Source organism: Miniopterus schreibersii, assembly GCF_964146895.1.
Source record: "Miniopterus schreibersii genome assembly, chromosome: 14".
NCBI lineage: Eukaryota > Metazoa > Chordata > Mammalia > Chiroptera > Miniopteridae > Miniopterus > Miniopterus schreibersii.
This window is the reverse complement of record NC_138114.1, coordinates 54,791,293-54,927,808: the sequence shown is the minus strand read 5'-3', so window position 1 is coordinate 54,927,808 and position 136,516 is coordinate 54,791,293. Positions and strand designations below refer to the sequence as shown.

Genomic DNA, 136,516 nt, shown 5'->3' with positions numbered 1-136,516 from the left:
ATCGAGGGACGTGGCCTTGACCAGGAATCAAACCCTTCAGCCCTCAGGCCGACACGCTAACCACTGAGCCAAACCGGCAGGGCCCTGGCTTTTCTTAAAAAGTCAGCAGGCTCTGGCCACACCGGCTGCCTCTCGGCGTGGGGCTTGGTAACTCTGTGCGCGGCGAGTTGCTCCCTGCGCCCTGTGTCCGGGGTCTCAGCTCCAGAGAAAGCGAGACGGTGCCTCCTCCCACAGCCCCCGGCCCGGGAACCCGCTGGGGACGCGGGCGCCGCACCTTCGGGGGACGCGCGGGCTCTGTAAAAACGGCTCCGGCCTGGCCTCGTGCTAACAAGGCCTCGTTCTCCAGCGGCTTGGGCTTCAGGAGGGCGACTCCCCCCGGCCTGGAGACCGGGGACTGCCGGGTGGTGCCAACCGAAGGACCGAAGGACGCCCCGGAAGGAAACTCACATTACTCTCGCCCGCAGTTATTTTTCTGTTGCCTGATGGATATTAAACCCAGAACTCACGTCAGGCACCAGGATGTGAATCAGCCCCTGGCACTCACGCTGAGTGGGAAGATTGATGGTCGATTAGTTACGTGTGTGAGCTGAGCTGTTAATTTTCCGGTCGATTGACGCATCCCCAGGAGAACACAAGGCTTCTCTGCGGGACGCAGATGCTGCCGGCAGGTTCCCGCGGGAGGACGCTCGCTATTCCGCGTGGGAATCGCCGCAGGACACATGGGCGTGAAGCTACCTGGGCAGGAGGGACTGTGACACTTACCAAGGACGCCCTCTGTGGTCACCCCACACGTGGCCAAGCGCCTCTGCTCCTCGCGGCCTCCGTGGGACAAGCACGCCTTTGAGCGCGTGTCCAGGGCACAGAGAAGGACAACCAGGTCTCCAGAAAGTGTAACCAGTTAATAGGACGACGGCACATGTTTCCCCTCCGAGCAAAGGGTGACTCATGTTTTCTACCGTTAATATCAAGGGAAGGGAGAGAGCTTTTCTCCTGAAGCTTTGAAGAAGAGAATCCTGGCCCGAGCAACCGTGGCTCAGCGGTCGAGCGTCGGCCTAGGATCCAGGAGGTCGCGGTTCGATTCCCAGTCAGGGCACATGCCCGGGTTGCCACTCGGTCCCCAGCGGGGGCGGGCAGGAGGCAGCCGATCAATGACTCTCATCATGGATGTTTCTCTCTCTCGCCCTCTCCCTTCCTCTCTCTAAAATCAATAAAGATGTATTTAAAAGAAAAAAATGCAGAGAATCCTGCCTGGAGACAAGATTTTTAAATGTGGTGACGGTGCCCTATTTTTGCTGTTGTTGTGGTTGGTTGGGGGTCGGGGACGGAGGGACTGGCTAAGGCTGGTGGATTTCATCTGCTCAGCTCCAAGAATTGTGGCCTGAAAATGGAAGGATGGGGGGAAGGTCCCGGGCGGAGGCTCCAGTCCCGCCTGATGAGGGGAAGGAGGGGTTGGTTTGGAAGCCCCAGAGGCCACGGTGAGCTTCAGCGTTTCAAGTCCTAACTGGGCGGATTAGACTGTTGGGCTTGCGGCCTGAGGTGTCCACAGGCAGCTGAAGCAGGGAACCCGCTGGCAGCCCCGGGATGCCTGGAGTGGGGCGTCCGCTCCCGAGCAGCTGCGGCCGGCTCCACGCCTCGGCCGGCTCCCCCCTGGGCCCGTGCAGCCTCCCAGGGCCTCCGCCTGCCCCCGGCCTCTGTCCTGCTAGCTCTGTCCTCCTGCTGCCGAAACCCCTCCCCTGAAACACGGAGCAGCTGACGTGGGGAAAGGCCACTCACCCCCAGCCCTGCGGGGCTCAGCCACCCGGTGTGGGCCCGTGGACGGCTGAGCCCTCCGTCTCAGCGGAACCCACAGAGGCGGGGTGCACTTCCCCCCAGGACGCCTCGTTCCCCTACGGGGTCCCCTCACAGAGGACCCGCCTCTCCTGATCCCACCCCCCACCCCAGCAGGAAGGTGGGAGATTGACGCCCAGCCTCAGGTCTCGCTCCAGAAACCCACCTTCTTGGACGGAGCCGTTTACATCCTGCAGACCTCTTCCCTCATCCCACGGATGACTTTTTCCTGCAAACGCGCTGAGCACATCGGTGCCTTTCGCAGGAATCGCCTCACCTGGTTCCCTCCACCTGGGGGCTCCTGGTCCCACCTTCCACGCTCCGGCAGCAAGCCCGCCGGGCAAACACCTGGGGCCGTTGAGAACTCGGGAAAATACCATTTCCCTGCCGACAGAGACCTTCCCTTCTCCGTCCCCACCAGCCCCGGAGCCTCCGCAGGGCCTGGGAACACTGGGCTCCAGCAAACCTTTGCTAAGTGAAGGAATCAATGGGCAGACGTCTCCACCCCAGCTTCCAGGTCACCTGCTGCCTCCAGCCACTGGGGTCCTCACTGGGGGGCACCGAAGCGGTGAACCCCGAGCCTCTGGCCCTCAGCTGTCTCACACAGGAGTCAGTTTCCGGGGCCCGCCTCCCAACCACACCGTTCTGGAGGCCCAGGTGCATCTCGGTGACCAGGGCCAGTGCCCCTCGGTCCACCTGTGCCCTGAGCTTCACACTCCCTTCTGCTGGCAGTGTCCTCTCGAGGCTTGGCACTGCTTGCTTCCCACACTCAGGCCCTTCCCTGACCCCCAGGAGCCCCCAGGTCTCACGCCGGCTCCGGCCTGCTGTCCCCCATGAGGACGGTAGCACAAGGCCCCCAGGTTTTTCTCAAAGGTCCCGGGGTCTGATCCAGCACCGCCCACAGCAGTGACCTCATCTTGGCTTCTCCCTCCCTGAATCACTTACCTGGCCCCCACCCTGCTGGGATCACCCCCAAAATAACCCCCCAGCACCCACGTTCTTGTCTCAGACTTCACTTTCTGGAAAGTGCCAAACCAAGGCATCCGGTTAGACGAAACCCCACTGTGCATGTTCTTCTGCTCCGAATTCTCACCTTACGAGCCTTTCCATCGCCTATCCTTTTACTAGACGCTATTTCCTCAAAATTTCTGCTTCTCCACAAACTGAAAAGAGCCCAGGCAAGTGAGGGCCCGTCCCCGGCCTCATTTCCCCGTCAGTGACGTGGAAACAGTTGCGCCTCCCTCCCCCATTTCCTCCGAGGCCGGGGGGACAGCGCCGGGCACGCCAATGCATGGAAAGTGCTGGCAAAGGTGCCGGACTTTCCAAATTCAGGTTTGCAGTGAAATCCTGAGGCCTGCCCTACAGTTTCTTGATTTTTTTTTTAAAGCCTATTTAGTCTCCTTTTTATAGAACAAAATGTTTCTCCACTGTTTATTAAAAGAAAAGTTTTTAGCATACGTATTTTTAGACTCACTGAAATGGCCCCATTAATTCCCTGCAAGAAGCCGTGTCCCGCTCTCTTGTATTTCTAGGAGCATCATGTGTGGTCTCCGCTGTTTTCCAGGGGCCTGTAGTGCCCACGGGGTGCTGCTCAAAACCCAGCCCAGCACCAAGCCGGGCACGATCTCGCCCTGCCCTCCTCTTGGCCTCACCTGCCTAATGGGGGGCCCCTTAGAGCCCATCAGAGACAGCGCTCCCTGTGTCTCTCTGTGACACTGGCTTCCTCTCCTGGTCAGTCACCTTCCCTGCCCTGCACCACCCCCAGGTCATCAGGGAGAAATGACCAGTCTTTAGTGTGGCCACTGGAGTGCATGGGCTTGTCTCTGTTTTTCGCCTGTGTTCCCGCTGAGGGGCTGGGGTCTTCTCCATCCCTGTGCCTCTCAGGCGGGGACCACAGCCGACGCTGGACAAAGCCCCTTGACAGAAAGCTCACCTTACTTCAAGGGAACCCAGAGTACACTGCTTAGGGCAGGACACAAGATTCCCTCCGGGGAAGGAGGTAAGAATTCATTCCACGTGGTCGCTGGAACGGTTGGGTTCCATTTCCGTGTAGACACTTTTCCATCTTGACTCTAAAGGGTCGCAGGACTTACACCGGATACTTTGGTCTCATCAGGCTCAAGGCCGGCCCCAAATTCCCCCTTTCCCAGGTCCCCACATGTCCCGTGTTGTCCCACTGGACGGCCTTAGCAACTTGAAGTCGGGAAGCCTTTTCTCTCCCTCTGGCGGCGGGGCTCAGGCCTAGGCGGGCTCAGCTCTTCAGGCTGACCTGTCAGCCCCTCTCCCTGCTCAGCTCCAGGGAGAGGCCGGGGGGAGGCTCCAGAAAGCCAGCCAGTGGGTGAGGCCTGGACAGAGTCCACCACCAAGGCCACGTGAGCGAGTGGAGCCCCGCGGCCTTCCTCCCGTGATAGACTAGATAACAAGGGACGCCGGTGAGGCGCCGACCTCCCGGCGCTCAGAAGGCTCGCAGGCTGCGGACGGCGCGGAAGCTGCCCTCCCGACGAGCGCCACCAACCAGGAGTCGAACCGGGGCCGAGGGCTCACACAGCACCCGTCGGTTGGGTCGTGTCAAGGGGACGGGGAGCTGTGATGGAAAGAGCACGAGAACCAGGCTCTGAGCTTCTCCAGGGTCTTACACGTTTCACCAGCTCCTCGCGAACGGCTTCCCTAGACAAGGCGATCGAGTGAGGCTCCCTCCTCTGTCCTGACTTATGAAATGCACGGTGGCTCCTGGGCCTCCCTCGCTGCCGGGGGGCGTGATCTGCTCCTAGAAAGTCAGGCCCGGAGGCCTGGACCCCAGGCTACGGTTTCCAGGACAGGGGTTAAAGGAGCGTGACCCTGAGCGTCCTCCTGCTGCCACGGGGGGCAACGCAGCCTTGCACACTCCGCCTCCCCACGTCCCCATCTCCACGTCCAGGGGCGTGAAACCAGTTCAAGGATGGAAACCTGAGGCAACCTGCCGTCCCCCCTCCGGTGCCCACAGTGCACATGGCCAAAATGCTGCAGCTTTCCTTCCCACTGGGCCAGGACCCTGCCTCAGAACCCTTCCTAACGCAGAGCCGCAAGCAAGTGCCAGCGATAAGCCGGAGTTGGCCCGACAGGGAAACCTGGTGGCTCCCCTAGGACTCGCTGCCCGCAAGGCACCCTCTGCTCTGAAGACCTGTAACTCCCTGTGCACCCAGAAGGCACTGAATACTCTCCCCACCTCTCTGATTTCTTTTTTCTAGTTTTCCTGGGCTCCCGGTGCCCTGCCCGTGAGCGTGGGGCTGTGTGCCTGGCAGGGGACAGAAGGGCAGGAGGAAGGGCTCCCAGGGCCCGGTGGAGTCAGCTCGGCCGCAGAATCAGCCTCGGAGGAGCCTGTCCCTCCAGCTTCCCGGCCAGCCGTGCTGGGCGTGGCCGCGAGCGCGAGGCTACCCAGGAAAAGCACACGCTGGAAGCATCTTACCGTTTGCTCTCTTTATTTTTGTCATTACTCCCAGGTCCGCGAGGCAGCAACACCGATAAAAAGTGAGTTTCCTGCACGTGATTCAGTTACCCTCCGGAACGGACCCTCCACAGGTAATTCTAGGAGCGTTTCTCCACACTGAGCGCAGCCAGGAAGGCCCGGAGCCGCACGCATCGGACCCCGGCCCGGCCAGGTAGCGTGGGGAGCGCGCCCCCGCGAGGAGGGTCTGCCGCAGGGAGAGGGTTGCGGGTCGGCCCGCCGCCTCTTTCCGAGTCCCAGCGGCTCACGGAGGAGCCGGACTAGGAGATGCGGTTCCTCGGGAAGCTGGCGCTTCCCGCTGGCACCACCCAGGGCACCCTCAGGGCTGCTGGACCAGCAGGGAATGTGGGGGTGCTCTGTAACCCCAGTGTGCATGCAGCCAGCCCCCGGCACGCCCGCTGCCCAACCATCACCCTTGAATTACTTGAGCCTCTCTCCCCTTCAGTGAGCACGTCCCTGCGCTGACAGGGAAACGAAACTGATCGGGGGGCCGCCCGATGCTCACTTGGTAACATCTCCGTTGTCAACAGAGCACAGAACGGGTGGGCGGCAGCGAGGAACGTCCTGGGGCAGAGAGGCTGGATTTTCTTAGCATGCCCGGGACCCTCTGGAAGGGTGACATTTGGGACAACGGGGCCGCAGGGGCGCGGTGATGTCCGCAGCGCACGTTGCAGACGCACAGGGAACCCACGGCCACGCAGTCGGGGAGGCGCCCGTCTCCCCTCGGCGGCCAGGAGCCCCTGCGCGGCAAGCTCCTCCCTGACTCCGCGTGAATCACTCCTCCCAGCCTCTCCCGGCTGCTCTGCCCAAGCGACTTAGATGCACGGGAACAAAGGAAAGAAGAGACCCTAGCCTGCAGCCCTCCCCGGGCCGGGCGCACGCGCTCCCCCAGGCCTTCCTGAATGACAGCGCGGACACCGGGCCGTCCTCTACGGTTTAATCTGCGGGGGCCTGGGACTCGGCTCCGGAGCTGGGGTCACCCCCGCTGTCGTCGCTTCCGCCCCCGCAGCCTGGGCGGCCGGGCGGGCAGGCTGACGGGCTGCCTCCCGAACTTCTCCATGATCTCTCTGATCCGGGCCAGGTTGGTCTGGCTGAGCGTGAAGTCGCACCGCGTGGCGCCCATGTCGTAGCCGACCATGCAGCTCCTGGTGGCCGAGGTGAAGCCTTCGGCCTTGGCCGTGACCATGTACTCTCCGGGGTTCAGGAGGCGCCAGTAGTCCCCGTCGCTGGCTGCGGAGAGAACGCAGAGGGATTCGGAGCGGTCCCGGTCGAACGCGGGTCCCACCAGCCCTGTTACCCCGGGACCGAGAGGGACACAGAGGCAGCCTGGGTGGAGCCCCAGCCCCCACCGGTGCACGGTCCTAATGCGTTTTGGAAGCCGAGCTGTTTCCCTCTTTGGAAGCCCCCTTAATGGTTCTAACAGGCAGGGTTTGGGGTGTGGACTCCCCACAGTGTTGATGCACATGGTGGGCGGCGAGGGAGAAATAGCCACTCGCTCTCCGTGCTCTGGACAATACGCGCCATTCATCGCGCCCTGGCGCCTGCAAACGGCCTGCCCCCGCCCCCACCGCAAAACACCATCCTGAAAAGCCATCGCTGCACAGCTCTTGGCCTCTCTTAGCGTGGCTATAAATATAAAATAGGAATTCAGGGGTGGGGCGCCTCACTTCCGAAAAGAGAAAGGAGAAGGGAAAGACAACAGGGGACAAGGGCCAATGACCCGGGAGGAGGCCCTGGTGTCTGCACCTCAGTCCACAGCCCTGCTCCACGTCCTGTGTCTGAAAGAAACCTGAAGCCGCAGCAGCAGCCACCCACGGGTGCCGCAGGGGCACACGGGGGCCGCAAGGCTGACCCTGCCTCCCCGGCTCGCCACTGGTCAGTCACCCAGCAAGCACCTGATGGGATGTCTCCACCCTGAGCTCTAGGTCAGGTTCTCTCTGCACAAAGCGGGGCTCTAGGCCAAGGCCACTGCTCACCAGGCACCTACAGCCCGCTGAGGACACAGACCCCTGCCGTTCAAGAGGCGGCGAGAGGCAAAGCGACCCCCATTGAGGCCGCCAGCGGCGGGAGATCCCACACACAGACAGAGATAATGCTCTGAAATATTGTGTTTAAATTCACACTGCAATCTGATTCATCCGAGACGCCCCATGCCATGCTGAGAGCTCACAAAACGTCGAGATGTTACGAATAACGAAACTGGCCCTGGCCGGGTGGCTCAGTTGGTTAGAGCATCATCCTGACACACCAAGGTTGCAGGTTCGATCCCTGGTCAGGGCACATACAAGAAGCAACCAATGAATGTATAAATAAGCGGAACAACACATCTCTCTCTCTCCCTCTCTCTCTCTCCCCCCTCCTCTCTCAAAAAAAAAAATTAAAAATAAAAATGAAATACATTGTCAGTTGTCATGCGCCCACACAGCCTGCTCTCTGGTGACCTGGACTCAGCATGAGGAGTCAGACATGTTCAGTCTCAGCTTCTGTTGGGCTCCTGTCCCACTGATGGGAGGTGAGGGTGCCGTGGGGCTGCAGGGGAAGGTCGGCGCACCGCTGGTGTCATGGACATTGGTGGACAGAAGGGACAGGCCTCAGGGAATATCCATTTGTTCGCAGGTCAGGCCAGTGTCCACCAAGCAAAGGACAGTCACGTGGCACCTGAGCCTGGTCCGTGGCCCAAATATTTACATGCATTTAGAAGGCGTGCTTACTGGCTTCTTTCCCAGTAGAATTCCACTTAATAGCGCTGTTTATTTTACGCAAAATCCCTCCTGAAATAAAACCTGTCAGATCCCATAAGCATCAGACAGAAATCAAGGCAAATCGGAGCTGACTCCAAGTGCTGGGAGGCCCTGAAACTGATACAAGCAAGTGTCGTGTGTAAAGTATGGGGCTCGGCGACGTGAGAACGCACTGGGAAGTTATTTATGGGGGAAATAATGGTAGAGGGAGACACGAGTCCCATCAGCTCATCAAAACTGTCTCCTTGATTACAGGGCTTGAAAGTCAGAGCTCATTAGGCAACATCCTCTCTGCTGTCTTGTGGGGCCCCAGGGCCTTTTTATCTCCCACTCCATTAAAAACCCTCCTGTGTTTTCACAGTGTGCACAAGGCACTAATAGTCCAAAGAATGTTCCAGGCTCTTTTATGAATCACTCTTTTCAAGGGGCTCATTGGCAATGTTTAAAACACAGTCGCACGCAGAGCAGATCAAACGGCCTCTTTCATTCACGATGACAGTCATCACCTCCCAGGTGTCTGGCCCCTGAGGAGTTTGCAACCCGCAGGCTGAGTGAACGGATGGATGCCCGGGAGGGGTTACTATGTATCCAATGCCCTGCTGCCCTGGCGGAAACACTGTCACTAAAGAATAAAGATACAGGCAGCCCCCAGGAAACAACGAGGTTCAGGGTGTTACACGGCAGTCAGTCGACTACTTTGTGGCATTTCAGATAAAATTCACTCTTTTAACAGTAGCTGGCCTGTTGAGCACCAGGCATGCGGGCAGGTAGCCTAGCACTGAAGGGCACACGGCCAAGTCTGACACCCAGCCTCACCCCATCCTATTGCCCCAGGGTCATCGTTTCCTCGCAGGTCAAAGGGGACGATTTGTTGGGAGCACAGGGTCAGTTCATGCATAGGAACAGTTTTGGGGGAAAAGGCTCACTTCTCCCCTTCAGGGGGACATGGAGGGGGCCTGGATTAGCTCAGCTGTTCATCCTGGGAACACCCCGTAATGTCCGTTCATTCACTCAAACACTTTGAGAAAATGGGCATTTCCTACCGAGAGAGTCTACACACGCGTGCAGTTACCTGTCCGGATGTCATGGTTGATGCCTTCTACGGAGATAACGGCGTCTGGAATTCCTTTTCCGTGTGAATCCCTCACCACACCTTTGATGCCACGATGAACCTGCTCGGCAAACAGGAGGAGACCCCGGGTGAGCTCGCCAACGCGCCCCACCCAACCTGCACAATGGGAACCACAACCCAAGGCCACCCAGTGCCACCAAGCACCCTCGCGAAGCCACGCCCAGCTCGAAAGCTCCCCAGCTCCGCACGGATTTGGTGTGTAAGCTTCTGTATTCCTTGTAGGTCCCTGCTTCAGAAGCCTTGCGCTGGAGCGAAAATATTTCAGAGGTTTAAAAAAATATGAGGATCTGAGATGGCTCATTTTAAAAAACCCACTAAAAATGGAATTTTTGTATACGCATTTATTTGATTTTCCTGAGCTATACAGACTTATAGAGAGAGGAAGGAATAGTCAGATGATCCTGTAAATCGCAACCCAGTCTACAGGGCCCGTCCACTGATTAGCCATGTCTCACACACACATCAATTCTGAGCCTTGTGCCTTGTCACCATGACCGTCCACAGTGACACAGCGTCGTTTCTGAAGACATTCTTTTTTTTTTTTAAATCCTCACCAGAGGATATTTTTTCTATTGTTTTTCAGAGACAGTGGAAGGCAGAGAGAGAGAGAGAAACATCGATGTGAGAGAGACCCCTCGATCTTGGGCTGCCAGCCTCCAGACCTCCCAAGTCCGCTGTTTGGGCCGCCGGCCTGCGTATTTTGTTATTCAGCCTTAGCAGAGTGATACCGGGGCCCGGAGCATGTCCCCTCCCCACAGCGCAGTATCTCTCAGCCCCAGACGAGTCTCACCCACCACGAACCAGCCGGGGCCATCAATCGGCACTGAGAGCTCACCCGCCCGGCTCCAAGCAAGTGCAGGCGGACAACCGTCCCTTTCCACGCCGGAGTGGCTGGCCCGGGACCACGGTGGCCCAGGGCGGTGGCCACGCCTGACGCGCTGATCTGATCCCTCACGTTCTGCCACCTGCAGCCCCACTCCTTAGCGCCCCCCCGCGGCCGGCCCGCGGCACGCACCTGCTCCATGAACACGATGAGGGACTCCCGGTTGTTCTCCCACTCCTCGGGCAGCTGGCTCTCGTGCGGGAACTTGTCGCAGCCCACGTAGATGGACAGCTCGAAGCAGTTCGTGTGAAGGTAGCTGAAGTCATTGAGGCCTGCAAGCCAACCAGACAGCAGGTGACGGGACAGGTCTCAACACGGGGACGCGGCGAGGACGCGCAGGAACAGGGCCACGGAGACGCCCCCGAACCAGGACGCGCCGGGGCTGGGGCGGGGGGGGCGGCAGCCGGAACCGGGCACGGGAAGACGGGCACCGGCGAGCACGTCTCTCACGAAAGGACCGAAACGAGGGCTTTTCAGATAAAATCCTTGTATTTTACTAAACTCAGCCGAGCACTACTCTCAGGGTAAGGGCATCATGAACGAACGATACGGGTTTTTAGTGTTTAATTAAGTTTATCTCTATAATGATCCTGCTCTCAGTCAAACCCAAGCCGCTAGGCCCGGCGACAGTGCTCGCGGGCAGGACACTGTGGTGTGACCCAGGCAGGTCCTCCGGAGCCATGGGTCCCGGCTGGGGACGCGGGACGCTGCTTCGTTCCCGGGACCCTGCTCCTGTCCCGACTTCAGCATGGAACAGGGAGCTCGGTGTGCCCGGTGCTGACAGGACACCTGCCTTCGCTGCAGGGAGGACACGGGACAGAAGGTCTCGCACCGCCTGGAGGTGAACCGCACACGCCACAAACGCTGCGCATTTGAGACGCACCGAGCCCCGCTGTCCGTGAACCGACGCCTGTCAGCGCCGCACTGATGCGCGAGCGGGACCCGAGCAGGGCGCGGGGGTGGGGGGGGATTAGAAATCTCATTTCATTTATCTACAGAGACGGAATCCACCGGCTGCGTCATGCCACCGGGGGGAAGGATGATCAGAGGCCCGAGCCGCCGCAGGCTCGGCCACGGGAGTCCCTGAAATGATGGAAAAGGTAATTGATAGGAAAACCGGACGCGCCGACGTGACCGCGCGGCGGCCGGCAGCCCGAGTGTCGCCGCTTCCCCTGGGCTGAGGAACGCGGCCGTGCCCGAGCCCGTGGCAGTCACAGCAGCCAGAGAACCAGCGTTTCACGCGGCGGTCACTGCAGGTTCGGGGCTGGAGCTGAGAAGCGAGGATGCTTTCTGGCCACCGGGAAATGTCCTTGACGGAGGGGGATTTGCATCTACTTTTTACTTTGTACAGAGCAGACTCCGACCCAGATCAACCAAATGCCTCGGCCGGGCAGGTAGCCACAGGCTCTCGTGTTCCCAGGTGGCCACAGAAGCAAATATTTCTGCCACTTTTAAATTTTTCTTCTCCCAAGGGTGAAAACATATCTGAAAAGTAGGGGAAGGCTGAGTTTCCCACAAAGTAAAATAATATTAACTTCAATTAGTACAGGGAACATGTACATGTTCATGAAGGAGGTCTCACAGGTATCACGGGGGGAGGGACTTACCACCACTGGGTGTTTCTAATAAGCCAGACATAGAACAAATGCACACTTGTCACCGAGGTAACCCTCACAGCAGTCCCAGCGGGATCACCACCCCCATGGCCACCATCATCTGGGCTACCAGCATGCCCATGTCATAAATGGAAGATGTAGGGGTTCAGAGAGGTAGAGTAACTAGCCCAGGGTCACACAGCATCCAACTGATGGACCGGAATTTGAATCCAGGCCTACCTGACATGGAGTATTTTTCAAATTCATCAGTGGCTTGACCAAGCTCAAGACCATGAGCAATGAGCAGTATGCGTGGGGTCCCGCCATCCGAACACAGAGGGACCCAGAGACTGTGAGATCTCCCTCCCTCCTCGTCTGGGAGCTGGGCCAGGAGCAGCCCTGACGTAGGAAGCAAAGGGCTCATCCTGGAACCTGGACCACGGGGTCCCCTGGATTCCTGAAGTCGCGGCAGGAAGGCTCTGGCCCTGCGTGGACGCTGGAGCAACACCACGTACTCCCTCATCACACGCAGCGGGCGCCCCCGGGGGCCGTGGGATGGCCAGAGGCCCGCCTGCTGGCCTCCAGTGGACAGGAGACTTGTGAAACACGCCTCACCACCTGCCGGCCTCAGGACGCACCTTCAGCTCGGGGTCACTTCTCACCTGAGCGTGGGGTCCACGCCTGCCCCTCCCACAGCCCCCTCTGCGGCCTGCAGCACGGGACCCCCACACCGTGGGAACAGCACCGGCAGCTCTCCACCCCTTTGCTGGGTGTGCTTTTGGGTCCGATATGTCCCCAAGTCCACACTCACCCATCTCTGACCCTATAAAATCTGAAATGCTCAGTGGCTAAGAGGCAAACAGAGCCCAGCTCTGCCCCTTTCTCACTGGGGCCCATCCCTTTGGGTGTCCAAGCCCTAGTTACCTCGTTTATAAAAGGGAGTAAGCCAGGCCCCCTCAGAGACCGGTGAGGGTCACAGGAGAGTTTCTCCAGCACACTGGGACCTTTACATGGTTAACGACAGGCAGCTATTACCCTGAGAGTAGCAGGCGGGTTGGGAGGGGGTGGCCTGGGGGACCCCCCCGCTGTCCATCATCGTGGGCCCGTGGTGACGGCGCAGGGTCAGACTTACTCCCGGCCACTGTGTGCCAGGAGGCCCCGTTGACGGTCCCCTCCTCCTGGAAGTCCTCGGTGTGGCACACCCTCCTGCGGGCGTCGGTCAGGAGGCGGTGCGTGGAGGCGTAGGCGTAGGCCAGCCAGCGGAACACGTGGTCATCGGGGGTGGGGGTGCGCTCCTGCGTCTTCCACGGGGACCTCGCCATGTCGTAGGGGTACGCCACCACCAGCTCGCCGCCCTGCAGGTTGCCGCCCAGCACGAAGGGGATTTTCTCCATCCAGGCTATGACCGCCCTGGTCTCCGCCGCCACCTGCGAGCGTTGCAAATCAAACACGCCTCGGTGACTAGAAGAAGAGGGAATCTGCTTTCTTCCCCTGCGTTTTTTTGGAATCTGCTTTTTCCAAACAGGGACCTGGTTGAAAGAGCCATCATTTTATGGAAGAATCTGAGCAAAATGCAGAATTTCAGGGTCTGTGAGGAAAACACGGGACCTTGTAGAAATAATGGATCAGCCAGTCAGAGAAAGACAAGTGTCATGTGATCTCGCTCACAGGTGGAATCTAATGAACAAAATAAACTGATAAACAAAATAGATCCAGAGACGCAGAAGCAGGGAGCGGAGGGAGGGATCGCAAGGGAAGGCGGGGGCGGGGAGGGGCGGGGGAGGTTACGTGCACATGTGCATGGCCCATGGACACCGGCAGTGGTGTGGTGAAGGCCTGGGGGGTAGGAGGGGTCAATGGGGGGAAAGGGGGACAATAAAGATAAATTTTTTTAAAAAGAGAAAAATTCAGGGAAGTTTCTTTTTGTAGGAATATTCCAGTTAATGACAAAGATGGAGTGATAGACGAGAGTCTCAGCGTTCTGGATCTCCAGTGAGCATGGACCAGGTGCACTCACCAGTGGCTACAAAGTGACAGAGAGAGACACAGCCACATACAATGTATCTCCTGATGGAAGAACACAGGCCTAAAATATATCAACCCTGAGTCAGACCAGGCCTTGAATCCAGACTTTTTCTGGAAAGGACCAGGTGGTATGTGTGTGTGTACATTTTAATTTTATTCATTTATGTTTTAAAAATATGTTTTTATTGATTTCAGAGAGAGGAAGGAGAGAGAGAGAGAGAAACATCAATGATGAGAGTCATGGATCGGCTGCCTCCTGCACGCCCCCGACTGGGGATCAAGCCCGCAGCCCGGGCCTGTGCCCTGACCGGGAATCGAACCCTGACCTCCTGGTTCATAGGTCAACACTCAACCACTGAGCCCCACTGGCCAGGTGGTCATGGGGCTTCTATATGGCCAGTCATGTACCATCCACTCCGGGGGCCTTTTAGGTGAAAAAAGAAATAAACTTCTACCTCGTTCAGCCACCGGTACTTGTTTTTTCTGTTCTTGCTGCTGAACCTGATCCTACCTGGCCTAGACCTCTTGAGGGACACACAGACCAGGGGTGAAGGCCCAGGAACGTCTGTGAAAGTTACTTCTTCTACAACACACTCCCAGTGAAACAAGGTCGAAGGAATTCGGGGGAAACATCTCTCACCCAGTTGTGTTTTTCCTTCTGAAGAAGCGCCTCAGGTAATAAACCCACGGGGAGTTACTAAAATAAAAACGAGGTATCCTAAGCGATCAGGGAGGGCTAAGGGCAACTTCATAGCTGTATAACCACCAAACATGCCCAGATCGGGAATTTTTTTTTTTTTTTTGAAGCACCGTGACCTTGTAAAGAAGTATAATTGAATGATTTTTATAAAGAATCTCCTCAAACATCAATCTGAGAGGCATTTTCTTACCCAGCCCACTTCCTCACTTTGGGGGAAAGCCTGTAAGACGAAATGGGGTTGTTCAGCGTCACTCCCTCTGCAGGCCCGGGGCTGCTGGGGCCGGCCCCCCGCTGCCTGCAGCCTGGGGGTTCACTCACCGTGGCATTCTCTGACAGGAACCACTCGGGGATGGCGATGTAGTGGTTGGGGACCCTCCGCGGGCTGTTCTGCCGGCCCTCGGCCTCCCAGAGCGGCGTGTTCAAGTCGGGAAAGTTGTTGTTGATGTCAATCCCGTCGTGGGTCCAGCGTCCCAGGGACCAGCCCCCCAGCTCCGAGCCCTGGGGGACGATTCAGGATGAGAGGAGCCCACACACCTCTGGATGGCGCCCACTCAGCACAGGCAGGACGCCCCCATCTCCACCTGGGGGTGTCTCTAAGCCTCTCGACACCCGCTCACCCAGAGAAGACGCCCAGAGGAGAACATCGAAACGCCTTCTAATAATGTTTGGTGGGTGATGGAAAATACAGCCAGTCACCCCACAGAGCGAGGCTCCTGCGCGTGGTGGTGCTCGGGGGCACCGGTCCCCTTCCCCTCCCATCTCCCCTGAGGGCCTCCACCCGGGTCAGGTGAGCCCTGAGTCCGAATGAATCCAAAGCCCGTCAGGCCCTGGCCGGGTGGCTTAGCTGGTTGGAACGTGGTCCCCTGCAAACGGCTTCCAGATCGATTCCCGGTCAGGGCAACACACCTAGGTTGTGGGTTGGATCCCCGGTCAGGGCACATACGGGAGGCAACAGATCAGTGTTTCTCGCATTGATGTTTCTCTCTTTCTCTCTCTCTAAAATCAACAAACGTGTCCTTGGGTGAGAATTTAATTAATTAATTAATTAATTTAAAAGTCCGTTGTTGCAAAATCAACAGCCTCCCTGTCCGGCCCGCAATTCTAGCTCACAAATCCCTAACCAACCGGCACAGCAAATCCCTACCTGTATCGAGAAATACAAACAAAATTCTATATTGTAAAGCGTGCATTTGATAGGTAACATTTTTAGTGCAGTTTTCTATTTTATTCCCAGAGAATACTAACTCTCTTCTCTACATAATTCTACACCTAACTGTGCCCTATACAAATTCTACGTCCTAATTAGCACATGAAATATAAACGGTCCATCGGAAAAATACGACTCTCCAGAGGACTGACGAGGGCAGGACAGTGACCACCGAGGCCAGGACGGGCCTCGATTGCGGGCGCGTGTGAGGGGCCCTTCCTCTGTGCTGTGGTCGCCGTGTATCTAACAGCATCACTCACGGCCGCTCTCCCGGGTCTGCCGGCACGTGCCCCTCTTGGGCTCCCGGTGATTCTCAGTTCGGTTTTGAACGTTTCATAAACCTTGTGGTATCCCTGCCTCAGCGGGGACTCAACATGAAGCGACACGTGTGTATTTCTATTTATTGATTTTGTGTTTTTGTTTGTCTTTAGAGAGAGAGAAAAAAAACCATCAGCCTGTTGCTCCACCCACGGACGCATCGCTGGTTGACTCCTGTGTGTGCCCTGACCAGGGGGGACCTGCAACCTCGGGGCATCGGGATCACGCTCCAACCCACTGAGCTACCCGGCCAGGGCCCCGGGGTGGACCTGAACTGGTGGCCGGGCTCACTGTGCAGCCAGGGCCCAGGGTGACATCGGGGAGGGGAGCGGCCGTTACCCCCTCATAGGCCTTCTCGTAGCCGTCGGGGTTGAGGGAGGGCACGATGTGGATGCGGGTCTCCTCCACCAGGCGGGCGATGCGGGCGTTTCCCGCCAGGTACTCCTGGCACAGGAACTGCACCAGCAGCAGCAGCAGCTCCCGGCCCAGCACCTCGTTGCCGTGGGCGCCCGCGATGTAGTGGAACTCGGGCTCGCCTGGACCCAGACACGGGAAAGAGGGTCCACGTCAGGGGCTTGTAGCACAACAGAAACCCCGAGAAGCCCCCTGAAGCAGACACAGGCTCGGGCACGACTCCCGGGAAACGGCTGAAAGCAGCAAACACTTGAAAATGGGATTGAAATTTTTTTAAAAAAAAATTAGGGACTTTCTCGACTTTCTCTAACTCAAGCCATTAATGACCAGGGAGCCCAGAAATTTCTTCCCAAAAGGGCTCTGTCCTACCATCTCTGGCCATTTTCTTCTTCGGTTAGTTGCCAGGCTGGGAGCTGGAGGGTTACAAACGGCCCACCGACAGAAGGAGGGGGGCATTTCTAGCTGCGTCACAGGATGGGAGGCTCACAGGGCGGGTTCGCAGAGCCTGGGTGAGCGTGGGCGGCTGGCCCTGAGTCGTGGCTCTTCCCACGGCGTGAACTGCCTCCCTTTCTTCAGGAAGGTGCCACGGGCACCCCAGGGGCGAGCTCACCGACTTCGTGCTCCCCGGGGTGGTCAGAGATCTCCACTGCGTACAGCTTCAGGCCCTGGTGGCTCTTGCCGATGTTGTAAGTCCTGGTGATGTTGGGGCACATTTCATTCACGACCTTCATCAGCTGGAAAACAAGACAGACCAGGCTCTAAGGAGCTCCGGCTACGCACTGAAGGGGGCCCCCCAGGAGACAGCCGCCTGCTCCCCTCCCACGGCCCCCGCGCCCCCACTCCCCTCAAGCCAGTGCTGTCCCCTCCGCCTGGAAGGTTCTCCGTGGGGCCCCCCTACCCTGCTCTCCCAGCACCCGTGGTTATGCAATTACCTCCCTCAGTTGTGGTATCGCCTCTCTCTAAAATATCAATTTTCCTTCATAATTGAATGAGCATCTGTGACCTAAGGCTGGGGAGACAGACGTTGCTGCCGCCCCCCGGAGCTCACAGTGCAGGAAGGTCACAGGACGGGGCCCCCCGTCCCACCCTATGACCCGGCTGTCGGCTTATTTCAGCTGGAAACACCCTCCTTTTCTGCCAGTGGACCATCTGCAACCCTCCAGCTCTGAGACCAGACACACTAACCAAAGAAGAAAGTGGCCAGAGACGGCAGGACAGAGTCCTTTTCTGGAAGAAAATTCTGGGCTCCCTGGTCATTAATGGCTCGAGTTCGGGGAGGCCCTGAGCTTTCCTGTCCTCGCCCAGGGATATTTCTCTCTTCTGCCGCCGTTTCCCGTTGTTTGTTTGTTGCGAACGTCTCCGTCAATACCAGGGTGAACTGACATTGTTTCCCCGACGCAGAAAGGTTTCTACAGTAACCCAGCAGGCTCCACGCGGGAAACCGCAACGCGTGCTGGCGGCTTGGCCGTCCCCGGGAGCCAGGATCCAAGTGCAAATCCCTTCCCACCTGCACACCCTACAGGCCTGACGGATGCTCCGGCGGAGGCTGCTGGGCCCTGGACCCCGAGGGCCACCCGACGTCATGGGTGGGGCTGCTCTGACCCTCTAACATCCACCAGAAATGGTGACAGCCGCCCGGGTGATGAAGCCCAGTCCCCGTCTCTTCTTATTGAGAAGCACCCAGTTCTGCATGGGGACGGCTGTTTAAAGATACCAGCTACCAGCCAGTCCACCTTAGAAATGCCCCCCCCTCCTGGGGACTCGGCAGCTCCAGCGAGTCTCTACAGTCAGTTCATTTTGAAATGCATTTAGATGTATTGCTTTTGACATTAATTGCACCAGGTTGGTATTTGTCTCATTTCTGGCCTTGGAGATGGCCTGAGACTCTCAGGGAGCAAAACCGAGTTAACACACAAAAGCTCCGTGAACTGGGGCGAGAGCCGAGGCGTCTCGACACCCGGGACGCAGAGCAGCGGGTGATTCACGGCCTCAAGTCCAAACACATCACCGTGATTTCTGAAAGAAGACAGCAGGCAGTTTCTGCAGCACGGCCCACCTCCGGGTCTGCGCTGACAGGCGTCTGGAAGCTCTGAGTCTCCAGTTAAGTGACGTGGAGACAGACCGGGCTCGTTGATGCCCTTGGATGAGCCACACTGGGGAGCCCTCTGGGCTCAGCCTAATTGCTCTGACCTTGGGAACGTCCCTGAGCTTGGGCTGGAGGCTGGTTCCTTTGCCCAGCACCCAGGAGCCCTTGCTTTGGGCCATGTTAGCAGTTCCTCGGTGGAGCCTTGTCCCGTAAGTGTATTCATGAGGGCATTTCTCTGCTCTGTCTCTTCAAACTCATTCTTTGGTGTCTAAGGATTTCTCATTAGCAGGCACCTCCCTGCGCTTCCCAGCACCATGCGGGGGGATGAACCTGAACAGCACGGGGACCGCGCTTTCAGCCTGTCCCTAAAAATGTTTGGTCCCTTCTCCCTGCTGCCCCAGGATGCAAATGCCGTCCATCGCTCAGAATTTCTTGGTTTCTGCAACTAAGTTGGGGGGAGGGGCTCACCTGGGACTGTCTTTTCCTCCTCATGGTACAAAGTGCTCTGAGCGATAAGGGTACCCGCCAGGCCTGAAGCCAGGCTGTCCTTTAGAGTCACAGGAGAGCTTTAAATAATTTCTATCCCCAGGCCCTTCGGCTAAAGGCTCTGCTTTAAGTGGCCGGACAGAGGCGAGGTTCCCTTCACTATAGGTAGCTTTCCAGTTTCCCCAGGTGATTCTAATACGCAGCCAAGACGGAGAATCGGAGACTCTGACTAGCAAAGGGTGGGGCTCTGTATTCGCAGTGACTCGGTTTCCCCGTCGGTAACAAAAGGATAACAAGTCCCTGCCCTGGGGGGGGGTGAATCAGCGCAGGTCTCCTTGAGGGCTCCCTGCTGCTACTATCATCAGCGTTATTCTGGGTCCTGTTTCCTCTCTGACTCTGCCCGTGACCGACTTCCATACATTACTGAGTCACTCGAACACACAGAGATTCTCAAGAACCAGAGCATTAAATCAGAAAGGTCTGGGTTCGAATTCTGTTTCCACCATTTTTTCAGGCGAGGGAGCCTCTCTCCGGTCACCGAGCCCCAGGGCTGCCTTCTCACCTTCTCAGCCTCGAAACTACCCTCACTTAGCGTGGCTCCAGGAAACCAAAGTGAGCATTCAGAGTCTGTCCCTAACACGGCATCCTAATTTCTGAAAATAAAAACCCGGGTGCTCCCTCCTGGGCACGCGGCCCGTCGCTCTACGAACCCGGGCTTACCTGGCGCATCTCCTTGTAGTTGTGGTGCCTGAAGTCCAGGTCATCCGTGGTGGTCATCTCGCTCCGCCGGTGATAGTAGTTATTTGGATCTAGGGAGAGGAATACGGTTGTGAGTTCACTGGCATAGCCCTGTTACCCGTGTGGCTCCACTGGGTGCCTGTTCTCATGGGGGAACACAGCCCGATCTCCAGCTTCTAGCATTCCCACAGAGGTGAGAGAGACAACTTTCTAGAAGCTTCTATGAGTCAGAATTACCCAGTGATGGAGAGTGTGGGCCCAGAGCCAGGATGCCTGGGCTCAAATCTCTGCCAATGTCCCAGCCCGGGAACCACACAGCAAGGCCACAACCACAGCAGCTGCCAGTTTGGCCCAAGTTTCTGGAAGGGCAATTCTGGAGGCAGGGCCATGGCAGGTACCAGCAGCAGTAAGTCCAGATTCATGCCACCAAATGTGGTCCACTGACCAGCGCCTTGTGGCTGCGTGTTAAACCCAGCCCAGGCCTACTGAATCAGAATCCACATTTAAAAAAATATATATTTGTATTTATTTCAGAGAGGGGAAGAGAGAGGGAGAGAAAAAGAAACATCAGTGTGAGAGAGAAACATCGACTGGCTGCTTCCCACATGCCCCCCGACCAGGGATCAAGCCTGAAACCCGGGCATGTGCCCTGACCAGGAATCGAACCGCTGACCTCTCAGTTAATGGGTCGACACTCAACCACTGAGCCATACTGGCCGGACAGAATCCACATTTTAAAAAAAACAGGTCACTCCACAGGCTGGGAAGTTTGAGGAGCACATGTTAGCACACTGAGCACTGCCGGCAGGGGCCAGGCACTCGATGCCAGCGCACACACCTGCGGTCACCTGAGCCAGCCCGCCCCGTCCCCACAGCCGCAGGTCGTGGCTGCCGTTTGGAGCTGGCCAGAGTTCACGTGAAGACTGGCTTCCCCCTGGAAATGGAGGCCTCAGGCATTGAGCTGAAAACCACAGACAGACCCAACAATAAAAAGACAGTTTTTCATATTCACAAAAGGTTTGCCAGTAATAGTATTAGATACAAATGCCTGTCATTAAAGAAAATCACGTGGGAGGGCCAGCTGGCATTGAGTCCAGGAAAGAAAGCAAAAGCGATTCAGTTTTAGCCAAAAGTCGCTTCCCGCCCCCGCCCCCACCCCTGTCACTCTTCCAGGCTTTCCTGCTGGGACCCAGGCGGGCCCGCCCTCAGGCAAGCCGCCTTTCCTCTGATCCCCAAGCCTCCCTTTCAAAGCGAAGGTGCAGCGTATTTTTCATATTAATTTACATGTGACTTACAGACCTGCTGTGTTCTGAGAGCTGTTCCACCTCCCAAGTCCCAGGGGCCTCCTTCCAAAACCCCTTAAAGCCCCCTTTGTATTCGAACGCAAGCTAGGCCTCCAAGGTTCTTAGAAGGGACTGAAAATCCCAGAGCTGGGTGTCCTCCCCGAGAGCTGGCTCGAGGCCGCGTCCTTCCAGCCTTAAGACAATCAATTCGCCAGTGGACACGGGTACAAGTTTCAGAATTGTCTCGAAACCACAACTCTCTGCGCCCACGTTTTGAACACACTCTTCCTTACTGGTCCATTTTTCCTGATCTCTTCGAGTTTGGCCGGGAACCTATGGGGAGTCCCACACTCAGGTAAGGAGAGGAGCGGGGACCGCGCCCAGTCGGTCCCGCAGGAGGGGGGACAGCGCCCAGTCGGTCCCGCAGGAGGGGGCGGCCGCACACAGCCTTTCCAGTGAGCTCTGCTGTGCTCAAAAAAACGCTGGAGGTGTCCCCTTAGCCAAAGGAGCCTGAGCAAGGCTGTGTCACCCACCAGAGTCCTGTCTTGTCTACAGTCCAGGTCTGGGCTCAAATGAGTGACCAATCCCACAGGACAAGAGGGTGTCCACGCTGTGGGCTGACTTTGCAAATACAAGTAGAAAGTAGCAAAGCAAAGGGATGTATTTAAAAGGTCCTTGCAGCTGATGACCCCCTTCCTTCTCCCAACTGATACATACTGACGAGGGGCGGGGCTGGTTGAAACATTGTTACAGTTCAGCAACACATGCGGTAGCCTTGCAAATAAAGTATTTTTTCAGTGGCTTCTGACTGGGAGGGGGTATGTTTTAGGAGAAAGGAGAGACGGCGCTTCAACTGGCACCGAGAGAGTCAGAAGAAGGAGCTGGGCACCGCCCTGGGGCAGCTCCTCCTCCACGTTTGGGGGAGAGAAATCTCCTTCCCCAGACCTCTGTGGGGCTCCTCGCAAGGTCCTTCGAGTCCTTGCAGAGGGGGACAGTGGCTCAGACGTGGTGTCCAGGAACGTGATGTGGAAGGAGAAGTCCCCAGAGAAATCGAAGTCACACATTCAGAACAGTAGCTGCTGAGCAGCCTGGGGGGGCCCAAGCATCACTGTCCCCTGCCCAAAGGGCATTTCCTGTTTCTCAGGACCTGGACACAGTCCTGTCAACCCGTGAGGAAGCCGCGAGTGGTGCACGGAGCCCTTTGCAGAACCCGACGGTGCTGTTAGCAGTGGGAAAATACCTGTCAGCCACGGAGGCCGTGACCTTGAAGCCCACTACGTTTGTCCTAACCTGAGTTCTATATTATTGAAATTTTATCTTAGGACGCTCTCCCCAGCTTTGGATAAGTGTAGATCTTTTTTTTTTTTTTTTTAATGTTTTTACTGATTTTAGGGAGAGAGGAAGGGAGAAGGAGAGAGACAGAAACATTGATGAGCGAGAAACATCGATCGGCTGCCTCCCGCACGCCCAGAAGACAAATGGCCCTAAATATCTGAGGATGGAAAATAGAACCATCCTGGTCCACACTTGAAACCCACCCGGATGTCATACTGTGCGTCTGTCTTCGTGAGGCTTAAACTGCCTCCAGGACCTGCTTCACACACACACACACCCCCCAAGGATAACTTCACAGGGAAACGTAATTTCACGCGACTCTCATGGCTGCCCTGTGCCCTCTCCCAACAACAGGTGAACTCCTGCCTGCAGAGGGAACCATGACCTCGCTCTTGGGAGTAAGCAGACCACACGGAGGCTGTGCTCAGCGACACGGAGACAAGGCCCCTGGCCTGGCACAAAGGGGGCCTCGCCGACACCCGTCCGCATCTGTGCCTCCACATGCTGTGCGCTCGGAAAAGCCCAGCAGGCTCTGGATGGCAGCCGGCGGGACCTGGGACTGCAATTCTAGGAGAATCAGTCACAGAAGGAGGCCCGGGTCCCACAGCGGGCGGGCTTCCAACATTCTCCCTGGAGCGGCCTTGAAAACGCACGGTGCCCTGAACCTGCGATCCTACTTTTCACAATCAAATTCAAGCAACAGTCCTCTAGCTGAACGGTCCTACGATTCGCACAACAATCCCAGACACGCGCAATGACCAAGAGACAACGGTGTTCGCTGCGGGGTCCTTTCTAGAATCAAAATATCGAAACAACTGAACCCCCAACTCTAAAAGGCAAATCCAAAACGGGAGGTTCTGTCCGTGAACCAGGATAAAAGCATCCACAGGACAGATGGTCTCTCACAGTTCTCATGACATGAAGAAAGTTTTGCAATTAGTAAGTACAAATATATAAGGGTGTGTGGTGAGTGGGTGGGTAGACAGACCCATCTTCTCACCAGCACTGAGGCTGTGTTCTGAAAACGCACAGTTGGCGGAGCAAGATCGGGGATATTATGGGAACGAGACATGAGGAATCAGTGGCGTCAAATACGCAGTAAATCAAGGTCACGGTGGGGGTGGGATGCCTGCCGAGAGCGCGTCACGGATCCAGCGGCGCCTGAGGACACGGGGCTGGTGGCGCCCTCCCCGGGCAGGGCCGGAGGGACTGGGAAACCGGAGGGAGGGAAGCCTGGCCTCACTGTTCCTTGTTCCCTGGGCCTGTCTGTGGGTGGACAGGCACCTGCGAATCCCCACAGGTCCTAGTGACGGGCCGTAGGGATGCCTGGGGGCCAGTGTCCTGGAGATGCCTGGTCAGGATGGAGAGGCCGCCGCCCACAGGCTCCATGTGGGCACAAACGCACACGCCCTGGAGGCCGGGTCGAGCGGCCGGGGCCAGGCCAGATCAGCCACCCACGGGGGACACCAGCACCATCCAGGCGGCCTGTGTGAACGCGTGTCTTCCTGCCACCCGAGGTCACAGCCGGACCCATCATGCGAAAACAGGGCAGAGGTAACACAGCCGCCGGGAGGGCACGTTCGCCCAAGGACACGGGCACCCGAGTGAAGCTACTTAAACAGAAAGACACTGTGGGCGAGGTCAAGTTTAACACTAACCCCTAGGGCCCCTCTACCCGGTGCACCCAGGGACGTGAACTGGGTTCCTGCGGGGGGTGGCAGTGCCGAGAGAATCTTCAACCTTGACATATGCGGCGCCCTCAAATGCCCAGGCGAGGCATGGCTGGCACCTTACCACGCGGCCCTGCGCTCCCGGTGTTTCTGAGGGGGACGACGGGAGGTTCCTGTTTATTTGCTTTTTGCTTACCCGTGTTCCCTAAATGTTTTGCCCTAGATACACGTTTCTCTTGAGAAGAACCCCACTTGGTTTACTTCCCTTCGCCTCGGCCGGGCGCCCGCGGGCGGCGGGACAGGCTCACCTGGCAGCGGGCAGCCCAGGACCTCCAGCCTCAGGCAGATGCTCCCGTTGTCGAACCAGGACTGCGGGTTGATGCGGATGTAGCGGGCCACCATGGGCACCGGCAGCTCGTTGAGGACAGGGATCTCCTTTTCACTGTTTCCTTCGAATATCTACTTGCACGCAAGAGGAAAGGGAGACACTTTTAGAGCTTGATTATCAAGAGACAAAAGAGAGTAACTCACCCATCGCACAAGGTCCCGTTGAGGGTTCCACGTGCGTGCTGGGCAGCGAGGGGAAGAAGACCCCCTCAGGCCAGGACCTGCCCTCGGAAGCCCCATCGTGGGGGTGGGGGAGGGGAATACTTATCTGTCACAGCTGAAACCGCTTAGAGCCACGGCCAAGGGACAGCCACAGAGCTCTGGGTTTCCAGAAGGAAAGGACCAGGAGAAGCTCCGGGCAGGAGGTGCCTCGTGAACTGGCCTCGAAGGCAGACCGTGCAGGTGTGTGGGGCTGGAGGGGTTCCAGAGAAAAGGGGCAGCAACGGCGGGAGGGGCCCAGGCAGGACACAGAGGGAGCAGACGGGCTGACTTTCCTGGGACACAGGAGTGTGTTGGGGGAAAGAGTGGGAAAGAAGGTTGGGAACGGAGGCGACGGTGAGATTGCGCAGGACACTGGACACCACATCAGGAACAAGTGCCCGAGAACCGAGGAAGAGGGGACAGGATCAGAACTGGCCAACCTGGAGCAAATCTCGGGGCTGAACGATCGGGGTCACTAAAGCAAGTCAGGGAACGCTCTCAATTGAATAGTTGTGAGGGGCCCCCATTACCCAGGGGCCACGCGACTTCCAGGGCGGACCTGTGACCTGTGGGAGAGACTGCACCCCAGCAGCTCTGAATTCTGCATGAGCTCTAAACGTGGGCCACTTGGTGCTGGGCCCCGGGGCGTGGGAGGGGGGCCCAGACTCCGGTCGGTTTGAGCTGTCATAAAATCAGCAAACACCAGGTGCGGACAGGGATGGGCACGCACAGCCAGGCACCGGCTGAGAGGGAGGAACACTCACCATGTCCCCAGATCCGTTCTTCACGGTGACCCACGTATGGCTGTCGTTGCTCACCATGACCTTATAGGAGGTCACCCAGTCGCTCCTGAGAGGCAATGAAACGTCATTGGGGCTACACCCTTTAAAATGGTCACCTCTGCCAAGCAGAAGGACGGCAGTGAGCAGAGGGGGCGTAAATAAACAAAAGTTTTTCCATGGACTACTCTTCTAATTAAACGTTACGTCGCCCCTGCTACAACAACACTGCTATTTCGGTATTCGGACCAAAATCCTCATCGTGTTCTGCCAGACCCTTGCTCACCTCTCGTTTCCCGGCCCTTTCTTTCAATTCCTGATTCTGACGACACTCTCTCTTGCCTCAGGGACCTTGCACATGCCGTTCCTTCATTCCGTCTGGACTCCCCCTCCTCTCCCACTCCCCGTCTGCCTCTAACCTATTCAGACCTCAAACGTCGTCAGGTAGGGTCCTGATCCTCCAGCTTAACCCTCTGGGCCTTCTTAATGATGATGATTGGGCGCAGCCATGAAGAAATAAAGTGTTAATTCATTAAACCTTAATTACAATTAAGAAGGTTGATAATCCAGGGGGATGGAAGAGATATCTGCCCATCAGTAAGGCTGAGGGAGGAAGAGTTGTGTCTGGAAGTTTTCTGCACGTGATGTGAGTGCTGCTCCTAACCCTGTAGTTACAATGTAACAAGTATCATGCCAGCCGCTGGGAACACGAAGGTCAATTAGATACAATCTCTCCATTGAAGGTCAATTAGATACAATCTCTCCATTGAAGGTCAATTATATACAATCTCTCCATCGAAGGTAAGTTATATACAATCTCTCCATCGAATGTAAATTATATACAATCTCTCCATCGCTTCACGTGTTAATGAGAGAGAGAAAGCTGGACCCTGCAGGGCAATGGGGTTAAGAGCTGCGCTGGGGCAGGTGCGGGAGTTACCTGAGGACAGAGGACCTGTGTGGCTGGGGGCAGGGCGGGTGCTGAGCGCAGCCCACCCCGGGTCTCACGTAAGAGCCGCTCCCCGGCGTCTTTCTTTCTCGACAGGCGCCCATTGTTGCGAGAGAGCCGGCTGCAAAGATCCGGGCTCTAAAGTCCCCGTTGCCTGGTCTCCTAATCCTCGGGGAAGGTTTGAAATTCGCAGCCCTCTGTGGCTTTTTTCCATTTCCCTCCAAATGATTCTTTCCACATCACAAAAGCACCTTGACATTTAATTCTCTGTGACTGGAGATTTCAACTCAAAGCAATGCGACCCCAGAAGTTTCTGTGTCAAAGGCTTTCTGCGGGGAGACGAGAGGCTGAGCTGACTCCAGCCAGCTCCCCAGTCAACACAGAAACAAAAAGCAAACCCACCACGGCCCTGCCCCGGGGGCGACACCACACTTCTTTCCATCCAGCCTTCCCTCACACTAGGAACAGAGAAGGGGGGCCGCAAAGGGAAAAACTGGGACACGCTCAGATATTTTAGTACCTGATGTAAATTTGGTTTAAATCAAAACCAAGAATGTCCACCATCAACAAAACTGCAGACTGAATGCTCACAGAGCCAGATGCCCACAGTGTAACTAGACCCGGGTTACTCTAAAGCAAACAAGGTTTCAGACCATCGCAGGCTCGCAAGCGAGCAAAGGAAATCTCCAAAGGAAAAAAAAACAGGAGCCGTGAGCTGGAAAGATAAACAATAAAGAAATAAAAAGGATAGTGTTGCCTTAGGGGGAAATGCACATAGCAGTGCAGGGCTCAAAATGCTAAGCCTCGGATCACAAAAGGCAGGGAAGTTGAACTAGGGACATTTTCCTGGACCTGCAAAAGGGGCTGAAATGGGTTCAGAAGACCAGTGTCCACTTGGCTCCCGGGGAAGCACACGCACGAGTCCTCTCTAGAGACGAGAGTCTTCCAAGGAGGCTCTCAGAGGTTTCACGAAGCTCAATCACATAGGAACTCACAATTTTAAAAAATCACTAAACACATAAGAAAATGTTCTCCATGACGAAGTGGCAGAAACAAAGGCAACAAGCTCAGATCCCGAAGATCTTCAGTGTCTACAGAGAAAACGGGAAAGAAACTAGAAATATCATTAGACTTGATAAAAGAGTTTGACACGATGACTGGACGTGAGCCTACAATACAAAAATCGATCCTAGTTCTGTACATACCAGCCGTCAAAAAGGTCCTTAGAATCAAATGAGCAAAATTTGTGCATGATGTTTATGGAGAAAACCTTATTGGAAGGCATTTTAGAAGACATAAATAAGTGGAGATCTATACCATGTTCATTAATAGAAGAACATTATAAACACGTCGATTCTCACACAAAAATCCCAATGGCATGTCAAAGAAAACTGATAAACTTATACTAAAATTTGTATGAAAGAAAATAATCGCAATAGTCTATGAGAAGAAACGGGGGACGGGGGTTGGGGGGGGACTGCCCTATTAGATAGAACTTATTTTAAAGCTTTATAATTAAGATACTGTGATATAATAGACAAATTTATAACTGAAACAAAATTGAGAGCCCGGAAACAGACCCAGGCACATACATCCATGAACTCAATAGAGATGTCTTCATATCAATGGGAAATAAATGAACTATTACATAAATGGTTTCAAGGCTGGACAGTAATATAAAAAGAAACTGAAACTGGACCCTATATCGCACAGCTTTCCCAAAACTCATTCCTGAACGGATCAACTACTTAAATATGAAAGGTAAAACTTAAAACCTTAAGCTGGGAGAATATATTTTGAGCACATTTAGTTAACCAATGGATTACTACTCAGAAAATATTTTTAAAATATATTTTTCTTGATATTAGAGAGAAAGGGAGAGGGAGAGAGAGAAACATCGATCGGTCACCTCCCACACGCACCCCGACCACGCACCAGGACCGGGACCGAGCCCACAACCTGGGTCTGTGCCCTGACTGGGAACTGAACCGGGGACCCTTGGGTGCGACGCTCAACCAACCGAGCCACACCAGCCAGGGCTGTTACAGCCACTCTTTTGATTCCATCAGACGCTACACGCAAAAGATGAACCATTTCTCTGAACGCTGTGCAGTAGGCCCCCGACCAGGTGCTGTGCTCATTTCCTGGGAAGGGCTGAGTGTGACGATGCCTCGTTCATCTCAATACATTTTAAGAAAAACAAAATCTCCGCCCTTCTCATTTCTTTTATACACACAACTTTTTCTTTCTTCCAAAGAACTATACTAACATTTCTAATAATAATTCACACGGCGCTTCAGTTTACAAAATGCCCCCCACACAGGTTCTTCCGCTCGGGAGAACTAGCCCCGGCGTCCTTAGGGCCGTGGCTGCCAGCTGGTGGCCGGAGGCACGCGGGGCTCGCGGCTCTGTCTCCCCGCCTGGGTGCTCCGGCCCCCTCCTGCCGTCTTCGCTATTACTCCTCTTTCCACAGCCTCTGGGTACAGACTTTCCGTATCCCCAGGTCAGTCACAACATCTGGGGTCCTTAAATGCCCTAAGCCCCTGAAAACTCTGTCTTGCTTTCCCCTCCTCTCTAGTAAATTGCCGGTGACATTTAGCCCATCCTCACAATAGTTTTGCACAAAGCAAATGGAGAATTGCCATCTTGTTTCGAGTTGCTTAGAGTGGAGTTTCCTGACCTCAGCCCTGTTGGCATTTGGGGCTGAATAGCTCTTTGCTGTGCGAGTCTGTCCTGGGCATTTCAGGCTGTTTAGTGGCATCCTGGCCTCTACCCACTAGACGCCCCTTCCTAAGCCCCCCCCCCCCGTCGTAACAACAGAAATATCTTTGGACATTGATAGGTATCCCCTGTGGGCGGCAAAATCACCCCAGAACCACCGCTGTACGTGAGGTCTCTCGCCAGTCAAGTCCGTTTGGACGCACCGCCAGGGCCAGCTGGCATCCCGCGGTGCCGTGGACAGACTCGGGTGGGGGAGCGGGCGCCGGAAGAGCACAGCAGGCCTTGGGCTGGACTCGGAAGGGTTTCCAGGAGTCTCCAGTGGCCAGTCCGATGATCTACGTGCTCCTGCCAGCTGGGCTCACGATGGACAAAGCCCAAGGTGCACCTCCCCTGGCACGCAGCTCCCGACACCATGGGAAGGAGCTACGTGTTTTGAGAAACACCAGGAGATGCAGCTGCGGTAAGTGGACCGTGAAGGCCAACGCTGACGTGTCAGATGGGAAGGAATGTCCTCAGTGTTTATCTGAACTCTAAAGTCCGCTCTGGGAGAGAGGCTGGTGTGTCGGGGAGGGCAGAGCGGCTGGCTTCTGTGGCTGTGGTTTTCTGGCCAAGCCCTAAGCTTCCCACTCATTGCAGGAAATTAGGGAACAGAATTAGTGGGAGGCACTGAGAAAACCAAGCAAACCATTAAAAAGAAGAGATTATTACCTCCAGTAAGGGCCAAAAAGTTGCACAGGAAAGGAAATAAATTATAGTAGCCCTGGCCAGGTGGCTCGGCTGGTTGGAGTGTCGTCCTGGACACCACAGGGTTGCGGGTTCAATTCCCAGTCAGGGCACATACCTAGGTTGTGGGTTCGAACCCCGGTCGGGGCATGTATGGGAGGCAACTGATTGATATTTCTCTCTCTCTTTCTCTCTCTCTCAAAATCATTAAACATATCCCTGGGGGGGAATAATAAAATAAAATAACAAAATTATAGTATACCATGAGATGCAACTATAAATCATGGCTCAACAATAACTGTGATGCAAAAAGTAAATACTGTTTACCTAAAATGGATACTATAACTCCTTTGGGATTTAAATTCTCACCTTTATAGTTGGAAGTCAACAGATAGCAACTAATTAACAAGAATCAAGAAACAGTACTCAAAGTATTTTGTTCAGAAATACAGGGATTAAGAAAAATAAAGTAGAAGAAATTGCTGACGGGTTTGTGGTAACTGCCGTGGGACCCACGTCTGGGGACCGAGGGGTGCAGGACGGGCGCAACCATCCTTAATTGTAAGAAGTGCTATTTGACTTTCAAAACTACACACGATCTGCTCATTTTAAAAAATAAACCCCACCTTCCTCTCTTTCTCGTTTCTGCTTCGCTGCTCTGGCATGTCCTTAATTTTTCAACCCAATTCAGGGTCATTTTCTTGCAACACATGCAAGATTTGAGGCCAATTTATACCTCGGTTATAAATTTAAAGCAGGATTTGAAAGCAGGGTTTCTTTCCCCTTTTTCTCTTAAGACCACATTTCACTGTTGCTCTGGAGAGAGAGTCGGCGGAACTCGTTGGAGCGAAGCTGGAAAGCGCTTTGCTTTCTCACTTCCTGCCGCCCGCCTTGTGCCCGGCGCCTCGCCAGCTGGCTGCCCGCGGCCGCGCTCAGGTTGCTTTTCAGATGGGCGTTAGGCAAACACTGGAGACCACAAGGTTGCTTAAAAAGAAGAAAAATAACGGATTCTATGAAACTTTGCAAAGGTTTTTAACTTTTAAAAATGCTCAGGAAAACCATGGGCTCAGCTACTCCACCGACCTGGACTGAAGGGAGCAGAGCACGTAGGTGCTCCCTACAAGGCGTGAAAGGTGGCATCGGGCGAGCACAGCCCACGCAGGGGACCTGTGGGTCCTCAGGCCTGGCTGGACTTCAGGGGAGCGGGCAGGGCAGCTGCGGACAATTCCCGGGGCTGGGTGGCCTCCTGGGGGCCGACGGACTCCCTCTGCCGCGCCCAAACCCCGCCACCTCTGGCCCGTGCAGTGACCGGCTGACCCCTGACCTCCAGGGACGACGTAGGGAACAAAGTTACCGCGTACAATGTGCGTAGGACTCACGAACTCAGCCCGCGGTCCCATTTTCATCACGACTGTTCCGTAAGGAAACGTGACATCTCCCAGCGCTGAAGGCCCCGGGCATCGGGGACTTGGGCACTCGCCTGGCTGCCGTCCTGCCGGAAGGGATCCGGCCAAGCACCCAGAGCCGTCGAGCCTTTTCCTACCCGAGCGTTTCCTTTACTCGCGAGTAAAAACGACCAAATGTGATTTGGAGATTTCTGCCGAGACGGGAATTTCTGCCAGAAATTCCAGCAAGACCAGAAGCTTCAGGGTGAGACACAATGAGGACACATTCATGTTCTGGGCCCACGCGGTGCCCTGACCGCGACTCAGAACGGACTTCGGAGCGTGGAGGCCCCACCGGCCGGACTTCACGTCGGCCTCCCCCGCCTGCCCTCTGTGGTCAACCACTCGGGGCGAGCCAGTCCCCTGCAACGGGTCATCTGAAACACGTTTTCGGAAAAAAATTTGGACTTATTGCAAAGTTCCTATGGAAAAAGAAAATGGCAGGAATATCCAGGAAAGCTCGGAAAAGGTTCCTGAGGAGGAGCTAGGCCCGTAGGAGGCGGCCGACAGACAGGCTGTAACAGCAGCGGGGCTCCGGCTCGCGAGCACAGAGCGACGGACGGAGCAGCCGGCCCAGGAGCCCCCCCGCGACAGGCAGGGATGCAGAGAATCGTGTCGAGGGCCCGTGAGTCCCCTCGGATGCTGTAACCAACCACCACAGACTCGGCAGCGGAGAAACAACGGAAATTTACTCCCACAGTCCTGGGGGCTGGAGGCCTGAGGCCAGCGTCCAGTGTGGCCGGGCAGAGCCCTTTTCCGGGCTGCAGACTCCTCACTGGGCCCTCACAGGGTGGAGGGGGACGGAGCTCTGAGGGGCCCCTTCATAAGGGCACTAATCCCATCAGGAAGACTCCACCCTCACGACCCAACCGCCTCCCAAAGGTTCCAGCCCCAAATACCATGACATCGGGGTTAGGATCCAGCGTACGGATTTTGGAAGGACACAGGCATTCGTACCATAGCAGGTGGGCAAAATATGGATCATATCATAAGTAACGTTGGGACGTCTTGGTGGCCACTGGAGGGTAAAAAGAGTGACCTATTCCATGCACCATACACCAGAATCCACCCCACAAGCTTCCAAGATTTCTATGTAAACACTGAAATCATAGTTCTAGAGGAAAATATGGGGAAAATCTCTTCAATCTTAAGAAGAGGCGGGGCCTTTCTAAGTGTGACATAAACCTTAAAAGACGAATTGTTAACCATATAAAAATTGAAAAATTTTGTACAGCAGAAGGTACTCTAAGCAAAGTGACAAGAAAGGGAATAATTGGGGGAGGGGGGGCATGAGTAGCTGAAATCACCGTCAAAGAACTAATTCTGATGGACACAGGTAAGACCCGGGGGGCACTGGGGGTCCACCACACTGGAGGTTCACAGCCACTGGTCTCGCCGGTCAGATTCGTCCCTCCCTCCGCCTCCCAAGAGAGAGGCTCCCCCAGACCGTCCCGGGCAGCCACCACCAGCTTCAGAAAATACCACCTGACAGGGCCGATGAGACGTCAGCCGGCCAAATGCGCCGTGAAAACCGCACGACCGCGGCTGTGAGGAGCGCTGGGTGTCGCCGTCCTCATACGAGCAGGGAACCCACTGCTACACCCCTTTTCAGCCAGAGAAGAGTCCACAATCCCTCCTAGTTTTCAGGCCAGTTTTCTGCTGGAACTGGGAGGAAGCTGGCAGCGTCCCGGTCCTGTCACCTCCTCGACAGGGCTTACTTGGCGCACTCAGGTCCTGGCTGTGGGCGAAGGAGAACTCGGGGCGAAAGCGCTGCTCCCGAGGCCTAGTCTCACATTTAGTAGCTTCTAGAAACAACAGGAACACAAAGTTTTGTGTCTTGTCTACAATAAGCGTGGGAACCACAACACTCGAGAACGTGTGTCCTCAGTCTTGTCTCTCTGCCTCCCCCCCCCCCCGCGGGAACCACAGTCTCAGGGGTAAACCCTCCTGCCACGTCCTCGGCACAGCCACGCCCTCGGCACAGCCACAGCTGGACACCGAACACCAGCCGTGGATTTACTGCCTCTTGCACTTTAGACCGGTTACCATGGCTTCTTGAGAACGCAGACCATAGGAGGGAATGTCATAAACTTAGAAATATTATCTATTTTCCGTTACCTCCAGGAGAAAAGTCTACCAGGGAAAGACAGGGGAAATGCCACTTTGGGGGCCAAGTCCAATAAATCTTGGTAGGGTGGGGCGGTGCCCAGTTAAAAATCTCCACTGCAAAGGATGGAAAGGAAAAAGCAGGTATTTGAAATCCTCCACATCTGAAAGCGACGAGGGAAAAAGGGCCAAAGGGGCTCCCGGGAATCCTACAGAGCGGACAGAGGACGGCCCGGTTCTGGACCCTGCTCCGTCCGGCTGTGTTGAGCCTGGAGGAAGCTAACCGAGCGTCAGAGCAAAGGGCTGGGGCGGCCGGGCCACCGAGGACTCTGTGGGCCCCGGGAGACGTGCCCTCACGGGTGCTGCTAGTTCTCTAGAGCTGCTGCTGTGAAGTTCTGCACACCCAGCGGCCTAAACAGCGCACACCTGTTATCTTACAGCCTGGAGGTCAGAGGCCCTGAAATCGAGGTGTTGGGGGGCTGTGTTCCTCCTGGGAGTCTAGAGAAGAATCTGTTTCCTGCATTTTCCAGCTTCTAGGGGCCCCCATCCCCGCCGTGGCCCCTCCCTATGTCCTCGAATCCAGCAGCTGTGGACACGGGCCACGTGGCCACCTCTCTGGTTCTCTCTCCTGCCTCTTCTTCTACTTCTAAGGGCTGTGTGACGACGCTGGGCCCTCACGAGAGTCCAGGGGCACCTCTACATTTTAAGGTCAGCTGATCACTCACCTACCCAGGCCTCCCAGTTGCAGACTCTAAGGCCACACGGAGGGAGCAAGGGCCTCAGAGAGAGGACACACCAAGAGGGCTGCCTGGAGAGAGGAGAGAGGGGCAGCGGGGGGCTGGCACACGAGCAGGACCCCACAAAACGAAAGGAGTCCTAAGAAAACGGTGGCAGTGGCAGACTTTTCAAGGCGCCCACCACACACGTGCCAAGGACGCTCTTAACTGCCTGAGGTTGTATTAGCTCATTTAACCCCCACAACAACCCTATGCAGCAGGTACTACTATCTCCATTTTACAGATGAAGAAACTGAGGCCCAGAAAGGCCCAGAAACACACCCCAGACCACGCAACTAGGGAGGTCTGGGATCCGGTCTCACTCGGGTATCTTCGCTGTCTGCTCCCTCGCACCAGGTGAGGACCTGGATACCTGGGAAGGAGGCCACCAGAGCAATAGAGCTGTGTCCCCAAAGGAAGTGCGTGGCACTTTCCTCTCAGTGGGTTGTGCACTAAAGAGCCCCCTCTGCCCGGCAGACCCTGGGCTGGTGGGGCTGTGGTCCGGCCCTGGGGAGGAGGGAGTCAGGAGAGATGGGGCTGGAGAGCTCCCCTGTGCTGGGCAGTCACCTAGCACTGGGACCCCGTGCAGAACAAGACCCAGGCCCTGCCTGCCCCCTGAGGGTCACATCAGTACAAGTACCAATGAGTAAATAGGTTCTCAAAGCCCAGTGAGGACGGGGAGTGGGTTTCAGAAGAAAGCCTCTGAATGCAGGGAGGGTGGAGCCTTGAGGCAGAGAGGGTGGCAGGTGCAAAGGGCCTGGGGCAGGAGCCCGCTTGCTTATCTGCTGTATAAAGAGGAGGCTCGGGGCCAGGAGGACAACGGGAATGAGGTCAGACAGGCCCAGGGAGCCAGTCCACACGGGACCCTGTGGGTCAAGGAGGGGGAGCGTTGTGGAAGCTAAGCCAGGGAGGGGCCCCTGCAAGGGTGGGGAGAAAGGTGGCTGTGTCCCCAAAAAACAGGTGGGGAAAAAGGTGGGTGTATCCAGAACCACCTCCCTGGGGAGTCAAACCAGGGCACAAGGACCCCCGAATGTAGCAGGAAGCTCCATCCCCAGGAAGAGGTTCTGGGGCCTTTTCCCTTCCAGAGAATTTGCCGTCCGAGAGCCAGTTCCTTAGTCGCGGGCGCCCAGAAACCCAAGGCGAGCCCTGTGGCCGGAAGCGAGAGCCTTCTTTAATTTCAGACAACCCCCTCTGCGTGGTTGAAAGGCGACATAAAATGGAGAAATGACTGCATGCTGGCCGTCTCCCTGAACTTGGAGATGTTTTCATTAAAACTTCCCCGTTTCGTGCCAAACCTGCAGTTCCAAACTGACAGCTTTCAGAGAGGCTTGGAGGGAGTTTGGAAACTTCTGTCTCTCCAGCCCCCACAGGTGCCAACATTTCATTTTGTCAGTAACGGGAGACTCGGCGGGACACAGCCTGAAACACACGCTCCCTCCCGGGGCCGCAGCGGGTGATTTATGGACCAGCGGCTGCCTCCCCTGCGCTGTGCTCCGGGGGCTGCCTGGCGACCTCGGGGCTCCTGGCACCCGCCCAGTGCCCGTCCCTCCGCCCCCACCAGGCCTGCTCTGCTTGGGGCCCAGACCCAGGGGGAATGAGACGGGCCGGGAGCCGTCCCGACCCCGGGAGTGGAAACCAGAGGACGCTGAAGAGAAAGAGAGGCCCCCGGGGAGCTCTTCTCACTGGGGACCCGGACGTCCAGCCGTCCAGCCGTCCAGCCACCGGGCCGAGCTCCCGCCCAGAGGCGTTGGGGAGGTTCCACCTCCAGCCCCGGTCTCTGGACCAGCGGCCCAGCTGCCCCTTTCCTTGGCGGCCTCTTCCCTCCTCCGTTCCCTTCTCACCCAGACCCCGCCGTCCCTTCGGCTGCCTCCTCGCCTCCCGAGCCAGGGTCAGCGTGTCCTGGGGATTCTTCCAACAGGGGCAGCTCTGAGCGGTCAGCCCGGCAGCCTCAAGATTCCCAGACGACTGCTCCTCTCTGCCCCCCACTGCCTCCTGACCCCGCACCGCCATCACTTCGGAAGCCTCGTCTCCCCGGGGGCTCCTTGACCCTGACCCCCGCTCCCAGGGAACCAGCCCTCTGGCTCCGACTCCCCCGGGCCCTGGACCCCCCAGCGGCGCTGCCAGCAGCTCTCCCGCCCCCTAGTGGACCCCGAGCCACAGTGCCGAGGGGGCCCCTGCCGTTCGATGCCTCACTTCCGGCTGAGCCCCCCTGCACCTGGGCAGAGGGTCCGGGTCTTTTCTCTGTTTCCAGCCCCTGAACCTGCCCTGCTCACTGTCCGCAGAGGACCCACCTCCTGCTTCACCAGGAATATAACAGCACCCCCAATGTGAAGGCTCGGAAAAGCCCCCAGAATTAGCCCCCCACCTTTAGCATCTCAGGGGGCCAGGCCGCCCCCCTCCTTCCACAGCGAGCCCCGTGTCCCACGGCCGCCCGTGCCCCTCAGGGACCTGCCCCGTCGGCGCCGTCCCCTCCCGCAAACACGGCCGTCTTCCAGAAAGCAGCAGGGAGACAGGCGTCTGTGGCCTGGTCTCCTTCTGGGTCCGTCCCCTCCCTTCGCCATCAGAGTCCTCGCAGGGGAAGCCGACTGTGGGGGTCTCTGCTGAGACGTCCACCGGCGAACAGAAGCCGTCGAGAGCCGTCTTCTCCGGGCCGGGGCCGGGTTAGCGGCCAGTTAGGCTCCAGGCAGAACCTCCGCTCCATTCACTCCAAGCAGCCAACTGTTTTTTAAACATCCGGCCGACCGGTCCACCTTCCCCAGCCTCGCCCTGCGCACCCATCAGCCAAGCTGCCACTCGCTCGAAGGACACGTTTGCAGGCTCGAGAGACGATGGCAATCGTTCTGTTTACCGAACCATTAAAATGGAAAACGTGCGGTTATTTTCATTAACGCGTTACCCTCCGGTGCGAGCGGACCTCTGTCGATCTGCTGATTCCCAGCCTTGACCGTTCACTAGGGAATCGTGGATCGAACCTCTGACTGCGCCTGGTGCTTGGCACGGTGTCAGGGACGTGGGACCAAGGCACAGCTCCGTCCCCGAGGTGCTCGGACGCGGGAGAGACGCAGAAACCAGCAGGTGGGAACAGGAAAGACGGCACCACAGGCGCCCGGTGCCTGCTCTGGGAACAGCGCGAGGGACAGAGGGACACCGACCGTCCTCTGTGCTATTGGGACGCGACGACCGCCCTTGTCGACAGGTGTTCCGGTCCGGCCGGAACAGCGCCCGATGCCTCCAGGGAAACGGGCGCAGGCACCCAGATGTCCCCTTGTCCCATTTACTACTCAGCCCTTAGCGCGGACAGTCCTGTTCCGGGAGCCAAGACAAACTGAAACCGCCCGGCTTCCCTGCCACCGCCTTTGAAGAATAATTGGACTTGAAATACGTTCAGACGTTAAAAAAAATAAACTGCCTCTTAAAGGCAATTCTCTCCCTTGCCTCCCCTCCCGGATGGTCCTGCCCCGGCCGAGCCCGGGACGGACACTGTTTGCTGCAGTTTCCCCTTCAGCCCAACCCTCTGGAGCTTCTGGCTGCAACGGAAAGCGCGGAACGGGGGCGGTTTTCTCTCGAATCCAATAATAACGCGGCCGCCGGCAGACAGGCCGATGCCCGGCGCTGAGGCGCGAGCCCCACTCCGGCTCCCGGGACAACCTCGAGCCAGGCTTTCTTCCCAAGTTTCCATTTTCCTTCCCAATGCAACTTTTTTTTTTTTTTCTCTCCCCAAAAAACTTGCCTTTTGGAACCTGAACAGTGAAAACAATTGTCACGGTAATGAGCCACCAATGAGAGAGAAACACACGCCGCGGGGAAAATTGGGGTATAAACGCAGGTGTGAGTGCTCCCGAAAAGCAAAGCGGACGGAACGTGGCACAGAAACAGGACAATATATGAGCGAGCGCTGTCAGGAAGCACGAATCCCCGCGCGGGGCATGTGCGCCGAGGTAACTCGGGAGGAAAGGGGTGGAAACGCGTTCTTGCAAAGTGACCTGTGAGTGACAGGCTGTTAAAAACGGTCGTTACGGAGTCTGAGGAACAGCGTGGAAACGTGGGGGGTTCAGTTAAAATGAATGTAACTGCGCCCGTGATGCGGTGGCAAAAACGGGGTCCGTCTCCAACCCTGGGTTCCGGTGGAGAGGGTATTTGGGGGGTGGGGGGTTGTTTGCACTTTTATTTTTATACTTATTATAATAAAGTATACATAGCATAAAATTTATGATTTCAACTGATTTTAAGTGTAGAATTCAGCGGTGTTAAGAACATCCATCCCCTCCCCGCAGCTCTGGGACTTCTCGTCTCCCCGCGGGCGAGTCCGCACCCTGTAAACGCCGCCTCCCGCCCCCCCCCCCCCCGCCCGGCCCCGGCCCCGCTGCGCCGCTCTGCGTCCTGCTCTAGGAATCTGACTCCTCCAGGGGCCCCGCCTGAGCGGAATCGGACAGTGTTTGTCCTTCTGATCTAGCTTATTGCACGTGGTGTGATGTCCTCAAGGGTCCCCCCGTGGCCGCGGGAGTCGGAATCCCCTTCCTTTTTGACCGCTGAGTGCGATCCCACGGCGCGGAGGGACCACGCCGTGGAGAGTTTTCAGGGGCTGCAGCCCCTTTTAAGGGGGTTACTATCAGGTCCCCCGTCTCTGACCCGCCCTGACCACAGCGGGGCCTGAGAAACGGGCGTCCGCCTCATTCTTGGGCCTCCCGTGTCCACCCCTCACTTCTGCAACCTCTCCAGCCGTCCTTTACTCGGGAGCCGGCCTCGGCCTCCAGTCTTCCTCCCAGGATCTGGGAGATTCACACCCTCTCCCCCTGGGGCCTGTCACCTGTGGCTCACTGCTCTCCTGAGTCCTTACCCCAGGCTGTGCTCAGGCCACCGGCTGGGCACCCACAACCCACCGTGGATCCAAGGCGGCCCCCACCTGCCCAAGCCGCGCCGTTCTGACTGCACCTTGTCCATGCAGCCTAACCTGCCAGCGGACCCTTCTCCCTGCTCCTGTAAGGGGGCGGCGGCCCTTCTAAGAGAGGCACCTTCCCAGGGGCACTCGAGTCTGCGGCACGCCCAGCTCCTGCCCACTTCCCAATGTTCTTCCTTTCTGTTGCCCAAAGCCTCCCTGCCCACTGCCAGGCCCCTCTCCGCCCACTGCCAGGTGCCTCCCTGCCCACCGCCAGGCCCCTCTCCGCCCACTGCCAGGTGCCTCCCTGCCCACCGCCAGGCCCCTCTCCGCCCACTGCCAGGTGCCTCCCTGCCCACCGCCAGGCCCCTCTCCGTCTCCGTCTGAGCCCCGGGACCTCCGAGCGGGCACGGGGCCCACGCCAGCACAGGCGCCGCACTCACAGCCAGAGCGAGTTCCTCCCCTGCGTGATGACGGCCGTGAAGCGGGTCAGGCGTCTGGCGTCCACCTCGATCCACTGGTGGAGGTCGTTCCTGCCCGCGCACCACGCCCCGTCGTAGAAGTCGTTCTCGCCGATACCTGCCTGGAAGGAAACACACGTGTTCTGCACAGAGGCCCCGGACCCGTGAACTCGGACGTAAATCTTTTCAAAGGGGGGCGGGAAGAGACTGAGAAAGGGGGTTAAAAAATCACGCTGTGCCCCGAACTCTGAGCCAGGAAAGGGAGCTGATTACTATTAAAACTTCGAGCTGCTTCAGGGGGCCGGGCCCTCCTCCGGCCGGGTGCGGAAGGTGAAATTTAGCGATTTCCCCTATGGCTCCTTCACCCAACGGACACGGCTGCCTCCCGCACAGGGCCTGCCGAGGGCTGGGGACACAGGAGGCCTTGCTCCCGCCCAGAGCTCGCCGTCCGGGCGGGAAGAAAGTCAGGGTTAGAACAGGACGGGGTCCGTGTTAACACAGGAGCAGGAGCGAACTGGAGTGAGGGCGCTAAGGGCAGAGCCCTGCTGACTTGGGGAGACCAGGACGGGAGCCTCAGGAAATCGACGGGGCGACGTCTGAGCTGGGTATTGAAGGCAGGCTCATCTAGTGAGTATTTCTTCACTAGCACTTCAGTCACCGATGCGTTGACTGTCGACTACGATTGCTGCCCGAGGTCCCTTTGACTTGAATGTACAGGGAAGTGCCAAAGGCGCTGCCTTCGAGAACCATCCCCAAAAGGCCGACCTTTGCAGGCGTGCGTGACCGGCTCCTCGCGCGCTTCTCTGCATTTCGGTAACGTGATGGCAGCTCCGCTAAGCGAGGCCTCTCGCTCCCCAAAGCTGCCAGGCGGCGGGAGGCCGCCACCCCGTCCCGAAGGCTACGGTGACATGAACACCCCCTTTCTTCATGGGGGGGGCAGCCATCCTCCCAGAGAGAGACCGACAGCTTAGAACAGGCAGATGGACTGACACCTACCCGAGCCGCGTGCCCCTGGCTCCTGGCATCTAAGATCACCCACTGCCCAGTGCTGGTTAAGATCTCGTGCTCCAAAGTCCCCGGCTTGGGTGTGAATCCCACTCTGCCGCTTACACGCTGAATAAACTCAGGTGATTTGCCTAAATGCTCTGTGCCTCGGTTTCCCCATCCGTGAAAGTGGGGGCAATAAATTTCTCCCTTAGGGTGCTGACAGTGCTTTAGAACAGAGCCCAGCACATAGCATAAGCCCCCCCCCCCAAAAAAAAGTGCTCAATAAAAGTCAGTTAACAGTATATTTAAAACTATGATGATTTGGCAAGTCATGGAAATCTGGGTGCTTTAGCAATTATTTCACATTTTATAAAATTCTAGGGAATTACAATACTATTCGGGTCCATTACTGACACATTTTCTACAACTTCAAATACCTAGAATAGAGTCACAAACTCGGAAAAGTGAGAAGACGAATGGTGTGACATTTCAACAGGAGGCCACGTTGCCCCTCGGGACACGCGGCAACGTCGGGAGTGGGTCTGGGCTGTCACACCTGAGGGAGGTGGTGCCGTTGGCCGGGGAAAGTGGTAAACATTCTGCACTGTGCAGCGCAGCCCCTCCAAAGGGAACTGCCCAGCCCCGATGCCAATCGTGCCGAGGCTGAGATGCCCGGCCGGGGGCTGAGCGGACACGACCAGGGCTGCCGCACAGCCCGGGAGGCTCACCCCTCTGCACCCATGGGAGCTGCGAGGAGCCATCCTCCTGGCATCCGACCAGCCTGCTGACCCTGATCTGGAATTAACTGCCAGGATCCTGGTTTTGCCAACCTGGATATTTTGCTTCCGCTGCCGATCTCAGCTCTTGCTGAACTCACTCGACAGTCAATTAAATGCAGCAAGATGTCAGGGACCGGAGAGTCCTTCCTGAGGCTGACTCACAGGGAAATGACAGCCACCTCTGCAAAGTCAGTTATAAAGCAAGCACCCGGGGGAGCTCGGTGAGGGGGGGTGCCGGCAGCAAGGTGTCCCCGATTCACACCAACTGCGCAAAGGGCGCTGGTTCCATACCTCAGACACCAGGAGACGGGCGCATCCCCCCTTCTGTTAATAACGCAGAGAAACGCTCCCTACAGTTTGGAGAAATTCCAATCAAGTTGTTGAAATGAACGGTTTACTTCCTTAAAGTATAAGCTAGTCTTGAACTCTTTACCACGCAGAATGGTAAAGAGTGGAATAAAAAAATAAATCGAGAATTAATGCAACTCTCTCGAGGCAATGAGGTGACAGGCGTCATTACTAGACCCTAAAAAAGCCACCAATGCCGCTAACAGACTGAGTTTCCCTCCAGAGAAATGTGGGGATTGTTAAATCCATAGCAAAGAGACAGCCCGAAGCTCTCCACTTAAGACCAGTCAAGTGGGCTTCTTCTGTTTCACGATGACGCAGTAAGTATGTTGTTTTTTCTGGGTTCTTCTTTCAAAAATTCCCCCCAAACGAAGGAAACGAGATAAAGAAACAGCACCCTTGATCTCCCACGAAGCTAGTAGACACGTGTCACCCCCAAATTCAAATAGTGAGGACAGACATCAGAGGGAGCGTCCTGAGCAACAGCAAGAGGAGGAAGTGCCGCCTGGCGAGAGGCGCCCCGGCGAGCGAGCCAGCCCCCCGACCCGACGCTCTGCACGAGCCTTCAGCCTCGGAAGGTGACGGTGAGGAAGCACTGAACTCGGGGAACTAGTTCAAAATGCATATATTAAAAACAAACAAAAAGATTCCCATGTCCCTACGCCACAGGAGACCTAAATTTTTCTCTAAAAAAACCAAACTGCAGCCTGGCCCGCGTGGCTCAGCGGCTGAGCACCGACCTATGACCCAGGAGGTCGCGGTGCGGTTCCCGGTCAGGGCCCAGGCCCGGGCTCCGGGCTCGGTCCCCAGCGGGGGGCCTGCAGGAGGCAGCGGGCAATGGCTCTCTCATCATTGATGTTTCTCTCTCGCTCCCTCTCCCTTCCTCTCTCTAAAATAAAAACACATTTTAAATATATATATAAGCGTAATGGACACAGGCTCGGTGGGTGTGCCTGCGACACCCCTCAGGCTTCTCTGGGCCCTGCCAGGAGGTGGGTCCCGTGGTACCAGGGGCCACTCAGGCCAGAGGTCAGGGAGATGAGTCACCAGGTGGACACTGGGGGAGACCGGAAGCCACAGGCGCGCTGACCTTCTCCTGGGGCCCGAGGTGCAGAGGAAGGAGCCAGGTGCACCCACAGCCACAACCCTGAACCCGAATCTCAGCTCCGCACCAACGAGCTGTGGGTTAGGGCAGGACATTTAGCCTTTGCCCTCAATTTCCTTCTCTCTAAAACAGCTTCTCTCTGAGTATATGAAGATGAAATGAAATATTAGCTTAATGAAATTCAATAAAATAGCAGAGGAAGATTCACATAGCAGGCGGGATCGATCCACCTCCGAACCCGAGTGCCGAGTCCCTAGTGAGCTGGGGCCCGCAGGCCGGGCGCCTGGCTGCGCTGGGCTCCCCTTGTCCCCCAGTTCCCCGTCCTGGGCTCAGTTCCACTTCCCGAGGATACAGGCCGTGAGACCGTCATTACGGTAACGCTCATTTTGAATTTCCAGGAGAGCTGTGATTTAAAATATGTGGTCCTGCGATTCCCATAAAAACCCAAATATCCCAGATTCCGGCATTCTGGCACGTAAACCCTGTCTCCCAGACGGCTCCTGGAGGCCAGATGCAGAACGAAATCTCTTTGTCGGAATAGGCAGGACATCCCGTGGTTTGGAAACGACAGCCACGGTGATTAATTTTGCCTCCGCAGCGCCTCGCACACGGAGTCCCCACCTGGGACTTGCTGAGTTACAGCGGGGTTCGCGCCGCCAGAAACAGGGAGGCCGGCCACCCAGGGACCCGGGGTGGCCTGAGGGACGGACAGGCTTCGGGGTGAGAAGACTCTGGGTGCAAATGACCCCAGCGAGAGGCAGGAGGGGGTGGGCATGGGTGGTGTCTGAGGAAACGATGCCGCCCCGCGCTTCCTGCCGGGATGCACGCGGTCTCCACACACGGGCAAGACGGGGCATCAGGTGCCTCGGGCCACATCAGACGGGCGGGCGACGGGTGGGCTCCCTCAGCCTTTCCTGCCACAGGGAGAAGACGGGCCTTCGAACCAGCCGGCAGGCCCTCGCCGCACCACGCCTGCCGGTGCCTCGATCTTGGACGCCAGCCTCCGGACTGCGCGGAATAAACTGTGTAGACGTCACCCGGCCTACGGCGTCCCGACACAGCAGCCCAAACGGACTGAGACAAAGAGACGGGCGGTTCCGCTATAAGGTGGCAAACGCGATTCCGCAGAAGCTCACTGTCTGCAAACTCTTGCGCTCCAAAAGCCAAGTTCACCGGAAAATGGGCTTCAAACTCCACGCTGCTCTGCAATCAGCTTAGAAAAACCAATCCCCCAAAATACTAGCACAGTTAAGGAGACATGTGAAATTGATTTTTAAAAACTTTAATATGGCCATCAAGCTAGGATTTGACCTTTAAAAAAAGCCAAGGTGAAGGGGGTGTAAGGAAGTGCAGCACCGATAACCGCCCGAGCAGACGCCCACCCCCCTCTGCCACAGGGTGGGGGGCAGGCATCTGAGAGAAGGGGCGCAACCTGGGGCTTTCATCCCTGCTGTGGAGCCTGGCACAGGTCCTGGCGACAACGGGCACTTCGCAAAGGTCAGGTGGGGGAACGGACATAGTGTCTGAGAACTGCCAGGGACAACTCTCCCCTTACGCCTTTGATCCTTGAAGGTACCAGAGCTGGAGGGACCTCACTGGTGAAGACCAGCCTCAGAGAGGGTGGGCATTGTGCCCAAGGCCACTCAGCCTGTTAGCAGGACCAGGGTGCATGAAGCCTTCAGGCCCCAAGTTCCAGGTGGACCACGTATGTGCCACAGAGCGGGGCCAGCGAAGGGCCCACGAACTGGCTCACACCCTGCCCCACGGCATTTAAACTCGTGCCTAATCCTGACACCTTGGTGCTTCTTGAACACAAAATCCGTTCATCGGCACGCCTGCCAAACCTGAGTATGTGAGGCAAGATGCGGCTGTTTTTAGCTGCATTTCCAGCATGCCTATGGGAAGACATGCTCTGGAGCACCCGCTCCGCGGAGTCACGCTCCGTGGGTGCTGATTCTGGAGGCCGGAGCCACAGCAGGCCCCCCAGTCATCATCTCCCCGCAGGGCTGTGGATTGAAGCCCCTCCCACGGCCGCAGGCAGCCCGCTTCTGTGGCTAACACCGAGTAACCCACAGGGCAGGGAGCCAGGCCCGGGGAGCTGGCCCGGACGCAGCAGGCAAGCTGCAGTTTCACACCACAAGCTGTTGTGGAGGTTCTGTCCGAGGGCATTTGGGCAGATGACACACCACTGGGGAAACACTAAACCCCTGCAGGGACGACCAGCACAAGCCCGTCTCCATCCTTGCTGAAGACGGTAAGCTGAGGGCCTGCAGCACTTTCCTGCTATGAGACCAGGGGCCAACGCACGTTAAACGCCACGCGTGGAGCCCGACCCCCCCAGTGAGCCCTCGCGTGGCCGTGACCAGAGCAAGCGGCCGTGCGATTGGAACCGTCCCCGGCGCTGGTACCTGGATGTTGAGGCGCCCGCGATGCGCCCCCAGGCCGTAGCGCTTCACGGTGGATGCATGGAGCTGGAAGTCAGTGATTTTCAAGGTTTCCAGACCAAGAGGCGGGCAACCTGGAAAGGTCAAAGCTTGTTACAGATCAGCACAGATGTGCAGGGAAGCGGGTCTCTGGTTTTCTAAATCTGGCCAACAGCTTTTCCATCCCCCCCGAACTCCCATCATCGTCGCAGCCCCAGACCCCGGCATGCCTGGCGTTTCCCGACAAACACTGTCGATAACTGTCTACATTTTGCCAGTTTCCACCCTGGGTGTTTCTGCTCTGACCTCCCTTCTCCCTGCTCCTGCCCAGCTACTGTCTGAGGCTGTTTCAGTCAAGATCCCTCCATGGTGTGACTCAGCCAGAGTGTTACTGGTGAGAAGCGTCAGAGCAGCCCAGAGGCTGAGCTCCGCAGAGTAACCAGGCGCACCGCCCTGGCCTCGGCCGCCCTGCCCTTCGTATCCCGCATGGCAACGTGCAAAGCACTGCAAATACAACAATATCGTCTTCCGCTCCTGGCAGAACGGGAACTTTGAGAAGGGCTGTGAAGCACAGCTTGGGTTCGGTGGGAATTAGTCCCCAGCACTTGGTCCCTCCTGTTTCCCGAGTCCCCAGTCAGGCTCTGGCAGCCGCCCTGGCAGGAACTCAGCCAAGACCCAGCTCTGGGCCAACCTGTTCCAGCGGCAGCCCCAGTGCCCCTCAGAACAGCCCCCTGCGCCTCGGACGAAAACAGGCAAAGCCCTTCATCAGCAGATCAAGGTTTTGTCGTCTCTAAGAGGAAACAGACTCTCATCCCGAGGCCTGTGGGGGAGGAGAGCCGGAGAAAGGTGTGAACAGAACACCCAGGAAGACACTCGCTCGCCATGGGACAGGAGCCATAATTTGGAGGCGAGAGAGGGACAGTCGTCAAAGACGACTCTGTGTTTCCCTTAAAGGCAGCACACTGGGTGCTGAGCAGGCCTGTTGCCCAGGCCCAGGCTCCGTTCCCAAGGAGGCAGGTGAAGACAGGGCGCTCGGGCTCCTTCCGCACCCCGTTTCCAACACGCGTGTGCGCACACATGTGCACACACGCACGGTTAAATAATCCGTCCCTGCCGGGGTTCTCAGCATTGTAGCACATTATAAAATGGGCATCGCACTGTGGCCCACAGTCACTGGTCGTCACCAGGAGTCACCCACGTGCCCACCAGCGCGTTAGTAGCTCCGAGGGCCCGCTGGCTCCCCCGGGGCCTCACTCACCCTCTCTGACATCATCATGGGACATGGAGGCGCTGTGATCATCACTGGCAGCCTTCTCGGAGCTCTTGGTTCTCATGCCTTTTCTGTTGCTATTTTTACCTAAAAAGAGAGAGAGAGAAACGCCTTTGCTTCTACATATGGCAGACTCGTCCCCAGTGGTGAGAACGCCACCGTCTTCTGCAGAGCAGCCGTCCCCACCTCTGCTCGGTCTCCAGAATCTGGTAGATCATCGGCTCTGATGAATGAACAGATGAGTGAAAGAGTGAATGATACAGTCACTCAATGACCAAACAGACAAAAGCAAGCGGAGGGACCGACCTGCAGAAAACCATACTTAGTTCGGACTTCATAAAGCAAGTTGAAATACCAAAAGCGTCTGGTATTCTGCCAATTAATGAAGTCATTTTAGATTGCTCTACAGCCACCAAAAGAAAAAACAGATACTTATCAAGAAAAACTGAAATCTTCAAAAATTTCAAAGGGCACTTTGGGCCCAGCTAAGGGCAAATTTCTCTCCATCAGATTCTTGGGTGAAGTCCGCTGGGAGTATCTTTCATTTTCCAAAGAAGCTAAAAAGTCGCAAAATTAAGTGTTTCCCTCAGGTCAAGGGAGTCAGAAAACCGAGCATCTGGAGAGGCCCAGAGGAGAGATGCTGCTGACCCGGTGCATCCGACATCAGCCTGAGGTCACCTGGGCACTTGGGGCACGTCTGGGTAGGACTGTCACGGCCAGTGACCTCCAGAGGTCACCTCTCTGAAAGCGCCTTCCTGAGGATCTGGCAAAAACCAACGCAGCAACTTCTGTGAATGTGGAGTAGGATTTCACAGAAAGATAAGACATTAAGGGGGAAAAGTTTTACAAAATAGGTCAGGAAAAAGCTGAAGTTCTGGTAAAGAATGTTCCATCCCACACTCCCCAGCGGTCAGCTGCTCATCACGGGCCTTCTCTCTGCCAGGGCGACCTCTCTGAAGCCTCCATGGACAACAAGGGAGGGAGATCCTCAGGGCCCGGCCCTTACTACACCCTCAGCCTCTCCTCCCACACGCCGGACCCACACCCATGACCGAAACATCCCCACGCAGCTCTGGGGATCCAAGGACGGTCCAGATGTGGGGCACATGTGCTACACCCGAGAGCTAGATTCCCCAGGGGCCTGACATGTGGCAAAGGGGCAAAGGCAACAGGCAGGGCCTGGCTACCTGCTCGAGGCTCCAGGTGCCACACAGGCCTAAGGACCTGGTCCAGGTGCTGCTCTTGCACCGAGCGCCTGTGTCCCCAGTGGCCCGCTTCACCTCTCCACCCCCGTCCCCTCGCCAGTAAGTGCGGACACACAGTACCTTCCCCACGGCAGTTACAGGGAGGAAACAACGCACGACACGCATCAGGTGCTCCGGGAACTGAGCGAAAGACAGCCTCCGTCTGTTCATCGCTATGAAGATTATGAGGGGCCCATTCACGTCTCAGAGCACCATTCCAGTGGCTGGAAGACCAACCGCCAACATGTGGCGCGTGATTCACGATTTACGAGGCATTCTCACATAGATTATGACATCCGATCTTGGCAGATACCCGCTGAGGGCAGGATGACACTTACTATGAACATAATTTCACAGGTGGGGACACTGAGGCTCAGAGAGGGAAGAGACCTACCCCAGGGCACTGACAGGGCCAGGCGGAGCTAGGGTCTGATTTCAAGTTTCGGCCTTTCCCGGCCCCTTCCCCTCTGAGAGCAAGAAAGGCAACATATGGTCTGTCCAGATGAAAGAGGAGAGTGAAGTGGAAATAGAGCACAGAGCAGGAGCCAGAATTAAATCAACATCTCCATCTGGGCTGCGTGACAAAGCTGAATTCCTTAAAAGTAGCAAAACGGAATTGCCAGTGCGGCCCCATGTTCTATTCTGGTCTATGGTGATAAATAGACTGCTTCTTGGTTTATAGGAAACGATTTTCCCCTCTCTCTACAAGGAGCTTACAGTAGCAAACCCCAGAAACTGAAAAATTCTTTGCCGCATTTTTGCATTTTCCCCAGGAAATTCCAGTCAGCAGCATGTACTCCCTCTTATGAAGGGCTCAGTCCAGGGCCCTAAGCTCCTGGCCTGCCTCTTGTTAAGTCACCCACGCAGAGGGGTTGTCAGGAGCATCCCAGAAATGCAGCCTCGGGACATCGAGACAGACACTGATGACAGCTTTCAAAACATTGCCGCCCATGCACCTCTGCAGGGAACCTCACACACGAGAGCCAGGAGGTCTCTGCAGGTGAACATGAGCATCCTAAACGATGGTGGCTGCAAAGTGGGTGTTAGCAGAAGGGCCAGGACGTGGGGAGGGAACAACAGCCAGTTCTGAGACTGTCAAGCTCCCCTTGGAAACAGGTTTCCCTGGGGATCAGGTGAATCCTGAAAGGACGCTGAGTGGCTGAATGAGGCACTCACTTCTGTTACTCGGTGACTTGGATGGTCTGGGGTGGAGATGGAGATACCAGTGTAATTTTCTAAGTCTTTCACCAGGCTACACCAAAATCAACCAACTAACCAACTGATCAACCAACCTGCCTACCAATCAACCAACCAACCAACCAACCAATCAACCAGCCAATCAACCAACCAGCCAATCAACCAACCAACCAACCAACCAGCCAATCAACCAACCAACCAGCCAATCAACCAACCAACCAATCAACCAACCAACCACCTAATCAACCAACCAACCAGCCAATCAACCAACCAACCAATCAACCAACCAACCACCCAACCACCCAACCAACCAACCAACCAACCAATCAACCAACCAACCAACCAATCAATTAAAAGCTCTCCCCACCCTCCTCACCTGTCTTCCCCGTCAGCCTCTGCCCCCCTCTGGGCCAGCTTTTGTGCAGAAGGCTTGGTCTCTATCAGGGTCCCAGGTGGCAGGGATCTGAGAAGGTCACAGAAGGCAGAGCCATTGCTGGAAACTCCAAGCCTGAGATGGAGGCTCCCTGGCCCCTGGGGACATCAGCGGGCCCCGGGGCACAGGCTGCCACTGTGGGGCACCAAAGGCATCGTCCACTGTGAGATCGGGCAGCCGCGGATGCCCGAGGCACATGGGAAACAGTGACCATTTTTAAGAACCACAGCCTCCAATCCAGCTCCCCAACAGGCAGTGTCTCCCCTTCATCATCACTGCGCCAGCCCTGGTTTCCAGAGCCACGGGCACAGGCAGGGGATCTGCCAGCAGGAATAGTTGACTTTGGAGGACATTCTGGAAAGAGAGGTGCTGTCTTGAGAGCTGTTTGCCGATGAACAAGAAATAATCTTTTTTATAAACCATCCTTTCCCTCAGAATTTTGTAGGGAGTTTATCTGGACAAAACACTTTGGATTTAACTCTCCAAGTGAGCATGTAATATCACGATATAAAGATTCCTTGCTTGCCTGGCTGGCGTGGCTCCGTTGGTTGAGCATCGCCCCATGAACCAGGAGATTGAGGTTCGATTCCGGGTCAGGGCACATGCCCAGGCTGCGGGCTCCATCCCCAGTAAGGGGCATGCAGGAGGCAGCCGATCGATGTTCCTCTCTCTCCTTCCCTCCCCCTTCCTCTCCTTAAAAGTAATAATAACATTTTTAAAAAAAGATTTCTTATTCCTTGCTTACCTGTGCTGAAAGCATTGTGATGCTGTTAAAACACACACCGGAATATTTACACACACATTCCCCTAACCCTCGCCCTCCAGCTTTGCCGGAGAGAAAACAGTTCCATCCGAAGGCCCAGAGAAGCAGCCCCCCCCCGGGGGGCTGGGCAAGGCTTACGGGTGAAGCTCCTTCCAGCAACCGGCGGGCGCACAGGGAGGCTTTGTTTGCAGCTCAGCTCCCTCCGATAGCAGCTCCCTGCAGCGCCCGCGGGCTGGGCGCCACACGGCACAAAATGCAAGCTCGCAGATTCTGGGCACCACATACAAACAAATGTGGCTCGGGGCCCACTCTGCGAATTCCACCGCTGGGCACTGGGGCCGGGGCTGTGGCCGCGGTGCAGGCATGTGCCTTAGCGACAGGCGGCGCCTTATCCCGTCCCGAGGAAGCAACAGGCCCGTAGAAACCCGAACGGCAAAGGCTGCCTGACCCGCCTGTTTCCCACCCAAGGCGCGAAGGAGGGGAGGGGAGCAAACCTTGCTCACTGGCTTGTTAGTGTCTTACGGCCGCTTGGGAAAGAAAGGGTAAGTGAATTACGTGACTGTGATTTACTCCTCTGTTCTGGTTCATTCTCTAAAAGCAGTATGCCCGCAAAACAAGGTCACCCACTTGGAGGAGATGACACGCAGGGTAAGCACGCCTCAAACCCACCGGCGGGCCCAAGACGTGGCCCCTTATCTACTCTTCGCCTCGGGCTAATGAAGACCCGGGCCCTGAACCCCAGTCTCCGGGTCCCTGTGCATTCCAGCCGCAGGCAGCTGGGGCGACGGGATTCTGCCAGAAACAGCCGACTGCGAGGAGCAGAGAGGAGCAGGAGGTGGGGTCCCTGCGAGGAGCAGCATCCCGGAGGCGGGCGGAGCCCTCGGGAGAGGGGTGTGGGCCGGCCCAGGCTGAGCCACTGCTGGAGCCTTTCAGAGACTAAGACTGGCTGCCCACGCAGCGACCGCTGGGTGTCCAAGTCCTTCGGTTCTGGGACGAACCGATTTTACAGTGAGGGCCTCAGAGACTGTATGGTGCTGAGGCCCATGGCTCTGGGTCCTGGAGGTGGCGGCTCCACACATCCGTGTGTGTAATACAGTTGCAGAGAACTACTCCCACTCACACACACAGACACATGAAAACTAAAACAGGAGGTATGTTATCCAGTTAATAATACTTAACCCACATCAATTTCTTGTTTTGATGTTGTGTATAGCAGTGATTCTCAGCCCACTGGCGACACTTGGCAGTTCTCTAGGGGTATTGTCACAACCGGGGGTGGACATCTAGCAGGTCAAGGACAGGCTGCTAAACATCTTACAGTGCACAGGACATCGCCCCAAAACACACACACATACACCCACACACACAAAATTGGCCCCAAATGTCGATTCCGCCAAGGTGGGAAACCCTGCACTGCAGCACTCAAAGGCATTGTCTTTGGGGGAAGCTGGGTGACAGGTACACGGGACCCCACTGCACTGTTTTTGCAATTTCCTGTGAGTCTATAATTATTTCAAAATAAAAACCTAAATATTTTTTAAGATTCAAGCCTACTCAGCGTATCAGAGCTATCCTCTCAGTGAACACAAGCATCGGACACACGTGTCTTTCAGTAAAATAAAATAAACACGTGCAGATTGGATTCAGACGACCAAACAAAAAAAGGCCTTGCGACCCAGCCGGTGTGGCTCAGCGGTTGAGCGTCATCCTTGCACTAGGAGGTCCGGGTTCGATTCCCGGCTGGGGCACATGCCTGGGTTTCGGCCTCAATCCCCAGCAGGGGGCGTGCAGGAGGCAGCTGATCGATGTTGAATGGATGTTTCTCTCTCTCCCCTTCTCTTCCTCTGTCTCTAAAATCAATAAAAACATATATATATACACACACACACACACAAACATATATTTAAAGGCCTTGCGGCGGAAAACACAGAAGGGCTACCAAATCTCCTGAGCCAGCGGGCGACACCGAGCAGGTGATTGAACGGCCAGAGCCCCAGCGCCCTCACTTGTAAATAACAAGCACGCCCACCCTCGGAGCCTCGGGAAAACTAAAGGAGACGGTGACACAGAGGCCTCCGGACGGACTCGCAGCGGGCGCTCCTCAAGTATGGGTCTCTTCCCACCCCGGGCCACCGCGGCGTCTCCAAATCCTGATTTTTATAATTCTGCAGAAGATACTGGAAATCCTGGACGGTTCTGTTCAGGGTGACACAGCTCACAGAACTGCCTGATTCACGGAGCCGCCTAAAACTGGACGACCGCAGGCAGCCCCCGCCCAAGGCGCGCAGAGGGGCCGCTGGCTCGGTCCCCACGCGAGGAGCTGTGTCTCCATCGCCATCCGTGTCCCCGCCTCCTGCGGGCGTCCACGAGCAATGCACCCGAACCACCAACGGGGATTCCTTCCTTCCTTCCTTCCCCGCAGGAGCCGTGTCAGGTGCTCCCCGAGCCCCGGGTCTCCTTTCAGGGAAGGCCATTCATTCCGAGGTCAGAGAACTTGGCCACCTGCCGGCTCGCTACTCAGAACTGAAATACTAAGACAGGAGCCCTTTGCAATCTGAGCGAAGAACATTGGAGCGATTGAGGGGGAGTCCCCTTCGCAAGGAGCGTGAGGAACGGAATGGAAGTCATTTCCCCAAAACCGGGTGGCAGAAAGTGAGGGTGGGTTCCAGCAGGGTGGGGAGAGGAGTGGAAGACAGGGCACCCAGGCTGCCAGGCTGCTGGCCTTGGGCGCTGTCCTCAGCTTGCCCTCTCCATGGGGGCACCTGGGTCCCACGGCAGCCCCGGCTCCCCGCAGAGCCTCTGCCTTCCTGCCCTAACTGGGCAGAGGACCCAAGGAGCCCAGAGGAAGCGGGAGATGGGGAGGCGGCGGAGAGGGGACGCTGGCTGGGTAGAGGCGCTGCTGAGCTGTCCCCAGAAGGCCGCTGTGCCAGAGCACCAGGCATCCCTGAGTCGGAAATTCACTCTCAAGAAAAGGCCCTGTGGGGAGACTGAAAACTGGGCAGAGAAGGCAGAGTGTCTGGAGGAAGGATCCTTCGCTCAGTAAATTTCAAACCTGGCGCAAGAGATACCCAGCTCCCCGGGCTTCCCGACTGCACGGCTCTGTCTCTGCCGCAGGGGGTGCCTGTCAGGTTTAAGTTCTGGGGAACGACAAGGGGCCAGTGGGGTGCACAGTACAGTCTCTAGAAAGGAGGGGGCGGCGATGCAGAGGCTGGAGGGGCTCTCTCACCCCAGACGCACCCACAGGGAAGCCAGGGGTCCCCTCAAACTCAGCAGCCCCCTCTGGGGGAGGCTCGGGGCCACGGGCGCTCCCTCGGCGGCCCAGCGCAAACTTCCTTACCTGGTGGGGGCGTCTCCGGAGCCAGCTTCTCCTTTTTGGGAGGTTTCTTGGGCTTGGTCGCCTTCTTGGGCGGCCTGGGCTCGGGCGGGCGCAGCCCCCGCGCCTCTTCCCCGGCCCCCGCGGGCAGCGGCGGCGAGAAGGGCTCGGGCTCGGGCTCGGGCTCCGGGCGCGCGTAGTAGGGCTCCTGGCTCCAGATCTCCTGCACGTAGTCAGGGTCGTCCAGGGCTGCGCCCTGAGCCCCAACCCCGGCCAGGGCCACCCCCAGGAGCATAAGGACCTGAGCCACAGCGGCGGCCCCCGGGCGGGCCATGCCCACTGCGCCCCGCGCCCTGGGCAGGGTCACGGGGGCCGGGAGCGCGGACGGCGCGGGGCAGGGACGCCGGGCACTGCAGCGACGCGCGGGGCACGGGAGGCTGCCGGCCAGCCGCGCGTGTGACCGGCCCGCTGGGCTGGGCTGGGCTGGGCTGGGCCGGGCCAGGGGCGGGCAGGGGCCCCGCCAGGCGCGGGGCGGGCGCAGGGGGGCCGGCCCCGCCCTTCCTTCTTCCCTCCCTTTCCCTCGCCAACCCCACGGCGGCGGCCCTGGGAGGCAGGTATTGGAGTCATCTCCGTCCCAGTAACTGTCTCCAAACCTCCCCCTGCCAGGCACCCCAACAAGCGCCTGTGAGCTCCCGGCTGGGCGCCTGCTTCCCCAGGGACTCAAAGTTGTTTCCATCTGGAAGGACGCCCAAGGCCACTCGTTTGTCCCACCCCTTCGTTTTACTGGCTGGAGAAACCGACCTGCAATGAGAAAGGACTCGCACAGGTCCTTAAGCAAATTGGGGCTGGGAACCCACACAGACCTGCCTTCCCTGCGGGGCAGACAAGCCTGCCGCTCACCTTGACCCGGATCCTATGTCAGGAGCTGTGGCTGGAACTCCTGGGCCCCCAGGTGGCCAGGGTTCAGGGGAGCAAAGTGCCCACCTGCTCAGGGCCTAGCTTCCCTGGAGGATCCCGGCTCCCATCTGAGAGGTGACTCTGCTGGGCTGAAAGTGAGAAAGTGGGGGTGTCCTGGGGCTGCCCTGGCTGTCACCACCCCCACCCTGGCCCCCATGCGGGGGGGAGGGGCTCACTGCCTTGCAGAAGGTGTTGTGAGGACCCTTCAGGCTGGATGCTGGGGGCACTGGCCTCAGGCGGGAAGTGGGGGGACTGCCCTGCATTAGTTTTCTTTCTTACATTGGTTTTCTGTTGCTGCTGTAACTAATCACCACGCGTTTCATGGTTTAACACAGTGGTGTAAGTGGAGCTCCGCAAGGTGCTAACTCTTCCTGGACATCAGCCAGGCTGTCACCCCCACCCCCCCAGCTGGGTGCAGCAGCGGCAAATTTAGAAACCAAAACAGCAGCTTAGAATCCCTCCTGGCTTCCGAGTCTTTCAAAGATGCTCTTTAACGTGGACGCAGGGTTTGCTCGGCTGGGAATCTGTGGCGTGCGTTTCTGTCAAGCAAGGTAAGCCGGTGTTGATTCTCTCGGTCACTCCTGGCAGTCAGATTCCGCTGAGCTAATTTCTATTACACAACCTAAATTGTGCTTGTCAGATAGCCCTCAGACACCTCACAGAGCTAACAACTTTCCAAATATTTGTGAGCCCCGCAGAGAAGATGTATGTGACCCTGCTTAACAGGGATCAACAGTGTTGCAGGTCCAGGGACCGTTCAGTGGAAACCATGTTGCCAAGACGTCGATACTTTTGTAGCATTTTCATAACGAACTCTCACACCTGCTCATTTCTCTAATTATCCCTGAAACTTTTACACTCAAGAGAGAAGGAAAATGGAATTGTTTTATTTTTTAAGATCAGTAATTTGAAACATTAGCTGCTATATAAAAAAAAAAATACACGCTCTGACACAGTCATTGCTAAAAATAGTCTGGAGATGGATGCTCATGGAAAGAGATAGGAAGTTGTTATGGCAACTATGATTATAACTGCGAAGCGCGAGGGCTTTTCCCGTTCGTCACCCTGCGGAGACGTGGGGTTTAAATGGCAGTGTCTTCTGAAACGTCCTCAATCTCATTACTGCATAATTACCCAGCTCACATTTAATCTTCAGCATGTTTGCTCTTCCTCCCATGCTCTGCAGATTTGCCATCTTCTGTATAAGCCTCATTCCTAGTTCATGGGTCCCCCCTCCCCTTGTGGCCCAGTTCCCCTCCTCGCTGCTGCTCTATGCTGTGGTTTCATTTTCAGGTTGGCCTGGAGAAGCTGGCTCTGGCTGGAGATATTCCGTCTGTAAATAGAAGATGCTGTTGTGAAAACTGTTGAGAAATCAAACCAACAGACCCTGGGGAGACAGTGAGCTCAGCATCCCTGGAGATGCTGCATTCTTGGTCCCTGACGGAGCGCAGGACAGTCTCCAGATGGGATTGCGTCTCACCTTTGACCTCTGTGCCGCAGTTGGCACACGGAGAACGGGAGCAGACCCAGGGCACTAAAGCAGGTACGGTGAGAGGCGGCCAGTCCTCGTAAAGAAGTTTCAGATGGTTTTACAGGTGAATTTACCAAACTTATAAAAACACCAAAAGTCTCATCTTATAAAAGTTTTATTCCAGGACATAGAAAAAGAATAAATGCCTCTTAGATCATTTTATGCAGCTAATGTCATCTTGATCCTAGAACCAGAGAATGACACTATTAAAAAGAGGCTATAACAGGCTCACTTCATCTCTGCCTCTGTGAACCCCGTGTCCGACACCCCTCATTTCAGCGCCTCCAGCCTCCCACCCGGCCTCACCCCGCTCCACCCCCACCCTGCCCGGCACTCGGCCTTCCTGTCCCGTCAGCGGACAGGCTCAAACCCCTCGGTGCCGCCTCGCCATCCCAAGGACAATATCCAACCCCAGGGTCTGCCTGAGACCCCAGGCGCCCCTCCCGACGCTCTCCCCTCTTCATTCCACCGTAGTGTCCAGGGGTGCGAATGAGGTCACACCACCCACGTGGCCCCCACACTCTCACCCACATCCCCCTGACAGGAACGACCCGCTGACTCCAGGATGCCCCCCACCTCCATCTGCTTCCACTCCAGTGCCCACTTCTCTGGATTTCATACCAGAAACATGAAGGGAAGGGGCCCATGGGCAGAGCATGTGCTGACCTCATCCCCGAACCCTATGGAACCTCAGTTCCTCGCCCATAAAATGGAGCAGTAATGCCTCCCGGGCTCAGAAGAGAAGGGAAGAGACGGCTCACCGACTAGAAACCCCCCCAGATGTGAGTCGCACACGAGGCAGAGCCGGGGGACCCCTCCTCCTGCCGGCGGCCTCCCTCCGGGAGACAGAGCCCCCATCTGCCAGGCGGCTCCGGGGCCCCGAGGGTCTGCCCGGTCGCCTCTCCCCACGCGGCCCTGCTGTAAATCACGTCAGCTCCCCTCGGCTGCCTCTGAGCCTCTGGGCACGTGTGCACGATATCAGAATAAAGCTTAAATTAAACCCAGAAGCGGCAAGGCTTCATAAAAACCACACTGCAGCCTGGGCCGTGGAATGCCAAGCCCAAACAACAGCAAGTAAATTCTATGTTTTGCCCCAGGGGCCCTGAGTTCCCCCTACTTGGTCCCCCCCAAGGCCTTGGGACCAAAGCTAAGGAATCCAAGGCCACCTCTCATGCGTCTTCAGGGTTCAAGCCATTCCTGCGCATTTTCTAGAAGGAAAGAGGGGGGTGTCTCAGGCCACGGGAGGCCAGGGGGATGGAAAGCACCCCCACGTGGAGCCGGGGGACACTGGGAAGACGGCTGCACCGCCTCCTAAATGGCCGCCTGCCTGCGGGAACCGGCCCTGTCTCCTTCTACCAGCCAAACTCCCAAGTGCCAGCAGCGGCCCGGTGGGCGTCGGCTGCCCACCTGGAGTCCACCTAAAGGAGTCCTGAGTTTCTACCTGCACAAGTTGAGTGCAGTGACCTTCCTGCTGAGAGGCACCTGTGAAACCCCGGAAAAGTGTGTGTCTGTGACTGTGTTTTCTAAACACCTGCACTACCCGGGAGGGCGCCAGGCGAGAGAGGCTGCGCCCGCGGTGGGAGGGCCTGTTCCCACCGCCGCGGTGACTTGCTGATGTAATCGACATTCGGGCTGCCACCTAGGACCGCAGCTCAAATCACAGGACTATTTTTAGGGGCCTCCTAATGGAAAACTCTCTCCTTTCAAACCACACAGCTTTCTGTAATTAGAAAAGAGACCATTATTCATGTCTTTTTTTCCTCAAATGCCTGCACTTTATACGATGTTATCAGGAAAATGCATTTGCTTGGGATGCACAACACACAGAGCAAGCAGCATCGCCGGGTGGCATGAGCAGGGCGCCGGGTGTCGTCTCCCACCTGAGAAGCCCCCGCCCCACAGCCCACCCCGACCCAGCCAAGGATCCCCGGGTGACACCGCGGTCCCTGTGCAGCTCTAAGGAGCCTGCTAAGGGCCCCCGGGAGTGCTGACCTCCCTGGAGAATATTTTCAAACGTTCCTTCCATTGCTCCCATGACAGACTCAAGCCGACCCTCCCATCGGGCCGTTCCTGAGCTCAGAAGCAGTTTGTGAGCGTCTGCTTGGTGCCCAGAGAGGGGCTGGCCCCTGAGGGCCTGGGACGCACGGGGTTGGCCCCAGGAGGCATTGCTGCTGCTCTCGTGCAGCTTATATTCTGGGGGGGGGGGGTGAATAAATAAACCAGGACACCCACAAAGCAGACACAGCTTTGGATAAATACTTAAGGGAAACGGAAGGGACAGGGGAGAGGAGGGAGGGCTGAAGGGGCAGGAAAGGAGGGGCTGGGCCGGGGGAGGGAGGGAGGGAGGGGTGCGCTTTGGGGTGATGTGGGGTAGGGAGGCCCTCCCAGGTGAAGCCTCGGCTGAGACAGCCAAGGATGAAACAACGCAGCCACGTGCCCAGCTGAGAAAGCTCTCGAGAGAGAATCCACCCATTTGCTCCCAACTGCCTTTGTCCGGGCTGCTTGTATCCCCCGATGCTTAAATGCTGGGCTGGTAGGAGCCTCGAGAGTAGTCCGCCTTCCATCGCAGTGACCAGATCTCTGCGGGCTCGTCCTCGAGTGCAGAGGTTGGCAGCTGGTCTACGATGTCGGGCGTCTGTCTCAAATGGCAGCCAGTGAGAGCCCCTATGGAGCAGCTGTCGACAGGCATCCTGATTTCACTTAAAATAAGCAAAAGAAGACACGGTGCAAGTGGGCGACTCCCTGTGCTTCCCTCCCCGTCTTGGTCTCTGACGATGGAAGGATCCGGGGCCCCCCCGATGCCCAGGAACAGTGCCACCAAGAGGGCCACCGAGAGGTCCCCCCGCCACAGTCTCACACACCAAGATACCACCTCCATGGGGATGGCCTTGAGCTCCTCAGGTGAAAATAAAGATGCCTCCAGGAGAGGGGTCCCCTACTTCCCCATGCCAGGCCTGCCAGGGTCACGGCAGCCTGCCTGCTGCCTGTGGGTGCAGCCTGGGCAGCCCCCAGCCCACAGCCAGTGCAGGGGGCGATGAGGGCAGAGCTCTGGTCCCGTCAGCAGGAGCTCAAGCAGAGAGGTGGGGAGAGGGGGGCTGCAGAGTGCAGGGGAGCAAGCCCAGGGGTCATGTGAGGTACCCCCGGGTCGCTGTGTTCGCAAAGTTGTCCCCACAGCACCTGTAGGCCTCAGTAACAGGCATTATCACTGTGCGCAAGCTGCTCCACCCACACCGGCTCCTGTGACCCCGCAGCCACCCTGCTGCAAGGGCTTCTCAGGTCCCTTGCACAGCTGAGGACACTGAGGCCCATCTCCCCAGGCCCATGCGGGGCAGCAGAGACTGGACTCGGACTTGTCTCCTAGGCCCAAGGCAGAGTCCTGCACCTGTGGGCAGGCCCTTCCCAGACAGTCCCCAAGGGGACAGGGAGGGGTGGGCTGGTGGCCAGGGCTGGGCTGGGGCCACTCGGCACGGGGCGGCCACTTCAGGGAGCACCGCAGGGCTCAGGGGCGAGACCTCACACACATCTCTCCACCCCACCCAGCATAGCCGAGAAAGTTAAATCATTTCCTGCTGGGCCCTTGTAAACACTCCACTACTTGCCATTTTGAGGCCCATGACTTATTAATTTACTTTATAAAAATATCCTCAACCAGTCACCCAACTAGCTACTCTTGTCTCCCTGGGTCACACAGAAGCTTGCACTGTGTTGCTGCTGTTTTCACTCGTGCAGGACCCGCCGCCCTGGCCGGGGTCCCTCCCCCGCACCCCAGGCTGGTCCGCACGGGAACTCCCGGGAGACAGCTGGTGAGCGGAGCGGGTCCCCAGGCTCCGCTCTGGGGGGTACGAGCTCTAAATTGGCAGTTGGTACCCGAGTCGGCCCTGGGCTCCCTGCCCCCGTGTGAGGAATGAGCGCCAAGCTTGGCAGAGGCGACCCTGGAAGGACCGGGACTGATGGGTGCGCACAGGAAATGAAAGGTGCACTGTGGGTGTCTTAGCCACGCGTCACCGACGGCCGCTTGCTGGGACAGGAGCATCCGACCCTGGCTGCCTCCTCACACGCGGCTGTGCCGGAGAAGTTCTGCCTCATCTCAGGATCGGAAGGCAGATCCCGGCTCCACGCAGCAGGGGCCGAGGGCCCAGGCCAGAGGCGGGGGCCCCCAGTCTCCTCGGCTTCCTAACAGCGGTGTGGGCGCCCCGGGCGTGGGAGAGAGCGCCCAGGCTGTCGTGTTCGGGGTTTAGTGGGGGCGGCATGCGCCTGTCCAAATGCACACAGGTATGTGATGTGCTGGCCGCCTCGCTCCCACAGTGAGAACTGAAACTGAGTAAGAGCCGCACGGTACAGAAAGAAAGTCAAAGGCTCGGGAAACCGGGCACGCGGCGCAGAAAATGAATAAAAATAGAGGCAGGGAAGGGGGGAGCGGTGGAGAGGGCGCCTGTTTCCATGGTGACCAGCAGCTCCAGGTCCAGGGAGATGAAGCTCCAGAAGATGCTCTAGGCCGGCCGTTTAACGGGGAGCAGGGGGCACCCTTCCATGAGCCGGTCCAGCCCGGGAGGGGCGCCCCCTGCGCTCTGGAAGCTGGGAGCTGCGCTGCGCAGCCCACGCGAGTTCCCAGCCCCCGGCCCCACCTGGCGGACCTGGGCCGACCACGCGCGTCCTCCCCTGGGGATCTGGAGTTCAGCTGAGGGACACACAGGGGGGCCCTTGGGGGCGGGTCCTGCAGGCGCAGTGTGCAGGCTGGGAGGGGCTCCCCACTGCCCTGGGGACTGAGGAGCAGGGGGATTCTCGGGGTGCTCTCCACCGGCTGTTTTTCCCAGTCCAGTGTGAAAACGGCATCACTTAATAAGCTCAGAGACGTCAGGCCGGAACGCGCGCCTGGTTCTTCGGCGTTTCCAGAGCTTGTTAAACACTGGAAATTATTAGAAAGACTCTCACATGCTCATTACGTTTGTTTTCCAGTGAATCAAAAACCATCATTGCCAGACTTGGCTAAATCTGCAAAACACATCGGCATTCGGGTGGCTAATTAGTGGGGAGAGAGAGCAGCTCTGACGATTCCCCCGTCACGGAGTCAACGTCATCGAAACGCAGGAACTTAAAAAAAGCTCTGATTCGCTACATCCTCTTGGAAATCTGAGGCGGATGCCAAAATATTTGTAAGTTGTACACATCCGACGAGACCGGCGTCCCCCAAATTCCCACGGGTGCTTCGAGGGAGAACCTGCAGCTCCCACAGCCGAGCTCTGCCCGCTCGCCGCGCCCCCACCCGCGGGTACCCGTCGGCGCCTCGAGGTGCAGGAGTCCCTCGCTCGTCCGCTCGCCCAGTGCAGGCTGGGGGCAAGGGAGGGTTGCAGTTGTGTGTACTCAAAACAGAGTTTATTCTTGCATTGCTATTTATGATTGCATTACTTATTTGTGATTCAGTATTTACGCATACGAACGACTGTAAACCTCCGCTTGCCCACCCCTGCATGTATCGACCACCTGTCAAGACGATCTAGAGATGGCAGCGAACAAAACTCGTGGCGCGTAGAGATACAACCGAAACAAATCACAGTAACAGTCAAAATCAGGCTCCAAGATCTCCCCAGAAGTGCTCCATTTTCACTGGTTCCCAGCGAAACCCCGGGAACCTAGGAGCGCATGTAATGCTCTAACAGTGTAGCCGGATTCCAGGGCCTGAAGGGCTCCAGAGGTCCAGTCTCCCAGGCCCGCCCCCTTTTCAAGAAGCGGCCCAAGACATGTCCTTCTGGTGACGGATCACAAAGGGCCCAGGGGAAGGCCTGCGGTGCCCGCGCCGTGTTCCTGAAGTTCCGTCGGCCAAAGCAAGTCACCAACCAGTCCCCAAGCCCAGGGGCAGTGTGGCACCGGGAGCATGGGCCCGGCCTCCCGCTGACCAGTCTCGCAGGGGGCCGTTCCCTCTGCCTTCTACTCTTCCTCTGCCGGCTCCTACCGACCCGAAGGCTTAACCCGGACGCTGGCCTCGCCGAGGAGCCCTCGCCGGCCAGACACCCCTAACTGCCCGCTCCCTCCCCGCCCCCCAGTCCTTGGCCGTCTCTGCGTATTGGAATCACCTGTTCACTTGTTCCTCTCTCCGCCTGTGTCCCGCCCCTTGGCTCTCAGACCCCTTGTGGGATGGTGGCCGTCCCAAAGCCAGTTCACCTTGCATCCTGAGCCATCGCCTGTCCTGGCACTGCCTGCCCCACCCCATTGCCGGTGACAGGCCCCTTTCTCAGACCTCCTGACAGGGACCTCACGGTGTCCCTGGAGGATTCGCTGGCCCAGCCTCCTGTCCAGCAGAGGGACCAGCTGCAGGCTGCCTCAGGAGTGTCCCCTGCTCCACTCAGGGCCGCAGGTGGCTTCCCAGGCACCCCTGGGGCAACCCCACATCCTAGTTACCACTGTTACGTCATGTAAAACCACCCCAGGTTTAGCGGCATAAAACAACTGCTTTTTTATGCTCACACATTCTGTGGGCCAGGAATCTAAGGAGTTGGTGGGGTTGGCTCCCCTCCTGTTTTCTGATGTCTGGGAAGACGCAAAGGCTGTGTTACCTTGGGCAAGGTGCTTCCCCTCTCTGTGCCTCAGTTTCCTCATCTCTAAAGTGAGGATGGCATTAGCACTCCCAGGGTCATGGGGAAAACTAAATGAATTAATAGCATGCAAAGGGTTTAGAATTGTGCCTGGCAGGCAGTAAGCATTTTGTAAATTTTTGCTCTTCTAACGGTTTGTTAGAATTAGCTGATTCAGTTCTCACAGCACCCCTTGGAGGCAGGTACTGTCATCAGGCTGGGTTTGTGGCTGGGCCATGAGGCCCAGGGGGGATTTGCGGTCTGGTCTATCATTGGAGGGGGTGCATAGGTGGCCTCCAGAGAAGGTCCCTCAAGGAGGCCTCAGGGGAGATGCAAGAACAGACAGTCCCTCCTATACAGGGAGTGACCTCTGAAAGGCCAGAAGGTGGGCCAGAGCTTGGGGCACACAAGGAGCCGCCTGTGGAGTGTGGCCGGAGCCTGGAAACCAAGGAGCTGGAGTGAGAATGGTGACAAGCTGGCAGGGCCTGGTAAGGTCCATGGTTCCTGGCATGTCCTAGGCCCTGTGCTACGTCTAAGATTATAAGAATGAATGATTCTGTTCCTACCCTGAGAGGCTCTATCACGTTGGATGCATTTGGCTAAGACTTGGGAAACCCGAGCAGCAATGAACTATGGAAATAAAAGGATTTTCCTCACATAACAATGAATCTGAAGCCGGGCAGTGCAGGGCTGATGCGGCAGCTTGGAAGTCATTGGGGCGCCACCCTCTCCCTGCCTTTCTGCCATGCCTCATGGTTGGGGTCCTCATGGCTGCAACGTGGCTGCTGCACCTCCAGACATCACACTCCCGCTCCAGGCTTCCAGCCCAGCCCCATGGGTGGCTTCATAGGTTAGCACCCCCAGAGTTCCTGACAAAAGGGAAACTGCAGAACAGCAACTGCCTCTGAGTAGAGACCAAGTAAACTGAGGACCCAGCAGACAGCAGGTCCGAAAGGAAGAAAGCTGGGGCATGGAGAATGGCGCGTTGCCCCTAGACGAGCTGCTTCACGGTCCTGTGGATCCAGTGTCACAGCGGGCGCTCTGGCCAGTCCCGGTCATCACTCCCCCTCCCCACCACCTCTGTGCCTGCTCAGAATGTCCCTCTGCCTTCCACAAGCCCTATGTCAAAACAACTGCCTCCAGGTGACCTGCTGCCCAGGAATCCTGCTTTGGTGACGGCTTAGAGGGGCAAGCAGCCCTTCAACACGCACACATACACACACGCTCAAGCACAGCCTGCCCCCCAACAGTTTTCACTCACGTGCAAAGACCCACCTGTAATGGCCAGAATGGGGCACACATTCCCGGTCCCCCAGTCCTGCCCCCTGTGGCCAAGGCTTCCTTGGTTTGCCTGGAGCCCTAGACAAAGCCAGCCTGACAAATACCCACCTTGCACTCAGCACGTCCGTGGCACAGGACGCTCACTGCACCCCGTCCGTCCGTCCGTCCGTGGCTGTCTCTCCTGGGAAGCCCAGCCCCTCTCGCCAGCACAGCTGCCCTTCTCACCGAGATGAATAAAACACACCTGCCCAAAAGGCCCGCTCACAACTCACCACCTCGATGGCCTTACGAACTTTCAGGGGAAAACCCTGAGCCCAAGTGCACACCGGGGGGGGGGGGCTATAAAGCAACCCAGACTCTCCCCCCAAGCCCTGCGCTCCCCCCACCCCAGGAGGCCTGCTCTCTCCTGCACCATCTGAACTCAAAGCGGAGGTGCTGCCAGCAAAGTAAAAACAAACAAGGGCCTGTGGCTTCCAGCAGTCCCGTGGCTCCGGCTTAGTTTATCTTGGGCCTGAAACATCACAAAGGAACGCAGGCCCCTCTGCCAGGGCCCGGCCTGGAGCGGAGCTGCGCGGTGCACTTTCTGCCGGACCGGGCAGGGTCCCCAGAGCCCACTCGGGCCACAGATGCTCCTCCCGAGCGGGCCAGGCCTCCCACTGCATCGGAACCTCACTGTGCCACCAGCAAAAGACACGCGGCCCACAGACAGGTCACTGGGCCACTCAGACCTCCGGCTGGGGAGCTGGGATCTGAAAATTCAAAACATGCCTGAGAGTTGCCATGTGCTTTTAATTTCCCTGTTACGGTAAAAGCAGGAGAGGGAAAAAAACAAGAAAAAACCCAGACATCCAAAGCATGGATTCAACCAGTTGCTCAAAGAATGCTCCCCAAACAATGCACAATGACACTGACCTGGCATTTATTTGAATTGGACAGTTTAATGTCCGATTATCACAATCCTTTCAGTTTTGGAAAATGAGTGGCCCGTGGAGGCCCCAGAACTTGGTAGCGAACTCGTAGCTCTCACCCCCACAGTGACAGATCTGAGTGCCGGCGGCCCTCACTCCCACCGGGGGTACCCCTGAGTGTCCAGCCGTATCCATGGGCACAACTTGACCACAGGTCACCCCTTGTATGTGACCTTGGAATGAACAGCAAGGACACCACAGGATGGACAAGCAGGACCGTCCCCAACAGCGACACCACACGACAGCCAGAGGCGGCAGCAGCCCCGCCCTGGCCGCCGGCATCCAGGTCTCCTTGTCCGGTGCTGGCCCGGGACCCGCTGCCTTTAGGTTAAATAAGTCCCGGTGCTCGGACCCTGCGAGGGGAGGGGTTGCCTCGGGATGGATGAGCAGCCTCAGGAAGAAAACCACAAACCACGTCACCGTATCTGCGCTTCAAAACCGAGGAAGGGAGCGCAGGAAATCTGGGCCACAGCTGTGTGGGCAGCTGGGCTACCGGCCACTGACGCTCTTTCTTGCTCGGCCCTCGGGCCTGTTCGCACCACCTTCCTCTGCACCCAGGCCTGGGCGTCAGTAAGGACGCCATGGGCTTCGAGGACAGCAATGCCCCCTCTCTGGACCTCAGCCTCCCTGATAAAATAAGGGGGAGTCCAGGTGACCCCAACATTCCTCTCCTGATGACTCAGGCATGTGGGGGAGGTGCTGACATGGGGAGAAAGAAGCCTGAAGTTGGGATCTGACTCTCCTGCTTACCAGCTGGGCATCTCGGGGAAGCCAGGGTGCCCCTGGAGCCTCAGACTCCCCTCCTGCGCTGGGGGTGCTGGGCAGAAGGCTGGAACTGGGCGCTGGAGTGCCTTCCTGATCTAACACCGAGAAACCTTTCAACTCCAAGGCCCCCCCACCCCCACATTCCTGTTAACTAATGTGCTTCTCCACCCTGTTAGAAGGGGGAAGCAGAACCTTAAAATCCTGGTGTCCTGGAGAGAAAGGCGCTGGGGTTTGAGCCCCTGGGTATGTATGCACTTCCAGAAACCACACGCCCTCCTCCTGAAAGAGGCCTCCCCCGTCTCCTGACAGCCCCTGGAGCGAAAACCCACCCTGAGTCGTCTCCTCCAGCATCCCCACAGCTCGTCTGAGGAGGGAAACAAGCCTTTTGAATGAAAAAGCCTCAGGCAACATTTTTTATTTTTCAGGGCTCTGTTTTGAACAAGCAGGTTTTAATCTTTCTAAATCCAAAGCCCAGGCTTCAGAGATGAGGGAAGATCAGCCCTCAGAACCAAGAGTCGAGCGCACACGGGCCTGTATCCTGCTGTGATCGCTGTGGACCTGCTCCAGCAGCCGCGGCCTGCGCAAAACACGCTGGAGACACGCCAAACGGGGCGCCCACCGGCTCAGCGGCTGAGCGTCGGCCTACGAACCAGGAGGTCGTGTTCGATTCCCGGTCAGGGCACAGGCCCGGGTGCGGGCTCGATCCCCAGCACGGGGTGTGCGGGAGGCAGCCGGTCAGTGACTCTCGTCACTGATGTTTCTCTCTCTCCCTCTCCCTCCCGCTCTCTGAAATCAATAAACACGTATTTTTAAAAAACAAAAACAATATAAAGCAACGTTAACGGGGCCTTAAGGACCAAGGCCCCTGCGCAGTTCATTCCCCCTGATGCAGGACCCATCTCAGCTGGAGACCCAGTATCCCCTCCGAGGCTCAGTGGGATGAGCCACAACCCCCTGGGCCTCGGGGTGGGGAGTGGGGGGCTGTGCGGAGAGGCCCCCAGGACTGAGGAGACAGGGACAGCCTCTTCCCTAGGGCGCCGGTACTTCTTTATTCCATTTTTTAACGCAGCGGCTGAGCTAGAAGCTTTCGGTTCTGTCCTGGTTTCTACATCCTGAGCTTTGTTCCCCTTCAAATGAGAAACACACCACAGCGGAGACATCTCGTTACGTCTACTAAACGCAGACACATCCAGAAAAACAGACGGCGGGGCGGACATCACACACGCTGCGCCCCGGCGCTCGGTGCATCTGCCGCAGCTCGCGGCCCCCGAGACCGGGCGGGCTTCCGTGGCCCGTCACTGCGCAGAGGGCGGTTTCCCGGACACTGTCCGGGTTAGGGGAGCCGGCTCCGGGGGGGGCCTCTCCCACCGCCCTCCCGTTCCCCCCTGCCCCCCTGTGCGGACGGACTGCTTCTTCCCTTTAGGTGTTCTGTCACCAGTTGGAGGTGAAGGGGTTCAGAATGAGCCTCCCCCTAAATGTGCCACTTGGGCAAGTGGATTAGTTTGAACTGAAGGCGATGGAGACCAGCAGACTCAAAAGACTGTGACCTCTCCCTCCACTGCCCACAAGAATTTAGATAACGGGCCTGGCCCAGAGGTAACTTTTATAGGAAAGACCTGTTTTTCTTACTCTCCTGTGAATTACCCGCCTCTCCCTGGGAGCCCCAAGCCCCTTCCCCTTCCTCAGCTCAGGAGGGCATATAAGCCTCATTTGCCACACTGCCTTTGGGTCTCATATTTTATGGGGTTCCCATATGTATGTTATTACATTTGCTTTTCTCCTATTAATCTGTCTTATGCCATTTTAAGTATTAGGCCAGCCAAAAAAATCTAGAAAGGTAGAGAAAAAACTTCACCCCCCGACAGAAACCTTCTGGAAGGACCAGGAGGATTTTCCTGGTGGTCCCCTCACACCCGGCAGATACGAACAGAGGTCTGAGTGCCAGACCCACGTCTGTGCCCCCAGAGACTGCACAAAAGTGCTGCTCCGTGCACAAATGAGTGAATCAATGAATGGCTCCTCTATCTCCCCCTCCCCACATGTGCACCCCCAGTTTCTCTGTTCAAGTCCCAGCTTAGAGGAGCAGGGTCCCGATTGGAGAAATGGAAGGCAGCAGGCAGGATTGCTGCTCTGGGAAATCTGACCCCAAAATCACACACCTGGCCCCAGGCATGGAGAGGGCCCACCGACGTGGAAACGGGGAGGTGCCCAGCAATCTCCCTTCAGAGGGCTTTGGGCGACCATCTTCTTTGCCTACCTCCCAGGGATCTGCCCTACAAAGCAGGCCCCAGTCCCAGGCACAGGGCCTCCCCTGGCCACGGACACTTTCTTCATGAGCCAGGTGCTCAGAGCCGTTCAGCCTGGGCCTGGCCCCTGAGCCCCACTCAGCATGAAGGAGGGAGACCCCCACCCACCCTCCCCAGGCTCTGGTCTGCAGCCCACAGCCCCTTCCTTGCCCTGGGGAAGTTGAATTAGGGCAGCTGCCTTTCAAAGGCATTTAAATTCCTTCTTTTTTAATGAAGGAAACCAGATGGAAAAGAGAAAACTCATGCTCATTAAAAAAAAAAAAATCGAGCAATAGTAAAAGGGCCGAAAGGTCCCTTCCTGCTCTGAAAGATGAGGGGCTACCACTTTCCTCTCCTCGCCTTCACATCTGGTCACGGGTGTCATCCCACCGCCAGGCTGGGGACACCGGCGCTCTCTTCAGGAACACAGTCCCCAGGGGCGTCGGGTCCTGATACCAGCACAGAAAGAATTCCACGCTCACCGCCAGTCCTTCCAGCCTGGCGCCGTTTCCAAGATCCGTGGTCAGGTTCCTCCAGGTTCCGCCAATAAAGGCTTTTGGGGGATGTCTGCCACATGCTTAAAGACGTCTGTTGACTTTTTAAAAAAATTTTTATTGATTTCAGAGAGAGGAAGGGAGAGGGAGAGACAGACAGAAACATAAATGAGAGTCACTGATCGGCTGCCTCCTGCGCGCCCCTGCTGGAGACCGAGCCCAAAACCGGGGCACGTGCCCCGACCGGGAATCGAACTGTGTGACCTCCTGGTTCACGGGTTGATGCTCAGCCACTGAGCCACACCAGCCGGGCTCATCTGTTGACTTTCATATCCCGGGGACCGCTGGGTCTCGCCCCCTTTCCCTCCTAACTCTGTGGACCTTGCCACCACCCTCGGGTGCCGGGTGGTTGGGGGCGTTTGTCTTGTTTTGTTCCGTTGGGCTTGGTCGGTTAAGGACTTTGCGTCTGGTTGCGTTCCAGCAGGGACCGCTCTGTGCATTTTTTTTCTGGGCCGCAATGCGCTTAGTTGGGTCGAAGACCCGAGTCGTTTCTGCGGGACAGTTAGTCCCGTGTCCCCTGGAGGGCTTTTCCGTGCCAGTCCTCCGTCCCCTCTTAGGGAGCGCAGTTTCCCCTTCCTCCTCCCTCACCCCCCGCGCCCGTCGGCGTCTTGTCTGCCCAGGTTTGCCGTGTGCGGTTTTGTCAGGCTTACGTTTTCAGGTTTTGTTGCCTGACGTGTGGTTTCCGCCTCTGCTGTTTCATTCTCTCTCCCACGTGTTCCTGAGCTCTGTCCGCCGCCTGGTATCTGTCTGTTGTGACAATAGCTCCTCCCTGGACGGACGCCGATCCCCGCGCTCGGCCTTTCAGCCCGTTGTGTCTGGTTTCCGCCCGTTGCGCTTGGACCGCGGGGCTCGTCTATCGCTTCCTGCCCTTCCCGAGCGGCGTCGCTCCGGGAGCCTGTTACTCGCCCGACTCTGACTTGGATCCCTTTCCTCCGAGTCTGTTTTCTGGCTGTACCTGTGCCCGCGTTGTATGCTGGGTCCTTTCGGTTGTCACTCCGCTTGACAGGGCTCGACTGTCTGTTGGAAAAAAGTCCTGTGGGTAGGAGCAAAAGGCATGAAATCATCCAACTGAGTCTGTCTCTTCCTTGGGGCCATGACCCCCTCCAGGCCCTGTGCCCCAGAAGGAGGTGACCGTCGGCCCCGACTCACCCGGGGCGGCATCCCTCGGGTGGGAGAGTCACAGAAACAAAAGGCGAGCTGGCCATCGCGGCCCTCAGCCGCTGCGCCTGGCCAGGGCCCGTGCCCTTCCCTTTCGGAACTGTTTCTTTGATAATTTTCTTCTGTTTGCTTTACTTTTCCTGACTTGCTTCTGCAGGTATTAGAATTTCTAACTGGGTCTAATTTTATTATCTTTTCTCTTCTGGTTTCCCTATTTCTTTAATTCCCGCCCCCAATTTCTTCTGACTCTTCTGTGGCGTTTGTAAATCGTATTTTTAATCCCTGAGAGTTCTTGGAGCCCTGCACTGAAGGGGGGGGCAGCACCCTCCCTCTCTAGCCTGAAGGTGGCTCTGAGGTGGCGGAGGCTCAACGTCACCATCACCCCAGCAGGGTCACGGGCCCTGGCGTCCCCACTCGATGAGTGACCCGAGCGGGAGAGGGGGAAATCCGAGCCCCCTCCCCTGGCCCCACACCCGGGTCAAGCAGTGGCCTCTCTGCGAGGGGCCGAGCTCCCGCCCGGCTTCCGCACGTCCAGACGCTCTCCGAGCTCAGGCGTCGTCCTCGGGCTCTGCCACTTCGGGGAAATCACACGAGAGACACAGGCCGAGCCAGCAGGAAACAGGCCCGTGGGCCAAGGCTGGGGCTCAGGGCCCGGGTTCTAGCCCGGCCCTCCCAGGGGCCGGAGACCTGGGGCGAGTCCCTCCCCCGGGCGGCCTCCTCCTCAAATGAAGGGGCCGGTGGAACCAGCTCTGCCGCCACGTGCCAGCCATCTTCACAATTAGCGCTTCAGCCGATTACAGGAGTCAGAGGGAACCAAACGGGATGAAGGTGATGAGGACCTTCACTGGGGTCACACAGGGCGCACAGGCCGGGGTCGCTCCTCAGCGAAGAGCCTGTCCCCAAGCGGTCAGACGCAGCCCAGGCCCCGCTGCATGGGCAGAGGCTGGCACAGGGGCTCCCTCCCCGGGCCCTGGGGGAAGAAGGGCCTGCCCGGGACGGGTGGGGTGGGGAGGGGCCTGCGGGACCTCGGGAGCAAGCACTGGTCTGGGGACTGAGCCAGGTGACGGGCCTGGTGTGGGGCCCAGTCTCTGTCCCGGCCCGGGCAGAGGACAGGTGGAAGCCCCCGAGCTGGCTGTGCCCTCCGCCCACGCGTGAGCCCCCGGCTGAGCCACGGCCTGTGCCAGGCTCGCAGGGAGGGCAGCGAGGAGTCTTCCAGGCTCCTGATCGCTCTCGGCAGCCTCGGCCGTCTCTGGGGGCTTCTAGAATGATCCAGACACATAAATAATTTCAGGCTGTCCTTACTTTTCCAGTCTGGGACTGAAACTCAACCTCTACGCATTTAAAACAAACAAGAGGAAAACCCAATCCCCTTCCTTCCACGGCGCCCTGGGACCAGAGCTTTGCAGCTTAAAATCTCCCACAAAGAAAATAGGGCCTAACGCGCTGATGGAGACGCCGCTGGGGCCCGGAGGCCAGGCGTCACCCACTCTGCCGGCCGGTGGACACGGCCGGGGCAAAGCGAGGTTCTGACTGGCTAGCGGGTGGCCCCGCTCTGGCTGCGCTCACCCACCTCAGTAGACTGAGGTCACTGAAAGTTTCAAGCGGAAAAACAGAGTTCCAGAGCTTAATAAAATTTTATATATCTATATCTATCCATGATCTACCCATGTATGTATCAGAGATTAATCACAGGTATTCTTATAAGCACGTCTCAATATTAATCATTTGGTCCCATTTTACAGATGAGAAAGCCAAGGTGTGGAGAGCCAGTATCACTTTGCTACTACATGGCAGAGCCAGGAGCTGAGCCTGGGCTGGTCTCGAAGGCAGGCTCTAACCCTCTGCGCTGGCTGCCGAGGCAGGACCGGGGCTGGCACTGCGGGCGGGCTCAGCAGGGCTGGAGCTAAGAGCCACAGGCCCAACGGTGACCCAGCCAGCAGGCCCTAAAAGGACAGCACGTTGGGGGTGGGGGGGGCAGCAGCCTTCTCTCAGGACCTCAGCCCAGCCCCCCGGAACCCCTAGAGACAGGTCAGCCAGGACCAGCTGGCAGAATAGGGAGGACACTCTGGGAAGGGAGGGGTCCAGGCTGAGAACTCCCAGAGATCTTCTCTTCCGTGGGGAGCAAACAGGGTCCTAGCAGGGGGCCAGTGGGGAGCAGGGAGCGGGGAACAGGCCTTGGGAGGGGTCGGATTCAGGCGTCCAGTGCTCTTCCTGGGAAGCCACCCTCTCACTTGGAGGCTCCAGCACATTCCCGGGGTCAGCCTGCCCTCTGCTGGGCCTGTCGGGGCCTGGAAATGGAGTCGGCATCCTCAGGCCGGTTCTCAGAGGCCCCTCTTAGGTGGACGCTCTCACGACAGTTCACAAACCCGTAACAGAGAACTGCTATCACGCACACCCGTCCTGGCCGCTTGCTTGGACGGAGAACTTCAGTCCGTGTTCTGCTTGCCAATGAACTCGCTGTTTGAATTTTACACAGTATGAGGGGCTGCAGGCACGGAGGGCACTCAGCACAGGTCCAGAAGGTCCGAAGCCCAGCCATTTGCATCTCTTCACAATCCGAACTTGATCAGTAAAACCCCAGCCTCCAACCAGACCGGCTTCCAGGCAGCTGCTAGGGTTTGAGTGTTTTTGGGAGAAAGAACTCTGCTCTCCCTTGGCCAGGACCCGGGGCTCCTGCCCACCGAGGGCCGGCATCTGTAGCAAAAACGAGTTTCACGGGCCAAAGCTCAGAGGCCTCTATGCCAGGAGTTAACCTGGGAGTTGAGCCCCAGTCATCTCCTAAAAGGAAGCGGAATCTAGGCACCTGGCACACGCCGGGGGTGGCTCGGTCTCTCCCAGCTCCAGCTATGCACCTCCTGCCCTGGTCTTGTCCCCTCCTCAGGATGAAACACGTCCCTCTGCAGGTGACCCTGTTTCTCTCCGCAGACCAGACCTCTCCCTGCAGCTCAAACAGAATGGCCTTCCCGTCGGTGTCACGCCCGGCAAGCCCTCCGTCTCTCTGACTCAGGCCCAAACCTGGGGTGTCACTTCCCCTCCTCTCCCCTCACACCTGAAGCCAACTGGCCAATCCAATCTCTGCGCCCAGTGTGACCTCCACCATCTGCCCGGCCAGCCTGGCCCTAGACTCCAGCACGGCGGTGCTCAGGCGGGGCCTCTAGCCACACGTCGCTATTGACATTTCAATTGACTGAAATAAGATGAAATTTAAAGCCCAGCTGCTCGGTCACACTGATTCCAAGTGCTCGGGGGCCACCTGTGGGTGGTGGCCGTGGGACAGCACACACACACCTGCACCACGGCGGGAAAACCCGTGGACAGCGCTGCTCCCTCGCTTCCCTGTGGTTGTCTGGCTCCCCCAGGGCAGCATCAGCCCCTGAGGACACATCATCCTGCCCCTGACACGAGGACAGCCCGGTCCCCCGAGGGCACTCAGCCTCTGAACGCTGGCTCCCCTGTCAGTGTGTCCAGAGGTGGCGTGGGGCCCACGGCAAGGGGCAGGAACTTTCATGGCTCTACTGCCCCTGGGACCCTAATGAGGTCATTGTCCCTGCACCCGCGGGACCCAGCCTGGGCTCGGGGTGTGAGACGCTGTCTCACACACACACACACACACACACACACACACACACAGAGTCCCCGTGTCTGGCCTGAGGGTTTTGGGCAGGGAGGCGGGAAGCATGGACACCCGGCTCTGCCTGTGTGTATTTTTAATGTACTCCTGCGTGGTAAATATTGATTATGATTTGATCTGTGTTGAGCAATGACTGACACTTCTTTTCAGCACTGGGACCATTTAAAAGGGACACAAGGGGAAGACGCAAGCCTGGCTAGTGGAAAGCAAACCCTGATTCCCGGGCCAATGTTAGTTCCACAAACAGATTGTCAGGAAAATGCTGGAAAATGCCGAGAAGCACAACAGGGACAGTGGGGGTGTGCATAAATACACATAGACGTATATAAATACGCTGGAGGTGACAATGTCCTGAATTTCACTGCACGCCCCTGGCCGGGGAAGCAGGCGAAGTGCGCAGAGGTCTGAGCTCCCGGGGCCCTGCTCCGGGGAAGAGCGCCCCCTGGTGGAGGCCGCGCTGCCTGCTTGCTGGAATGGGTGGTCAATGGCTTGTGCACTATTTCTAAATTATCAATAAATATCCTCTAATTCTCAGGCCAAGGGCGGGGCAGGGTGCAGGAGGGGAAGGGTCTTATGCATCACCATCCCCCAGCCCTCTGCCACTGGAGCCACGGTGGGGGGGACGGGGCCGGCCGGCTCCAGGGGAGGTGAGGCTCCCTCGAGTGCAAGGTTCTGCAGACAGTGGGTGGAGGCCGGACCTCTCCCCGGGTGTCTGGCAGCTCTCAACTGCGCCTCCTTCGAGTGCACCTAACCTGCCATGTCTCACAGACGTTCACCACCCCGTCATCGCCCCTTGGATGGTGTGCTCGGTGGCGCTGACACACTGCTCAGGAGCCCACGCTCCCCCTGTCGTGTTCTGCTGAGTCGTCTTCCCCCCGCTCCTGCCAGGAGGCTGCTCCTTGCCGCCTGCCTCTGCCTTATCTGGAAGGGAAGCTACTGTTGACGGAGGAAGCATTTCTGTGTATTTTCCAGAATCTTTTGTTTATTCCTGGACCACAGACCTTCAAGTTCCCAGCCAGAAATGTGCCACCTCATACTTTGTGACCTGCCCCAGGCAACGTGGTTCTCTTAACTAGCAACCCAGTTAAACGGTTTTCTGGGTACAAGGAGCCCATCAGGTCACTGCTCACCAGTCCTCCTGTGAGGGTGACACAGGTGGGCTCTGACCTGCTTGTGCTCCTGGCGGACTGGGTGATTTCTGTGTCTTCCCTGAGACAGAACAAATGCACTGATGCCCTGCTGGGAGGAGGGGTGAAGGCAGCTCAAGGGTAGAAAGGATGTAGCTCGGGAGGTCTGCAGGCAGAAGCTGCAAGCGCAGGCCTCCCCACCACCTACAGTGGGCGCTGGCTCCCCAGGGCTCTCCTGGAGGGCACAGCCCTGGAGGGCTGCCTGGGGCAAAGCACTGGTGGCTTCAGACAGGGTGTTGGAGGGGTGGGTTGTTTGGGGAGGGATGAGAAGGGGAGGCACCCATGGTGGAAGGACCAAGGTGGGGAGGAGGTATCTGGACCACTACCAGCCCCAAAGGGGCCAGAGGGTCTCAGCTCAGCCCATAGGGAGCCGTGTTCCAGAGGCACCAGCTGCAGCGGAGGGAGCCCTGGACTGGGAGTCCAACCAGCTCCCCGCTCCACAGCTGCCCTCTCCGCGCCTCCCTTTCTCTGCGGGCACTAAGGCTGGGCTCGTGCCTGGCCTGTGGGCTGGCTCGGCTGCGATAGGGCTGGGTCGAGGCTGCAGACCAAGAAGCTGGGGGGGGCACACCTCTGGGGGCTGCACAACCACCCTTCCCCCCACATCACTGCACCTTCAGAACAATGCTCCTGATGGTCTGAGACCTTAGTCCTTCCAGCCTTGGGAGCCCTCTTACTGGGGTCACCCTTGGTCCCCGGGAGCTCCCTGGCCCCGTGAGAGGTGGGCGGGAAGCCAGGAAGTCAAGCGGGCAGTCAGATGGGCGATGGGCATCCTCTGTGGCCGCCCTCAGAAAGGGTGGCCAAGGCTTCCTGCCTGCAGGGCCCACGGAGGCCACACAGAGGCAGCGCAGGGCTGCGTCTCGGTGCCTCGTGCTCTGAGGGCGAGGCGTCCTGACCCCCGGGATGCAGAGGGTTGCTCTCCAGTGTCCACCCCTTCTCCACACATTTACTCTACAGGATGCCCGAGGACCGCAAGCAGCTCAGGGAAAGGGACAGGTTCTCAACAGACAATAAATAAAGAGATGGGCTGACCTGAAAGGGTCCTTCAAATCCTCCAGGCCCCCACCCTGGTCAGCAGCCGGGGAAACTGAGGCTCAGAAAATTACATCGTTTTGCCCAGTGCTCTCCAGGCACCCACTGCCCTTCTCTGAGCGGCACCATTCCACTGCTGGGTGTGAGCCCTGAGAAAGGAGACGACGACTGAGAAGGGCTCCTGGACAGTAACTGGACTCAGCAAAAACTAAAACTAAAACAAGAGCCCAGTGGCCACTTCTGCACAGGGCCTCTCACTGCCCCCAGAAGCCTGCACTAAAGCGGTGGCCTCCAGCACTGAACCCCGGGCCTACGCTGAGATCCTGCCCCTGAACCAGCCCTTAGAGTCCCTGGGATCCTATTTCGACCAACAGGACTGACACCCCCTGTCCAATCAGAGCTATGCAGCTATAGCCTATCGATCTTCACCAGCCAATCAGAAGGACTCCATTCTGACCAATCAGGACAGTGCCTTTTGGCCCAATCATACTGCAAAGATTTGGAGTCCTTATTTGCATGAGGACAGACCAATCAGGGACCAGGGGTGGGGACCTCTGTCTATATGAGTCAGCTCCCGGCAGGCTCTGGGAGCACAGGGTCCGTGCCCCCCAAAGGTGGAGGGCTGTCCCCATGGCTGGAGCTGAAACACTGCTGATAAAACAGTAAAAATGCCTCAGAGCTGAACTGAACTGTCTGCGCTCAATCAAGTTTCCTCCTGCACTGCACCCCAAATGGGGATTCCTGTTGGTGCTGAATTGGCCTGGTTGACATGGGTATCTGAGGGTCGGGGTCCCAGAATCTGCTGTCTAGATGGGAGATGGAAACACAAATGAGTACAGAGTCAGACAGAGAGAAGTCAATGGTTACACGGAGAGGGTCTAAGAAGGGGGAGAGCTCCTCACGCAGGTCCAGAGGTGAGAGGGAGGATGGAGCCCAGGAGGCCCTCCTGGAACAGGAGGCAACACTTGAACTTGGCCTTGAGGCGGAATAAGCAGCTGATTCAGGTGAACAGTGGGAAGGGTGGGCCTCCTGCTGGAGTAATGGCTCCGGCCAAGGCCAAGGCGGGGAGGCAGCAACTTTGGAGCATAGGTGTTCTCAGGGGAAGGAGGAAATCAGAGGCCAGGCCGAGAAGTCTGCCCACACCCTGAGCTCCATGTAGGCTGCTTTTGGAAACAGGGGCTGGCCTGGGTTTGGAATTTCCCCGAATTCCATTACGTTGAAAGTGCAGGAACCGGCAGCCCTCCAGATGAGCTCATGTGGAGGTGGGAGTAAACCAGTGGTCTCCACGGCAACCATGGGGCCTTGTTTGGGATGTCCAGCTGCCCCTCTGAGATGGGAGGCCCGCCCTGAGGAGCAGAGCAGCCGCTCCTCATTCCTTCACCGTGACTCGAACCCGCAGTGGCAGCAGGAACTGCTGGCCACAGGGGGCCCCTTACTCACCCCAGCACTGGCCGTCCAGGGGGCAGCCAGAGTTCCTGAGAAAGCCTGTGAGGTGGAGGCCCCACGGAGCACCCAGTCCCACTGCTCAGCCTCCCAAAGGTCAGGGGCTCCTCCGAGGGCCAGCAGCACACTCAGCTCAGCTCCCTGCGTCCGGGTAGAGGCAGGACACAGGGATGCAGTAAGGCGGTGGCAGAGGCCAGGAGCGAGGCTGGGCCCCCGATGGGATGCAGGGAATGTGAGCCTCTGTTCAGGTCAGTGTTGCTGCTTCTACAAAGAAGTGGCCTTGAAGGTGCCACCTGGCCCTCAGTCTCCAGTGCCTGTGTCAGCCTCCAGGCCGAAACCATCTGGAAGGCGCCGTGTCCCCCCAGCTCCACCTGAGGCTCTGCCCTCTCCACCTGCCTCCTTGGAAGCTCAGACTTAGGAACTCAGAGCTGAGAAGAGCAAGTGAAGACGACTCGGGCCCTGGAGACCAGTAGACCTGGGATCAGGGACCAACTGTGGTCTTTAGTAGCTTTGGGGCCTGGGGCTCCTTATTTGGCCCCTCTCAACCTCAGTTTCCCCACCTGTAAAGTGGTAAAACCAGAACAAAGAACCTCCTTCCTAAATGGTGGGGGTCCAAGGAGAAGGCGCACTTGGCGCAGGGCTAGGCGCACAGCACCTGCTCGGTAACTAACTGGCACCGCTGTTACCACAGATGGCGTCTTAGCCGGCTCCCAGCGGACAGGTGTCCAGGGCAGGCTCTCGGCTGTTCTGCAGAATGCTCTCCAATTTTATATTTACAATAAATCAATTATGACTGTTCACACGTCTTTCTTGTGCTGTTGTGCTTGATGTTATAAATACATGATTAATTAAATATACAAACCAACAGTTCTCAAACTGTTTAGTATTAAGATGCCTTTACATTCTTAAAAATTACTGAAGATCCCAAAGAGCTCTTGTTTAGGTACATCCACCGACACCCACTGTATTGAATCTAAACCCGAGGGATGTTAACGCGCACACGAACCCACAAGCACACGTCCCATCGTCTCCGGAGCGAGCGTGGCCACCGGAAGCCGGCCCTGTACACTCGCGAGGGACGGACAGGGTGAAGGATCCGTCTGTACGACTGTGAGAACAGCTGTGCCTGGTGGGTCCCGTCAAAGATCTGAAGGGTCCCAGCATCCCTGACCACCCTTTGAGAACCACTGACGTAAACTAATGAGCTGCTCTCTGGAAACCAGGTGGAGAGCCTTGGAAAGTCCCAGCACAGGTGAAGAAAGTTCTGTGGGGAGCACAGCCGCCAGCTAACGGGGGGCTGCCTCAGGCGGCTCTCCAGGGGGCCCCCCTTCCCATGCCTCTAGGGAACCAAAACCGGGAGCCGGCGCTGACCCATGGCAATGCAGTTTCGGCAACAGGGGTAACCCGGCGGTGACCCGGTGACCCAGTGACCCAGAGATGACCCAGAGGTGACCCAGAATTCCCACCTGTGACTCACCTTCAGAGAAAAGGCTCTGGCCCTTTTATCAAATGTCAGTAATTGAACCTTGAATATTTTAAGTACAGATAAAACGCTTAAGAAACATACTTGTGGTCAGGTAGTGTTCCCCCATCTCCCCAGCTTACTCTGTAATTACAGATGCTCTGGGAACGCTGACCGGACCCTGCCTGCCTCTCCCACATGGGCACCAGCTCCAAGCCTCGCTCTTGCCGTTCACCGCTCCGTGGCCTCAGCCGTCGGCACTCCACAAACACTGGGTGAAGGAGCCAGCCAGGTGCCAATGAACGGGCGAGGGAACCACCCCCACCTGACCCCACCCCACCCCACGGAGCTCCTCCTGTGACCCATTTACGCACAGTGAACACCTCGGAGAACCCGCCGGGGGCTCGTGACGCAAGGAAGAGCCTGGCTCCCGGGTCCCCGTCATGGGCCCACATTTAATTCGGGTAAATAGCGGTGAAAGTAACAGTGTAACTGGTTCGCTCGACAGCTCAACGCATACAGCCCCACACACGGCCTCGCAGAGCAGTCACTTCCACACCAGGTCGCAAGGGATGCGCCGTTTCGCTTTGGTTTGGGTGACAGGCTCCAGGGCCACCACCAGAGACAGCACCTGTGCCATCCACAAGAACGGGCCTCGAAGCGGAGACAGCAAAGGTGGTGCCCTTGGGAGAAAGGCCCCCGGATAGGAGCCGTGTCTGCGTGGCACCGGCTGGCGTGGCACTGGTGGGTACAGAACGGTGGGCCTGTGTGTGTAAAAAGACCTGTGTAATAAACCAAATAATATTGGGAATAATATGTCCTGATACTTCTGTGAGAAGCAGATTGGGCTGCATGTTACTCACATGCGTAGAAGTGCGTGAGACAAGCCCCATGGCTACGGGGGGGCAGGGAGAGCAAAATGCATCCTGAAAATGACAAGTTCACTGGCAGAGACGAGAGTCCCAGGCAGGGCTGTGTCCAGAGCAAAGAGCCGAGTCAGCCCCTGAGCCGAGGGAAACCCACTCAGAAAATGCACCCACAGGCGCACGCACACACCTGTGCTGCAAACACACACACACACGGATGTCCCCGAGCACCCCTGTGCTCAGCCAGGTCTCCCGCTAGCTGCTGCTCGGGGCACCTGCGGAGGGAGGAAGGCTGGGGAACTGTCCCTGAAGGTAGGTGTTCAGGACACACAGCCCCTCAGCCAGGCGGTGCACCCCACCTCTGGGCAGGGAGACACGGCGCTGCGGCTGGAAGCTGTGCAGATCCTCACGCCACGAGTGACGGCTGGGTAGGGGGTGCTGACACTTTCCAACTTGGTGTCCAGGACCTTGCGAGAGAGCTCTGGTCGCATGAAGCTTCCCTTGAGGGTGCTCGAGTGAGAAGTTCACTGCGTCCACTGGGGGCTGTGTGCCAAGCGGCTCCAGGGCCCCCCTCAGTCCTTCCCCATCACCTCCAGGAAATGACAAGGCCTTCAGCCCATCCATGGGCAAGGCAAGCTGCCGGGGGGCCCAGAAAGTTCTCTTAGGAATCCCAGCGAATCACGCTCGGAAAGTTTGGCTCCCATGTGTTTCTGAAGCAGGACAGGAGCGTCTTATCTGTGAGCTGAGCCAGGGCCTCTGGCCACACCTGGCAGAGCAGGTGGGTCATGAGCTCACTCCCGGGGATGGTGGAGCCATGGAGCCCACAGTGGCCAGAACTAAACTTCCAATCCCCCCGGTTCCAAGGGCCTCGTGTGCAGGACACAGGACGGGGTCCGGCTCCTAGACTCCCATGACGTGTGCAGTTCCTAGAAGCTGCTCAGTCCCGCATGATCAGCCACAGCCTCCTCTCCTTTACAAACTGAATTTCTATTGCAATTATAAACAAAACAAGCTCTTGAGCTGACTTCTAAGGAGGCGGAAGAGGGCTCCGGGTGAAACGCTCTGTTTAACTCCCTGTTAAACTTAAGTCCATGAGGACGTGGGAGGAGGCCCGGCAGACAGGAGGGTTTGTATCTGAAGAGGCTGAAGGGCGGACTTTGGAGTAAAAGGAGACAAAAAACGGAAGAGCTCCCGCCTCCGCCAGGTGCGTCAGGGATCCAGAATGTTTCGGAACTGAACGTGGCCTGCGGGTTCTGGCAGCCCCACGGCGTGACCTCCAGGCTGCTCAGCCAGACCCCAGGCCCGAGGCTCCCCTTCCAGCTCCCAGGACAGTGCCCGCCGGCCTCATCCCAGGAGCACCGGCCACAGTCCCAGAGCAGGAGGCAGTCTATCCAGAAGTGGGGTCTCAGGTGGCCTCAGGTGGGGGAGCGTCACCAAGGGTCCACTGCCAGGCTATTTGATGTCACAAAGGACATCCTGGATGGTTACAGTAGACACGTGCCTGGGAGGGAAGGAAGCCTCGAGTCTCGGGGTTCTCTCCACACTCTGAGTTCGACGTTCCCTGAAGAGAGATATTTTTAAGTCACGGTGACAGTGAACCCACAGGCCCTGGGCAGTGGAGGGAGCCGGCCTCACGTCTTCTTCCAGGAGAAGGCCTCATCGCCGAGGACCTGCGCCAGCCTGGCGTTGAAGGGCCCGTAGAAGTCCCGCAGGATCCTCTGAGTCACCGGCCACATGGGCCCCAGGCTCCGGTCCTCGGGGCGCCGAGCGTTGGACGCCGGGCTCTTCGTCATCAAGGCCTCTTGTTTCTCGCTCAAAGGCCCTGGAACAGAAAGGAAAGAGCTTGTGAGGCGGAGGCAATGGCAGGAGGCAAAGGAACTCTGCAGAAACCCCGGCCACGCTCCACGTCCAGACAGGAGTCTCCCTCCCTAAGGATGTGTTTGGAGATCAGAGTTCCTGGGCCGACCCGTGATGCAGTTGCTCAGGGTGGACGGTAGATACCGCATTACGAAACTGCGGGCTCCACGCCCCGTGTCTGACGCCCGCGCTCGGAGGCCCACCTGGAACATCAGGCTGTTGCCATCCCTGAGCCTCACCTCCTGGACCCCTCGCCTGAGCCTCACCTCCCGGCTTTCTTCCGGCTGCCCCCGAAGGGCTGGCTCCCAAGTCCATCGGCCTGTCCTTGGTCAACTAAGCAACGTGCCGGGCATAGTCCATACCCATAGATTTTCCTGGTCACCAGCCCACCATCCTCTCTACCTCGGGCTGCTAATGTAAAGGGCTCCTGGCTGGGCCATGATTCACCCTGTGTCTTGCTGTGAAGTGGCCGCAGGGAGGCGGGGGCAAGAGGAGCTGGCTGTGCCCAGAGACCCCACCAGCTGGACCTCTGAAGCAAGGACATCGCATGGGGAAAGGCCCAGGAACAAGCCAGCAGGTGTTGCCACCCAAGGCTCCACCTCCATCCCAGCCCCTTGGGCCACCAGCCTCTCACTGGCCTCACCCATCACTGGTTCACTACCCAGGCCTCTCTGCCCCAGGATTGCAGAATCTGGCCAAAGTCCTGAGAGCCCATCTCCCCGCGTCCTTCAGTTACATGAAACAGAAGGAACAGAACTGGCCTTATTGCCCATCTTAGGGATTAGACAAGCTCGTTGATGCTGGAGTCTGCAAGTGGCCAAATCAAAGAAAAACAGTTCTGGGCCTTAGAGCAAGTAATGATGCCATCACATCACCAGCTCCCCAAGAAGGGGAGAAAGAAAGTCAAATGATAAAAGGGTCCCGCGTCCCAGGAGCCAGGCCAGCAGCCCACACCCAGCCACATGGCTCGGATTCCAGGGATCCCTTGTGCCCGAGGTGTCCTGTCTGTTCCCTCCTGTGAGCCTCATGGCCTCTGCAGGACTGGCCCAGCCACCCCAACGTCCTGTCCATCCCCAAGGCTCAATTCACAGACTATTTCCCCCATGGAGCCTTCCACGCTCCCTTCAGTGGCTGGAACCCCAAATCATCCGATACACCTGTTCTGACAACACTAACCCTCCCATATTTCCACCAGTTATTTGAGCCGCAGTTTCTCTTCCTCCCGTGGCCGTAAGCTCCCAGATGAGAAGCCGTCTGCCCCTCCCCAAAGACCCCTCCCCGCAACATGCATCAGGTCCCATGTGAACTGGCGCTGAATGGCCTCCCAGCTCGGCCCATCCCTGCCCGGCTCACGGAGTCTGCGTGGGAACCAGCGAATCCCTCAGACAGACAGCGTCCATGGCCCTCGGCTCTGTTCCGTGGGCTCCATGACATCGTACCGAGGCTGAGGAACTGGAAGACCCGGTGCATGGTGTCCTTGACATTGGATGCGTGGTCTTCCAGGCGAAGGACAAGGAACTGCTCTTTCTTGAAAACCGTGAGCCAGTCCAGAAGATACACAGCGTACAGCCCGACCTGCAGCCTCACCTGGGACCAGAGAGGAAGGTGTCATTCCAGGAGTAACTCCCCCACGCCACACGGCACTTTTCCGTGTGGTGCGTCACCATAGACCAACCCCAGAGAGATAAACCAACCCCAAAGATGGTGGATTTTAAACACCATGCAATCCTGCTTCTTGCAAGGATTCCCACTTAGGGTGGAATCCAATCCTATGGCAACCCTGTGGGCAGTTCCATGGCATGTTTCATAGTGAGGACTCAGATAAAGGAAGAAGCCAACATGAGAGCCACCACGGGGACAAATGTTCTTTGCACAATATCCTGGCTGTCTCTGCTCCTACGCCCAGCACACGACAGCCATGGAAACACCGCAGTGGGACCCAGAGCCATGCGCACACAGTGGGAGGCATGAATGCACATCAAGGCGGCAGACATGCCACCCCAAAATATGCCACGTTGGCATGAGGATTGTTTTGTACCGAAGGCAATTAAGAAAAAACAGAAATAAGAGGAGCTCTCTGCCCTCCCTCTGTTTTCCTAAAAGCAGGGCATAAATTTCTGAGGGTGTCTCCCTTCCCCGTCTCCACCAGGAAGGACAGAAGTTAATCACTGGAGACAACTAGACCCCTATCAGCCTGGAGCCATCGCCAGAAGACTCAACATAAACCTTGTAAAACTAGCCTTTGTCACCATTGGTCCCCCCACATACTTGCCTTCCCACAATTTGCTGCCCTAGAAACTCAAAGTCGTCCTCCTTTGTCCATCAACTCTCTACAAAGTATCGTTCTTTTGTTAAGGTGCTTTATAAGCCCGAGTTCTAACCACCTCTTTGAGTTACTTGCCACTGGTTGCTCCCATGTGGATGTGCCACAGACGTGTCAATCAACTTCTGTTTGTTTTTCTCTTGTAAATCTATCTTTTTTCCAAGTTTCAGGGCCCCAACCAATGAATGAACTATCACTCTTTAAGCCTTAGAACAGCCTGGAAAAATGGTACTATGACCCCATTTTATGATGAAGAAATGGGTCTCAGAGAAGCTAAGACAACTGTCCAGCATCACACAACTAGTAAATGCCTGAGCTGGGAACTGAACCCACGTCACCGTCTGGTTCCACAGGCCGCGCCTTCCAGCAGCACCACCAGCCAGATTTTGTGGTTACCTGGGTCCTTGTTATGGCTTCCCTGACAAACGCCAAACTCCAGCAGGACAGCCTGGAGCCCTACCTGCGCCTCTGACACCTGCCTGTGCAGCAGCCTGCCTTCCAGGTGGGGCGGCTTTGATAACAAGGATGGGGGAGTAACACCTGTTAATCTTGAGCCCCACCACCGCCCCTGGGGACTCCACGCCTCCACCTCAAGCAGATCTGTTCCTGCCTTACCACGTGAGATGCTCAGCGGGGGGGGGGCTTGTGAACCACATGCCGGTGCAATTGGGAGCATCAGCCTCACAGTGGAAGGCTCACCACCTGCGTGAAACCTGCAGAAAAGGCACCTGGACAACCCAGGGTGCTGCGCGGTGGTGGAAACCCATCCCTTAGCTAAAACTTGCTGAACTCTCCATTAACGGCTTCTTTTGCATTTAAAAAAAAAAAAAAAAATGCAAGAAATGCATAGCTATATCCTTAAAGGCAAACAAGAGAAAAGCAAAGAAAATATTTTTCCATTGCGACCCTGTCGAAGAAGCAATGACAGTCCCTGGTGGGTAATTTTTAAAACCAACAAAACAGCCCACCCTTGGAGAGAATGCGGAGGCAATTTGTGAGCTGGGTCCGCACGTCTGCCAATCCTAATTGCAGGGTATTCTCAGAGCCTCACTAAATAGCAATCTTCCTAAACGCACCCTCATTCTCTCGCCGAGGGAGGAGAGAGCATTGTAGCTGGCAGATCAGCAGTGAGGAAAGCCCGGTGCCAGCTGACGGGGCCCATGGGCCCATCGGTTCCTATACTTCTCCATCTATGAATATTTGTTTTTGTTCTAGCCACCCACTCACAGGCCTGGGAGGGAGTCATTTGCACACTGAACCGCCTCTCTGTATTTATATGCTAAACACCGTCCACACCACTTGCATAATCAGCGCGGAGTGGCCGCTCTGCGGGGGGGTCCGGGTGCGCACCGGCATGGCGTTGTTGAGGCTGTTGTTGTAGACGCAGGCGCGCAGCGAGTAGTCGAGCAGGCAGCTTTCGAACAGCTGCAGGGCCTCCGTCACCTTCTCGTGGAAGTCGTCAGCGGATTTATTCGAACTCGCAAAGTAGAGATAGTCCGAGTACAACCTGTGAACAAAATAAACAGATTTTCACCACCTGCCAGTGGGAGGAAAATCACAGCATTTAGGCGAAAATGAAAATCAATGCGCAATTACCGTTCGAGTTTTGTTCCTTAAAACTCTGCCATTTCTCTTTGTTCTCTTGCAGATGATCCATTTGCCTGCTTCCCTTCCTGCCCCCCTCCCAGGGCCACCCAGGCCCCCCCGGACTCAGGCCTGTCTACACAGGCCCCGGACAAACCACCGCTGATTTGTCTTTTGTTCTTTCCTGCCACCTTAGGCCGCGGCTGTTTTCACAGCAACAGAGAGCTCTGAGACAACGCCCGGGTACCGAGACCGTGCAGCAGCCGAGAGAGGCCTGAATTTCACGCTCCTTCCAGCGTCTCCCTCCTCCGTCGGAGGGGACCAGAGCGCGAGCATCTGTCGCTCAGGCAACATTACAGTTCTATGTGAAATTCCCGGCCCTCTCCACAGACGTTCAAACATTCAAAACAACGTTAGGAAATGTGTCTCTCTAGATTGGTGGGGACCCACTTCTTAGCGCAATGTACGCCCCCCACCCCACGTACGCACGCAGACACCTGGAGGCTGTATGTCTGTCCGCACACATGGACCTGTCCACACAGACCGCGCCCACATATGGAAAGGTGTTTTCATACGGAAACGGATAGTCTCTCCTGAACCAAACTTCACTTGGGCTCCTGTGGACCTTCTCAGCTAGGTCGCAAACTTGTGGACGTCTGTGTCTGTCTTTACAGACACCCCCCCCCCCCATAGCAGAGATGTAGACTCACTGATGCAACCTCGGCAGGTCAGGACCCCAAAGGACACTTGCCTTAGGTTCTGGGAGCCAAACAGTGAGTGAAAAACTGCCTGCTTCAGAGGCTGAGAAGCTGTCCAGAGCTGGGAGATCTGTCCCATGACCTGAAGGACGGACCGGTCAACAGAAGGTGCAGGAAGAAAGACGGGTTTGATTCAAGGGAAGATGTCTCGGCTGGGCAGTCCAGCGGGCAGTGAGCAGCCCCAGCAGCAGGGGCCCCCGAGGCTGGAGGGGACAAGGCCCTTGGGCAGAGCGAGGGCCAGCTGACCCGGACACCCAGCCAGCCCCACGTGTGGGTGCTGCCAGGCCCCCTCCTGCAGAAGCACCTCACTTTCTTACTCTTAAACCATCCCAAACAGATGGGTGTTACATTTGGCCAGGACTGTTTCCAACAGCAATTCCAAATATAAGTCCAAGTACATTCCAGGCCTTCTGTGCTTGGTTATTTTAGAAGGCTGTTGGGGCGGCCGGGGACGGGAGCCTGCACTCACGGCCGCGCTCCTCGGCTCCTTGCTGTGCCCTGCAGGGACCCGGGACCCCGCTCCTGAAGGAGAGTGGGAATGCGTGTGTGTGTTGGGGGGGTCCCTAACCTGCTGCTTCTGGAGGGGACCACGTCTCTCCCCACAGGGACAAAGGAGCAGCCATCAGTGAGCTTCAAGGCCCCACCATGTAAAACGTAGACAGTTACCCCCCAGGCCACAGCTGAATTCATTGAGGACATTGCCGGGTGTGGCTCTGAGCCCACCTGAGCAGACGCAGGTGTACTGACCACCCTGACTCAGGGGCAGCGTGTCCGTGGGACCCTCCTCCAGGCCAGGCTCATATGAGTATCGAAGGGGTGGGCAGTGGGAGCCGCTGACCACTCCTGGGCTGGCTCCCCCCGAGGCCGCACCGGCCCCCACTTCCCTGTGCTCCCCCAGGGCCGCCAGCCGGCTTCTCAATGACACACAATGTGAATGGTGACATTTCCTCAACCAGGAGCCCCTGAAAGGTGGCACACAAATGTCTCCCAATGAACCCCCCCCCCAATGACACCGCACAGTTCTGTGGCACCTGGAGGGTCGATATACCTGTGATCACAGAAACGAAAGCCAGGGCAGCCCCTCATTATTGCCCATTTGCCGGCATTCGGGCTGAAGCCACTGATCAATACGCCCAGCCTCTGACATGGCTCCATCAATAACGGTCAGATATCTATTCCCTACAAGGAAACACAGCCACGGAATGAAGCCGGGAAGGAGGCGTGTTTGCCCCACGGATCCACAGAGCGTGACCGTCTCATCGCCAGGGCCAAAGCAGGACTGGCCAGGCGGACACCAGGAGGACATGTCCAGTCACCGTAGGCCATGAGTGTGGGTGACACTGATGAGGCTCCTTTTCTGCCAAATAAGAGCATCCAGGTTTGGGCTTAAAATGTCCAAATGGATGCCAAGCTTTCTGGTTCCCGGGGGCCTCTGGGGGTGATCCCCTTGAGTGGGAGCAGAGTTCTGGGTCCACTTATATTTCTTCCACACCAGCCCATCCTGGGTACCTGGTGAATGGCCACGGAATGAAAGGCAGAGCCTCTCGGAGGCAACACCAGGCATCCTTTTTATCTCTAAGCCTGGGTGGCCCGACGGGAGATGTCGGCGGTGAGAAAGGCTGGCGCACAGAGCACGGCCGCCACCCCTGGCTCAGGCAGCCCCACAGCCAGGCCGAGGGCCCAGACCGAGGGGCCTCACTGCCCAGCGACGGCCATTACCTCCCACCCCTCAGCGCTGTTGGAAGGAGAGGTCCCCAGACTCCGCCTGGTGGCCCAGAGTCGAGGCCAAGCGCCTCCCGACCCGCCACCAGCACACAGCCCGCCTCTGAGTGTCTGCGGACAGAGAAACAAGGGGCGCTTCTCCCGAGACCCCGCTGCAGGGAGCCGCCCTTCGCAAACAATCCTGAGGGAGTATGGGGACTGCCAGTGACTTTGTAAACACGTCCCGAGAAAACAGGCTGTGTTAAACACAGGAATTTTCGGCATGAGGGTTCTTTTCCACCAATAACAAGATGCGGCCCCTCACCGGGGTGACACTGACCGGCCCTGAGAGCAGCCTCACAGGCCCAGCCGTCCCCGCCTGGCCACGGCCACCTCCCCAGCTGCAAGGTCTGGGCCAGGCCCTCGCCTGGGTGCGGCTCACGGCTCAGCCCAGGAAGCGGCCGCACAGAGGGGTACATCAGGGACCCCCAGGCCGGCAGCTGGGGGGAGCGAGGCGCCTGAGCTCACCAGGGAACGGACAGGCAGCTTGGACTCCGCCACCGCCCTCCTCGAGCCTCCTGCTTTCATTCTCGAGACTCCAGGGGCTCGGAGAGGACAGGCGGGCGAGGGCCGGACGGCGGGAGGCCGTGAGGATCTGCGGCTGCCGTCGCCACCTTACCCTCCAAGGCCCTTGCTCCCGATGCCCCTGCCTGTCCGCAGGGGAGCCTCCTAACCCCCCTTCACCGCCGTTTATGTTAACAATGGTCCACCCGCCTCCTGATCCTCGGGTGAACCTGTTACAGAGGAAACGCTGCTGCTGCCTGGGGCCGGCCCGCTCCCGCCTCCACCCGGGCTGTCTGGGGTTTTCGGCACTGGCTGAGCAGCAGGAGAGGCTCAAGTCAGAGGCCGACGCGATTCAAAAACCTCAGCCCACTCGGCCCCCTGCAACACGCTGGCTACCTGCCGGGTCGGCGCCTCACTCGCCCCGATGGGGAGATAAGTGAATGAGCTGAGTCCGGGCCTGGGCACCCTCACAGACTGGGTCCTGACTGCTTACAGACCTCCGCAAAAGTGGGGAGTCACCCTGTTGGTGCTCACAGTCCAGCATCTCCCAGAAACTGCTCCCCCGAAAAGACCAGCCACACCCAAGGCCAAGTCTCCCAGGTCGAGTCATCACCACGGAGCTCGCAGAGCAAACGCTCCTGGGGCGGCCATTTCCGTGAGTGGTATTAAGTCTACACGCAGATTAAAACTAAAATACACAGACAACTAAACCCTAGCAGCTGGTGCACGACAACCCTCCAATGTCCCTCCCGTGACCTACATCAGAGGGCCGGCGCCTCCCAGCCACGGTTCACGTCTCACGGAGCTGGCACCGCCTCTGAATTCAGAGGCCAACTTATCAACCGCCTCACCAATGAAGAGGCGGGGGGCTAAGGTGAGAAGCATTGAAAAGACCAGTCTTTTCCACTAAAGAATCGAACTCAATGAAAAATTCTGCTTGTAACTGGTGGCTTCTTTTTTAATTAACGGGACAGTTTAGCCCAGAAATGTACCACCCGAGTTTTAAATGATGGTTATTTCTTACATAGGGACACTTACAAGATTCTTGGCTGGCCCGGGCCATAGCACATTCCCATCCTCTGTCCACCTCACGTCTTTCTCCGGAACCTTCAAAGTGGCTGATTGGACTTTGCTACAATTCCAGTATTTTCAAACCCTCTACCTTCGACCAATTATAGAAATAAACGCTAAGTGTGAATCTAAATCTAGAAATAAAAGCACCCCCTTCTCACCTCCAAGCCAATTTGTAAGAGAAAATGAAGGATTTGGCCCAGTCCCACCGGCAGCGAGCAACCCGGGGATCTCCCTCTCGCAGAAGTGCAAGGTCACGGGAGGACCGGGGTGGCAAAGGGCCCGGGACCCAATCAGACGATGGGAACTTGGGCTCCAGTGTTTGTTTCTTCAACCGTGACCTAAACACTCGACATTCATCATCCTCCCTGGTGGGAACGGAACACGAGGCAGCCTCTTCAGAGAAGCTATGAGTCACGGGAGTCTTACAAAGAAGAAATTCCTATTGTTACAGATCTTTATAAATGTTTAAACAGCAATGGGACAGCTGCTGCTGTCAGCAGCCCACATGGAAAACTTGCGCGTGAGCACGCACGCGGCTGTGAGCGGGGAGGCCTATGCGGCGCCCAGTCCCACCCCTGCCGTCACTGTCCCCTGCAAGGCCCCGGTCCCTGGAGGACCAGATTGACAACGGGACAGAGCAGGTGCAGCAGGTAACGTCTAGGCTGGTCCCCAGGACCCCCACTTCCTAGTACTCAGGCCCTGTGATCTCCTCCCCTTCAGTGTGGCCTGGACCTCGTGACTTGGTTTTTAGCAACAGGACATGGCAAAGGTGACGGTTGTCACTCTTGGGATCAGATTACGAAAGATGGAGACTTCTGACCAGGTGGCGGACTTTCTCCCTCGCTGGCTTGGATGAAGCTCGCAGACACAGTGGCAAGGCCCACGGACCAGACACTGAGGGCGGCCTCTGGTCAACAGCCAGCAGAGATCGGAGGCCTGTTTCCAACAGCCCTTGAGGAGCCTAATTCTGCCAACAACCACATGAGCTGGAAGCGAATCCTTCCCCATCCAGCTTTTGGATGAGACCACGCCATGGTGACGCCTTGCTGGCAGCCACGGGGAAGGTGAGACATTGACATGGACGGCCCAGGAGAGCCAGGCCAGGCTCTGACCCTCAGAAACGGTTGTTTTAAGTCACCGCGTTTCTGGATGATTTGTTACGCAGCTCTAGGTGACTAACACAGCAGGCAGCCCCACGCTGGGTCAGCTCCCTGACGCAGGCTAGAGCCATGTATCTCCCTTCTCCTGGGCACCAGCAGGCCGGTCATGACAGGTCAAGGCCTCATCCTCTGATCACGTGCCAGCTCCCGAAGGGCAGGCGCCAGGACGCTTCCGCATCCACCGCGGAGCATACGCTCAGCACCAAGCACGGGCCCAGAGTGGGATCAGGGCTCAAGAAACAATTTAATTGGCGAAATATTTATATTAAGTCAGGACCAGGAAGGCAGGAAACCCCCGCTTTCAGTTCCCAGTGTAAACAGAGTATTTGTTCTTTAAAAAAGAAGAAGTCGAGAATGTGATGACTACCTGGGATGGCCGTCCTGTGGCCATGACCATCAGGCCGGGAAGCCAGGCCTCAGGCTGGGGTCTGAGAGGTGAGCCGGGCAGGTACGGCTCTGATTCGGCTGGCTGACCCTGGGCAGCAGGGCTGCCCTCCTGTGCAAACGCTCCCCTTCGCAGCACCCGGGCCCTTGGAGGCAGAACCAGAACCTCGGGGGGAGAGAGGATACTTGGGAAGCTGGCTCCACTCCCCGAAAATAGCCTCTACCGATGCACTTTCTACTCTGCCTGCTTAGATGCTTCTTCCGCTGACCCCTTCCTTCCATTTAATTGGAAAACTCTTACTCATTCTTTAAAACCCAGCCAGGCCTCAGCTCCCCCAGAACAGTTTTCTGGGGCCCCCCACTGGAGTGTGTTGTCTCTTCGGGGGCCACGCCTCACCCTCCCTCTGCTCTTGCTGAATCCACAGACCACAGCAGCCACGGCCACTCCTGCGTCCCATTTCCCCAGGGCCTGGAACAGGGCTGGCACCCACAGAATCAAGCCCAGGCAAAGGCTGGTGCCCACCTCTCTGAGTCCAGGCAGGCTGCAGTTTCACCCCTGACCCTCTGAGGCTGAGGTGCAGTGTGACCTTCCTCAGAATGAGGAACTAGGGAGATGGGACAGGAAGGCTTGGGTGAGAGAAAGCTCGCTCCTGGGAGAATGTTCCAACCTTGTGAACTTTAGCTGGGGGCAGGCTGAGGAGGAGGCGGTGCAGCTGTGAAAACATGGCCGTGGGCGGCGAGGGGTCAATTGGTCACCAGGCCTCTCCTTTCAGGGCTGGCCGCTATGTATAGTGTCCACCCAAGGGCCCCCTGGCTTGTATCAACTGTGCTCGACCATGGGGGCCCAGCCCACTCCACGAGCAGAGACCAAACTCCTGTCTCCAAAGTGTGGAAGCTAGCAGGTAGGACCTGGGGGCTGCTCCAAGGTCGGGGCTGCCTCAGAGCCGGGGGGGGGGGTTCCTGAGGCTGGACGACAGGCAGACATACAGAGGCAGGGGGAAAGCTGGAGCCTGCACACCCAGAGCCCACAGGACAGCGGCATCGACCACGTCGGGAGACGGGAATCCCAGGAGTTAAACCCCATAGATCCCCGGGCGTTTCTCATTTCCTGGCAGTGCCTATGGGGAAGTCCCAGGTCCCCGGGTCAAGCCAGCCAGAGGCTAAAGACTGAAGGCCAGGGTCCCTGGCCAAGAAAGCAATCTACCATTTGTTTAGACACAGCGAGATGACCCCAAGAATAATATTTACATAAGAAATACCACTAACATTGCAAGTTAAGCTTGTTTATTTATTTTTTTTAAAAAAAAAGAGGCACAATCTTGCTTGTGATGAGAAGAAAAACTGTTCTTTAAAACGGCCTCATTTCCCCCAACCACCCCTGCCTCCAAAACAGAAAATCTAAGCAGCTCACCTCTCCACCGGGTCCCTGAGCATGACGATCAGCTTCGCCTCCGGCTGGAAGGCGTGGAGGAAGTCCTGGGTTAGAAAGGGCGGCTCGCCATCCGAGCTGTTGTCGTAGAAGAAGGTCCAGGCGTTGTTATCCCACATGGTGGAGGCACTGGCCTCCCCTGGAGACAGAGACACCGCAAATGAGCAGTGTGAGCGATGGCTCCCCCAGAGCAGCCTGGGTGAGGGGCCACGCCTGACTCTACGTCTTCCTCTCAGACAGCCGTGAGGGCTCGAGCTGGTCCTCCATGCTGGCAGGTGGTCTCCAGGGAGTGGAGGCCAAGACCCACCCTCAGCCACCGTGACACCCCCACCCTGCCTTGCCAAGGACCTCAATCTAGAAATCCAGGTGATCCAGGCAACACTGAGTGCGCCTCCTCTAGCTCCTCTCTCCAGAACATGCAAAAAAACCTCCATTAGCGCCTGGTCTCCCAATGTCACAATATTTATCTATGCTCACAGTGCACAGCTCTGTGGTGTTTTAAGGTCCCACAGAGAATGTACTAGATGGTTTTCTAGCATCAGGGATGGAGCAGACACTGGGAAGCTGATTCTTATTGGGAAACTGGAGGCAGTCTGCATCGATCTCGCCTCGAAATCACATCGGCGAGTCCTCGGGCACCAACAAGAGGAGGGCTCTGTCAGGGGGCTCCCAAGACCTCTGTCTCAGGCTCAAGGTGCAGCACGCCCATCCACCCCAGCAGCGCCCCCCATCTACTCAGTTCCACCTGGGGAGCAGAAAGGTGGTGCTCACTCCCATTTATCATGGTCTGCATGAATGGAAGAGGAGATGTTAAATATTCCAGGACAGGGTGAGACATTTCAACATTTCTCTCTCAGAAACTGAAACAATTCCCTGACTTTATTTATTTCTTTTTTCTAGACAGTCTTCAGAATTCTAGAAAGAAAGGCAAATCAGCCGATTAAGTGTGTGCTCCATTTCCTGACACGTTTCATGGGACTCTGATATATCTCAGACACAAATGCAGGAAATGCCTGAGCCCAGAACCCGGCCTCTGCTGGGTGATGAGCACAGCACGCTGCGCAGGGGCCGCATGCACAGGGGACTCGCAGGCGTGCAATCACGTCCAGGGGAGCTTTTCTGTTCTCTTTCTTTCTATGTTTTTAAGAGCTAATGCCACAGAATACGGAAAAGAAAGGTTAATCAGAGGTCCTTTGAAAATTTCACTCACACTGAATAAGGAACTATTAGGACAAGGCAAGTATCTTAAACTAAATTGGCACAAATTCTGTCAGATGTCATAAGTGGACTGGTCCTACAACCGAGAAGCTTCTGTCTATCCACCTGTCTATCCTTCATCCATCCTTACCCATCCTCATCCATCCTTCATCCACCCTCACTCATCCTCATCCATGCATCCATCCGTCCTTCATCCATCCTCATCCATCCATCATCCTTCATCCATCCTATCTATCCATCCTTCATCCATCCTCACCCATCCATCATCCATCCTTCATCCATCCTCATCCACCCATCCATCATCCATCCTCACCCATCATCCTCACCCATCCATCATCCATCCTCATCCATCATCCATCCTCATCCATCCATCCATCATCCATCCTCACCCATCATCCTCACCCATCCATCATCCATCCTCATCCATCATCCATCCTCATCCATCCATCCATCATCCATCCTCACCCATCATCCTCACCCATCCTTCATCCATCCATCATCTATCATCCATCCATCCTTCATCCATCCTCATCCATCTTCATCCATCATCCATCCTCATCCATCATCCATCATCCATCCATCATCCATCCATCATCCATCATCCACCCTCACCCATCATCCATCCATCCTCCATCCATCCTCATCCACCCTCATCCATCCATCCTACATCCATCATCACTCATCCATCATCCATCCATCCTCATCCATCATCCATCCATCATCCATCCATCCTCACCCATCCTTACACATCCATCCAGAGACCATTCATTGGTGTGTAACATGTGCCCGGCACTGCACATGGCATTGGGGATAGATCAGGGAAATGAAACGAGGAGCCCCTCCTCTCTCATAACGTATCTGGAGAAAGAACAACAGTTCAGTAAACAAAGCCCCGTGTGCACTCACAGGGCAGAGAAGGGGCCATGAGCAGAGGCAGGCACTTTCAACATGCCTAGAGCCCCAGCTCCAAAGAACCTGGCCACTCGAATCCTTCGTGACTCCAGCCATCAGCCCAGACCACTGAGGAAAGGACCTCTTGGGCCGAGGTGAAGAAAGGCCCTTATGGTTCTAGCAAGGATCTAAGTGGAGGAAGCTGGAGCAGAGCTGAATCACACAGTTCAGGAGAGGGAGGAGCCCAGAACCGATCTGGTCCAACAGCCCATTTTATAGGATGTGCAGACTGAGGTCAGGACCACAAGGATAGACTTGGCATGTGGCAGAGCAGGCTGGTGCACGAGCAGGGCTGGATGCCAGCTCTCCCCCTGCCTCTCCACCGCCATAAACCACCACACTCTGCCTTGGGTAAATACATAGCAGCATTTCGTTTTTCATTCCCCCTTTTTAAATGTGGAAGCAAATGTTAGGAAACCAAACCTTGGCTTTCCTTTCTCATGCATTATCTCAGTCTCCTTCCCCGGCTCTACGATGCATATTTTTAGCTTTTCATAAGACCGTATTTTCCCAGAGGCACACAGGGTGGAAATCACAGTCCAACATTAATCAGACTTGTGGTTTGGGGTGTTTGGACCCCAAGGCTGTAAAAATGTAAAAATATAGCTAGTAGCCAGTTCACACTGGAGGGAGAGGGGTATGATCCCATAAGGCTCCCAGGATTTGGTTTTGAGCTAAAATTAAAATAGAAAAAAATCAGGGCTTAGGCCCTCAGACAAGTAAAGAGCCATCTCTCAAAGGGTCGATGACAACGCCTCCTGGTCACTAATGGATTCACCGAATTTGAGACTTGAAATACAACAGATTTAGGCAAAATTTAAAAGTTGGTTACCTGCCAATTTAAGCAAAACACACGCTTAGATTTCTCTCTTTCAGAAGATATACGGGGACAAATATCTTCTCCTGAGCTGAGCCCAACACAAAGAGCAAAAAGATATGTTTTTAATAAAACATTCTTGCGAATTAAAGAAACGATTGTTAATCAAACCACCTCATTTCGAATGTCTGAAGGCATTAGGTTGACAAGGGCCGGCTTTTTTAACAGCAATTAGTCGGCAAGGATGCCTCGGGCTGCGTCTGTTCCCGGCAAGGCTGCCTCTGTCTTTCTGGGGCTCCAGCAGCCAGGGTTACCACAGCCTCACTAATCAGTTAATTGCACTGATGAGCCCCCACCAGACTTAGATCGGTTTATCAGTTAGAGAAGCCAAGCATGTGCGCTTCATTAAAATAAGAACAAAGAAACGGCAACTTTTAAAAAAAGGCATTTCAGCTGTGCTGGAGTCCACGGAACTCGAAAGCCCACTAACATTTCTGCTTTATAGAAACTGTTCAGGTGATGTGAACGAACGTGTCACGTGGGGGCGAGAGATGGCCAGGCGGGGATGCACGCTCCTCGGGTGTCATGCAGGCGGAGCAAGGCTGGGCCTGGCCCAGGGCGGGAGTGGCTCGAGGGAGGGATTGGGGACGCCGTACCGATGACGATCCTGCTCATCTGGCCGAGCTCCCGTGCAGAGCTGGCCTGCAGCCCCTGGTGGATCTGGTGCGCGGCCAGGTCAAAGAGGTCCAGGTAATCTTCCACGGGGTAGCGGTCCCGCAGCCCATCTCTCAGGCGAACGATTCCTACAAGCACCGAGAAGCAGGAGTTACTGAGGATGAAGCCGTCACTGCTGGGCTGGTGGCCTCCCAGGGAGGGACAGAGAGGGGTGGGAAGGCCCAGGGGCCAGCTGCAGCAGCCAAAGCTCGGCCCAGGAAGCAGCGGGGAGGCGGGCGTGGGCACACTGGCTGCACCTTCTAACCCGTTTGCTTCGGGGGCGACTCACACCACCAGCTAGCTGCACAGTGGTAACTAAAAGGACGTCCCAGCTGTTCGAGAACTACAAAGGTGTCCACTTGGAGGGCCAGAAAGCCGGGGGGCTGGTTAACACAGACACAGAGATGGTGGGCAGGGTGCACACACGGCGTCAAACAGAAAAGGGCACTTGTTTCCAAGGCTCTGTCTCCTGGTCCAGGGATTTTCAATGGTGAGCCACAAGGATTTTAACAACATGCAACACCCGACTACTCAGTCAGGGGCGCTAATCTCTTTTCCTTTAAATTGTGAAATAAAAAAAACGATAACAGCCAACACAATAGCCGTCCAGTGTGAATGAGTCGAAATTATACCATTTTTTTTGCCCCGGCCGGTGTGGCTCAGTGGATAGAGCGTCGGCCTGCCCACCTAAAGGTCTCGGGTTTGATTCCAGTCAAGGGCACATACCTGGGTTGCAGGTTTGATCCCCAGAACCAGTCACTGTGTCTCTCTCACATCGATGTTTCTCTCTCTCTTTCTCTCTCTCTCCCTCCCTCCCACTCTCGCCAAAAAAAAAAAAAAATCAATGAAAAAAATCCCTCAGCTGAGGATTAACAGAACAAAAAAAAATTATATTTTTTGGTGTGCTGCAGAATTTTAATCAGTTCATGTGCCGTGAGATCAGAAACGTTGAACATCGCATTAGATCAGGCAGCCTGTCTGTCTGTCCAGACAATACGGAGTATTGAGGGCCCCAGACAGACACTTGGGCTGAACAGCAGTGATACTGGCATGAGCCCCACGCAGCCTCAGTTTGCTCCTGGCTTAGATATGGGCACATTTCACCTGCAAGCCCATTAACCACACACTGTCCCAAACCACAGCTTCTGAGGTTAGCGGGAAGCAGGAAGAGCATGCCCGTGGGGCAAACAAGAGGCTCCAGGTGGCACGGGCGCGGGCTCTGGAGCACAGCCCTGAGCTCCTGGCCGGGAGGAGCATGTTTCCATCAGGGAGGGGAGGACCGGGGGAGAGCACCTCCGAATGAGCAGGACGGTAAAACCCTGGCTCGAGCCCCGCGGCCGCTGCCAAACCCCAGACACATGTGTGCCCTTGTCCACTCCGGGAGGACTAGCAAAGGGTGAGGTCAGACACGTCAGGAAACATTCAGCGTTGGCCTAAACCTGGGTTCCACTCAGGAAAACTTGAAGACTCCTAAACAACCTGGCCCTGCCCACGGAAACGCCCTCGGCCGGCCCAGACTCCAGCACCGGTCATCCCAGAGCTCCGGTGACCACACGTCTCTTGGCAGCTCGAAAAGGTTAAGGAGAGGAAACAGTGACCGAGGGCGCAGGGCGGCCAGGCCGGGCGGGGCCGGAGCCAGCCTGCAGTGGGCGGGCGCGGCCGCTGTGCGCCCCGTGGGAAAGGGGGTGCCCTGAGCAGGCTAGCTCGCCCCCACCCGGCCCCAGTGACCTCGGCGAGCAGAAGGTGCGAGTGGGTGAGTGATGGAGGCGGGACCCCTCCCCAAGCGCACGCACCAAACCGCTTCCTCGTCCACCAGTGCGGCTCCTTGATGGCGGAGAACTTCACCTCGGGGTGCAGCCGCAGGCGGTCATACAGGTCGGTGGTGCCGCACTTGGGCTGCCCGATGATGTAGAAGCGCGGCAGGCAGCGCAGGCGAAAGTGTCGCCCGCCCGCGTGCGACAGGTGGCCCCAGAACGCCTTGCGCAGCGCGTCGAAGGTGGCGCGGAAGCGCTTGGAGTACAGCGCGTAGGAGTTGGTCAGGTAGGGGTCGGTGGTGTTGCGCCCCGGGAACTCCTCGTACCAGCACGGGCTCCTGCTGTTGGGGAGGAATTTCCTGGGGATGACCGCAAACATCTGCAGCGAGGAAGAACGGGGGGGCGCAGAGGAGTGGAATGAGCCCGGACACTTTCTAACCGCAGCATAATCCTGCTCAGGCCCTTAACTCCGGCGTTCAAATTAAAATCTCATCTGACAGGGACGGAATACCAACATCGAGCAAAACCCGGGTAAAGAGCGAAAGACCGTGTTGACTCTTACCCAAAATTAAAAAACAAAACTTTGGAAAGAATGAAGATAACAGTTGGATCCAAATTCACCCTGCCATGATTTATCTCTTGCACGCACGCACGCACCCAGGACAGTCGAACTGAACAGTTGGAATCTGTTTACTAGTTGTGTATTTAATGGCCATCAGAGACAAAAGTACTAATTAGGACAGGCTAGGAACAGGCTGATGTCTGCACGGGCAGCTGGAACCCCTCCACCGCCTGTCAGTCATCCCCCAAGGCCTCCAGCTGCACGGCCGCAGGTTCCCCTCCCGGGGCAACATTGTAGCAACCAGCGCCCTGCCTGCACCCTGCTCGCAGGCTGTCCAATTAGCCTCGCTACAGTGACGGAAAAGTATCCGTTTTTTAAAATCTGTCAATCAACCAAGACTAGCGTGAGGCTACTCACGTGGGGCTCCTGCCTTTTGAGGTCCTCTGTGTCGGGGAGCTGCCTGGGCGTGAACTCTATCCGGGCTGTGATGCTGCTGATAATTAATTTAACGCTTGGGTAGTCCTTCATGTATGAAATATTACTTGCAGAGGGCTGGTGATGGTGCTCTTTGGCGTCACTCGGGTTTTCGCCGTCCGCCGAGCTGGGACCGCCGGGGAAGGCTCCGTAGTGGAAGGGCGATGAGATCAGCAGCTCTTGGTGGGCCCCCGACAGGATGTAGGAGGCCATCACCAGGGTCATTATGAGGAGTCCGAACACGAGGCTGCATCGCCTCCCCTTCCTGAAGCGCGAAAAGCCGGCCCAGCTCTCGCCGCCTTCGGCCCTCACTTCGAGGACCGCGAGCAAGTTCATCTGCTTACCGTCCACACGCAGCACGATTCTGCTCTCCCCGGCGCGCGCGGGGCACTCCTGGCGACCGCGGGGCGCGCCTCCCCGGCAGCCGGCCCTCGGTGTGTCGTCGGGTGACAGCTGTATGCAGCAGTCAGCGCAGTGCCTCATGGTAGTGCCCGTGGCCGGCGGGCCCTCCGAGCCATGGGCGAGGAGTCCGGAGGGAGCGTCCAGCTGGGAAACCTGAAGGAAGGCACCGGTGACAGATATAAAAACGAGCGGGCACCCGGGCGCTACAGGACAAGGGAGGGCGTTCTTTGGCTCGGCTCCGAAAGAAGGGAAGGAAGGGATCGCCAGCTGTCATGCTCTGTCGGTGCCGCCGGGACCGCGGGAGAGCCGCATGCTCGGGAGCCTTCCCGCGCGTCCTTCAGGTTTTTTCCCGTGGCACAGAGTGACGTGGAAGGGGTCTCGCTGGAGAACGTGGAAACAGCCAAGGGACTGGCAGGTGTCATGGTCTTCTCAGCAGGGGATGGGCTGGCACACCGCCCATGGAGACGCCCTGGAGGCTCCCCTCCTACATCCTGTGTTCCCCTGAAATGTCTCCTCTTCGGGGGGCAGGAAAGTCCTTAACATGTGAGATTACCTAAACCACAAAGAAAACAGGTTTTATTCCATCGTGCGGTAATAGCAATAACCCCAGGTCATCTTCCGAGGAGAGAACCTCTGAGTTTCAGCCCAAACCTGCCGGGTCACAAGTCATAGAAAACCATACGGATGAAGGGGGACTTCAGGACCCTGGTGCCTGGCTTTGGGGTTCAGTCTCTGCCAGCGACTGTGGCCCCAACACCAGCAGCACCAGCAGCGGGTCAGACACCTCATATTTTGCCCAGTTCGCAAACCCTCTGAGCCCCCGCCTGACCTGGCTGTCACTAGACCCCAGTCCCGGGACCTTGACTCATCCTCGGATTCGTGCTCAGTCAGTGACTGTGAACTTGAGAGATGCGCCGAAGTATCTGCGCTTTTAAGTGAACTAAGAATCCATGAAGGAAGGTGGGGAGGTGGGGAGCAGGCAGAGGATGAATGAGTTTCCTCTCCCGATAGCACAGACCCTCCCTTCCCCAGAGCCAACCTTTATTGCCAGCTCAGGAAGCAGATGTAATGAAAATCTAGGGAGACCAAGACGATTTCTTCTCCAGGAGAGGGTATCACATAAAAAAAACCATTCGACTCCAAGCCCTTAGGCAATTAAATCCAACGCACGGCATCCCCCGTGTGATGACATTCTTCAGACCCGGAAATAATTTTTCATGTTTGTCATCCTGGGAAAAGCAGGATTCTTATAAATCTATTAATAGAATCCTGTGGTTACAAAATGCATTATTGCCTGGATGACAGGGCTTTAAGTAAAAAAACAAAAAACAAAAGAAACAAAAATGGACCAGCTGGTGTGGCTCAGTGGTTGAGCATCGACCCATAAACCAGAAGGTCACCGGTTCGATTCCCGGTCAGGGCACATGCCCGGGTTGCGGGCTCGATCCCCAGTCGGGGGCGTGCAGGAGGCGGCTGATTGATGACTCTCATCATTGATGTTTCTGTCTCCCTCTCCCTCTCCCTTCCTCTCTCTGAAATCAATAATAACATATATATATTTTTAAAGCAAAAATGGAGACCTACCTAGTATCCAGCGGTGGTGGACCACCACGAGTAGCTGTGTGACCCTGAGCAAGCCACCTAACCTCTCTGAGCTCCGGTTGCCTCCCCAGTGAAATCAGGGTGAGGGAACCTCCCTTATGAGCTTGTGAAAGTGCTGTATCAGTTAGTGCACGAAAAGAGTGTGCATAACGCCCGCACATATTTAGCATCCCCTAAAAGGCACGCAGCATTAATGCTTCCAGCACCATCGATGACTCTACTAGGATGACTTTTGTCAGTGAATGCCACGAACATTTGAAATGGAGTCAGAAATGGGAGATCCTATCACATTACTTGTCCGCAGCGCTCTTACGCAAGGGCAATGGCTGCACCCCCAACTCTGTACACACACCCTCAGACAACCCCCGCTGTCCCCAGAGAAGGCAGAATTAACTAAACCTGCAGCAAACCCTCCTCGTACTGGCTGAGGGGCTCGGCCGTCAGAACTCCCTTGGACCACAAGGCCCAAGTTTCATCAAAGCGCATCGACCAAGAAAGAGCCAAGCAGCGTTTCCTAAAACGTCTCCCACACCCAGCCCGCATGCTGCCGATGCGTGTTCTGTGCTTGAGTTACAGGGAGGAAATGTGAAACGGACAGAGCGACGGCCTTCTTTACAACGGGACTTTTCAGGGCCTTTAATCTGCTCCTAAGCCCCGGGAGTCCACAGGAGAGGAACAGAATACACAGAATTTCCAAAACATAACCGGCCACGGATTTTTCTCCCTGAGGTTCAAGGAAGCAGCTTGTGAAATGCTGGCCAGTGAAGGCGGAGACGGGTCAGGACAGTTCTGAGGAGAGCAGAGCAGTGGGGGCCGTGGGAGCAACTGCTCGGGAGCCAGGCGGCGCGTCGGGCTCCGCCACCCTCACCCCGAGGGCAGTCAGAGCCGCGACAGAACCTCAAGGCTCCAGCCTCCGCTTCAAACTTGTCAGCCACCCCTGACCTGCCTCTGGGTACAAACAATTCTTCCAAACCGAAGGAACAAAAGAGCAAGCTCCCTGGCTCGGCAACCCCGCCGCTAAGCCGAGAGAAAACATCCTTTACGCGTCGAAGATAAGGCTCCAGCCGGGATCTCGGTGGGGAGCGAGCTCCCACCCTCCGTCTCTCCGGCTGCGAAGGCCCAATTAATTCTGTTTAAAGAAAACATGGTCTTTGAAACTCCCAAGATAAGAATGTACACTATCTGGACCCAACAGAATGGGCAAAACATCCCCTAAACAAGAGCAAAGTTTTCTCATCACAAGCAAAGTAATTAAATAAACCCGGAGATGGAGAAGCTAGGGGTGTCAGCGACACTGGGGTGTGGTCAGGGCATCCGTCCCCTGGGCAGGCTGCTCGCGCCCACACCACCTCTCGCTGCTTAAACAGGAAACAGGAGCAGAGAACCGGGGAGACAATTCCAGGTGCCTCGGGAGCCTAAAAACCCTCAGTGTCGTTGATTTATAATCCACTCGTTTTGTTCACCAGCGTATGTGGGCACTGCTGAGGATGCCAGCCCAGGTCTGGGGGCCTGGAGCCAGTACAAGATTAGGGGGGATAGAATAAAAATATTAATATTTGGTCTTTGTTTCTCATGCACAACTTCTAAACCCCTTGGAATGTCCTGAGTGATCGACTCTTATTCATTATAAGTCCCTTTCAAACACACCTGAGTTTATGCCAACGAGGTGACTCTTGGTGGCCCTGGGATAGCTTCAGGTGGGGCTGGTCACAGGAGACCAAGCCCTGATCGGAAACCGAGAACTCTCAGCCCCGCCTCTCCAACCTCCGAAGAGAGAAGGGAAACTGCAGACCAGGCTAATCACCAATGGCCAGTGGTCTCATCAATCCTGCCGGCGTAATGGAGCCTCTGTTAAAAGCCCTAAATGGCAGGATTGGGAGGGACTGCTGGTTGGTGAACACGGAGGCGCTGGGCAGGTGGCACCCCGAGGGCATGGAAGCTGTGGCCCTGCCCCGAGCGTCTCCTCCATCGAGCTGTTCCCGAGTCGTGTCCATAACAGACCAGTCGTCAGTAAGGTCCTTTCCTGAGTTCTGTGCGTGGTTCTAGCAAATTATCAAACCTGTGGAGCATGTTGGGGGAACCTCCGAACTTGCTGCCATATCAGACAGAAGTGTGGGCAGCCCAGGGACCCAACACTGGCACCTGGCATCTGAAGTGGGGCAGTCTCGGGGGATGGAGCCCCTAACCCGGGGGCTCCGCACTAACTCCCAGGAGTTAGAGTCAGAATCGAATTGAGTGGTAGGACCCCCAGCTGGAATCTGGAGAGCTGGAGAATTTGTCAGTGGGAGAAAAAACCCCTGGAGGGGGGTGTCTTTGAGAAAAAATATAACACTGCACCAGGGCCAGGTCATTCTCTGTCGTCAGGGGCCGTTCTGTGCCCTGGGGGATGCTGAGCAGCACCCCTGCCCTTCGCCCCACCCCGTGCGAGTGGCCGCCTTGGGAGAAGAGGTGCAGTAGACAGGACGGCCAGGGAAGGCCTGGGTAGGAAGGGGCGTCTGAACGACAGCAAAGAAGCCAGCCCCACGGGGATCCGGAGAAGCAAACGCCCCGTGAGGAGAGACTCTGGAGAGCAAAGCCCTAGAGGACCTTGCGAGGGCCGGCCCCTGGGCTGCGGGGCAGGGGCCGGAGACCCGGACGGAGGGGAGGCAGGGCCTTCGTCCAAGTGCAGAAAGGGGCGCACTCTGTATTCTCCCGAAAGGGTCTTTACAGTATAGCTATTAACTAAGGTAAGTCGGTGAAGAAAGTAGAGTCGACGGGGCTGTACTGAAAGGAAGGTGGACGGCTGCCCCGCTCCTGCACTGGCCTTTCCCACACACCACAGACAACCCCGGGAACAGCCCCTCGGACACCCAACACCCGGCTCATTCTGCCTTTAAAAATGCCCGCTCGTGCCCCTTGCCCTGGGCCCGTCTGGAATGTCCACGTTTCGGTGCCAGTGGACTCGGGTTCGACAGGACCCTTGGCTCTCCCGTCGGGTATTAAACCTAAGCCTCAGGTGTCCATTTCAGGGAGATTGCTCCCCAGCCCGGGCTCCACGCTGGGCCTTTTGGACGCAGCGTATAATGGTGGGAACCCGGGGCCCCTGTGCGAGATCTGATAGCCGGTCCCAAAATAGAACGCGTCTAATTCCCCGGCTAGGAAGCCCCCCTATTAACCTATGCACCCCAAGCACCATTACCAAGCCATTTATACAAAACTGTAATTGAGAGATCCAGAAATACCACCGTAGATTAAGTAATTGAATGCCCCCTCGGTGTGAGATCGATAAAGGGCATCCAATTTCACCCCGGGAAAAACTTATTAAATTATCGTAGCCATAAGCTGATACAGCAGAAGAAAGATGTATGAAACTTCAAAAGAAATCTGGATGGATTTAAATAAATAGCTTCATTTAGGTAGAGCATTTACATCTGCCCTCCGGGAGCCAAGAGGAAAATACAGCCAATAACATTATTTTACTTTAATGTTTCAAAGGAAAAAAAAAATTGATGGCTCTTAATTAACCTTTAGTAAAACACAAAGCCTCCCTCTGATTAGTCTGTCTAACGGCTGACATTCCTCGGTGGGCTGCGGATATGGAAATACATTTTTTCCAAGGAATATTAATCAACGAGAGGAGGAAGGAACATTGTTTACATTTAGCTCAAAGATATCATTAGACTGTCACCGAGACCGAGAAGGAGACTGGGGATTTCGGCACCAACAACAGGCGACCAGTTTGAGTCCTATCCCTGAGCTGAATGCTTTCGCTCACAAGGTACAGAGTTAACAGAACACGCCACAGCCCTCGATGAGCACTCACTGGCCTGCGGCTCATGCAGAGGACACTGGTAGCAGCCAGGGGCAAGGATGCTAACGTCGGGTCCATTTAGTGACCTCAGACAAGCCACTTCGGTGGCCGGGCCTCTGTATTCTCGAAAGAAGTCCTTGACAGCCCGGCTGAGTGGCTGAGCGCCGAGCCAGGGTCCAGGTGATCGCGGTTCGATTCCCCGTCAGGGCACGTGCCCGGGTTGCGGGCTCGATCCCCAGTCGGGGGCCTGCAGGAGGCAGCCGATCCATGACTCTCTCATCATTGATGTTTCTCTCTCTCTCTCCCTCTCCCTTCCACTCTCTGAAATCAATAAAAACACATTAAAGATAAAATAAAGAAGTTCTGGACAGTAAACAGACCACACACTGCACTGGAGCTTGGGTGCTGGGGCCAGGTACCTGGCTTTGACCTTGAGCCCGTCGCTCAGCCTCCCTCCTCTGGTTTCCTCGGATGTCAGTTGGGAATCATCACAGGGCATCAAGTGAGCCAGTGCGTGCAAAGCGCTTAGAAGAGCCTCCGGCCCGTACTAAGTGCTAAATCCGTGTTAGCTATTTTATTGTTCTATGTGCACCGTCCCGGCCACAGTTAAGTATCTGATCAGCAGCAGTTTCCAACACTTTGCTGCATTCTCGGTTTCAATGCGCAATCCCTCCCTGTGTTCACCCCCAACCCCATGAGTGCCGGTGCCCTTCCTCCAACTAAGGGCGGGAACACACTCCTCTACCCCTCGGTATGAGTTTGGAGACGTGCCCCGGCCAATAGAACGAGGCAGGAGTGACACCGGGCAAGTTCCAAGCCTGGGCCTGAACACGCGTGTTGCTCGCCCTCTGCACCTCTGCTGTCACCACGGGGCGGACACGACAGTGTGGCCAGGAGGGGATGGGGGACCCGTGGACAGAGCCACCTGTCCGAGCACAGCCTGGAGCAGCCGATCCCCACAGACAGGCGAGAAATGACAGATGGCTGTTTTAGGATCACTGAGTCTTGGGCTGTTTTGTTACGTGATAAAAGTTAACTGATGCGCTTTCCCACAGGTTACAAGCAGATGTGACCGAGGTAAACCCGTGCGATTCTACATCTGAGAGTTCCAAAAAGTGTGTTTATATGAGGAAGGTGAGTCACGAGCAATTCACCCAAAGACCCAGCGAGTCACCTGAATCAACGACCCGCCGTCAAGACCCCTCGGCTAACACCGGAAACAGCTGCGCCAAAACCCAGATGGCTGCTGTTCCCACATCGAGACAGAACTGCCCAAATGTCACACACCAGGTGATTGTCTGGCAACGTGTGTGTTTTGACAACCACAGCTGTTCCGTGTCGTTATCCGGACAGCTGGCCCCAGCTGCCCACTTCCCAGGGAAGAGGCCTTTCCTTCCCCTGTTCGGTTCCTGCGATTCTCCCTCGCTTCCTCTCCTGGAGCAGGCCCTTCCTGCAGCCTGATTGCTCGGCTTCCCTGCCAGGTCTCACCTTTCCTGACGACCAGACGCCTCCTCTGTCCTTTGTCTGGGACACGGACTCTCATGCTGTGGGGCCAGCAGGCTCTTCTGCGTTGGCCCGAAACACGTGTCATGCAAAACTCAGGCTATTTTAAAAGTTATGTCTTTTGTTCTGTTTTTGTTTTTAATCCTTACCTGAGGATATTTTTTTATTGCTTTTCAAGGAGAGTGGAAGGGAGGGAGAGGGAGAGAAAGACACTCGCTGGTGGGCTGCCTCCCACACAGGCCCCGACTGGGGCCAGGGGTGAAGCCGGCAACTGAGGCACCTGCCCTTGACCGGAATCGAACCCGACACCCTTCGGTCTGAGGGCTGACGCTCTAACCACTGAGCCAACACAGCTAGGGTTGAAAATTATTTTTAAAGCATCCTCGACGCTACATACTTGAGTTCACCATCAACACTATATTTGTTAACGACGGCCTTGCGTGCTTTTCAGCAATAAGTGTCCTCCAAACGGTTATTTTATTCCATAGGAAATCAGCATCCTCACCGAGATCAAGTCTCCACGCCAGGCAGCCTCCTTTCCACCAGCCCAGGGAACCCGCTGTACCTCCGGCCACCGCTGAACCACCTGCGCCTGTGGAATGGGAATAACAAACCTCCGCCCCCGGCGTGGGTGTGGAGAAGCACCCGGCGCGGAGCGAGCCTCGGCAGCCACAGGGACTGCTGGCACCGCTGCGGGAGAGGCCGCGGCCCCGCTCCGGCCGCCTGCTCGCCGTGTGCAATTCTAGGCGCAGGTGGCCGATCCGCCGGCCGCTGATCCGTCCCCGGTGAGAGAGGCGGGTGGCGGCTCTGGGCCGGCCACAGACGCAGGAAGTAGGAGTCACGGCTCACGGGGGCAACAGCAAGAAGCAGAGCCGACGGGATCATTCGGTGCCTCGGCAACCAGGCTGGGGAGCCCCGAGAGCCTGGGACGGCTGCGGGGGCCACTCGGGAAAAGCTTAGTCCCTCAGAACAATCGTCCGCCCAGCACTTGTTTCTCTGCTTCACTCGGAGGGTCCCCTCCCCAGAAAGTGTCCACCCCCGAGGCCTAGGGGCCTGGGCCACGTGAGCCACCTCCGGGCGGGGAGGCAGCAGAGAGAACCTCCCGGGAAGACCCCCCGGGACCTGTGCTGCAGAGTCCCCCTCGCTGAAGGGTCTGGGCGCCCCGAGCGCGACGGTGGGCAGACCCAGCCCAGGTCCACCGGGGCCCAGGTCCCTCCCGCCCGCCGCGGCCGACTCGGGAACCGTGCGGAGGCTGGCGGCCAGCGGAAGGTGCCGACCCGGTGTCCTTCACGACGGGCGGAGGAGAGGACGCGCAGGCACGTAGCTCACCCGCACAGAACCCGCCGAGAATAACGGCCCCGCAGACGCCGGGGCACCCGCAACGCATAAATCAGAGGCGGCGCCGCTGAGTGGCCGCAGCTGCGTCCTTCCCGCCAGATGGCCTCGCCGATCTGAATACTTGTAAACATTGTTTTATTTCCAAAGATAAGCAAAATAAGAATGCGGTTAACCCTTGAACAGAAGAACGCTGAACACCGCCGCTGTGGAGTCTCTTTCCGATGGGAAGCGGAAGCCATCGGACCGAGTCCCAGGGCCCCCTGGGGGTTCAGGACAAGGTAAAATGGGGGGTTTCTCCGGGGGACCACCTGCAGTCCGCGAGCGTTCCCGTCTGCCCACGAGACAGGCCTGACCCTCAGGAGAGTGGGAGGAGACAGGGGCCACACCTCCAGCACCAACCCCAGCCGGGCGTGTGGACCCCACGGGGTGTGGCCCCAACCACGCCTCACGCGGCTACAGGTGCCTGAGAACAGGCACGAAAACCAAGTCCCCGAGACGTGGAAACACACGCACGCCCGCCTGGCTGCTGTGCGCCCTTGGGAAACCGCTGTACCCTCCTGTGCCTCAGTTTGCTCATCTGTAGAATGGACGCCACGGCGGGACCCGAGGCGTGCAGAGCTGTGAGGAGTCCATGGGATAATCCCCTCAACATGCTCAATAAATGGCATCCAAACAGCACGGCCACCTCCCTTCCCTCCCCTCCCTCCTTCCCTCTCTCCCCTCTGCCAGCAGGTCTTGGCTCGGTGGCGGGGACTCGGCCTGCAGCAGGACGACCAGCCAGGCCGGGACTTGAGGCAGGAAGGGGAGCTCGAAGGCCTCGTATCAGCGATGCGGGCAGGACTGAAGGGCCAGGAGAGGAGCCCTTCCCCGAGGGGACTCTCACGAAAAGCTGGTGCCACCAGGACACCGGAGCCACGAGCCGCTCTTTGGGGGAGAGGAGAGGCCCAGAGAAGAAACTCACTTTTAAAATAGTTTCAAACCCTCCTTCAGACTTTTAGAAAACAGACCCAGTTTCTGAGGACCACACTCACATCTGAATCCTGACCCCCACCCTCTGTAAACTAAACCGGTCAAGTTCTTACGTAGAGATGTCCCACCCGATGTGCGACCCGGGTGTGGCCGGTCGATCCAAAGGAATTATTTCCTCTCCTCCAGTGAGGGGAGGCATTTCTGAAAGCATTTGGTGGTATGTGAGGGTTTTTCCCGCCCCAAAAAAAACCTCCCCAAGTTTCAGTCCTTGGCGCAGAGAAGTGGACACTCAATAAATATTGTAACGAGGGTGCGTTCTCCAGGAACACCTCCGAGGCCCTGGGGCCAGCTAGGACGCCGCCTGAATGCCACCGTCTGCGCCCATCCTGCCCCTGGCGGGCTGCTGGCCCAGGGCAGAAGCCCCCTTTTGCAACGAGGTAAAGCAAGTGGGGACGGATGGGGAGGGAAGGGGACACGGGATATAAAATCAGACCACTCCAGGAAAATGAGGCAAGTTCCTCTCGGCATTAAGCACAGAAGTGGGATGTTTTCCACAAAGACGAATGTGCTCATTAGGAAGGTCGGGGTTTGTTGGCAGAGAGCAGCCTGGGCTAAAAAAAGGTCTCAACCTTTTTTAAAAAAAAATGACTTTTAAAAAATCCTTAGAGCTGACTTCCTATCAAGAACTGCTCTGGTCCGTTTCACGAAAACAAGTATTTGGCCAAAGCCCACAGCTGCTCAGAGCTAAAGTCAGCTTGGGGTCGGCAAGAACTTCTCCCGACACCCTGAGCGCCTAGTGGTGTCGGGTCCAGGCACTCAGATCCAGGGGAGGCCGCACAGCCACAAAACAGCAATGGACTTGCAGGCCACGTAGCCACAAAACGGCAATGGACTCGCAGGCCACGCAGCCACAAAACGGCAATGGACTCGCAGGCCACGCAGCCACAAAACGGCAACGAACGTGGAGTCCACGGAATGCACAGTGAGCAGAGCAGGGACAGGCCTGACACGGCGGCACTTGCAGCCCTGGGGACACCAGAAGATCACCAGCTGTGGGACTCTGAGCAGGCCACCTAACCTCTGAGCCCCTGGTCACCACTGGGCTGGACGTGGGACATTCACCATCCCCTGAAGTATCACGGAAGATGAAGGCGGCGTGTCTCTTTCATTCACGGTTACAAATATTTCCAGAAAGAAGAACATTAGCAAGGAAACCAGCAACACATATACAGATTTAGCACAGTCATGGACAGAGAATTCCCAATAATCGTGGCGTTTTGTACTTAAAAAAGAATTTTAAATTCTGCCTCTCTAGGATTAGTTCCTACGTCTCTAGACCTTTCGGGGGAGTTTCTGAAGGCGCTCACTCCGTCGACACAATTTTTCAGGATTGAGTTCAGAACAAAAGAAAAAAAGTCCCTCTTCCTTTGGGATGTGTTTCCGTTCTTTCCTGTAAAGGAAACTTGGAAATGTTTCAAAAACATCAAGTATTCAGAGTCAACTAAAAAATTCCAAATTTCCTCTCTCCTTCCTTCCTTCCTTTATCCCTCAACCACCTCCCTTCTACCTACGTAATTAAATTACCTACGTAATTAAATGAGCTCCTCCACTTAATTAACTTGAGGGGTTTACTGGGGTTATGGGTGGAGAAAAGTAGGATTTTGGAGTAAACAATTACCCAGGGCATTCCGATGCCAGGCCTGGGAGAGGTGAGTGTCGCCAGCTCTATTCCAGGGGCTGGGGGTGGGGGGGTGGGGGGGCAGAGATGCTTCCAGAGCCTCTTCAGCTCGCAGGTCACTGTCCCGCCTGGTACTCACACCCGGGGCCTCTCCCCACGAGGCCAGGACCTGCCCTGTCCCCGCCTCTGCACCATCCCCGAGCCCCACTCCCTCCTCCCCTCATGAAACTGGCAGAAAGAGACAAGCTGACGCGGTCACAAAGCAATCCGGGGCTATTTTCACGTCCTGATGACAAACAGTTAGGACCTGGCTGGACCGCCCTTGGCTGACTCCGTTTTTCTGAGGTTTTCACACCCTTTCTGCTGTTGTAAAACCTTGAGCAAAAATACGTGATTAGGAAAAAAATCCCAAAGATGCTCTCCCTACAGCGCATTCCCTTTACAGTTTACAAAGGAGCCGGAGACCTTTCAATGGGGGCGGGGCGGAGGGGGCACCCCACCTGTCTGCCGGTCACTCTCCCCCGGGGCCGGGCCCCTCAGTTGCCAGCTCCTTCTCTGGGCCGCCTCTCCCTGTCCCCTCCTGCTCCGCCCTCGGCTTCCTGAGACCACGCCCTTGGGTGACACCACAGCAGGACTCCGGGAAGCACAGGCCAGGGGCTCGGCCTCTTCCCTCTGCCCCACTCACCCCACCCGCGGGGATCCCACCCACCCCAGGGGCCTTGCAGCTGGAGCGGGACTGGCTGGGCCTCTGAGCATCTCCGGGCGTGGGCTGCAGTCCCGAGGGACAGGGTGACAGCTCGGCAGACACCACGCTCCAGCCGAGGCCGGAGGCCGGGATCGGGGGCCGGCATCTGCAGGCAGCACACGCCAAGCCTCTTTAAAATTCTCTCTGGGGATCTCAAGGAGAAATTAGGAACATTTCTCAAAGGTAGCATGAAACCCGTAATCACTATCTTCTATGGATACTTTCTGGCCATGAAACCGCCGGCATCTCCCTTAGTTGCTGGGAGCGAGCGGCTCAGTGGTCAGTGCTCGGCCCCGAGGGGAGACACAAAGGAGGGCGAGCTTGGGTCCCCCCGCCCGAGACCTGCAGTCCGGCTGGGCCCCAAAGCCACCAGAACAGAACCTCAGGGCCAAGCGGCCACCTGCAAGGCCATATTTTTAAAGCGCTCATGTCCCAGGTACGGAGGTCCGTCAGCCTGGCCCAAATCACGGCCGACTGGCTGAGTCTGGCCAACGGGGGATGGTGTGTGTTGGCAACGAAGCCTGTGACAGAAGCCGAGCCATCCAGGTCTGCGGGCAAAGTTTGAAATATAAATTAACATCATTTCCCCAAGCACAGCTGGGTTTTCAAATTTCATTAAAGGTTGTGTCCAAACATGTAAAATGAGAACAATGTATTGAGATACTTACCCAGATACTTAATGTCAAACTCACAGAATCTTTGCCTCAATTAGTGAACTAACTGAAGCAAAAAATGAGCATCTGGTGAATTCCGGGACGAGCTACCTCCAGGTCGCGCCTTCCCTGGGGTCAGAGGCAGAACCACCGTGGGTGGGTGGGTGGGTGGGAACCAGTCTCCAGGTGCCAAACCCAGCCGTCCTGACCCCCGAGTCCAGAGCCCACGCACTTGGCATAACTCAGGGAGGCCCACCCCCACTTCAAGGGCCAAACTTGAACCTCAGACTAAGACAGCGAGCTCCCCGTTCACCCACCCAACGGAGCAGGAGCCCTACCCCGGCCGCGGCCCAGCGAGGAGCGGGCATGCGGCCACGGACCAAGGAAGGTCACTGCCTGGCGGAGCTCACCAGCCAGTGGGGGAGGCACCCGAACCCCACCAAGAAGAAATAACGTGTCAGGCAGGCCACGAACTACGGTCAAAACCAGCTGCTGAACCCGAGGAGCTGCTGACTCATCGGTGCGCTCACCTGAGCGTCACCACCGGCCACACCTCCACGGGACGCCCGGCCGGAGCTCCCGCTGCCGGGCCAGGGACGGTGGCGCCAAGGCGGGGGACAGAAATCAATCCCAACTCACTGTCTGGGGCAGCTTTCTAGGGCTCAGTGTTTGGAGGGGCTCTAGCCCATCGGAGTAGAGTTAAATAAAATCAAATTTAATTTAAAACTCAAAGCCAAGTTCTCGGGCTCACTGGTGGCCGGTCCTGCCCCACCCGTGTGCCTCCCGCGCAGTCAGAGTGAGGCACGCTCACGCGTGTTCCGGGCTTCCTCCAAGCGTGGAGGGTCAGGGCACACGCGTCTTCGAGAGGCACCATCTGGAGAGGACAGGGGAGGGCGGGGCCCTAGAGCAGCCCCCTGGGGAGGTCCCTTCCTCAGACAGGTGTTCTTGAGGCCATGCCAAGGGCCAGGTATGTAGTCAGGCTGACACCGTGCTCCCAGGTGAGCAAAGCGATGGGGACAGCAGGGGCGTCTCTCGTCTCCTCCCATCCCCAGCCCTCTGGATGAAATCGCAGCAAGGAGGGGACACCCCTCCCTCCCATCAGTGGCTCGGGAGGAAGAGAACATGGGCCCCAGGCCCAAGTTCAAATCCAGATGAAGTTCGTTTTCATATTTTATTCTGCCCAATACGTCCCAAATATCATTTCAATATGAACACGGTATAACCGTGACTAGCGAAATAGTTTGCGCTATTTTTTTCACACTGAGTCTTCCAGATCCACTGTGTTTTTTCCACGGACAGCTCATCTCACTGTGGCTGCTAGATTCTCCCCAGAAGCCCCTGATCTGCGTTTAGAGCTCATAAAACCCGCAGCCGAGAAAGGAGTTACATCCCCCGTAGCTTCAAACATTCTTACAAGTTCTCCAATAACTGAGTGTCTGTTTTTAAGTTAAATTAAGATGAAATGCCATTTAAAGTTTCAGTTCCTCAGATGCACTAGTCACGTTTTAAGTGTCCGCCGGCCACGTGTGGCTGGTGTCCACACTGGGTGGGGCAGATACACAGCGTCCCCAATGTCCCAGAAAGTCCTGTGCATAGGGCTGCTCGAGCCCATTTCTCATTTCCTTCATTTCCCCCCTCACCCAGCCCCCCAACAAAGGCGCCTGGGAGTCACTGTTCTCCAAAACTGATGCACAACTCCCTAGGGGTCCCAGGCTGCACCCCAGATGTACTGCACCCACCGCGGGCAGGGAGGCAGGTGGCTTCCGAGCCTCAGGTTTTCCTTCCTCCCCAGCCTCCCCCATCCAGTACGGCCATTGTCGCGAGTCAGGAACCGACGACGCCAGGGCGGAGCGTACACCTCGGGAACCAGACGCAAGAGAGACGCGCGGCCTGGTCCACTTACACAAAGCACCAAGAACAGGAGACACCGGCCGAGGCCGGGGAGGTCGGATGGTGGTCGGGATGCTGGTCTCCCTGCCTGGGCGTGGGGGTGGTTCATGAGCGGGATGAAACCAGGGGTTTCTGGGGGCTGTTCCTCTACTTGACCTAGGCTCTGGTTGCACAGGTGAGCTGTTGGTGCAGGTCCATCAAGCTGCGTGCGGACGGCAGGTGCTCTCTAATGCACATCGGATAAACCCCAAGAAAAACAAGTTCATAAAAAGGAAGGTTAGAGCGGACAGTGTTGAGTTTCTGCCCTGAGAGAAACCGGGAGGGAAGCAAAGAGCGTGCAGGCGACTGGACACAAGCATGAACGGGCCAGTGCCGTCCAGTCTCCCACCTTGACCGCGGAGGCACGCGTCCTCCCAGCGGGTGAAAGCCTGTCTGCTTTCCGAGGCGCCAAACCAAAGCCCACTCCGTTCGCGCGTCTTAGAACAGTTAACAGAGCCTGTAACTACTTAGGGCTGATTTTACAGCCCAGCTCACGGGCAACGGCTAATGACCTCCAGTTGCCAGGTTTGATGGGCTGCCAGGGTCTTAAATGGCTCCTCCTGGAGTGGACTTGGCCAGGAGGCCGCAAGCCCCGGCCCTCCACTCCAGGCCAGCTCCTGGGTCCTGCTCAGCTTGGCGGCCACTCGTTCACTGGGCGGAGGCGAGGGCGGAGGTGGGGTTTTAAAAGGCGTTCGTTTGTATTCTCTTAGCCTCTTTCCATCACCGACCAGCCCTGGGCACCCCTGGGGAAAGTGACGTGCTGTTTAATCCCAGTGTCTCCCCACATCACGTCCAAGGGGCCCCAGGGAGGGAAGGACACTGGAAAGGAAACTCACACCGTAGCCTTGAAACAAGTTCCTTCCAGAGAATTCCTCAAATCTCGCAACACAGAGAGAAAATAAATCAATCCCAGGAGCCCCAAATTTCCCCAGGAAGCCCAGGTCCCCTTCAGGTAGGGAGCAGAAGGCTCCAGGCGGTGTGGGCCACCCCAACTACAGGGGCACAGTGCTGGGGGCCGGGGTCGGGGTGGCTGTGGAATCAGTCCCGGCTCCAGAAACAAGGAGCCCACAGTCCTGACCTTTAAAGAGAAAGAACAGGGGTCCCCTCACGGGGATGTGTAGCCTCCCCCCTCGGGCTCTGATCCAACACTGCAGACTCTGCCCCTCCAGGAGGCCCGCTAGGACCTTCCCTTCCTTCCCTGAGGGCCCCCCGAGAGCCCTTGGTGTTCCACTCTCCCCACGGTCCCCGTCTTTACCTGGAGCTCTCCAGCCCCACCTGCACCTGGGGCAGATTGGCTCAGCACAGCCACAAAAACGCCCACACATCACTCCCCCGTCTCCACTTTGTCACACTCTCCACCGCAGAAATCAAACGGTCATCCAAGTTTGACGCCGGGTCCACCCACTGGAACCCAAGCTCCATGAGGGCGGGGCCTTAGCCACCGGCTGCCCAAGAGCCAGTGTTTCTTCCCCGCCTGTGTCCCTCCGGGAGTTAGGGCTCGTGGAGCGGGGACACCCAGGCACCTGAACACCAGCTGTCCACACTCTCTCTCACCTCCCCCAGCGTCTCCTGTAGGTAGAAAGCGCAGAGCACAGCCGTGGGCAGGTCCCAGGATCCAGGCTCAGCCGGTTGACCCTGGACAAGTCATCCAACCTCCGAGTTCCATCCGCCCCTGTAAACAAGTCACTGACCTCTCAGGGCTGGAGGGAGATTAACTGTTACGTAAAGTGCTGATCACAATGCCGCAAACAGGACAACGGGATTTTCCTTCTATCTTCACGTTTCCTTCCGTTTGAGTCCACTGTCTAAGAATGTTGACTCAGGCCCGAAGGGGACCCTGGCGCCTGACTCACTGGTTCATCACCAGATTCCACTCAGTGTGGCTCTGCTGGACACGGGGCCGGGGGCGTGGGGGGCACAGGGCCCGAGGCACAGGGCAGGGGCGGACACGGCAGGCGAGATCCGGCCCCTCTGCGGAGCGTGGTGTGTGCAGAGGAGAGAGACCGTTTCTCTCTCTCTCTTTTCTTTTGTCTGAGCATTGAGGGTTTTTCCCCCCAATGGCTTTAAACCAGACGTATTATTTCGTTATCTCAGACTCCCACGCTGGGTAATAAAAATATTGTGGGTTTTATTTTTTTTTTATTTTTCCTTTCGCAATAAAAATAGCTGTGGATGTCTTAGCGGAGAAAGTAAATAAAGCGGCTTTTGCTCGCACGGGGCGGTGCTACACTTGCTACTACTAAGTGCTGGCCGAGGTTCCCCGGAATGGGGGGGCCTCACCGTGGACGCCCAGGTAGGGCACACACCTTTCCTCCCAGGCTGGAGTCACCAAGGCCAGCGGTGCTGTGGCCTCCGCAGAGCCGGATGGATCCTGATGGGTTCTCCGCCCCCCGCCAGGACGTACAAAAGGCAGTTTCCTTCCTTCTCCGAGACTCACAGCCCCATTCAGACCAGTCGGCTGTGACAATGGAAGGAGAGCGCGGCATCCAGGCTCCCTGGCAGCTCCCGTCCCCAGTGACCTCTGTGCAAACCGAGGACAATAGGAGGAAAGCCCGGGGGCCGTGACCGAGTCCCTGGGGACGCGGCTCTGCCAGTCCCACTTGGACGGCTTCCCGTGTTCTGAGCAGAGCTCAGCGCCTCCCCCACAGAAAATAACTTGACTCTTCATTCAAGACTCCCGCTTCCAGCTAGAACACGGGAAGTCCCGCTCTCCTCCGCTCAACCTCCCCCGCTGGCCGCCAGCCCGGGTGCTCCTTCCAGCTTCTCCACCGGCCTCCAAGGGGAAAGGTGCCCATTCAGTGGGTCCAAGTCCCAGCTCGGTGCGGGGAGAGAACAGAGACTCAGCACGGAGCGGAGCCGCTAGTCCAGGCCCCACAGCCCCTGCTCCAGAGACAGGCTCCAGGCACCGGAGTCCTTCCTCACCGGGGTGTGCACGCCAGCCCCTGCCCCCCAATTCTGCACACTGGCTTTCTCTGTGGTTGGAAAATGACTGGGGTGGCCCACAATGGTCCCGAACCCTGGACTCTCTCCAGGGGCCTCCATTCAGCTGTGAGGACGGAGCCCATATACTGGACACTGGAGATGAAAACCCGAGAGGGGGTGGAACCCTCCGCCAGGGACTGAGACACGGGCAGGGACAGAGATGACCTTGACAGTGATGGGGCAGGAAGGGGGGCTAGAGAGCCACTGAGGCAGCCTTTTGTATTTTGGGTTCACACACTAGAAGGGTTTTAGATTTAGGTTTTCTCCTCTCCTCTGCACTGAGCTTAGAGAAGGTTGGTCCCCTCGCCTGTCCACTGTAAAGAGCCCAAAGGAGAATTTTTCCAGATTCCCATTTCGTGGAGCCTGAGAAAGCGCGTGAAAGCCCACCCACAGGCCAGGACGCTCGCTCCGTGACTCAGTTCAGCTCTACAGGTCTCTCCTCAGTGTGCACAGGGTCAGGCACCCGGCAGACCCCTCGGGGCACTGCGGGGACCATCCCCCGCCACTTACGGCCTGCTGCTCACACAAGGAGCTGTGAAGCATCACACAGATTCCCAGGGCGGCTCCTGCAGCTCCGACGCGCACAGGGCCCGGTGCTCAGAAGCGCCCGCACTTGGCCTAATGCTCCTGCTGCCCTTGTCCTGAAATTCTTAATAATTTCTCAATACGGTGCTCACAAATTCATGTTGCACTGGGCCCTGGGAATGGTACAGCCGGTCTGGAGACTCCTAAGGCGCTACATAGTCAGAACTAAAAGGAGAGAGAGCCGGCCGGTGTGGCTCAGTGGTTGAGCATCGACCCATGAACCGGGAGCACGTGGCTGGATTCCTGACCAGGGCACATGGCTGGGTTTTGGGCTCCATCCCCACTGGGGGGTGGGCACGAGGCAGCCGATCCATGACTCTCATCATTGATGTTTCTCCCTCTCTCCCTCTCCCTTGCTTTCTCTGACATCAATAAACTTTTTTTTTTTTTTTAAAAAGGAGAGAGAGAAATCACGTCCAGGAGCTTCTCGCATTCCTGGTATAAACAACGCTAAAGAGTAAACGTGTAGAAAGTGGGGGGGGCCTCTCCAGGAGCATTTCAGAGTCGGAATCTCCCGGCTGCACCGGGAAGGCGGCCCCTCCCGAGGGCCAACTCATCATCACCTTGATCCATACCAGCACCTCCTCTAACACAGCTCTGCCCGGTGATTTAAAACTAGGGGCCCCCTAATTTATCATGTTAAATGCACCTCCACGCTCATCCCGGAGCCCGCCACGGCCCCCGCGCTCAAGGGCAGGCTCCTCCGTGGAATTTACAGCCTGAGGCTCGCGCTGGTCCAGCGCCTTCAGACGGGAAAGTCTTTACCTTGGGCGCGGTGGGTCCCCTCCGCAGCCGGGAACGAAAACCGGGCCCTCCCCCAGGCGAGCGCCCTGCTCCGTTAGCTTTAAGGCCCATCCCCGGATCGTGCGGTAGACAGGCTTAATGTCAACCTTCGTTTGTGTAGACTGCAAAATCAATTAAGCACTTGCTGACAACGCCCTCACATCGCATTCGGGTGGCATCTCGCAATTAATGCTGCCCGGAGGCAGAGAGCGAGAGCTCCTCACGCCCGCTGGTTATTCAAGCATCGCTCCGGCCGGGGCGGGGCGGGGGCTCAGACGCAGCACGCTCACGGGGAAGTTGCATCTTTAAGAAATCAGCCCGTAGATGGTTTAATTAAAACACACAGAGCATAATTCAATTGGAATTGAGGATCCTATCAAACCAAATTAGGCAGCAGACATCTTCCCAACCCTAAAAGTACCGACAAGGGACAGGGTAGAAATTTCACTCGGACCTTTGAGTGTTTTACTGGTACAACTGTGCTCACCAGTAAAACCAACCGCACTCGGGAATGAGGGTGACAGATCCTCTCAGCCGAGCCCCTTGTGTTAAGGAAAGAGAGTCAGAGAAGCCTCATGAGCGGCCCCAGAACAGAGCAGTCAGTGAGAACTAGGACCAGAGATGCCCAGGCCCGAACCAAGGAGGGCAGACCCAGGTCAGAGCCAGCAACCGCGGAGATCAGGCCACCTGGGTTCAAGTCCCAAGTCGACCACTCATGACCTTGGGCAGGGCGAACCTCTCTAGCCTCAGTCTTCATGTCTGTAAAACGGGCATGTTGAGCATGTCTGTCTTAAAGATTGCTCAGAGTCGATGGAATAACATAGATAAACTCAGATGTTGGCTCCTGTTATCAGTATTACACCAAACTCTCCTCAATGGTTCCTTTTCTCCAAGAGTCCCTCAGATGGGGGTGAAGGTTACCTACATGCACACACCAGGGATGCTGCACCCACAGAGCACCACGTGGGCACGGGGAACACGTGGAATGCATAGATAATGGGTCTTCTGGGATTTACTGACCCAATGGAAATGAATTTTAATTGATGGCCAATGGGAAGGGGTCCAGAGAAAATCTAAATAATCAACGACACCGGAGTTCATGAAATTCTAAAATGCTAACAGAGAGCTGCAGATCCCTAGGCTGAGTATGATTGGATGGCAGTGGCTCAGTCAATGGCACCAGGGCCATTTCCTGATCTCGAGAGAATTCCATGGCCACAGAAGGTGTCATCGTTGTGGGGAGCCGGGTAAAGGGTGCACAGCAACTCTGAACTATTTCTGCAGCTCCATGTGGGTCTAAAACCATTTCAAAATAAAAAGCTGAAATGACATTACAACGAGGCAACGTCTCAGAGGGCCAGAAGATTAAGGGGACTCTCGGCAAGTTTCCAACATGTCAGTACAGCCCACGTCCAGACACTGTGGCCCCACTGGGATTTGGGAAGACAAGTTGAATGAGCATCTGAAATGATTCTAAGTCAAACTATTCTGGGGGAAAAAATTTTCTCTTTTATTTCTCCACTTACTAAATTTATTTTTGGTCCATTGTTTAAAAATGAACCATAAACAACATAAAATGGAGATGTATATTGCTGCAACATCTGATAAACATTTATTAGGAAAACTTGGCAAAGTTACACCCTTAAGGATGTCCAGAAAGGGCCAGAGAGAGATTTAAAGCTTAAGAAAACAGCTGACAGCCCTGCCTGGTGTGGCTCAGTGATTCAGCATCATCCCAGGAACCAAGAGGTCACAGGTTCAATTCCATCAGGGCACAGGCCCGGGTTTCGGCTCGATCCCCAGTAGGGGGGTGCAGGAGCCGGCCGATAGATGTTTCTCTCTCACATCCCACAGATGCTGCAGTGATGAAAAAATGTACGTTAGTTACATCGGGACATCTCGTCAAGAAACAGAGTCACCGTCCAAGTTCCAGCACAGACTGAGGACAAAAGAGGCTCATTCCTGACATCGCTGTGCAGGTCACCTGTCGCCCACTTTTGCCGTGGGAGCGCTGGGGAGTGACTGTGAGCTCCGCAGAAGAGAGATTCTAATCACATCCACGGTTCTTAAAGAGCTCAACACGAGTGTGTGCACACACATGCATGCACACGCACACACGCACACACCACACACGCTGATGCCCAGGCCCACCCCCAGGAACAGACGCAGGACTGGAGTAGGTGGATCTCTCTCCAAAAGCTCCATGGGGTCCTGGTGCAGCACCTGGGTGTAGAGCCAACAAGGTTCCTGCAAAGTGTCCTTCTCATTACACCTGCAGAGGCGCGTTTGACGTCAACGGGAACAACATGAGACGTATCCAGGAGGATGTTAACAGATAAACGTTCCATGGCATTGAGAACATTCCAGCAGAAAGCACTTCTGTCTATGGCACCAGAACTCAGATGGTAGCTGGGAACCAAGGGCTTGAAAAGCTGGTGTAGGAACCCAGCCTAGGACCCTGGATGCAGCCCCAGCCAGCAAAGCAGCCCCCCACGCCCACCCGGGGGAAGTCCCCGGCGGCCCACTCCATTCCTTCAAATCTCCGGCCCAGCAGAACCCTTTAAAAGCAGCTTCATAACATCCCCTGGGGTCACCACCACAGCCCCTTCTCATGGGCTCGGCCAGATCAGATAAAACGTCGTTCCCGGAACTGGTCCCTAATGTGATTATTCCCCGGACAGGCGCTGCCTCCCGCTGCTGCAGGGACAGGACTGGAAAGGAGCTGGCGCCACAAGCTGCAGGGTTTGTAGGCAACCGGATGTTCTAGAGCCTCCATCAGGTCAAAGGCTCGGCAAGGCCGTGACCACCTGCCCACCCAACCAGCCGGCCAGGAGGGGGCCCGGGGCTTACTAAGAGCTTCTCAGGGAGCAGGGTCAGGGTAACTGGGCTGACCCCGAAAACCCAAGTTCAACCCTGACTCCACCTGGCCTCTCTGGGCCTCAGTTTCCCCATCTGTGAGGTGGGGCTGGGCTATGTTTCTCCACAGGCCCATCAAGCTCTAGAATTCAGACAATTCTGAGGGAGGGTCAGAACCCCATCTGAGAATCGAGCCTTCACTAGGACCAGAGAGAGAGCACGTACAAAAGTAAGTCAATCTTATTATTAAGAGCAAGGGGAAAAAAATCTCATAAAATATTACCTCGGAAACAAAAACATGTCCACACAGAAACGTGTGCCCGCAGCAGCGTCGCCGTGAAAGATGGAGGCAACACCAGCGTCTATCAGCGCAACGAAGGGATAAAAGGCAGTGTCCGTCCGCACGAAACAGTCGCTGGCGTGAGGGGGAGCGAAGGACCCACACGTGTGAGCACGTGACGAACGGCGAGAAGCTGCCCGTGAACGGAGCCGGTCCCCAAAGGCACGCGGCAGACGATTCCGTTCATGCGAAGCCCAGGACAGAGAATCAGGAAAGGAAGTAGATTTCCAGCTGCCGGGGCCGGGGGCCGGCGAGCGGGGAGACAGGAGGGGCTGGGAGCCGATGGAAACGGGTTTTCTTTTTGATACGATGAAATGTCCTGACGTCGAATGTGGGGCTGGTGCTGTGACTATACTAAAGACCACTGAATGGCGGGCTTCCGACGGGCGAGGTGGATGGTATGTGAGCTACACCTCCATAGAGCTGGAGTGGGCAAAAGGTCTGTTCCATGCTTTTTAAAAATAAATCAGATTTTTTTTAAGAATCAGATTTTTTTTTGGTAAAATGCCCGCGCGCGCACACACACACACACCCCTCTCTAAACAGTCCGGCAGCTTCCTCACCAGCCCGCGGGTCCAGAGCCGGTTTTCAGTGGGCAAATCTCTTTCTTCCATAACCCAGGAAAACTGCTGACTCACAAGTGGGCAGGCCTGCACTTCTCTATTGATTTCTTTCCATCTTAACAGCCAAGAGCAAGCTCATTTTCTACTGCCCAAGTGGCCAAGGTCTTGTCTACTTTTGAAGACATCATTTTTACTCTGGGAGCCAAACCGTATCCTATTCAAAGGATCCATCCAGTTGCACCTGTCACCCACCAACAGACGGGTGGTTTTTTTTGCCTGGAAGATATTTCTGCGGAGGGGTCCCATTCCCTAAGCTCCTCTTTCCCACGTCTTTCCACACCTGCCTTCTCACAGGACCTGCTATGAGTGCGCATGAACGGCTTCTCCAAGTAGGACACAAATGTCAGGCCGATCCCTCCACTCAGCCTCTCCTTTATTCCCACTGGCGACTTTCTCAGGCAGGTCGGCGTGTCCTAACCGCAGCTCTGACATTCGAACAGTGCCCTTGGCGTGGGGTCCCTCGGGGCTTTCGGGAACACACTGTCTTTATGAAGAACTATGACACACAGTCAGAGGGTCACATCATCAAGGGTCAGGCTAAAGATGACATGGAATCGGGAGTTTCCCACAGTCCAAGAAGCACGTCCTTGCTAAGGACGAGATATTTCTAAGCCCGGCCAAGGTTTCTTCCAGATAAGACGTGTTCACTGACGGTCCAAGGAAGGGCCCAACGGGGGAGGTTCCGCCCTAACACTCACTGGCAAACCGGGGGCAGCATGGGGCCAGAGCCAGCTCTCCACCCCTCTCCCCTCCAAGGGGATTCAACACCCAGGCTAAAAACACCAGCCACGTGGCTGGCGGCAGACACTGGCTGACGGGAAACGTGAAGGTCCTGGCGGGACTTTCTTCCATCAGTGCGAGGAGCTGACAGGCGCTGGGAAGGGCAGATGGAGCTCCCCGACCCCTTTCCACGAGAGTGAGACGACAGTGCACCTTCGGAGACCTCCCAGGCCCCAAAGTGCAGGTCCAGCCTCCTGGCAAAGATGCCACGAGCCCAGGCCCTCAGGGCAGCTCCCTACAGGGCACAGCAGAGCCAGGCAGAGCTTTCCCAAGGCCCAGGGCTGCCCGGGAGGGACGGGTCGGCCACCTCTCCTGGCCTTTCCTCCCTCTCAGAGGCCACACCGTTACCTTTTTGACCACAGGGAGCAAAATGGACCTCTGGGCGTTTGTTCCAATGTGAAACCCCCAGGATCCGGCATATTGTGTGAGAAGATAATTGTGCCCGGCCAGTATCTGACGACTTGCCCACGCCGGGGTATTTTCCAGGCACCTGGGTGACTGGGCTGCCAGTTTGAATATTTTCATCACAAACACAACTCTGGAAAGCGGCCAAGTTTCCATTATAATGACACCTCTGCTTTTGAGGATCCGCCAGCCCGGCTTCCTCCTGAGAGCCACAGGCCTGGGCCAGGATGTATTCTAGAAACCTAAGATAGGAGTCGGGGACGGCCTGCCAGGGAGCAGGTCCCGCAACCTGCCCGGGCTCTTTACGCTCCGAGTGCGGCTCAGTATGTAACATCCAAAGCCACCCCGGGACGCTTCCAGCGAGAGCCGCCTGGCCTGCCCTCCGCCTAATCACATCAGTGGGAACGCAGCCGGCCTGACCCCAGCCTGTCCAGTGTCAGCCGGGAGGGTTTCGGGGCACAGCTGTGTGCCCAGCCCCCCGAGAAATATACACATCCACACAAACACTGCACATGCAGAGTCAGGGAGCTCGGAGACCCCCCCACTCCCGGTTATGAGCATTTAAGAAAACCACAGAGCCCATGCGTGCTGAGCACTTACTGTGTGCTGGGCACTGCTCCAGGCCCCCGGCAGGTGCTGCCTCGGGGCGGGGAGCCCCACTCGGAGGCCAGAGTGCAAGGCCGTCCTAGAGCACTCCAGCCGGGCTCCTGCGACCCCCCGAGCCGAGCCGCCCGTCAGCAGCCTTATGTAACCGTGATGCCTTCGGGTTCTGCCGCGCCCACTCACAGGGTGCCGCCTGCCGCCTCCACTGGCTTGGCCGCGCCCCTGGCCCCAGCCTGCGCCTGGGGGGCGCAGGGACGGGGCACTGGCTGCCGCTGCAGTTGCTGCTGCTGACGAAAGACACTGCCCAGGTTCCCCCACATCCCTTTCAAAATCAGCACAGACTGAGAGCCGGCCTCCTCCCCGCTCGCACTTGCTGGGTCACACCCACCCTCCCCCCACCCCATTTCCCTCGCTCCCTCCGAGGGCTACAAGCTCAGCCTGTGTGATCTCACGGGGCCTCCGCCCTCCGACTGAGACAGAGGGGACACCTGTCTGACCTGCCTGGCACAGGGCCAGCTGGGAGCCGGCGGGAACCCAGCCAACGACGTGGTCAAATGTCTTCCTCCCCGGCTCCGTAACTTAAAAAAAAAAATTCTACGTTGGCCCAAATTCACAGGAAACCCCCGCTTTTCTGCCTGGATATCTGGACTGGATACACTAACCAGACAACGGCCACGCCGGTGCCTCGTTTCACGCTGTGAAACAGGCCTACGCATACATCATCTGTCCTGGCGCTTCGTTTAAAGGACAAGCGTCCCGGGAGGGAAATCAGACCCCGGCTCCTGAGGACAATGAGGACACACTGTGCGAGCCAGAGCGCCCGGCTCCCAGGACCTGGCGAGCCGAGCGAGAACAGTCCCTCGTTCACAGGCCGCAGCAGAGCTGCCGAGGAAGCGAGTGCCTATCGTTGCCGAGCATCCGACCACAGGCCGGGAGGGAAGGCGGGCTGCACGGCTGTCACCGGTGACCGAAAGCGTCCCCTCTAACTCACATGCCACTAAAGGGCCGCCCACTGGCCAGCTGCTCACCAATGACACTCCCATGCCAGCTGCTACTTTTGAGAAAGTTTCTGCCTTTAGAGTGTAAGGGGACTCCTCTCTCATTCAGATGGGTTCCCGGCGGCATTTGTGGAATCCTGGGCCTGGAAGGGACACAAGAAAGGGACAGGGTCTGGATGCGGGGACAGGAAAAGCAGAGCCACCAACCACAGCGAGCGCCTGTTCATCTGGGAGCTTCCCAGGCTTAGCCAGCCTGGTGGGACAAAGGAGCAGGCCTGGGAGCAGGCCCGGGAGCCGGGGATCGGAGACCTGGCTGATTAACCACCCCGGCTGTGCAAACTCAGACAAATCACCCCACTGCTCCGAGCCTGTCTCCACGCCAGTTAAAGGGCACAACCCCTCCCCAGCACTTTCCCTTGCCTCATGGTCCTCCCAGCTGTTCACGCTGTTCACAGTTCATCTCTCCGTCTGGCTCAGGCATTTCTGTCTGCTCCCCTCCTAGGAGGGCTGGGACTCTGTCTGTCTCTTCACTGTATTATCACCACCAGGTGCTCAACTAAGGGATCTGTTCAGTAAATGAAATTATAGGAGAGGTTTTATGCCCAGTGTCACTTTCCACATGATGGGAGTTCATCAAACAGCCACTCGATGACTACTTGACCCACAAGAATGTGATGGATCCTGGCACGTGGCCACAGCCACGATGGGCACCTGTCAGTTCTCAGTCCCTCAGCCCTCAGGTGTGTGATCCCCATGTCCTATCGCATGTCACATCTCTCTGACGGGGGACGCCCTTCCCACTGTACAAACACGGGCCCAGATGTTGAGCTTCAGGCCTCCTGGCAGTGCACTCACCCGACCCTCTACTCAACTTCTAGAACTGGAGCCCACGCTTCATACCCAGGCTTGAGAATTCTCTTGAAAATTAGCAAGACCTATCAAGTCTGTTTTTTCCCCTGACTGGCTGGAGCTGAGTCAAAGCTGCCTTCTCTAGGTGGGCCATGGGCTCACCCGCTCAGGGCAGCCCCAGCCTCCTCTCCTCACCCCCCTGCGCCAGCAAGGGCAACTGCCAGCCAGGCCCTGGATGGCCCTGATCTAACACAAACCAGCAGCAATCCAAAGCTTCTGGTGGTGCCGATTCAAAGGGCCTGGGCCTCCTGGGGCCCAGCTGGTTATCTCGGAGTTTCTTTTCTGCTCTCCTCCAAATACCAAACAAGCAGAGTCCACTTCCCAACCTCTCCCGGCCTTTCCTGCGCATAGCACCTCCTCCAGGTGCAGGGATCCATCTCCTCTCTTTCAGGCATGTGGAAAGCCAACACCTCGCCTCTCTCTCTGGGCCGGGGGCAGCAGCAACAGAGGGCGAGGCGGCCCTCCCAGCAGCCACAGACAGTGCCGGGATTCTTGGCCAAGACACCAGTTCAGGCACCACAAGTTCTAATTGCCAGAGAAAAGCAGGGTACATGTGCGATGGATCCACTGTGGGCAGACCTGCCTCCCAGCCCCCCCGATATCCCGGGTGAATTAACCCTGCTTCACCCCCAAGCCAGCTCTCAGCAGCCCTGCAAGGCCCTGGGAGAAGAGGCACAAAGACATTGCTGAATTTCCTTCAGAAGGCCCTGGAGACGGCTGCTTCCCCCGGGGAGCTGGACCTCGGAGGGCAGACCTGAGCTGCAGCTGCACCGCTGCTCAGCCAGGCACTGAGAGGGAGACCCCCGCAAGCCGCTTCACTCCCCTGGCTCGATCCAGCACCGGGGAGCAGTCCAGGAGGAACATTTTCCTACCCATTCTTCGGGACTATTAGAAAAACTTAGCTGATAAAAAATGCCTGATTTAAAAAGCATTTTCATTCCCCCGCGATCTTAACATCGTCCATGATCTGTACTGTGTATCAACCCAGACACCCTGCTCCAGCATGCAGTTCCTAAAATTAGAAAGTGCATGTTCTGAGAGGGAGGGCTCCTGATTTTGCCAAGCGGGGGCCAGCGCGGCCCCTCTGCTCGGGCTCTGGGCGCCAGGCACATCCCTTTGCGGGTGTCCCGGAGCGTCCTGGAGATACACCTTCATTCCTGAAAATTCCAGGCCCTTCCCTCTCCCACCGCGAGGAAGGCGAAGGGCCGGGCGCGGGAAGATGGGAGCCCGGAGCCGGTCTCGGCCCCAGCCGGCTGCCTTCTCCAGCCTCCCGGCAGGAGGCGCGGACGGCCGGCAGCCGGCACCGAGCCCCGTCCCCGTGTCAACACCCGCCGCTCGCACCACGCCGCCGGCCCACCGGGGCCACTGGGCACCGACGCGACGGGGCGGCCCGGCAGCCGCGCCCACGACCCCGGCGGCCCGAATCCCCGACCCACGCACACGCGCGCAGGCCCACCCTTCGCCCCAGGAGCCGGCGGGCGCTTCCACGGCTCCTCATTCATTCCCCTTGGGCAAGGTTCCCCCCCACGGGCGCCTCCACCGCGCGCCCCAGGGGGCCTTCAGGGGGCCCCGCGGGCGCCACGACCCACGCCCCCATCCTGCGGCCACCGCGTCCTCTCCGCCCGCACGCGCACCCCACAGACTCGCGCTCCATCACGATCGCAGGGGCCGCCGCCCCGCGGGCCCGCCGCCCCCGGCGCCCCCGGCGCCCCCCTGCGCCCCCTTCGCCCCCGGCGCCCCCCTGCGCCCCCCGCGCCCCGCCGCCCGCTCAGACCTGCCCGCTCCGCTCGCCGCGCCCAGGCCGGTCGCGGACGCCGAGCCGCCGCCGGGAAGAGCTGGCAACTCCGAGTCTCGCCGCCTCCTGAACCGCGCGGGGCGCAGGGAGAGCGCGGGGGGCGGGGGCGGAGGAAAGGGGCGGGGGCGGGGAGCAAAAGTTCAGGCTGCTCGGGGCTGGTCGCGCCCCCATCTCTTCCCAGGCCCGCCCCCGGCCCCCACCCCCCGGAACCGGGTTCCACAGGCGTCGGCGCCGGGGACCCCCGCCCCCGCCCCTCGCCTGGCGCGCGCGCTCCGCCCCAGCAGTCGTGAGACTGGGGGGGGGGGGGGTCGGGAGTTGGTTCAGAGCCAGAGGGGGTTCTCGGATGCCCACCTACCTGCTCAGCCCAGCCCGCGCCTGGAAACTTCCTCGAAGTGCGCGGGGGAGCAGAGCGCCGGGCTGGGGACTCTCCGTCCCCCTCGACCCCAACCACCACCGCCCAGAGCGCGCTCGCTAGGTGGAAGCACCAGTCTGTCTGTCCGTCCGTCTTCTGCCCGCAGCTTCCAAACAGGGGAGGCGCGACTCCTGGGACGGTTTTCTGGTCAACCGCCCCGCGTGTGCCGCGCCCGCGTGCGCCCCCCGCAGGCCGCCGGCTGTCCGCTGCGCCGCCGCCCCTCCGCCAGGTCCGCGTCCCCCCGCTCCGGCCGCATTCTCTCGAGCCGGGGAGGGGGCGTGCGAGCCCCGGCGCAGCCGCCGGCCAGCCCTTCCCGAGGGGTCCCCGGCGCGGAGCTCGGGGAGCGCGGCCAGGGCCGGCGGCGAGGGGCCGCCCAACGCCGGGACCGCGGCAGCCCGTGGAGACCGGGCCCAGCCGCCTGCGCTCGGCGCGCTCGCAAGTTCATTGTCTGCCTGGGCCCGGAGCGCCGCGGGGATGGAGGCTGCGCGCACCCTCCGCGGCCGGGACTCCCCCGGCCCAGCGCCCGCCGCCGGGCGGGGCGCGAACGCGGAGGGGCCCGCGGCCGCCGCCAGACACCGCTCCCGCTCCTCCCCGCGCCCGCCCGCGCCCGGCACCCAACTTGTACCTGGGAGGCCCGAGCGCAGCCCGGGAGCCTCTGCGGCCCCGGCTCCGCGGGAGCGCGCCCAGCCCCGCGCCTCGCGCCCGCAGCCAGGGCGCGTCAACCTGCCTCCCCGGCGGGCGCGGGGAGGAAAAGTTTGGGAGTGACGTGCGGATGGCGCATGAAACCTCCGAGGAGAGCCCTCCCCGCCCATGTCGCTGACACACGGCCGCTGAGCCCCGAATGTGAGGTCGGGGGCGCGCCGGCGGCTGGGTCCCCGCCCCTCCCCTGCCCAGTAAACGCGGCGGCGCGTGCGATGCGGCGATTTCCCAACGCGAAGCGGCCCGAGACCCCCAGGTCCCCGCGACCCCCGCTGGAGACGCTTTTAACGCCCGGGCGGGCAGGAGCCCGCCGCCCGAGGATGTCCAAGGCCCGGCGCGCGCGCGGGCGCTGCGCCCTCTGTTGCGTTTTCCATCCCGCGAGGGCGCTCGGGGCTCCTGGGCCCGGCGTGTTGTTTCCACCCGCGGGGGGGGGCTCGGCGGGACCCCGAGCGCCGCGCCTGCCGCAGTGGCCGGAGGCGGCCCCGGGAAGCCACCTGGGCGGCCCGAGGTCACGGAGGCCACGCCAGTGGCCAGTGCCCCGGATTCTGGAGCGAAGACGCCATGGGTTAAAGAAAAGGCACTTTGAATTCTGGAAGACTCGGCTCAAGGGGCGCTTAGAGCACCCAGCCCAGCCGCTGGGAAAACAGGTCCCGGGGACAGAAAAGAACCCTTGTCTTCGGTCACGCAGCCCTTGGCCTGCCCATGTCCGCGTGGCCGCGGTCCAGACCCTCCTCCTTAAAGCAACCAGAAGCGGAGCCTGCACGCGCTGAGGGGTGCTTCCTGACAGTGCCTGGCCCCCCTTTCCTCTTGTTCTGAAAATGCTGAGGCTTCGTCTCACCCCCCAGGAAGGCCACCCTGCCCCAAGGCCATCAGCGTCTGTTCCGTGTCCATGGCAGTTAATGCAGGGTCACAGCCAGAGGGTTGTAACTGCAAATGGGAAGATGGGGCGAGAGGGGACTTCTTCTAAATTGTATGTTGTTTTTCTGCAAATAGCGCCTCTTACATAAAATCTACACAGAAAGGTGAACGCAGCACAGCCACCAGCCTTGGACTCTCCGATTGGGTTGTTTTTTCCATACAGGCTCCACTTGGTGATTTTTCTGCATTATTATTTTTTTTAAAACAAAACCCTTTTTCTGGAAGTACAATGAGCTGCTTTTTGCAGGGTTCATAATTCCCAATAGATGATGATGCCATTTTTCAAGGTCTCACACACATCGTGGCTTTGGGGCTTATTTATTAGCTCCCAAGAAAAGCCTGCCTTTCAGCAAGGTTTATATACTCAAGTAATTGCATCGGGGGACACAGTGCGGGGCGCTGTTAAAAGGGCTGGTTGTCCGTGCGTCTGCAAGGAAGGCCCTGGGCCAGGCGGCTGTCAGCCCGGCGTGTGCAGCGGGTTTAAACAAACACGGGGAAGGTTCTATGGAAACACCGTGGAGGAAATCCCTCCTGTAAGGGTGTGTGGAACATTACTCCACAACCGCACACACCGCCCCACCCTCTTTCCTCTCCTCCCTCCAAGGAAACACAGACTCCTGATGGAGATGGCGCTGGGCCCACCTGGGTCCCTTTCAGATTCAGGTGTCAGAAATCACATTTGACGTGGAGCAAATTGTTTTTAAGTAAAACCACGGAGCCACTTTGATAGGAATTCCACCAGGGACTTTCCAAAGGTATTTATGCACGTGCCTGGGATTAACGGGAGGGCGAGCTTTCCCCTCAACATTAATTTCAAAAAATACCCACGAGTTGCGCTGGAGCCTGTTATTCCGGAAAGTAGAGAGAACTCCCAAATGCCAGACATGTGTGAATGAGGGGATGATGGATAGACAGACGGACCTGTCACTGTGAGAGAGGGTGGTGCCTACGTGACGTTAGCAAGTAAGGGGTGAAAAAAATGCAGATAATCTGAGAAAACAAATATCCCCTCCCCATATGCACACTCTTAGGGCACCGTAATTCTAGAGTTAAGTTGCCTGGGTTCAAACCTTACTTCCCATACCTTCTAGCTGAGTGACCTTGGGCAAGTCACGTCTCCTCTCTGTGCCTCAGCTGGGGCTTATAATAACACCTTCTAGTGGTAGATTAACTTATTGATCCCATGGAGGGATCACTGGTCGCCATCCTTGTCAGTCTCCTAGTGAATGGATATACTTCCCCATTCCTTGACTTTGGACTTGGCCATGCGACTTGCTTTAGACAGTGAGAGCTGGGGGTTGTGACTGAATCAGAGGCCTGAAGTGCGTTGCAGGCTGGGCCTGCGCTCTTTGTTTTCGCTGGTCCATCACGAGAAGACTGTGTCCCAAGAAGCTGCTGCCTCTTCCAGCAAGGCTCCAGAATGAACACACGGGGGGCTGACCTGAACTCGGCGTGCAGGCTGGGCCAGGTCACCCCACCTATAGCTGGACTCAGAGCTGCCCCAGCTGACCTAGAGACATATGAGCAAGAGGGGAAATGCTTGTGGTAAGCCAGTAAATGTCGGAATTTTGTTACGCAGCATTATTGTGGCAGTAGCTGACTGATGCATTCACTCAGTGGGCTGGTGTGAAGGTTAATGACAAAATATTTGACAAATACTAAGCACAATTCTTGGGAGGTAGAAAGAGCTCAGAAATATTAGCGCTTAATACTAATCAATATTATTGACAGTAGTTTTGCACAGTGTCATAATAACTTTTTTAACTGGTTAATTGAATCAGTAACAAGTATTAATGAAATAAAGATTCGGTAAGAGACAGAGCAAGGACATCACAAACCTGAACAACTAGGGACCTGCCATGATCCCCAAATCACATTCATTCGCTCATTTGTTCATTCAGCAGATAGTCCCTGAACACCTGCTCTGTGCTACACACTGGAGTAAATGTTGGAGCCACTAAGATGACCAAGCCTCCGTCCCCTGCCAAGGATGGGGACTTACAGAGCCCCACCATGTGACAAGGACTCTGCTAAACCCTTTCCTGTGCTCCGCCATTTGACCCTTGCTACGGCCTTGTGAGCCAATATTATTTATTCCCATTTTTCAGGCAAGAAGACTGAGGCTGAGAAACCAAGCAACCTAGGAAAAGAACCGAGGCCACTCCATAAGAGTGTGCGGGTGCCGGCGACTTCAAGTTCACGGCGGAGATGCCTGACGGGAAAGTGCGGTGAGAACAGAGAAAGGGTCGACGCAGCGGGTGTCACTCTCCACGTCGCCCATGTGCTAGGTGCTCAGGGAGTCCCGAGGCTCAGAGACGGGGTTCTGCTCCTGCCCAATCCCGAGCCCCTCCCTGGCCCTCAGTTTCTCCAACCGCAGGGGAGATGACCTTGAAAGCTGCTGCTCCCGCATTTTATAGAGCTGCCAGCTCAGGAGGAATTGCTGCAGGAAGTCAGTCCATTTTAAGGGAGTTGAAGGGATAGGAATCATGGTGCTGGGAACTGTTCCAATAACGTGAAAGTGGGGACAAAATATGACTTAAGATGAAAGGAGACAAGGCCAGGCCTTGGGCACCTTACCGGCCCCAGCTCAGCAGCCACAGCCTTGCCTTTGGTCATTCCGGCATTAGGACATGGAAGCTGGGACTCTGGGGTCTTCCAGCCGCCTCCTATCAGGACGCAGGGCCCCTGAAGGGAAGGCCATTTGAGACGCACGCCAAGGGCCTTCATTACCAGCTGACACATTAATTTTCAGTTAATGCTTTTGCAGAGACTGGGATGAGGCTTCAATTCACCTTCACCTTGTTCCCACATTTGGGGTTGTTTCCAAGGGGACAGCGTGGGGGTGGAGGCTGCGGGAGAGTCAGCGCTCCCCTTGCCGGGAAGGGCTATGCCTGGGGGAGAGGGGCCTTGGGGATCAGGGCACAGGCTGTCAGAGTCTCTGGGTGGACCTGGCTCCAGGTCTCCTCCACCCACCTGCCTCCAGCCTTGACTTTGACAGATTTAGACTCTCAGCAACCGGAAGTGCATTTCCATTTCATAAATTTAGAAATACTCCGGTTAGTCAGATTCCTGCTCCAGCAACGCATCCATTAAGTGCACTTTAAGCCAATTTTGGTATGCTAATCCATCACAAATCGCCTCGAAATTTAGGCTGGGAAAATTTCCTACCCCCGGTCCAAACCTCTGCCGGATTCAGGATACTGACAAACAGGGTTCCTTAAAGCTGCAGATGAACTCCCTGTCGAAACTTCAGTGAAGAGAGCAATGGGACGGGTTTACACAAACATCCGGCCTTGTGCACTCACGTGACAGCCGTCTGCCCTAACGGGGACCCCCCAGGGGCAGTTCCTTACTCCGAAGATGCGCCACAGCTCGAGGGCTGTAGAATTCTCTTTGGGAGCCTCCTCCTGAGAGAGCTGAGAGTCAGCGGCCCTGGGAGGGCAGGAATGGAGTCCGGTGAGTCTCTCCCCCCAGCCCTTGCCCGGAGCCTGGCACATCTACACGCCCAGGAAACGCCCCATGAACCGCTGGTGACTTCTCCACCGGACTTAAGATTTTCACCATTTCCTAGAATCGAATGTTCTCCCCACCAATGAGACTGGGGATCCGAAAAGTACAGGCAGAAACCTCTGGAGCAAATCAGACAAGGACCCCAAGTGGTGCTGACGGCAACATCCTGGGAGCGGCGCCCCATTTACTCCACAGCGTGGGGGCCAGGAGGGAACCTAGGGCCAGTAATGGACAATGCGAAGAACCCAGGGGTGATGAAAGGGACATAATGCTGCGTTCTCATGGCCTAGAACTGGGTTGCTACCAATTGCTGAAGAGAGGGCCTGTTAACTAGATGTCTTTAGCTGCTAATAGACATTTCGCCAATGAGATCAAGTTTGCAGCCAGCAGCGTTTGCACTTGCTCCTGTCCTGAGACCTTCAGCAAAAATGGGCTGTTGGCTGGGGAAATTTCAAGCTGCATTGCCTGCCCTGGATGTGAAATACCTGAGCCTTCAAAATAAATTTCATTTCCTGGGTGAGTGTTTAATGCAGCCAAATGTTACAGGGGCGCTTAGGAGCAAATGGGAATGATACCCCCCAACCCCCCCTACACACCCCAACATTGGTGATTTGTGCTCATTCCCTGCTGGGTCCAACCCAGGCCTGCTTCCCCGCTGCAGCCCCCAGGTCTGTGAATGTCCACCAGAGCCCTTCTCCTCCGGTCCCTCCAGCCCCTCCCCAGGTCTAAGAGGAGACTGCAGGTGGCTTTGTCATCTCCTAAGCCTGAGGCATCCTGAGCATCTAGGGAGGTTGAGATGCCGGTTCTCAGCCAAGGAACAACTCTGGGGCGGGGAGGGGGGGGGGGCTAAACCATGGGTTGAGTGGCACCCAGAGGAGGCTGGCTTCCCCGCTGGCCCATTGATCAGGAATCGAGCTGTGTGCCCTTCTGGTCAATGGTGAGCCTGGGCTTCCTGACCTCCTGGCACCTTTCAGAGACCTGGACTCCCAACCCACCCCAGTCTCCTAAGCACATGGGCAAAGCAAGGAGATGGGCTAACCACAGGCTACCTTGAGGCCGCAGGGCAGAGGAGGAAAGGAGAAGTCTCCCCCACCCCCAGGAGCCTCCCTGCTCTGCAGAGACAGGGGAAGAAGATGCTTACCCCACCCTGACCTTAGGCCGGGCACTCTCCTGGGGGCCTCACACATTCCCTCAGACCAGACACTACAGAAGGGGACAGAGGTGGCCAGTGTCGGGGCCTGAGGCACAGTGGAGCACACACCTGTCCAAGGAGGTAACTGTGTAGGTCTCAGCTCTTGCAAGGTGGGTTAGGAGAGCCAGAAATCTGAGTGTTATTGCGAAGCAGCCCATTAAAAAAAATATTTGATTGGCGACGAAGTCAGAAAAAAATTGTACAATACGGTGGCGTCAACCTGGTCAGGTTGCAGGAGAGGTGTCCCCAGGCCCCCACTTCCGTACGTCTGCGTCAGTAGCTCCTAGACCCCTCAGCTAAGCTGATCCCATGTGGGCCTATGGGGGCTAAGAGGATGCTGCCCCATTGTACAGGTGAGAAAACTGAGGATCGTGTAGTTGCCAAAGGCACACAGCTGTGCAGATAGCAGAGCAGGAGACGGGGTGGCACCCCCAAACCAGAAATGGGCCAGAAGTCAGCTGAGAGTCCCACGGCAGCTGGTCACCAGCAGGAGGGCTGCAGCGCTCAGCTGGGGGTCTCCTCCAGGCGTGAGGGGCCACTGCTCGCCTGGCTCCTGATCTGCATATCTGTGTACCCACAGCCCATGCCAACAAGGACTGTGAGCAATTTCAGGGGACACAGTTACCATCACTCAGGACCGCGTGTCGTTTCTTGTTTACTCCTTTCATTGTGTGGCCCAGGCCAGGCTGTATCGTGGGGGAGTGACGGTCCTGACCTCTGGGTGGCCCCTTGGGGGGGCGCGGCTCTGGGAGGGAGGAGTCAGGCCCTGAGAAGCCAGGACAGCTCCGGGACCAGGAGGCCTCTGCAGCACATGCAGGACTGGCTCCCTCTGCAGAGCAGGGAGGACCCATCGTCTGCATCGACGTGCAGGGCACCTGTTTGTCCTGGTCCTTACCTGCCGCCCACAGGCACCCACCAGCGCTGTGTTGGAGATGAAGCCTTAAGTTGCTTTCTCCACCCCACCCCCCACCTCCCAAACTCACAGGGGTCCGGTCCTTGTTGGTTGGGCTACGGGAGCACAAATAGGCAAATCACGAGTCTCCCCTCACCCACCCAGGCTGGGCCTCTGTCCTGGGTGTCAGGCACCCAGCGTCCTTTCAGGAGCTCACCTGAAACCAGCCTGCACAGGGGCCTCCCTCCCACCTCACGGGGCTCCGGGCCCAGAGGTCGATTCCCTGGATAATTGCCTCAGAGGAGCTGAGCCTCGTGTCTCTCTCCCTTCAGGAGCCACGGCCGTCGATACCTGCACCGCGCCAGGTGTCACCAAACGAAGTCATCACTTAGGTTGTGATCGGGGCAAACAGCCGCCTCCCCAGTAGGGTCGTTGTAAAAACAATTATTTCCTCTTTCAACTCAGCCCTAGAGCTGAGCGGTATTTGAAGAGTCAGGGAATCAAATATTCATAGAAACAACAGCATAGTTCTCATCTGGAATATTAATTATGTGAGGGGACAGCAGAGCCAGGCCTTTTCTGTTAAGCCCCCGATGAAGGCACTGTCTCCAGTCTCAGCTAAAAGCCTAAACAATACACAAGGTCCCACCTGCAGCCCAAGGACCTCAGCCAGGACCCGCCCGGGCAAAGAGCCACCCCGGCAACAGCACCAGGAGCAGTCACACCTTGGGGATCTCCAGGGCCGCACAATTCGCACACACCTTTGTGGATGTCCAGTCCTTCGACCTTGTACCTTCTCTCTCAAAGACCCATAACGGCACCTAGGACCCAGGAGATCAGGGTTCGATTCCTGGTCAGGGCTCAGGCCTGGGTTGTGGGCTCCATCCCCAGCAGGGGGCGTGCAGGAGGCAGCCGATCAGTGACTCTCTCTCATCATTGATGTTTCTCTCTCTCTCCCTTCCTCTCTCTGAAGTCAATTAAAAAAAATTTTTAAAGACCCATAAGGGATATTAACGCACTATTTCATAGATGAAGCTGTAGGTTCAGAAAGAGCAAGGGTCTTGCCCAAGAACTCAGAGCTAAGAAATCCTAATTGTAGGGATAGGACTGAGTCTGAGGCTAATGCTCTCCCTATTCAACCCTCTTCACAGCCGATCTCAACCACCCAGGGGAGTGGGCATTATTCAACCCATTTTATGGATGAGGAAACTGCAGTTGAGAGAGCTCTGCCTGGGATACTTTCCCCAAACCCCCGTAATGTTCACCCACCCGCCCTTTCACCCAGATGAGGTTCCCAGGCCCCTAGGATCCTGACCCACTTTCCCTGGGATCGGCGACCCATGAGGGGGGTGGCTTACGTGTGTTTTTCAGTCCTTGTTGCTTTCCAGCTGGTATTTAAAAAATATCAACACAGCAAAGCCACAGAGCACAAGGTTCCTGCACCTTGGCTAATTTCCTGCTGACTCAGCCAGGCTGGGCAGGAGCCAGTTGCAGTAACTCCTCTGGCCGCGGGTGAGAAATATTTATTGTTGAATAGTCGTTTGTTTAATAAAAGGCGATCAGGCCTCTATGGGCAGAGAGGCTCGGACAAGCCTGGCCTGTTTCCCAAACCTGCCACTTTTGGGTGGGGTTGTTCGAGGGGCCCTTCCTCCTCTGTTTTTGAAACAGGGCTCCTCTCTGCAGAGGCCCCTGCAGCGGTGATTTACGTAAGCTGGAGCCCGAGTTTCGGTTCCTATTTCCATCCCGATATGGTTCCGCTCTGGGAATCAGACACATGGCTGAGCCCTTCCGCACCTCCGTTTGCCCATCTGCAAAATGGCTGGAATCAGAGGCTTGTGTTGATTGACTTGCAAAGAGCCTGTCTCTGATTGTCTCCACTAACCTCCCAGCTCAGGGCTCCTCCCTGGAGGTGGAAACCTGGGTCTCTGAGACCCTGAACAGAGCCTTTGAAATGTCAGAGGGCAACGCAGAAAATGCAGAGGCCCTCAGGGCACCCAAACGGCCTCTGCCAGTCAACACTGCGCGCGGCGTCCCGTGATGCTTATGTGAGTTGCAGGAAGGGCAGCGAGAGTCCGTTTCAGAGGGAGCCCTTTACAGTGTGTTGGATTCCAAATCCCAAGACCAAAGACGGGGGCTGAACCGCATTTCGATTACTCATCAGCTGCAAAGCACCAAGCGGATGTGATGGGCCCCCCTCCTCTGTTAAAAGTGTCTTCCACTTGCCATCATTATCACCTGACTTTTGTCCCTCCCTCCCCCCCCCAGCCCACCCGGGATCGGACGTGGGAATGGATCACGGGCTTCAGAACTTCAGCTGCTCCGACAACATGTGGTGCTGGTTCGTCTGTCAGCATCACCTTTGTCCCCTCAGAACTAACTGGCTTCCCCATCTCCTCTGAGCCACG

At 57.0% G+C, this 136,516-nt stretch overlaps 2 protein-coding genes across 6 annotated transcripts; both read right to left on the bottom strand.

Moving 5' to 3' along the window:
• Positions 1–6,234: 6,234 nt before the first annotated feature.
• Positions 6,235–53,679, bottom strand: CPXM2 (carboxypeptidase X, M14 family member 2). Its single transcript, XM_081158161.1, has 14 exons — positions 53,235–53,679; positions 46,249–46,347; positions 44,976–45,085; positions 39,331–39,470; positions 25,277–25,361; positions 24,233–24,383; positions 19,619–19,707; positions 16,937–17,060; positions 16,252–16,448; positions 14,706–14,885; positions 12,795–13,089; positions 10,200–10,339; positions 9,125–9,224; positions 6,235–6,541 (listed from the first exon to the last, which is right to left on the bottom strand). The coding sequence occupies exons 1-14, from the start codon at positions 53,542–53,544 to the stop codon at positions 6,288–6,290; spliced, it is 2,274 nt and encodes a 757-aa protein (XP_081014287.1). The 5' UTR covers positions 53,545–53,679; the 3' UTR covers positions 6,235–6,287.
• Positions 53,680–77,433: 23,754 nt separating this feature from the next.
• CHST15 (carbohydrate sulfotransferase 15) lies at positions 77,434–127,666 on the bottom strand. 5 transcript variants are annotated; one of them, XM_081158648.1, is made up of 10 exons: positions 126,844–127,037; positions 126,468–126,554; positions 98,164–99,175; positions 97,224–97,563; positions 95,373–95,519; positions 91,713–91,869; positions 84,427–84,583; positions 82,193–82,340; positions 80,532–80,718; positions 77,434–80,457 (listed from the first exon to the last, which is right to left on the bottom strand). In XM_081158648.1, the coding sequence occupies exons 3-10, from the start codon at positions 98,701–98,703 to the stop codon at positions 80,349–80,351; spliced, it is 1,785 nt and encodes a 594-aa protein (XP_081014774.1). In that variant the 5' UTR covers positions 98,704–99,175; positions 126,468–126,554; positions 126,844–127,037; the 3' UTR covers positions 77,434–80,348. The 5 variants fall into 5 exon arrangements, with proteins under 5 accessions (XP_081014774.1, XP_081014776.1, XP_081014775.1 ...); XM_081158650.1 differs by lacking the exons at positions 126,468–126,554; positions 126,844–127,037 and adding an exon at positions 127,526–127,666; XM_081158649.1 differs by lacking the exon at positions 126,468–126,554.
• Between the last annotated feature and the right edge of the window lie 8,850 nt (positions 127,667–136,516).

What these genes read in the sequence shown, in the direction of transcription:
- CHST15 (XM_081158650.1), bottom strand. Translation starts at nt 98,703, where the DNA reads ATGAGGCACTGCGCTGACTGCTGCATACAGCTGTCACCCGACGACACA. An exon ending in CTTCCAGTTCCTCAGCCTCG is followed by an intron (nt 80,719 to 82,192) that starts GTACGATGTCAT and finishes TTTCTGTTCCAG; the next exon opens with GGCCTTTGAGCGAGAAACAA. An exon ending in GCCTTCTCCTGGAAGAAGAC is followed by an intron (nt 80,458 to 80,531) that starts GTGAGGCCGGCT and finishes ATCTCTCTTCAG; the next exon opens with GGAACGTCGAACTCAGAGTG.
- CPXM2 (XM_081158161.1), bottom strand. Translation starts at nt 53,544, where the DNA reads ATGGCCCGCCCGGGGGCCGCCGCTGTGGCTCAGGTCCTTATGCTCCTG. An exon ending in TCCTGTCAGAGAATGCCACG is followed by an intron (nt 13,090 to 14,705) that starts GTGAGTGAACCC and finishes CAACGCTCGCAG; the next exon opens with GTGGCGGCGGAGACCAGGGC. An exon ending in TCATCGTGTTCATGGAGCAG is followed by an intron (nt 9,225 to 10,199) that starts GTGCGTGCCGCG and finishes TTTGCCGAGCAG; the next exon opens with GTTCATCGTGGCATCAAAGG.